Here is a 102,550-nt window from a genome sequence, read left to right as displayed (position 1 = left end):
AAATGTCAAGCCGCTCTTCAGTGGGTTTGTATACATTGACAATCTATCACCGAAAATGAACTCATTTCACCACACTCTTTCTTGTATTAGATGCTACACATTATTATACCTAGACAGTTCTTCCCTCCACCAGATTCGGTAGTTATGAACATGTTTAAATTTCACTAGTTTTAGAGCAGATAAGATAGAGCATAAAAGTTGGCTCACCTGAAACTGTGAATCAACAGATGAGCCAACTGGAGTCAGAGAAGGCAGTAGAGGGACAGCTGTGTGTACTCATGCCTAGGGTGTATAGGGACAAAAATAGCTGAAATACAGCATCAACCTAGGTTCAAATGTGAAAGGCTTCACAGATGAAACCATTCCAGTATCATCATCATTTAGAGTGTTTTCCTCTGTGTGTTGAATGAAAATTAGACTCTCAGAATATATATGTGTGTATACATATATAATACACATATACGCTGAAGAGCTGGCTCAGCTGATAAAAAGTACAGATTGATTTTACAGAAGACTTGAGTTCCATTCCAGCACCCACATCCGGTGGCCCACAACCACAAATAACTCCAGCTCTAGGAGATCTGACAACCTCTTCTGGCCTCCAGGGGCATCAGCACACTCACACACACACAAAATAAAATAAATGTAAAAGCACATGTATATATACACAAATATATAATTAAACATTTAAAATTTAAAAAATATATATGCACATGAATAAACACATAATTTAAAATAAAAAGATTTTGAAAAATATGTGTTATATACTGGGGGGATAAGGGGATAAAGGGATAACCAAAACTGTTGGTTTAGGTGGTGCCCTACTGTGCTCTGGTGTCTTCGTTGTTTTATTGTTTGTTAGTTTTATTTTTATTGTGTTTTGTTTTAAGCAGTAATGGCAGTGGTCTCTTATCCTCACTAGGTGGCTCTGTCAGCACCAAAGGTAAGGAGTCTCCCAAAAGCTTGACTGGCTCCCCAGTCCCTCCACTGGACCAAGGAGATGTAAAGACCTCCACACTCCTAGAGAGTAAGCTTAGGCTCCCGCAGAGGATTTCCGCCCGCAGCTGACTTCCGGCCCCGCCCTACGGGGCTGGTGCTTTGTGTTCACTATTCCTCGCGGTGGCTTTGCTAGGCTCAACTGCGTGGGGGGGGGGGGGGGGGCGCCTGCGGGTCCCGCCTTCCAGGCGGAATTTGTACCTTAAATGGTGCAGGATTGGAGTGTGGCTTCCTTTCCCTCGGAGTGCCCCAAGATGTGGCCCTCTTCCCTATCTGTAACCCCTCACAACCAGATGGATTATAGAAAACAATGGTGACACTCAAATATAAAAGGATGTGACTTCGGGCTTGGTTTTTGTTTGTTTGTTTTTGTTTTGGGGAGATTTAGGGGAGTTGTTTTGTTTTTTTTTTGTTGTTTTTTTTTTTTTTGTGAATCTGATACAAAGACTATCTTGTCCATAAACAAGTAAATATCAAGTAACTAATAATATACTTTAGCTGTAACTGGGTCTGTTGGGTTAATGATAACGAATTAGGAGCCTGGAAAAACAAATATCAAGCAACTAACCATATACTCTAGTTGTGACTGGATATGAGAGAGACAGCTTGGGTCAATAAGGACAAATTAGGAGCCTGGAAGAACTATGCAGACGTGAGAGTCACAATGCCCTGGAACTATAGGAGATGTCAGCTCAAGTCTAGCTTAGGGGGAGAGTGAAAATGTCAAATCCAAGGTCTCGCCAATGCAACCGCTATCACGATCCATTACTTAGCTAGAATATTTGCCTTAGTTCTTTGTTCCCCGACAAGCAGCCGCTTACCGCAGGTGCTGTCTACCTAACGTTTGTGACCCTGAGTGTCTTCTATTTGAAATAAGACGATCTATTATCATGCCCCACCGTGTGAGACTGTACAGGGCTATATGTTTATTTGTACACTGATAGGCCTTCTGAGGGTTTATGAAGACACTGTGGAATGTAAAGAAGTTTTGCTACAGTGTGATCCTGAGAAGGTAATGAGAGATGAGCCAGTAGGCCTGAAGTTTGAACTGGAGTCTCCACACAGTAACAATGTGAAAAGACTCCTGGAAGACCTGAAGTAATTAGAACTCACTCAACTTTGTTTAGTCTGCTGATCCAAGCTTTTCCACCACAAACCTTTGAGCAAGACCTTACTGATATGGCTCCATGGTTCTGTTTGTTTTTACCTTGGAAGATGTTGGTATACAGAAATAAATCACCTGGGCACTGTTCTGTGCCGAAGGTATTCTCATGCCCCAAAAGGCATTTCACATCTTCTTTTTGGGAATCATATGACTAGGTTTCCGTAAAGATGGCTCCAAGTTTTATAAACATGCAAGAGAAAGTACCACAAGCCATAAAATATTTAGAAAAGGAAATGAGGAGCCGGAGAGATGGCCCCAAGGTTAAGAGCACTGACTGCGTTTGCACATGATGGATAGCACACAAACATCTGTAACTCCAGTTTCAGGGGATCTGCAGCTCTAAAGAGGGCTTCCTCGGCCACTGTATGAGCACTGCATGCACATGGTGCACATACATACATACATACATACCCACACACACTCATACACCTAAATCTACAAACAAAGGAAATGAACAAAGTATCTTTGCTCCTCTTCCTCTGGGTCCTTCCTCTTATATATATTCAGACAGTAAATATCCAGCATTAATAAGAAATATATAATTATTTGTGGAAAGAATGTAAATAATCACTTGGTGGGGGGGAGGGAATGTGAGCCTGACCAGATGGAAATGCTGGGCTTGTCATTGAATCAACACAGAATTGTACTGAGGAAAATTTTAGAATAAACCCCACTATTTTCAAGGATATAAGAAAATAAATGCTCCAAGAATGGTGGCACATGCTTGTCATCCCAGCACTCAAGAGGCAGAAGCAGGTGGATATCTATGAGTTTAAGGCCAGCCTGGTCTAAATAGTGAGTTCGAAGTCCCCTAGGGCTACACAAAAATATCCTGTCTCAAGGAGAGAGAGTCAGAGACAGAGAGGAGAGAATATGAGAGAGAATGAGAGAATCGGAATAAAGCCAGTCACAAGCTATAAAGTCACACTCTAAGAAAGCAAAATCAGAAAGGTGAAAATATCTGGTCCAGCCCCATGAGGGTTGTGTTCATTGAAGGCTTTGATGGAACTGGATAATCCACTTCCGAGACAGCGATATCACATGACTGTTGGCAGGAGGCCTCAGTTTCTCACCACATGGTCATCCTCATTTGAGTGCTTAAGCATCCTCCCAACAGAGCAGCGGACTCAGCTGAAGAAGGTGATGGAAAGAAGAGCTGCAAACGGAAGCTGTAATATCTTTCATAACCTAGCCTCAGAAATCGCACATCACTACCCCCATAGCCTAGTGAGAAGGCATGAATATGGGTTGATGAGTCACTGGGAGCTGTCATGGAGGTTGGTTATGTTAAGATGGTAAATCGATTTGTAAACTTTTTAAAATCTTAAAGGTTGTATACTTGACACAATGTATTGTGATCATATTCACCCCTCACTACCCACGTTTATACCTGCCAAGCTTAGCCCCCCTCTTAACTTACCATCATCTTCCTCCTCTTCAATCCACTGACTCCAGTTAGTGCTACCTATGTACGCATGTGTATACAGTGTAGGGCTAACGACGTATGTCGATTCTGTTGCCAGGTATACTACACATAGCACAGTTGGTCAGCTGCATCTCACTGGGTATCTTAGTCTGGGCTTCTATTGCTGCACAAACCATTATGACCAAGAAGCAAGTTGGGGAGGAAAGGGCTTATTCAGCTTACACTTTCACATTGCTGTTCATCACCAGAGGAAGTCAGGACAGGAACTCACACAGGGTAGGAACCTGGAGGCAGGAGCTGACACAGAGGCCATGGAGGGATGTTACTTACTGGCTTGCTTCCCCTGGCTTGCTCAGCTTGCTTTCCTATAGAACCCAGGACTACCAGCCCAGGGATGGCATCACCCGCAATGAGCCCTCCCACCTTTGATCACTAATTGACAAAATGCCTTACAGCTGGATCTCATTGGAGGCATTTCCTCAAGGGAGGCTCCTTTCTCTGTTGATACACAAGACCAGCCAGTACATTGTGAGAATTATGCTCTCTGGATCAGAAGGACATCTCAGTAAATAAAGGCACTCGCCATTAAACCTGGCAGTCTGAATTCAATCCCAGGAACCCATGTAATAGAACAGATTCTTACAAGTTGTCCTATGGCCGCATGAATGCTTTGGCATATGTACGTGCATATACATACATCTATGCACATCTATGCGCACCTACGGGTACCACTCCCCCAAAAAACCAAAGACTTTGGCCATCTTGATAGGGGTCACTCTTGTAAGGATATAATCTTTGGAAGCTATGCCCATATAGTGACTACCAAAATAATATGGGTGGCTGGCCACCATGGCACGATGCTTTGAATTTCAGTACTCATGTGACAAAGGCGGGCAGATCTCTGTGAGTTTAAGGCCAGCCAGTGAGACCCTGCCTCCAAAAAAAGAAGAAGAGCTGGATGGGCTGGGAATGAGACATTTAAGCCAAGCTGGTTTCCAGATATGCCTGCTATGATCTCACTGTATTCAAGTCGGCACCTGGAGGGAAGATGGCTTAGTAGACAGACAGCTGCTGCAAGAGCTCTCGAAGAAGGGAATGCCCAAATCTGCCCTGACATCAGTTTCCTGTGCTAACCTCCTTCCAGGGCAATGAGTGGCAACCATGGCTTCTGGAGGTGATGCCTAGCATGTGTAAATGGGAGAATATCTCTGCTAAGCAGCAGAACCCAATGCCCTGCTAACTGAGGAGTAACAAGGGTGGATAGAACAGACCCACCCTTCGTGACAAAGTGAGTCAAAAGTAAATCTACTGGAAAGTATGAGATTTTGATGTGAGAAATCTGCATGAGGTGTGTGGTACGTGCAGTGGAGAGTCCCAAGACAAGCCAGCATGGTGACTTGTCACAGTGAAAGGGCACAGAGCATCTTAACAGTGAGGAAAGGCACACAGGGCCATCTACAAGCCATCTTGGGTAGGAGCCTCCAAGAGTCTTTGCTCAGTGGAATCAGGCACGATACAATTCAACCTCTGGCCAATGGGTCACATGATTATGAAATATCTATATGAAAGGTTTTCAGCATCTCGAGCCTCAGTCTCTCTGGGAGACGACCATAAAAGCACAATGCACATGCCATAAGCCAAGGCTGCAGACTCCCAGAGGGAAAGCAAGTGTTCAGCATTATACTAAGGGTCTACACAACAGTGAAACGCTTATTGGAGACTCAAGGAACCTCCTAAAATCAAAGTGCAGCCTATCTCACCACGCACAGCAGGAATGGCTTGACTCTGAACGGAAACAGCTCAGCAAAGGCTTAGGATAAATGATGCTTAGGACCGGTCTGAAATACTAGAGCTAGCTGGATGTGGTGTCAGCACTCGGGAGGAAGAAACAGGAAGGTCGGAAGTTCAAGATCTGCTACACAGTAAATTCATGACCACCCTCGCCTGAGATCCTGACAGCAAGAAAGGGGAAGGGAAGGGAGGAAGTAAGAAGGGATGAAAAGACAGAGGCTTCCAGCAGAGGGAGCCTCAACAGCAAAGTTGGAGATGCAGAGGCAGCCATGCAGAAGCTGACTGGAAATGGATATGGAGAGGAGGGGACAAATTGAAAGCCCAATTTGACAATGTTTTACTATTTACCACTTGTCATTTAGTCTTTTACTAGTTCTTGCTTATACTTAATAAACTCACTCATTCCAAGACTGAAAATATGGCCTTTGTAGATCCTTTTCCAAGTTGTGCATAACAATACACCAAAATAATTTCCCTCTGGCTATTTTGGCATCCATTTGTCTAGTCAAGTTGGTCCATAACATTAGTCATCATTAGTACCTCTCTCATCACGACACTTTTGTGAACTCCCGTCAAAGCACAAAAGGCATTGTGTAGAATCACCTGCTGCCTAGCTAAGCAGAGACAAATTAATTTATATTGGGTTAGGTTCTGTCTCCAGGCCCCAAGAGCAGACGTTCATGTGGCCTCAGCATTGTCCCTCAGTGAGTGCCAGAGACTAGGAGAGACATGGTCACCTAAAGGACGGTGGAGATTAGTGTCATTCCAGAAAACAGGTGCAGCCTCCTGGGTCCCCCATGAGCCCGAGATAGACTAGAGTCTGAAGCTGCAGAGTGTCAGAGAAAGCCAACCTCTGAGTCAAGGCGAACACCTTCATTCCTTTTTGTCACCACAGTGGTGGGGACAAGTGGGAGAAAGCCACAGGCTGAAAGTCATGGTCAGACTTGAGTACTTAGGCTTGAAAACCAGAAGCAACAACTGGCAATCTGAGGTGAGAACTATTCACCTTTCTGGGTAAGAAAAAAAAAAAAAAGTGAGGCAGGGATTGAAAATTTGAGTAAGCCCACAGGAAGGACAAAGCCTCTTCACAGGAAAAGTTCTCTGACAGCAGCCATCAAGTAAAGTTCAAGATTCGTTGACAAGATAAGACCCAGACACAACAGATTAAGCACAGGGTCTGCCATTTATTGATGTGTGACATTGGTGATGCCACTAACCTGCTCCAAGTCTTGGGAGTCTTCATCAGTAAAATAAGAGGTGTGGTCTGAGCATGCTCCAAGGTCCTGTCCAGCTCCTGTTTCTTCAGAGACCGGAACTACCAAGTTGCAGGGCATCAGCAGCAACTGTATGCTCAAACAAACAAACAAACAAACACATCAGCCCGAGAACAAAGAGCAGGGTGAAACCTGGTTCAAATCCTCTCTGCACTTCCTAGTGAGGTGGCCATGAGCACAATACAATACTTCTCTGGGCTTTTCTTTAAAATTGAAGAGTGGGGGCTGGAAAGATGGATCCAGGAGTAAGCTTTCTGTGCAAGAAAGAGAAATTGAATTCAATTCCTAGTGTCCCCCCTAACCCCCTGTATTAAGGCATATGCAGGGACTGAAGAGACGGCTCAGTGGTTAGGAGCACTTGCTCTTGCAGAGAACCTGGGTTTAGTTCCCCAGTACCCACATGATGTAACTCCAATGCCAGGGGATCTAATTTTGTCTTCTGACTTCCAAGGCCAGCACACATGTGGCAAACACACACATACGCAAGCAAAAACTCATACACAAAAAAATAAAATAAGCCATTTTGTTTGTTGTTTTGAGACATGGTCTCAACTGTGTAGCTCTGGCTGTCCTGGAACTCACTATGTAGACCAGGATGGCTTTGAACTCATAGAGATCTACCTGCCTTTCCCTCCCAAGTACTGAGATTAAAGGCATTACCACACTGAGTAATAGCTATAGAAAATAAAAATAAATAAATAAGCAACATTTTAAGAAGCCAGACGCCTATCATCCCAGCTCTGGGGCACTGCTGGCAGACAAATCTCTTTGGCCATCTGGTCAGGCAGTGTAGCCTAAAGGGAAAGTTCCAGAATCCTAGTGAGAGACCTTGTGTCAAAAACCAAGGTGGACTGTTCCTAAGGAATGATACCCACAGTTGACCTCTGGCCTCCACAAGCACACATTTGGAAACAGCAGCTCATGTGTGTTCGCATACACACACACACACACACACACACCACTAAATAAGTAAACGATAAAATTGGAGAATAATAGCACTTTCTTTGCAGATGTGTGAGGATAAATGAGACACTCTGTAGAACTCTCCCACAGAGACTCAACAACAGTAAGTGCTTAATGATTGCTAACTGCTCAGATTTTATGTTCAGTCTTTTCTCCAAAACAGTTCAAGCACCGGTTTGCCAGATCAGGCATCCTGCCAGCAGCCTCCCTAGGCCTAATTAGTACAGGACACCACGGCACAGCTAACAAACAGTGCCATCAGAGGGAGGCCCTGATGCCACTCATAGGCACTGTTCAGAGCAGCCAGACTCTCAGGCTCCAGACCAGCTCAGGGAACAACACTTAGAAAGACATACTGATGAGGGTCATAGAGAAAGGCCTCAGTGCTAAGAAAGCCAGAAGCCTGGCCTGGAGCCCCTGGCTCCGCTTGCCTGAGCAACGTTGAATTGAATTGAGCTAGGCACCTTGGCAAAAGGAAAGAAAGCAGGCCACAGATGGGGCAATCGGGGAGGTCCAATGAGGAGACCACATAGTGAGAAGTCAGACACATTTCTTTAGAAAGCCATCTGCTTGGATGGTAAGTAATTTTGATTCTTCAAATACAATTTAGTGTTTATGGTACATGTGCCACATTCTGTTTGTAAACCTCTACTGGCATTTATATTTTCTTCTCTGAATGAATCTAATGTTTCCGTGTGTGTGTGTGTGTGTGTGTGTGTGTGTGTTTCAAGCAATACTGAGAAACTATTAGATGCACATATATTAGGAGAAATCTCATATAGATAGACAGATATATCTATCTATCTATAGATAGATAGATAGATAGATAGATAGATAGACAGATAGATAGATAGAATATGTTGTCTCCTTACCTTCATTCAGTAATTTCAATCAGTGTTTTTCAGCGTCTTCTCTCTCACCCTATGTGAGATGTGTTGCTGGTCCTCAGTTGAAAATGCATTTTATAGCAAAGGGAAAAAAGAGAAAGGCATACTACTTTTGCTGAGTATGTTTTTCTACCTTTTTTCATTTTTTATTTATTTATTTTTTTTGCCGATTTTATAAAGCAGTAAGCAATAGTCTTCAAGATAATTTCTTAGTTACAGATCTGCATGATGGAAGTGTGTCACTCTAGACAGAATCATGGACATGCAAGAAGAAAGAGTACCAGGAAGGACTAAGTGTAAGCACTAAGTATGGTATCATCCAGCAGTTATGACATCTTGTAGAGTTTAAATGTGGGCATAGACACAGGACCATGTGACAACAGCACAGAAGAAGAAGGGACTGAAGAAGGCAGTTTTTAGCAAGACTGAAAAACTAAAGAATGTAATCTTGAGACTGGAGAGATGGCTCAGCAGCTAAGAGCACTGACTGCTCTTCCAGAGGTCCTGAGTTCAATTCCCAGCAGCCACATGGTGGCTCACAACCATCTATAATGGGATCTGATGCCCTCTTCTGGTGTGTCTGAAGAGAGTGAGAGTGTACTCATATACATAAAATAAATAAATAAATCTTTAAAAGCAATGCATTCTTGTATATTAGACAGAAATAGGTCAACGATGCTGTAGTGGGTTGAAGGAGAAACACCCCTACAGGCTCAAAGATTTGAACACTTGGTCCTCAGTTAGAAGTGCCGTTGGTAGGTTTGGGAGGAGGAAGTACATCACTGGAGGATGGGCTTTGAGAGTCATACTCTGATCCTGCTTCGTGATCTCTGCTTCATGTTTGTGGTAGAAGATGTGGGCACTCAGCTTCCTGCTCCAGCCATCAAGCCTGCCTGCCTGCCTGCCTGCCTGCCTGCCTGCCTGCCTGCCTGCCTGCCTGTCACGATAGGATCTTATCTTTCTGGAACCATAAGCCATAAAATCTCTTGTACCTGGTCCTTGCTACTTTGTGGCTTCTTCTTTTAACCACCCTTGATCCTCCCAGTTTCATCTCCTAACACTAGATAAGAGGGAAAGAGGAGGAGGAGGAGGAGGAGGAGGAGGAGGAGGAGGAGGAGGAGGAGGAGGAGGAGGAGGAGGAGGAGGAGGAGGAGGAGGAGGAGAGATCCCTGATTCTAATTCCTTTCCTTTTACTTCTTCTTTGACCACAGCTACTAACAAACCACAACCAACCCCCCATTAAATGAGCAACAACCCCCCCACCTCCCCATGCCTCTTAGGGCCCTATCATTTATATATCATACTCTAAAATGTTCCCAGAATTCCAAATGTCACACAATTGCAGAAATTATCTGCAGCTAGCAAAACCACACTTCTGCTAGAGCACAGGGCAAATCATAGTTAGCCTCTTCAGATATTTTGAAGCAGCCCCACCTCCCTACACCTGGGATTAAAATGAATGCATATTCTATTGCTACAATCTTTCTTATGTATGTAGATCTTGGTCATGGTATTTTATCATAGCAACTGAAGAGTAACTAATACAGTTACATAATATCTAATTACCAAGATAAAGGCTAAAGAAAAAGAATGCAGAAAAACTAGTAAGAAAAAAAAAGAGTAGGAAATGTTGATTCCCCCCCCCCCCAAAAAAAAAAAAAACCCAGAAGAAAAATAGAATAAAGTAGATGGATGAAAAGGAAAATAAATGAAAAGTGGAGTTTGCCCAACTAGGGTCTTGGGTTGCAGCTCAGTGGGAGAGCATATGCAAAGTTCTGAGTTCAATTTGTAGTACAATCCCAACACACAAGTTAGATAAATCAGCCCAACTATACCTTTTTTAAAATTTAAGTGTATTAAGTAATCCAATTAAAAGATCAATACTATATTAATGGATAAAGAAGTAAAATCCAACATCTAAGAAATATACACCAATAAAGAAAGCCTCTAGAAATTTCAAAACACTGAAATCATTCAGAGAATGTTCTTTGGCCAAACTGAGATTAAAGCTACAATTCATTAATTGAGAGATAATTTCCACTATCTGAAATATATATTTTTATATATTTATATAATTATTATATTATACTTATATTATAATTATCTATTGTATATTATACATTATATTATAATTATCATATCATATTATAATTATATTATATAAATATAATTATATTATATAATTGTATATAATATTTAGAATCTTAGTATTTTAATTTTTAAAATATTTAAATTACATTGCATAAAATTTACAATACTAAATATATCATTGTAAACATGGTTACTAATGTTAACTGTCAACTTTTCAAAAACTAGAATCACCTGGAACCTAGGCCTCCGGGCATCTTGATTTTGTTAACCAAAGTAGGAAGATCTTGCACGGTACTTGCATGGTACCTTTTTCTGGCTGGGAGGATGGAGCTTTTTGCTCCATCCCCCATGCCATGTGTTCTGCATAGCTCCCTTTTGTCCCCTTTATAATAAACCAGTAACCAACAGTAACGTGATTTACAGAGTCCTGTGACTCATTCTAGCAAATGGTCAAAACTGAAGTAGATTGTGGAGATCTCGGATTTATATCCAGTAGCTCAGAAGCATGAGTTATCCAAGACTTGTGTCCGGCACCTGAAGCGGGTGTCAGTCATGTTGGACTGCGCCCTTCTGCCCACCAATGATGCAGGCTCAGTAGCATCAAAACTGGACTGAACTCAATGGTTTCCTAAGGGAGGAAAAGTAGCTTTTGATTATAACAGCAGATGCATCTAAATGGGGTGGAACAAACCATAATTCCAGCACTGGGGAGGGAGGGAGACAGAGGCAAGGGGATCACCATTTTAGAGACTGAGCTTCAAGCCAACCAGGACTACAGAGCAAGATACTGTCCACTGTCCACTGTCCCAAACACACACAGAGAGAGGAAGGGGGGAGGGAGAGGGAGGGAGGGAGAAAGAGAGAGAGGGAGAGAGAGAGGGAGGCACACGTGCACACACGCATACCATGAATACAGATGCAAAATTATAAATAAAATATTAGCGAATAAAACCAAGCAAACATCTAGGCTGTATTCCAGGAATGCAGCAGAGATTTAATATTCTAAATTAAATCAAGCTGTGCTGGGGGCTCAGCTCAGCCACACAGTGCTTTCTGTGCACAACGAGCCCCAAGGTTCAATCTCCAACACTGAAGAGAAGGAATTACCCGAAATAATTCATCACATTAGAAGAAAAATAAAATCATAAGATCATCCTGACGGGTGCATTAAAAACAATGGGGAACATGGTTTTCTGGAAACAGCAGATGGCTCCTTTCCACTTCAGAGAGTTCTGCCCCTGCAGTGAGAATTAATTTTGAGGAGAAAACTGTTATCACACTTACCTGAGGGATAACCTGGTATGCTTGTAAGGGCCCCCAATTTCTAGAACCTTCTCGCTTTGCACTGTGACCATTGTGGCTGGATGTCTTTTTCTGACATCTCATTTTCAAGGTAAAATATAAAAAGTCCGGCAAGCTAGCATCAGTTATCACATCAGATACCCTAGTAAGTCCTGGGTTGAGGAGGGTGGGGAAGGGGCAGATGAGGTGGGGCAGGTATGGGGTGGGGTAGGATGGGGGTTGGGGGATGGAGTGAAGTCAAGGTGGGTGGGGTGGGGTGAGGTGGGGTGTGGTGTAACTCACTGAAGGTCTCAATGATGCTAACTGGCAGGATTGAGCTGTGCACAAAGTCTGTCTGGCTCTAGGATTCACAGCTCTTGACCATTCTGTCACTGTGCACACACAGGCAACCATAATGCCAAGCATTACACGTCAAATGGATTTGTCTTAGACACGCTGCAAAAGCCCAAAGAGAAGGGATTAATCCTTCTGAGGGAGGGGCCAGTTCTGGGATACTTAGCATTTGGGGCCTGGAGAGCTTGCTTGGCAGGTAAGAGCACTTGCTGCTCTTACAGAGGACCTAGGTTCGCATCCCTCATCCACATCATGGGGGTCACACCCATTCCAGCTACTGGGGCTATGATGCTCTCTTCCAGCCTCATGAGTGTGGTGCACATAAACACATACACATCCATAAGAAATCAATCTTTTAAAGAGAACTTAAAGGTGAAAAGTTTTTCTTTATTGTTTGTTCTTTTGGGTTTGTTTGAGATGGGCTCTTTCTATGTAACCCAGACTGTCCTGGAACTTACTCTGAAACCCATCATGAGTTTGCCCCAAACTCATGATCCTCCCAAGGGCTGGCATTTCAGGTACGCCCCTCCCCTGCTGCCACCACCCGCAACCACCACATCCAGCTAAAGGTGGCAATTTTAGCTGCCAGAAAATGAGAGTCTTTGGACAGATCAGATCACACTGTGGTGACACAGTTGAACACCACAAAGGTCAATTTCCCTTTTGTAAAGGCTCAGTAGGCTCAGCAACATCCAGGTCCCTCCCTAGATGTCATGCATGACTCAGCCATCCAGGTGGCTATCACAGTGCTAGGGGGAGGGAAAAATATGGAAAACTTGCCTTTCAAGGTGTGAGCCTGGAAAGCGCGCGCGCGCACACACACACACACACACACACACACACACACATCCCTTCTGCTCATGGCCCATCAGTTCTAAAAGAGTCTGGTAAGAATGTCCAGCCTCTCCTACTGTGGAAAGAGCCCCTCTAAACTGAAGAGGACATCATGTCTGCCCTAAGGCATAAAGGGATATCAGTGCACGGCACAGGGAAACAGTCACAGATTGGTACACAGCAGGATTCAGTTCTGTTTCATAGGCAACTGGAAGCTGAGGCTGGAGGTGGGATCACCATAATCTGTCCTATTTGTTGTTGTCATTTTTATTTGTCAGTTTGTTTTATCTCTGAACACTGAACGGAATCTCAGCTATCCCGGGTTGGCCCCGTGCTTGCTGTAGACAAAGATGACCCTGAGTATCTGATATTCCTACCTCCACTTCTGAGGGACTGAGAATATAGGCATGCCTGCTCTTTTATGCTGTGCTGGAGATGGAACCAAGGGCCTTGTGCATGCTATGCAAGCATGCGACCAAGTAAGAGACATCTCCAGTCCACGATGTGCCTTGTTTTAGAGGATTCTAGAAAGTAACAGAAAGGAAGGTGTTCTGAAGTGACAGACCAGAGCAGGTCACAGCAACAACCCGGGTAGAAAGGACTAGAAACTGGTAAATGAGACTGCTGTCTGAGGACACGAAGATGTGGGTGGTGTTAGACTCGGGGACTAGAAATAATCTGGGAAAAGCAAGAGGACACGACTTCAGGATTTACTGCCACCCTGCCAAGCAGACAGTGGTAACAGCGGCCTAAGTAGGTTAGGCAAGAAAAACAGCTCGTTTGGAAAGAAGCACCGCCACCCACCGCCGTGTGCCCTGTAGCTGGGACATGGCTACAGAAATGTCTAGGAAATCTTACTAGAAGTCAGCTTGAGTTCCAGTTAGGAAGGAAGAGACACGCAGGATGACACAACGCACCCAAAAGGATAAAGGTAAGTGCTGTGGAAGGACACAAGGATGCTGGCAGGAGGACACTCTCCTTGCACATTATCTCAGTCCTATCTGCCTTCTCAGAGCCACTTCCTGAGGCCTGAGGCCTGACTGCACCTGTGGTACCCGCCCAAAGATGGGTACTGCGTATGCTCCAGTACACATGCGCGTTGGAAGCATTTTAGCCCATGCGCACTACTCACGGTTTGATCTGCGTCAAGCTTAGATCTAGATGTTACCCAAATGAGTGAGAAAGGATACAAGGCTAAGTGGCTTTGGTGTTTGCAGACCTTCTCCCTGCTATGAGGGAGGAGGTGGATAGACCCCTCAAGACCAGGGGACAAGACTCAACTTTGAATTGATTGGTTGTCTTTGTCCTGGTTCTCTGCTGATTTCACCCTGGATTTCCTTCCAGATTGCCAGCTCCTCGAATAAAGCCCAGCTTAAAGATCCGATTTCTGGTATGTTTTGTGCATGCGATCTGCACGACAGGCTACTTCTCCCGGGAGGGCCCTTCAGATGCAGACAGCTCTTGGTTCCTGTCAACAATATCTAGAGTTACCCAGACAAATTTCTCGCTCTGATTACTGTTATAAGCTCACCACCTCTTTCTGTCTCGCCATACTTCCTCATAGTGCCGCACGAACCTTCCATGCACTGGGTCCTTTTAACATGCAGGCATGCACCTGTGGTCTGAATAAAATCGATGGTTTCCTATAGCTTCAGTGAGGCTGAGAAATAGAAAAATGTCAGTCACAACTCCGAGCCTCAGTGTTTGCAAGGGGGTAGGGATGGGGATTTAATGTTTGCCACATTTTTAAAAGGTGGTTGTGAAGAACAAATAAAAATAATATAATAACTGTGGCTGGAGATGAGAACAGGAGGCTGAGATAGGAGGGTTGGGAGTTGGGGCCTGCCTGAGCTACATAGTAACACCCTATAAGGCAAGGAAAGAGAGGAGGGAGGGATGGAAAGAAAGAGATTGGGCGAGGAAGATAGAAAGGAGAGACAGGGTGGACAAAGGGAGGGGAAGGAAGATAATGGAAAACATTTCAGCTAGACAACCTTATCCAAAGAGATTTAATCCAGTGCTTCTTAAGGATCCACCGCTGGGATTGCAGCAAATGAGCAACAATGTCTGTCCTCCCTGTCTATCCTCCCTGGGCTGGGGCTGCAAAGCCTAAGGGCAGAGACAAAGAACTGAGACTAGACATGAGACCAAGTGTGCCATGCGGGAGCCATGGGGTTCCAGGTTGCACAGGAAGTCCCAGCAGGCCACGGGAATAGGATGGTCAGGGAGCACTCCGAGGAGCACTCCACCGAGGAAGTGAATTTTGAAGGCAATTCATGAAGTGAGAAAGAAAGGAAGGAGTTGCATACTGACCCAGCCAGTCAGAAGGAAAGAGCAACACAATAGAGCAGAGAGCTTAGTGGGGCAACACAATGGAGCAGAGAGCTTAGTGGGACAAATCTCGTCTGCCCCCTCTCCCTCATCCAGCCTGTTCCCGAGGCAGAAAGCTGCAAAGAGCAGGGGGCTTTCCCTAAGTCAGCACTAAGAGGTATGAGTTCTAACCTCAGAATTTCCTGTCAAACCAGCATTTGCAGCTGACTGCAGTCTCGAAAAACCATCCGACATCATACGTACAGGGAAAGCTGCAAAGGACAGCCACCCACTCGGGCTTCTCCGACACAGCACCAGCCCCTCAGATGGCACAAAAGCCCTGGCTGGCTTCCTCGGGCAAGACTAACTCCAAGCCTTATCTGCGGGGACACTTTGTTGCCTCGCAGAATTGTTTGGAACAGAAACTGTTCACTGTGGCTCCGTCCTGAGCTCTGGTCCTTGGCCTTCTGCAGCACCCGGGCTTATCTCAGGCCACTGACTCGGCCATGGGGTTCATAGGAAAGGGACCACCATGGTTGTTGAAGAGGGCTTGTGCTGTGGCCACTGCACCTGGAGTGTCCAGGGAGAGCCATCAGCTGCGGTCTCACTCCTTCGAACACAGCCATCTGTCCCTGCCTCCCGAAGACAGACAGATCTCTCTCTCTCTCTGTCTCTGTCTCTGTCTCTCTCTCTCTCTGTCTCTGTCTGTCTGTCTGTCTGTCTGTCTCTCTCTCTCTCTCTCTCTCTCTCTCTCACACACACACACACACACATTAAATAAGTGTAATAAATAATGCTAGACATGGTAGCTCATACTCTTCTACTATAATCCTAGCGTTTGGAAGATGGAGACAGAAGGATGGAGAATTCAAATTCTGGAGAGATGGCTCAGATGTTAAGATTACTTGCTGCTCTTCCAGAGGACCAGGGTTTGATTCCCAACACCCATATGATGGCTCACAATTGTCTGTAACTCCAGCTCCGGGAGATCTTCCAACCTCTCTAGTTTCTTTGAGCTGCACGTGCATGTGCTATGCAGGGATACATGTAGGCAAAACAACCATACACATAAAAAATATATTTAAAGAAGAATTCAAGGTTCACCCTTAGCCCATATGGAGCTCATATAACCTGAGTGATATATATATATATATATATATATATATATATATATATATATATATATATATTATCATAAAAAGAAGGGAGAAGAGGAGGGGGAAGGGGAGGGAAGGAGGAAGAAAGAAAGAGGAGGAGAAGAGAGAGGAAGGGGAGGAGGGGAGGAAAGAGAGAGGAGGGGAAGGGGAAGATGAAGAGAAGGAGAAAGGGAGAAGAAAGAAGTAGTGGGGTGGGGGTGGCACAAACAAAGAAAGACCAACCAAACTACAATAAATAAAAAATGCAAAATGTGTAACAGCCTACTCCAGTCTGAAGTGGTCTTGGCAAGATGACCTTTGGTTTTAAAGCTCCCAGAAAAGGGCATTGCCACGGGCCTTAGGCATGGGGAATGGTGGCGCTTTCCACGAGTCTCCACACAGTCGTCTCACAGCCTCATGCCACTTCATCCCTGCTTAGTCCATTGCAGCTTCCTGGACTTGAATTCCAGAATATTGGATTATCCACAGTTCTTCCCAAATGCCACAACAAATGGTGCAAGTGAGTGATCAGCTGACACCCCCCCATGACCCTACTCTTGGTCTAGGGTGTCCCCTCTCATCTCCCAGCTGACAAAGGCACAGCGCTGAGCACATCTAAGAACCCAGGCAGTAACCACAATTTCTGTCCCGTACTTACAGCTGCTTTCAGATTAGCTGTCACTCTCAGGACAGCTCAAGGACTGGAATTTTCCTATAAACCAGAGAGGGCTCCCTGGGGGACCATCACAATAATGCACTTGGCAGCGAAAAGATGTTAAAAAAAAAAAAATCCAAAACCACTATGCTCTCTTTCCTGGAAGACACATATCCTCTCACTGTTCATGGTTCACGCGCCCAACTCCAGTAGGGCCCAGAAGCTGGATCTTGCCTAAAACATCTGCCATTTCTGTTGCATTCCCAAGACCTGGTTGATGAATGTGTGTCTCAAGTCTTCCAGAACTTTCCTCCAGAAACAGTACTGCCCACGGGACATAGCTATGTGGTTCCAAGCAAGAACTGACCTGGAACAGGTTTCTTGGAACATTCATGGTTCTCCTTCATGTCACCTTCCCTGACTTCAGAATACCCTCACGCCCTTCAGGACCCAGTGAAACCTCTTCTCAGCTCTTTCCGAATCCATTCTTGGCACTCCACACAAGACAATGTAAATACCTACACATAAGCACTACCTCTCTCCTTGGAGCATCCACCATGGCACCTTGGGCTCTTTTGTGTTGTCAACTCTATAGAAACTGAAACCACCTAGAAGGAAGGAATTTCAACCGAGATTGGCTTGTGAGTATATTGGTGGGACTTTTTCTTGATGGGTGATTGATGTGGGTGAGCCCAGGCCACTATGAGAAATGCCACCCCTGGACAGCGGTGCTAGGTAGTATAAAAAAGCAAGCTGAACAAGCCACAGGGAACAAACCAGTAAACAGTAGGAGATGCAAAGCAAAATGTCCCCTAGAAAGGCCACCTAATAGGGTAGGAAGCTTTAGATTGCCCCAGTAACTCCCTTTCGGCTCATTTGCAGGCTGACCCTCCTTGGCAATTGGCTTGCATCACAGTCTTGTTCCTGAGGCACCGGGACTTGGGGGACGGTGTGGGGGAGGGAAGGAGCTCAGAACAGATGCTAACAGTATCTATACTGCCTACCTCCAGCTCTGTAGCAGGCTGACTCACAGAGCCTGGCTCACCCACAAACCCAGCACATTAGACAAGGGACACCTAAGGGTCTTTGTGGTGGGACCCAGTCCATAATCAGTCTAAATCACTCAAGACTGGGCACCTTTAAGCTGCCTTAGATGGGTCACGTTAGCCTGGAGCGTCTTTAAGAAAGCAGTTACAAGCCTTTCGCTTCTCACCGCCTCCCTGGTCCGTGAGCACTCGCTTGGTTAACTGTCTAAGAGGAAATAGCACAGGATGAGGTCGGTGCGAGGATCTGACCTTTAGACTCAAACCCAAACAGGTTGATCCAGCCAGAGGAAGATGGTGACCACGGCCTTCTGAGCTGTGTGGGTATTGTGGTCAAGGTATGAACCATGTTTTTACTCTCAAATATCACACAGTCAGAAATGGCAACATATGGGTGCTATGAAATTAACACGTGGGTGTCTGGGTACCCGTCTTTGAGGCTGGTGGCAGGCTCTGTCTCTCCCACATTCTGCCCAGCAGGTCCTGATTCTTCAGGACCACGAGGTACCATTGGAAACTTACACAGTGTTAACGCTGACACTACCAGTCAGTACCACACCAGGCAGGGAGGGCCAACCCAGAGGGATGCTCTCTGCCCGTACCCAGTCTTCCTTGGACACTCCACGTTGTGGATCCCCTCTCACCTGCCAGGAAGGCCAGGTGAGGACGTCTCAGTACCTTCGGGTGTCTGATCGTCATTCTGAATCCTGGATAAATTCACGACCACACATGAATAGGAGAGAAACGGGAATTCCTCCCCCCACCCACCCACCCACCCACCCACACAAGTTCACAAGTCAGCTTGTCCCGCCCCAGTCTGCACTTGAACCCTGAGGGCCAAGGTTGTGGTTGCCCACTGAAGATCCTAGCATCAGCACTTGCAAAGCACCTGGAATCCACGCCAGCCAATCAGCTAGCGGCGCCGTGCACTTTAGCATGCCCTGCGCAGACTCAAACTACCACCAGGGGGCGGCATCTGGCTCCACCTGGCCCCTGTAAGAGAGCAAAATAGTCCAGAGGATTAAATGTTGAGCCCCCACCACTGAAGTCTGGGAAAGTGAAAGCGATTAGTGAACCGACTTTGGATCCCTAGTGAACCTGTCCCCAAGTCACTGAGTGACCTTTAGCCATTACTTAAACTTCCTAATTGTTTGTATCCTCTTCTAAACTGAGAAAAGTCAGGACATGGAAACGACACCTGACGCCAGGGTGGCTTACCTGCCCACTGGCCCTGGACCCCTGGATTTACTACCTGGGTGTAGGAGCTCCAGCAAAGATCACGGATAATAGCGGCGCCTTCTGGAACAGGCTTTGTTTTTGAAGCTCACCGAGAAAACGTACTCCTAAACGGAAATATGCCTGGCACGTGCTGAATTCCTAGTAATATTTGTCCTTTAGCTCTTGGAGCTCATCCTACACCTCACCCCCCACCCCCCACACCACCTCCCGGCTTACCTGGTACTGGGGACTGATCCTAGAGCCTCTTGCATGCTGAGTTCATGCTCAACAACGAAGCCACAAAGCCACACTCCAATCTCCTTTTGGGAATCTTTCCCCACCCACACACCCCTCTCCCATGATCATGCCTAATAATAGACAGACAGACAGACACACACACACACACACACACACACACACACACACGAAAACTGCCAGAGTTCTGCCATCATTTAACTTGAGGTTAAATCTCAGCTGCTTTTTACTATCTGTCTGTGAGATCTGGACTAGTTAACCTCTCTGTGCCTTAATTCCAAAACGACAAAATAGTCAGCTGAACATATTGATGTAAACCTGTATTTCAGCATTTGGGAGTTGGAGACAGAAAGGACAGGAGCTGAAAACCAATCTCAGCTACATAGGGAGTTTAAAAATCCAACCTGGGCTACATAAGACAAGCAAAAATAAATAAATAAATAAAATTAAATAGAGCTAATTAATGATAGCCTTAAAGAGTTATTAGGGGAAGATAAATAGGTGAAGATTCAATAAATATAAGTTGTTACTACTATTAATATTAGAACCATTAAATGTGGTATAAGGATGCCCACAGTTTATAATACTAGCTAGATCTCAGACACAATGAGAATTCCCTAGGTCTAAAGCTAGGATTGTTAGGCTTAGACCAACAGTATGCCCATGTTTTATTTGCCAGAGCTGAATACTTAAGCTGTGTGGGGCAGACATAACTGATGTGAGAAGAAGGTTGGTGGACATTTTTCCCAGGAAGTGGATATCCTTTGGTTTATCTGGACCCCACTCCAGTGGAAAAGCCAAGTTCCTGCCCAGCCCCCACCATCTTTGCACGTCGCCGTTACAGGGCTGGAATAACTGTCTAGAAAGCCAGCTCAGAAGCCTGGTTGACTCACAGGGAGATGACTTGGCAGACAGTCATGAGATGGAGCTTCCAGCTCAGCCACTGACCTGCTGTCCCACAGCTGGGGAAATACTGTTTCACCCAGGTTTTCAAAATGTCCTTGAATTTCGACTTGAACTCCATTGGATGGGTTAAGCAATGTCATTTCAAAATCACTTTAAATCTGATCCTGAGTGTGTGTGTGTGTGTGTGTGTGTGTGTGTGTGTGTGTGTGAGAGAGAGAGAGAGAGAGAGAGAGAGAGAGAGAGACAACCCCCATTCTTTTACTTTGCTCACACTCCCTCTTTTTACCCCAACTGGTATGTTTGCTATAATGAGGTCCTCTAAGCTCCGTAGTTTCTTTGATGGCTTTTAAAACAGAATGTCACTATATAGCCCAGGCTTCCAACTCATAATCCTCCTCCTATTGGGATCACAGGGGTTTTGTTTTGTTTTTAGAACTCTTAGATCATCTAGCTCTTGAATGTTAATACCATCGAAATTGGTTAAAAAGCAGGGCATAGTGACACCCACTTGTAATCCTAGCTACTCAGGAAATTGAAGAGAGTCAATAAGACCCAGGCAGTCTGGAAAACATATTGAGACCCCATCTTAAAAACAAAAACAACCAAGGACTGTACCCCCCCCCCAAAAAAAAGCCTGTAGGCATTTAGTGGGAACAAGCAGTTGTAGCAGGTGGTACCCATGGTCCTAGTAGTTAATAACATCCTCTTAGCTAGGGTTGGTGGCACAAACCTGTAATCTCAACGCTTGGAGGCATGAGTCACAAGAGTTCAAAGTCATCTTCTACTACATGGAGAGTTCAAGGCCAGCCTGGACTAATGAGATTCTGTCTCAAGAATAAATAATATGCCCTTGTATCCTCTTAAGAGTGACTGTGTTCTCATGATAAATCATATAGTCACCCTAGTCACATGACTTTGGTTTGTTGTTATTGTTGTTATTTCTTTGTGTGTTTGTTTTGCTTTTGTGGCAGGATCTTGCTTTATCCTCCTTAATTATACTATCCTTGCTATATTGTCATTCATTCTGATTTCATTTCAACTCACTTCATTCATTCTGATCCTCTGTCTCAACTTTCTAAGTGCAGGAATTGCAGGCACGCCCTGCCATGAACACTACCACCTCCCCCCCTCCCCACCGTTCCTATCCCTCTACCCCTCCTCATCCCACTCACCACCAGAGCTTCAAAGCCCTCCCCAAGTAACCCACTTTCCCTCGTAAGGCTCTGTCTCCTAAAGGTTCCACCATCAGACACGTGAGCCCATGGGGAATGATTCACATTCAAACCATGACCCGAAAGCAACAGAAGCCTTTGGTAGAAAGAAGCAGAAAGAAGCAAGAGAGAAACAAGCAGAAGCTTGGAACAAAGAAGAGATACCCTCCAAGAGTAATTAGACATGGAAGTGAGGTTACTGTGGGGCCACAAAGAGCAGATTCTATCCTGGGATAGCTTTTCTGAGTGGTAATAATCTACGGGCTAGGAAAATGCCACAGCAACAGTCCGGTTTTGTCTCAATAAGCTATCTGTGGGCCAGAGAGAGAGAGAGAGAAACAGAGACACACAGAGAGAGGCAGAGACAGACAGAGACAGGAAGACAAAAACAGAGACAGGGAGAGACAAAGAGAGAAAGACACAGAGAAAGACAGATAGAGGCAGAGACAGAGATAGACAGAGAGAAACAGAGAAAGACAAAGACACACAGAGACAAGCAGAAACAGAGAGAGACAGAGAGACAGACAAAAACAGAGAGACAAAGACAGAGACAGAGAGAGACAGAGACAGAGAGAGACAAAGACATACACACAGAGAGAGACAGAGAGACAGAGACAGAGAGAGACAGAAAAAACTGTCATCTCCCCTCCAGGAAACACAGTACTGATTCATAACCAATTTGAAGAACAACAGAGCTGAAGTACAATCCTATCTTCATTCTGAATAATGTCACCCTATCCTTATTCTGTTCTTGATCCCATATTCAATTTATTAATTTAATTTACTTTCTTTGTTCAGGTTTTTTTTTTTAACCAAGTTTATTTTGTCTTTATGTGTTTGTGTGTGCATATCTCATTTATGTGAGTGTACATGCCTCTGGCCTCTGCAGACACCTGCACGCTTGTGTGGTTATCCACACAGAGACACACACACATATAATTAAAAATCACCCACGTCTAAAACAAGAAGAAAGGAGCTGATGAAGTGCTGAATCAGCATTCCTGGGCTAACCTCCCGTGGTAGGGGGTTTCCAGCTGTCATTAAGCATTATTATTCATTCCAATCTTGTAAATTCTTCTCCAGAAAAGAAAGCTTATTTGACCCAAAACAGCTACCACAACATTTGTCCATTCTATCTTCTATCATAGGAAATCTTTGTTCAAAATTACACATCCGGGGACAGCCAGACGGCTTAGTGAGTTAAGGCACCTGCCACCAAGCCTGAAGACCTGAGTTGCATACCTTGAACCCACGTGGTAGGAGAGACTCAAGCCCTGCAAGTTGTCCTCTGACCTCTACACACATGCTGTAGCATGTGCATGTGTACACGCATACAGTAAATACACACATGTAAGTCTAAAGATAATTAGTACTGAGAAAAACGTACTGTTCCCTTTCAAAGCCCACAGATTCCCTTTTCTCTAATCAATAGAAGTGTATATTCTATCTGGGGTCATCAGAACCCTTCAGAGCTAGCTAGCATCCGGTTCTGGAGTAACTGGAATAAATATTTGATTTTAAATGTCTTTTCTCCAGTGGTTTTTTTTTTTTTTTTTTTTTTTTTTCCATATTCGATTGTACTCATTGTCTGGACTTTTTTTTTTTTTCTAAAGCCACAACAACTTCTTTTTAAAATTACTTCAGGATATAAATAAATCGCACATTCTATTGGAGTGACGAGTAGCAGACGGTTTGTGAACTGGGCAAAGTGGAGAAGGACAGGAGTAGCTGAGGCCTCTCAGCACCATTTAAGATAAGTAACTCTTATTTACTTGTGCTGCACAGCTTTAACTGTCAACTTGACACAACCAATAACCACTTGTGGAAGAGAGTCTTAAATGAGGAATTATCTAGATCCGCCTGGATTATGGGCATGTCTGTGGGGGAGCGTCTTGATTGTTAGTTGATACAAAAGGACAAGAGCACATGTGAGTGGTACCATTCCCTCAGCAGGGAGGGGCCCTGGACAGTGTAAGAAAGAAGCAAGCAAGCTGAAAGCAAGCAAGCAAGCAAGGGAGTAAGCAAGCAAGCAAGGATGTGTTCCTTCTCTCCTTGCTCTCGACTATGGATGCATTTGATGTGTGTGATTAGCTGCTTGGATCTTTGTCTTGAAATTCCCAACCTGATGGACCTCCTCTCTAAAGCTGCCTTTTGTCAGCAAACTTATCACAGTTACCAAAATGAATCTAGGTTTGCGTTTTGCTGTTTGGTTTTGTTTTGAAGCTACAGTGTTTGTATTTTGGTCCTTAAGAGCTGTTAGAGGGAGAAGAGTCTGGTGAAACTATTCAAGTTTGATAGACTCCCCCATCCCCCACCCCCCCACTCCTCCACCCCCATCATTTTGGTATCTTTCTAAGACAAGTGCTTGGAGCATGTTGGTCCTTCTAAACTGATTAGCTCTGCCTAGCAGGAAGAGAATGTCTTGTTGCTGCAAACCCTCCCTGCTTCTCCATCACGTCCAGGCAAAGTAGGCAAGTAGGAAAAGGTAGGAGCAAGCAGGAGAGTGAGTAGGGGGCAGGACTACAGAGCTTCCATGAAGAATGGTCTGAGCTTCTGAGCAGTCCCTGTAAGAAGGGCTGCTTTGTTCTAAGTAGTGCGGTCCCTGCAATGAGTCCAGGGCACAGATTTTCCAAGAAATGCTTGTTAGAAACTATCAAAGGCAGATATGGTCATGCTTTCTATTTCCGGTCCTTCTTCTGATGGAACACCACAGTTTGCTTCCCTAAAGCACAGTCAGGTGGATTTTATTCAGCCATATTGAATGCGAATCTGGTTTTGCAAATTTCTTGTGCCCTCTGCAAATGCTAGATGTGTTTGCAACTGAAACTTTCGAAAATAGACACGAGCTATCTGATGTGGCTACAGAGGCTGAAACTTAAGCTCGAGCGATTACTGGGGAAGGATCGGTCAAAGGCAGAGACTGGCCTATGGTGTAATGTGTCCCATAACTGCCCAGGATATTCTCTGATATGGTTATTTCAGACGTGAAAGGAAGGGGTAGGCCAGGCACACCTGCTCTTCTGACATTCTGGGATCACAAAATAGTTAAAGCCAGGCATAGTAGCATACACCTTTAATCCCAGCACCCAGGAGGCAGAGGCAGGTAGATGGATCTTTATGAGTTCCAGGTCAGACTGGTCTACATAGTGAGTTCCAGGCCAACTAAGTACTACATAGGGAGACTTTGTCTCCAAAACTAAAAACAAAACCAACTAAACAAACAAACAAACAAACAAACCACAACATAGTTAATTAAGCTGGAGACAGGGATATAGCAGCTAAGCCTAATGCTTGTTATGTAGTCTAGGATGGCTTCAGATTTATATGCATTCTTCCCAGACTCTCAGGTGCCCGGATTACAAGCTTGGACTGCCACACCTAGCTTTTGGTTACTATTGTTTTGACAAAGGGTCTTGCTCAGTAGCCCAGGCTGATCTCAAACTCACAGTTGTACTGCCTCTGACTCCTGAGTGCTGGGTTTACATGTGTGCCATTTTTGAGTTGTCTGATCCAAGATAAATTTCACAACTTCTCTATGTCTCAGTGTGCCCAATCTTTAAATTAATATGAAAGCAACTCACAAACTGTCCGGGGCTTCTGTTATCATCTTAACTGTATAGCCTAGGCTACCTTTCCAACTATAGCTCATATCACATGCAAACTTGTCTTCTGAACGTCACATGACCAATGCTGTCTACTCAGCATCATCATGATGTCATATGTCGTTTGGAACCTCAACCTTGTGATGCCCAAAATGGATGCAATAATCTCTATACACATCCAACCCCAGCCTCCTTCACTGTCCCTGTCAAAGACCCATTTGCTCGTGTCACAACCTAGAGGTGGACCTACTGTAAATATTTTTAATCCCAAACTGGAGCTTCTACTACACCTTTGATCATTCAGTTCCTGAATAAAAGACAGGCATGATCTTTATATTTATAAAAAGCCTTTATTAGCACTAAGGCTTGGCAGACATCTATCCTCCTATCAATAACCCTGAGTTATTACTATGTTTCATCTGGGCTGCTCTTAACTCTAATTGGCCAGCCCTCATGAACATGCTTTCCTAACTCATGGTGTCTTTCTTCTCTCTCCACCTTCTTCTCTCTCTTTCCTCTTGGTCTCCGCCAAGCCCAAGGCGGGAAACATCAAGCACTGCCTATCTCAATTCTGCCCAGCTATAGGCTGTACGCATCTTTATTCAGCAATCAGAAATAACTTGGGGGTAAGATCACATAGCATCACTTGGGTCTACACGTGGACTCTATTGTCTCTGGGACAACCAGGTCTTGGGGGCCCACACTCAGCATTACAATACATAGCAATAAACCAATCCTCAACAATTCCACCTTTTAGTCCTATAAAAGGATTCTTTTTCTCTCAGATAAAAATTGAATACAATTATAACAAATATGAAAATTATAAGATCTGGTATATATTTATAACATCTAGTCCATTATATTTGGCAATTTAGATAAAGTATTTTTCATCTATCCTATCTTGGTGAGTTAGAATTTTATAGCTAGGTTACTTTTTATCTTAACTTATATTACCATCCTAAAAACATCTTTTCAAACATAGAACATTTTCTTTAATGCTAAACAACTTAAGTTCAATTGAGGCTGTAACTATTTAATCTCCAGTTTCTATACACAGCCAATTCCTTGCTCACGCTCAACATAGAGGTTGACCAGATGCCTATTTCTCCTTTACTTCTAATCAATCATCAAACTGTTACTCCTTGAGAGTTATTTTGTTGTTTTAGTTTGTTTGTTTGAGATGGGGTCTAGCCTTGCCTATTTTTCCTGCCCCCATCTCTCAAGTATTAGGATCCATTGCTACCACCAGTGTGTGTTTCTTTATTACATTTATTTCCAGGAAGAATTTCTAATGGGTAGTAATTGTACCTTATATGAACCTCACTGGCTATGCAGAGGTTTTTTTTTTTTTTTTTTTTCTGTCTCTCTTTTTCTTCTGTATTCTGTTTCTTTTCTCCTTTTCTTTGAATAGTACCGAAAGAGTCCTGCACATGCTTGGCAAGCATTCTCTCACTGAGTCATCTCCTCAGTTCCTTCTGTTACCCACACTGTTACCAGCTCAATCTAACCAACCAACATCCCTTGTCTAGGCAACTATCATAGTACTTGAGTCTACCTATGTCTCTCTGTCTCTGTCTCTGTCTCTGTCTGTCTCTGTCTCTGTCTCTCTTTCTCTCTCTCTCTCTGCACTTCACTCTTGCCCTACACTCCTTTCTGATATCAAATTCATTCCTCCCATTGTGGCTAGAATTTTATAATAATAGACTGTAGTAACTGGCAAGATAGTTTAAGTGTTAAAATTTCTTCCATGCAGGCCTGAGGATCTAAGTTTGAAACTGCAGCACACACATAAAAACCAGGCTTGGCAACATGTCTGTAACCCCTGTGGCTCTCTCTCTCTCTGTGTGTGTGTGTGTGTGTGTGTGTGTGTGTGTGTGTGTGTGTGTGTGTGTGTAGACAGACAGATTTTTGGAGTTCATTGACCAGTCATCAACCAGACAACTGAACTGAATCAATGAGCTCCCAATTTCAGTGAAAAATCCTGTTTCAAAATAAAGAACTAGCCAGGTATAGTACCACATGCCTTCAACCCCAGAACTTGGGTAGCAGAGGCAAGAGAATCTCTGCGAATTTGAGACCAGTCTGGTCTGTATTGCAAGCTTCAGGATAACCAGAGCTACACACATAGAGAGAGCCTGTCGATAAATGAATAAATAAATTAATTAATAAATAAATAAAGTGGAGAGTGACAGAGGACAAACACTTGACATCAACCACTGGCCCCCACAGATCTGCATACCTCCCACGCATGCTCACATGAATACCCATGCAGTTAATTCTATTTAACTCTGTCTGTCTGTCTGTCTGTCTCTCTCTCTCTCTCTCTCTCTCTCTCTCTCTCTCACACACACACACACACACACACACACACACACACACACAAACACACCTCTATATTTGGACATTCGCTCTTCTTCCTAGAACTCTCTGTTTACCATAACACTTAGGGGAAAGCCCATTTGTCTCTAGTCTGCCAGAAGCCATGGGTAGGCGTGCAGCACACCCTGCAAGCCCACCCGTGTCCTTCTCTTCCTTCCTTCCTCTCTATGCCTTAGTCATCCCAGCCCATTCCTATTCCTGAAATAACCCAGGGCTCCTGGAGCTAGCCTCAAGGCTGTCTGCCCTGTGCGGCTGAAACACATCTTCCTACATTCAACCTAGCTGGTTTCTCATGCTCTGTGTTGCTTCCTGTGGGGAATCCTCTCCCAACTCCTTCTCACTGTCAGCTGAGGTCTTCCCATTTTGCTTCTTCTGGGGGTCTGCTTTCCATAATTGTATGGTTTTTTGTTTTTTTTTTTTTTTTTCACTTGCAAAAGGAAAAGACTTGTGCACCCAAATCCACGGCAGCTTTTCACACTAGGTCAGAGGGGAAATCAAGAGCAACGGCCATCACATTGACAGAATAAATAGACTGCATTACGTGTTCCTACTCGGGAGTACAATTCTGCTTTAGAAAGAGGATTCTGAGAGGAAACTGCTGCAATGTGCTTTGTTAGGATGGATCATCTCTGCTGTCCGTCTTCCCCATTGTCCAGAGCTTCTTATGAGGCTGGGCATTTGACTCCCTTGGCCTTTGGCTCTGTGCTTGGGATAGTTCAGTCTCTCAGTATAGAGAAGAAGGAGATCCTGGAAGATGAAGAGAGCACAGATTCAGGTCAAGTGGCCCCAGGAGCCTGGGTTGCTGCCTGTTTAGCACCAGCCTCTGAGAAGCACAGCTGTCTCTCCTCTTTGTTGCCTAACCCAACACATACTTATGATTAAGATTCCTTTACTTACCATGGCCTGAGTGTTCCTCTTCCTTCTGGGCCTCAGCTTTGGCTTCTCCCTCTTCAATTCCCCCCTTGAGGCCTTGTGGTCAATCGTCATCACACACGCTCTTAGAGCTAACCTTCTGAGCTAGCCTCTGCTTTAAGAGTTTTTAAAGGCCTTATATAATCTTCCTCACAGTTTCCCGAGTAGATTGAGTGACATTATTCAACTGAGAATCTGGCACATCCTTGGGGACTTCATACAGAACTCGAAGACAGTAAGGTTTAAATTCAAATCTGGGACACCCAGCTGCAAAGCCCAACCACAGAGCAACCATGCTGCTTGCTAGCCCTTGGGGTAAGCATCACCTAAGGGCTTGTGACATAAAGATGGGAGATTGGTGGACTCACTGAGCATGCTCTCTCCCCTCCCAGCCCCCTGGAGGTGAGCCTCCAGGTGGTGGAGTGACTCACTTGTGTAGCAGATTTGGAAAGTGTTTTGACTAACTTTACTCTCAGGCTCTAGCTTCCGGAAGCCGCTCTGCTGGTCTTCTACCTACCCTGAAACTCCCCATCCTGGGCTCACCATCAATCCGTCTTGGAAAGAAGCTGTCCTCTAGGCCTACCTGTCAGAGGCTCTAGAACCTTCGGAGAGCTCTGGGTACTTAAAAACAGAGGAGTACATTTAGTTCTAGGCTTCTCTGACCTGAGACACTCCAGGCTCAGTTCCTAGTAGTGTCCACCCAAACTAGGCCGACCCTTCTATCTCTGTGAGACCCCCATGTCATGGCATATTATTGGGCTGCAAGTATAGCCCAATAACACACACACACACACACACACACACACACACACACACACACACCTCGGAGGCATCTCTAAGACTACAGCCCATATTCTAAGTAAAGAGGGGCCCGGTAAGCTTCCAGGAGTAAGTTTCAACATCTGATCTGTGGAACCCAGTTTGTCTCGGTTGCTGCTTGCTGCCTTGAGCCAAGGACTCCCAGGTCTCACTGTGTGCATGCAGACATGTAAGAGGACAACAGCTCCCCTCCCCCACTCCACCCCAGTCCTCTGCTTTGCTGAGTGTGCTGAGTGAGCCCCCTCACCCCTTTCAACTAGTCCCAGGCTGTCTGGTTCTAGAGTCGCTCTAAGCTCAAATGGAGAGTGCCGCCTCATGTCTGCTTCTCCCTCGGGGTAGCCAGGCTGTTGCACACCAAGCTAGACTAGAGGGAGGGAAGCTTAGCCGGTGCGCATTGGTGCAGTGCAGGATCCCAATGAACACACCCTGGAACAGCTTCGGAGAATGGTTCATTTACTCGGGTGGGGGGAGGGGAGTGGGATCTTTGTCTCTGGGGAGGTGACCAGGGTCTCTGGGGCAAGGTTTCTGTGGCCATATTCCATTGACCAGGTCAGGGATGTTGGAAAATGCTTCATCTATGTACTCAGGGGCTATAGAGTGTATGTGTGTGGGGCGGGGGAGATCTTATAATGTCAAACAAGGAGTGAAGCCTGGTAACTGGCAGGGTGATAGTTCCTAGGGTTGATGGTTAGGCAGACAGCTTTATGGCACCAACACGAAGGGGGAGGTAGACAACTCCTGCTGTCCTCATGTTTGAGGTATCTGGGATTGAAGTTCTCTTGAGTCACCCTTCCTCTGTAACTCTGGGCCTTTACAGTCCCACAGGGGAACGGATGATGTCTCCCAAGGGGCTCTCCTGGAGGCTTCAGTACCCTAGTGTTCTTGTGACAGGACCTACACCTTCCACGTAATTCATGTAAGGAGGGAGTTTGGGGAATGCCAGGGCAGAGTACCACATAAACACATTCTACCAGAAACCCTGGCTTGTTTCAGCTGCTGCCACCTTGTGTCCAAGGCCTCCCTGCTGTCTGGTCTGTTGTGGACCAGGCCTTCCAGAACTCCCAGCCCCTCTGTTGCTCTCTCTAAGCACAGAACAGAAGCAGGTCAAGTGTGTTCAACTTTGACCTTCCAAAAGGAGGGACTTTCCAAGGCTCTGTCCCAGCGCCTTCAGCTCTGGTTTCCTGGGAATAGGAGAAGGTGTAGGAAGATGGCATTCAGAAGAAACCAAACGCATCACCCTCTGGTAGGACTTCGTTGAATGTCCCCAAGTTCCACCTTCTTTATTTAGACAGAGTTTAGAATTCTATCTCATTTGGTCTCGGAGGCCACCCACTGTCACTTGGGGTACTTCTAATGACTCATCCCAAAGTCACCCACAACTACAACCACTAGGACAACCCCAAGGCTTTCCAAATTCTGATAGGAGTCCCCAGGCTGCACATCCTGTTTTGGAATTCTGGGTGTTCTCTTTGTAGCTCTTCCTCACGTCATCTTTCTTACTAACTCCACAACCCTACCTCTGCCCCATTCCTACCCCAAACACCCCCCACCCCCGGCCAAAAGGCAACAAAGCATGGTGTCCACTAGGCTGGGCAGTCAGCAGTCCTGACCTGAAACACACACACACACATGCACACACACGCACACACACACTCACATGCACACACTCAGATTAATCTTCATCTGGCTGTGTACTTGTCTGCTCAGGATCATCACCCTCTCCAGTCTCTCTCTCTCTCTCTCTCTCTCTCTCTCTCTCTCTCTCTCTCTCTCTCTCTCTCTCTCGCAAATGCGTGCCTGCGTGTGTGTGTGTGTGTGTGTGTGTGTGTGTGTGTGTGTGTGCCCTCTAATTACTTCTCTACCTCCCTCTCCCTGTCTGCGCCACTTCCTGGTTTTATGTACCCCAGGCTGGCCTTAAACTCACTTATGTAGCCAAGAATAATCTTGAACTTCTAATCCTCCTGCCTTTGTCTCCCGAGTGCTGGAGTCACAGGCTTATGGCACCATGCCTGCTTTATGTAGTACTGGGACTGAACCCACAGCCTCATGCGAGCTATGGAAGAACTTTGCCAACTGAACCCCATCTCCAGCTCCCCAACCCCATCTCCTGCTCATTGCCACCTTCCATACCACCTCTCTCTCCCTTCTTGAGGCCCCCCCTCCTTGCTTCTGGGTCATGACATTATTCTGTTACTTATCCTTTATCTCATGACTACTTCTTGGGTTGTTTTTTTTTTTTTTTCTGTATCTCTAAGCTGTCCAGTGAGTGTGTATGTCTTGCAAAGGGTCCGTCTTTCCTTCTCTCTTCGCTCCCTATTCACGAGGCAGTTCACAAATGCCCATCTCCGGTTCTAAGAGATGACCTCTTTTGGACTCCACAAAGACACGCACACATACATAAAGATAAAATAAATCGTTTTAAATGCTCTTCTGGTGTTTTGCATCACTCAAGTTTCGGTACTCCTGTATGGCAGCCCTGGTATGGAATCGAAGGCACTCTCTGTTGACCCTGAGAAGGGCTTAAATACCTCCTTACTGGGACAAGAGTGTTTTGGAATGCTAAGTGAATTGCTAATCCCCTGGGGCTCTGTTGAGACTGCTGAGTAAATACGGACCTTTCTTTACTCAAGCTCCTGCCTCCAACTACATCAATTTACCCCAGGGTTTTGTGACACGTGGTGATTTGTAAACCAGAGATACCCTGAAGACCTACTATAAAGCACGTTCAAATCTCCAGCTCCCGGCTCAGAATTGAACACTCCACTGGCTTCCACTGCTGGACATAGACTCAGAGAATGCAGCTAAGGCACTGGGTGTCCAGGGAGAGTTTAGAGTTCCAGGGGAGTCTATGAACCTGGCATGGTTTCTGTGTACACTCACACAAACTAGCTCCTGGGTCTCCTATGACATCTGTGGTCTCATGCCGTGGTCAGGACACCCTGGTAGGTTCTCTGTCTATTTCCCAACAATGACTCACTGCTCCATGAGGAGAAGCAAGCTGGGAGGAAACAGCCTCTGTTGCTGCTTTCTTCTGTCTTTCCAGGAAGCACTTGGAACAGGGTATAAAGGCAGCACTTTCCAGCCAGCCTGACATCCTGCTTCCAGATGCAAGACTCTGGGCAGGCACAATGACATCCCTGAAGCAGCTGGGAGCAGGGAGCTTGAGGTTCCAATTTGAAAATCCAAGTCTATTGGATCCCAGCTTGGACCTCACTTTGCCCTCATTCCCCCCTTCTTGGCCCTCAACTGATCAGAATAATGTATTACACTTGGTAGTGATTTGTACAAGTGTCCCCCATGAGCTCTGGCATTAGAACACTTGGTGTGGTCCCCACTTGGTGGCGCTGTAGGGGGGAGGCTGTACCACAGTCTGCTCCATCACCTTCATTCAGCTCCCTGAGGTTAGCACTGCCTGATATTACTAACTGGAATTTTCCAGAAATAAAAAAAAATGCACTAGCGTCTTCCCTGACTTCAATTATGATTATAATTTTGTTCTATTTATTATTAGCCATTGTTATGATGCCTAATCTATGACTCGAACCTTACCGTTTGCAGTGTCCATACTGGGAAATAAACATAGTGCATGTGTGATTCAGAACTGGCAACAGTCTCGGGCATCCTTGGAGCATCCTGACACATATCTCTCTGGATAAGGGACGGTCACTGTACATAAAATGGGAATGGTAGCAGTCTCAGCTTGTCTCACGGGACATGCCACCTGACTACATACTGGGAACTGAACTCAGGACCTCTGCAAGTGTAGTGTGTACCCTTAACCACCGAGTCATCGCTCCAGGTTGGCTGATGGGGTTCTGTTGCTTTGTTTAGTTTTGTTTTAAGGTAGGTTCTCATGTTCCTGTCTGCTGGCTCTGTGTGGCTAAGCGTGACCTTGAACTTCCGATCCTCTTACCTCCACATCCCAAGGGCTAAGAATACAGGCAGGCACTGTCATACTCCCATTTCTGTGATTCTAGGGATGGAAATCAGGGCTTCTTCCAAGCTAACCAAGCATGGCTCCAACTAAGCTACATTTCCAGTCCTCAGATTGCTTATCTATCATATTCTAAACTTCTCTGAAACCTAGCGGTTGTACCATAACAATGAACACTGTTTTACATAGTTCTAGCAGCTCTAGAATTTGGAAGTAATTCAGCCTTGGGGCTCCACCCAGGGACTCTTGCAAGGTTACAGACATTGTTAGCTGCCTAGGGATGGGCTGCAGTGGTTCTCAACCTTCCTAATGCTGCAACCCTTTAATTCGGTTCCTCATGTTACGATGAACCGCAACCATAAAATCATCTCATTGCTACTTTATAACTGTAATTTTGCTACTGGTATAAATTGTAATGTAAATATCTGATATGCAGGATATCTGATACGTGACACCTAAGGAATCTCAACCCACAGGTTGAGAAACACTGAACTAGGGTCTGTTTCTGAGGCAGGTCACTGGTGTGGCCTCTGTGTTGGTGTTGGCTATAGGCAAGAACATCAACTCTTTGCCACACGGTCTCTTTCCAGAGGGCCACTTGAGTGTCCTCACAAGATGGCGGCCAGCTTCTCCTCTGCCAGGTGATCCAAGAGAATACAACAGAAGCCACGTGTCTTTTACAATCTACCCTCAGAAGTCCCCCTGTACCGCCATGTTTACCCAGGATGGTCCTGTCTACCTGAGGAGGGGACTACAGAAGGACAGGAACCCTCATTATTAGCTACTTTTCTTGTGAGTGAACAAATATCTGACAAGAAATGATTTAAGGACTATAAGAAATGAGCATGGTTGTGTGTGCCTGTGATCTCAGCACTTACAAGGGTTTAAACGTTCATGGTCTTCCTCTGGTTTATCGAACGTTTGAGAACAGCCAGGGATATGCCAGGGCCTGTCTCAAGAAGTAGAAGGAGGAATGGAGAGGGGGAGGGTGAAAGAAGGGGAGAGGGTAGGGAGATGGGGGGAGGAGGAGAGCGAGAGGGAAGGATAGGGGGATGGGGGAGGAGAATGGGAGAAGAGGAGGTAGGAAGACAGGGAGGGGTAGGAGGAGGACTTAAGAGAAGGGTTGACCCTGGCTTGTGGTTTGAAGGGTACAATCCATCATGATGGGGATGAAGTCATGGCAGGAATGTGAGCTATCTAGTTACATCGAGTCTGAAGTCAGAAACCAGAGAACAGACAGGAAGTGAGGCTTCCAGGCTCTAAGAACTCAAGATCAGGTACCCCCCAGTATCCTGCTTCCTCCAATAAGGTTCCACTTCCTGAAGGTTCTACAATCTTCCCAAACAGCATCACCAGCTAGGGACCCAGTGGTCAAACACAGGAGCCTGTGGGGGACACTTCACCTCCAAATCACATCAGAAGAGGAGCCATGTTGGAGTGCTATCCTGTGCGAGCCAGAGACTGGGTCCCACAGTTCAGATGGGAGATGGAGCAACGAAAGACTCCTAGGGAACACTAGGGGCGTTCTTAGCTCAATCTTCATGGTATCCTTTGCCTTTCCTTCCCCCCTCATGCCCCGCACCCTTCAGTCAGATGTGAGGACAGAGACTTGTATAAGCAGAAGGGCAAGATGGAAGAAAGCCAGGGAAGAATGAGACTGTTTACACAGGCGAGCGGAAGCTTTGTGAAGCTGGGGGAATGACCTAATGAGTTAAAGGCTCTCTGTACACGTGTGAAGACCTGAGTTAGGATTGCCAGCCAGCACCCACTCAAAGCTGAGCCAGGGAGCATGTCTACAGTCCCTAAGGCAAGTTGTGAGGTAAAGACGGGAGAATCCATGGAGCCTGAGAGGCCGGCTAGCCTGTGTGCACTGCAGTGAACCGGAGACCCTGTCTCAGACAAGGCACAAGGTAAGGACAGATGCCTGAAGTTGTCCTCTGGTCTCCACATGCCCAACATGGTATTCATGCCTGCATTCACACCCATGAATGCACACACACACACACACAGGCACACACACACACACACACACAGGCACACACACGCATACGCGCATACACACGATTTTTATTTTAAAACAACTATGTGAGGGACCGTGAAGGGCCTGGTGGACACTGAAAAGGGAAAATGTTTATAAATGTGAGTGGAAGAGGCAGAGGGACTATTCAAGAGGAGTCAAGCAAACACATTCAAGCCAGCTGGAGTAAGACAGTAAACGTTAGGGCATAGGGTTTGGCTGAAACATGTTCAGAGTTCCTGCAGGTTTGTTTGATGTGAGGATTTAGGCTGAGTAAATGGATTTGAGGAGTGTGAAAAAAAAAATTCTCCTCCAAGGGACATTTCAGGAGCTTGTCCCAGTAGGGTCAAGGCAATACCAGGAAGCGGACTTTAATAGTTTCCTTGTATCAGTGTAGGAAACTGAAGCCGATAAGAAGTTGGAATGGAGTCTCCCAGTTGGAGGAGCTTCCCCAAAAGGAAACTTTGGAGAGGGAGATAGCCTGTGTTTACACAGCATGCCTTCAATGTCTGCACTTTACACAAGCTGTATCCTAGGGCCAGGCTGAAGATAGAACTGCCTGACCTAGAAAAGCCTAAGTCTGGGCACAGTGCCCAACCCAGCACTGGGAGGGAACTTCTGCCCAGCCCTGCCCAGCCCAGGGGCTCAGAGTGGGGGTGGGGGACTCCCTGTGCACTGCAGACGCTACTCAGGATGTAGTCAGGGGTTAAGCAAAGTCGTGAGGATGGTTTGAAGAGCTAACTGCTCAACTCTCACTCTTGAGCTCAACAATAGTAGTAACATGGTTGCACAGCACACCAGAAGTCCTAAGTTCGATGCCCAGCAGAACTAAGAAAGTGAAGGGGAAGGAGACTCTTCTTGTTCATTCCCCCATTAACAACAGGAAATATTCAAGAGGTCCCTGATATATGATATCTGTCCACCCATCTAACAATAAAACTTAATGAAGATTAGTGTAGGTTGCCTAAATACTCCCAAAGGGATGTCCTGAATGTTCCCAAAGGGAGCATCTCTGGTTTGCACATCAGTGGTTTTGTTCAACATGATGCAGGTTGGTCTCACGATTTGAATTCACACCACTCCTCCAACCTGACCTTGGGTACTGTTGGGTCAGGGAGTCTGTTTTCTCATTCAGGAAAGGAGAATGCGTAACAGATGAGAGACCCTTCGACAGTGCCTACCACACAGCTAAAGACCAGGAAACCAGGAACCAGCAGAGCTGCCATGGCTGCAAATCCTGTAAACCCAACATTCGGGAGGCCAAGTGGAAAAATCATTCAGGGTTCGAGACCTGACTAGGCTACACAGTGAGTTCCAGACTAGCGTGGGCTGTATAAATAGTGATATCCTGTCTCCGAAACCACGCCAGGCTTCCTGACTGCTGATGCAGCTTGTCCAGTTGTCCCACACCCTTGCCTTCCCCACCATGATGGACCATACCCTTGAACTGAAAACTGACATAGCGTGTTTATGGAGCTCTAAGTGAAGAAAACGCCACGAGAAATGATCTCGTAATGGAGAGAACGCTACAGCTTTGAAAGAGATACACTTTTCAAGTCGTTCATTGCACGAGACCCATAGCAGACTCCCTGGGAGACAGGGGGTGGGGTGGGGTGGGGGGGGAGTCGGCTATCACTGGAGGTAAACACAAAGGGAATAAAATGTACGTGACATAAACTAGCACGAGGAGGTCTTAGCAGCTGCAATAACAAAAGAGTTAACATCTTGGGGATGGGAGCAGAACAAAACTATCTAAGGGGAATCTGGACCTTTTTTTTTTTTTCTATAAAATAAAAAGATTTTGAAAATGTGCTAACGGACAACAGAAAGAAGACAGGAAAAGAACAGAGACCTGATTGAGTGGGTCGGGAGGAACTGGAGACATGCTTCCTGGGTAAGAACACTTGATGTGCATGCGTGAAGGCCAGAAGTTGAATCCCCAGCACCCAGGGAAAAAGCAAGAGCTGATGCCATGTGCCTGTAATCCTAGTGTTGTAGGGACAAAGATAGAGTCATGGGGACTTACTTGCAAACACACCTGTTGTACATAACACACACACACACACACACACACACACAGATGCAAACACACAGAGACACACAGAGACACATATACACACACAGACATACACAGACACACACACACAGATGCAGACACACAGAGACACACAGAGACACATATACACACACAGACATACACAGACACACACAGACACACACAGAGAGACACACACATGGACACACACAGACACACACATACACAGATGCACACACTCAGAGACACATACCCACAGATGCACACACAGACACACACCGAGACACATATACACACACAGACATACACAGAGGGACACACATATGCACACACACACACACACTTACACTTTTGGGAATGAAGAAAAACAAAACCCCAAAAGACAAACAAACAAGGGCCAGCCACCATCACAGACTAATGCAGTCAGTCTGTTATCATTCCATGCCTTCACTCCATGTTGCTCCACAGTCCAGGAACCATCTCCCAGATGGCTCAGAGTTTCTAACTCTCACTCCCTGGGCAGTTGTGCCTGCTGCCACTGCGGCATGGAGTTCTGAGCACAGTAATGGCAGGTTGGCCTGTCTGCCTCCCACACAGTGAACTCCTCATACAGTCTCTCTCGTGGCAGCTCTCACATAGAGCAGGCACGCCTCACACTTGTGGATATTGCCACACTAAAGCTCGCACCTCCCCGACTGTGCCTGCAGCCCCAGACACTTGCCTCTTCTCTGGACCACACACACCTGAAGATGGGATCAGAGGGAGCCAGGGCAGAAGAGGTAACAGGAAGGCTGAGGGGAATCAAGGGAAGTGAGGTGAGCCTCCCTCGTCATTGGAGCAAAACTTGAACTCATCTGAGAAGTGAAGATTCTTCCAGGGAGAAAGGGACAAGAGCCAGCTAGGCAGGAAGTAGGAGGCTTTCTGTTGCCCTGGCTTCTGAGAACAAAGGGCCCTTACTTCTGCCCCAGTCTGGACCCAGCACTCAAAGTTCCCAAGGACTAAGGAGTGTCTCTCACAATCTCATACTAAGGGTAAAGTCCAGGGTCACCCTTGTGATTCAGAGGGTGGGGCTGGAGTTAGAAATTACACCTTTGTTTAAAAAAAAAAAAATCAGACTCCAGGGAAAGCTTCAGTTCTGCTTTATGTCCCAGGGAGTGGGCTGAGTTACTATGGTTACACACACACCTCCTGAGCAAAGTCCCCAACGCCATCCCCACCTCTTTCTTTGCCCTTCCTAAAAAACCAAGCTGGTATCTATGTCCTGTTGACTTCGGCTTTGTAAATACCCCCAAAGGGTTCTAATCTCTCATACATAGCCAGGCACTCTCAGCACACCCCACACCTCTCCCTCTAGCTGGGGTCTTCCTCTCTCAGGCACCGGCACCATATGATTTCACCTAGTGCAGAGGTGATTCTTGCTGTAACAGAAGAATCCTGATCTCATGATTGGGGATCTAAACTCCTTTCTATTGGAGCAGAATCATGTCTCTCCAATGTCAGCTACTTGGTTTTGAGAAAACATCTCTGCTTTGCACACGATGGCTCTTGGGCTATTTCATCTGCCTAGAATTCCCTGCTTCCATCCAGTCACCCATGGCTCCTGTGGTCTGGTTTCTGTACAATGGTCTGGGAAATGGCCAGCAGCTCCATGTAGCTATAGGCAACCTGAAATGTGGCTAAAAATAACTGAACTTTCAATTTTATTCAGTGTGATACACTTGAATGGAAAGACATGCACCATGTATTTACTAGGAAACATTTAAATACATTTGCTTGAAACAACTTGGTTTTGTGTCTCAACTTTGCCCCCTGCAAGTTTTATGATGTCTAAACATTGCAGGGTGCTGTTGTATTCCAACCCTCCAAGCCCATGGCAATATGCATGTACCCTTCATTGCCTGAGTAACCCATCATGTAAATTATGTTGCCATCCCAAATTGGCATAGCAAGCCTTGGGACCCTGGGTTTGACAAGTGAGTCTGAGCCAAAAGCTCCTCCCACCCCTCCCCATCCTTGATCCTTTCCTGGGACTCTATATTCCTGATGTCAGGTCCCAAAGAAATCCAGAACAAGACTCACTAAGTACCTGTGGCTCCTTCAAGCATCTCTCTCTCTCTCTCTCTCTCTCTCTCTCTCTCTCTCTCTGTCACACACACACACACACACACACACACACACACCAAAACCTCTTCAGCCCAGGCTTCCCTTCCTTTCCCCCAGCTTCTCATTCCTATACAAACCTGTCATTTTAGCCATGTACTCTCTTGATCCTCTACTCTTGCCACCTGGTTCCCTCTCTTTTCTCTTCCTCTCTCCATCTCCTCCCCCTCTCCTCTCACACCCAGTTCAATATGGACCCTTTCAGATGCAGCTGGCAGTTCTCTCCCTTATTTCTACAATAAAACCCTTTTCCTCACCCACACCTGGGGCGGCCGTACCCTCACTGTCACTCATGTGGTGTTCTCTAAGCCCAACTATTAGCCCTCAGAAGTGCAAGCAAAGGTTAGACCTTGGCTGACGCATAGCCTGATTGAATGTGTACTCACCTACTGAGGCTTTCTTATATGCCACAGCAGATGCTGAAAACACAGGAATGCTGACTGTGCCCCTGCCTACAAGAGGGTACATTTTAGGTTGGTAGGCAATGGAGGTCACAAGTATAAGACAGTGTGACAAGTGTGATGATGGAGAGAAGCAAGGACACATTGTTCATTTAGGGGTCAGATGGATGCCAAGGCAGGGAGGGCTGTAGCGGTTTTCCAATGCTAATGGCCATCATAGTGGAATGGTTAGGACAGACATGATGGTGCATCCTTATAATCCCAGGCAGTAGGGGACTCAGGCAAGAGGATTCCTAGCCAACTGGGGTTACCATGGTAAAAACCCTGCCTCAAGAACAAAACCAAGGGCTGGAGAGATAGCTCATTGGTTAGGAGAGCTTACTGCTCTTGCAGGAGTGTCTGGATTCATTATGCCAGCACCCATATCAGGAGGTTCACAACTACTTATGTGCTGGATAGTTTTATGTCAACATGACACAAGCTAAGAGCTCTCTGAATGGAGCAACAAGTAAATATTTAAAAAACAAACAATATATATGTTAAATAAATGCTATACTATACATAACATATATATTAAAGCAACACACATACATAAGTAAAAACAATAAGTAACTATTTTTATAAAAACAATACATATGTTAAATATGTTATAATACCATACATAACTATATATATATATCTATTATTTACTACATATAAAAAGCAACACACACATATACATAACACATACACACACAGTGGCTGGAACTGCTAAACAGGAAAAAAGATTAACCAAGAAAGCAATTTGTTGATAGAAACTTCTTCGTAAGGACATGTTATTACTTTCTGAGAGGACCACACTAGGCTCTGGCAGGAAAGCTTTTCAGGAACATCACATAGTTCCTGGTTATTAAGAGAGTTCCCTATTGATTGAGATTTCATCATTCTCCATAGGCCACGGAGGAGCAGATCTTTCTGAAAACAAGATCTAAGTTGAAGGTGCTTGGTTTTAGCCTTCTCTTGGGAACTGGCTGTGCTTCCCCTGGCAAATTAATCATGATATCCATCTGTCCCAGGAGGGGCTGAAAGGCATCCCCAACCCCAACTCCTCAACTGATTAAAACAAATGAGTCAGGAGTCCCAGTGAGCCACTTATTTCTTAGAAAGCCAGGACAGTATTTGTTATTCCTTATAGAATTCTAAGTACTTTGCCCTTAAATTCCCACCTCTTGACCTGTCCCTTTGCTGAGGATCAAACCCATGGTCTACCACATGCTAGGCAAGCACTCTGCCACCACTGAGCCGTACATCTCCAACCCTCTCCACCCTTTTCACTACACGTGTGGCTCAGCAGAGAAGAAGTCTTTCGGTGTCACACCCTGCCTCTGGCTGCGCCCCCAAAAAGAAGTGAAGCTATCTCTTCTTGAAGTGTGTTTAACTCTTGGGGTTTCTTCACTGAGCAGACACCCTGGGTGATCAGATAAACTGGGGGTTAGTTACAAAACAATTTATATTCTGCCTCTGCTTTTTCCATAAACTGTTTTTTTGGCTCCCTGCCCAGGGTGGCCTTGCGAACGGTGGGGATAACCAGAGCCTCTCCAGGCTCCCGTGGGAAGGGCACTAACAGCTCCGAGCTGAGGACCAGCTAGTGAATGGCTGAGATGGGGTAACTGGGCTGAGATCCACCCTGAGAGCCTGGGAACTTGGAAGCCGTTGAGGTCTGGTCTGGCCTCTGGGAAAGGGGCATCCTCCCAGCCAGCAGCACCTTTCAGTCCAGGCAAGAGAGGCTTCCAGTTGGCCATGCCTTACAGTCTCCACTCTAGTCATCTGCTGATGCTGTCCCTACACACGGACCACGGTCCTAATGTAGGACCTGAAGCATAGGTCCACACTAACCTGCTGCTACCAAGACCCCAAAGCTCCTTATTCAAGCAGGCCTAGCCCACTTCCCTGGGACTGAGTCTGCTGTAGTGGCTGGGGGTGGGGTGGGGGTGGGGGTGGGGACTCGGTGGGCTCAGTTCTAGGCTGAGAGCTGTCCAACGGTGGCTGTTGAGTTCGTGGATGTGAGACGGAGAAATGTCCTTACTACCCATGACCTTGACCTTGATGACAAAAACCAGTTCATCATTTGGACAGTTCCAACAGAACAAAGTATCTGCTTGGCTATCTTCTAAAACCGCCACAAAAGCTTTGTGAGGTTCCTCCCTTCGTCCCTCTCCCCCTCCCTTCCTTCATTTTGAGACAAAGTCTCACTAGCTAAGTAGACCATGCTGGCCTCAAACTTTTGGTGACCTCCCTTCTTTATAGATGTGCGCCATCATGGGCCCAAGCTCTTACTGTCCCCTCCAATATCTCCACCTATACCTCTGTTTTGCTTGAAAATTCCTTAGGCTTCTGGCGGAATCACTATGTTGAGGTTTTAGGGTACACCCTTAATATGCCTGTTTTTTTCTTCTCCTTGTCGTATCAGGCCCTTGCAACCAGAAACAGAACTTACTGGGGAACACATCTGTGAGTAAACTTGAGCATGGGAAAAAGAAAAGCAAATACACGTTTAAACCACAGGTAGGGAGTCTTAGGAAAGATCCAACATTCTTGTTCCTTTTATTATTATTACATTTATTTATTTTGTGTGTTCATATGAGGCGGTGCGTGTGTGCCGCAGTGCAAGTGTGGACGTCAAAGGACTTGTGGGAATTAGTTCTCTCCTTCTGTGTAGGTTCTGAAAATCAAACTCCGGTCATTGGGTTTGGTGGGAGGTGCCTCTACCCAACGAGCTGTCTCTGTGGCCCCCCCCAGAAGAACATTTCTACAATGACAACACTGCTGAGTTTCCTAGGGCTTTCAACCCATTGACTCACTTCTTCCTATAGTAGTCTAAAAGCCTGCCTCCCTTTACAGAACAGACACTGAGCACATACACGCCTATTATTTAATCTTCAACACTCTTTACATACAATGGCTGTTTTACAGATAAGAAGGGCAACTGAGTTCTTACTAAGTTCCCCCACTGTAGCCACTCCTTCTCTGAATTAGAAAGTGAACAGCCAGTGACCTAAGAGGCACACCTGTTTAGAAGGAGAGGTAGCAGAGCTCTCTCCCTTAAAGGAGCTCTCCCTACTCCACCTCAAGCAGTCACAAGCACAAAATTCCTGGTCACATCTTGAGCCACTTCCCCTGGCTTCTGAGGTCTCCTCTCCTCTCCTGCAGGATCCTGGCAGGGCAGCAGCACATAGCTAAAAACTACGCTGAAGCAGAAGGGACCTGACCCCAAAGCCTCTCCTGTGAACTTTCCAACACCATCACTCTGACTCAGCAACTGCTGCCTTGTCTTGAATCCTTCCTTCCTCACCGGTTTTTTCCTTAGCAGCTGACAGCAGAGTCAGAAGGATGAGCTGATGACATTACTTGCTCCAGGAGACTTGTCACTCACAGACACAAGCCATGTGGACCATTTCTCAGCACCCCTGATTGGGCCTTTACGGCTGTGAGACAAACACAGCTGACGTACTCCATCCAGGCATTTTTTTCAGTGAGGCAAAGGCCAGCTTAGCAGGCTGTGACATGTGACAATACCTGAAAACTGAGCCTGCCAGCCAGTCAGCCAGCCAGAAAAGAGCAGTTGCCGGAAGTGGCAGGTCCAAGCCTGCTAACCCAGTGTTCCACTGGAAAACCACTGCCATCAGACTGGGAGCAGATTTGAATTTCCCTGGGGAAGAAGAACTCGTAATTAAACAATTCTTGTTTCTGGTAAGAAGCAAGTACTGTCATCTTTCAAAGTGACAAGAGAGGCAGGCATAGTGACATACACTCATAATCTCCTTACTCCTGGTGGCTGAGGGTGGATGATTCGAGTATGAGGCTACCCTGGGCTCCATAGTGAGACCCTATTTTAAGAATGGGGAAAGTGGGGGACAGTGGGGAGATGGCTCAGTAAGTAAGAATGCTTGCTCTGCAAGAAGGAGTTTAAGGGGGCTGGAGAGACGGCTCAGCGGTTAAGAGCACTGACTGCTCTTCCAGAGGCCCTGAGTTCAATTCCCAGCAACCACATGGTGGCTCACAACCATCTGTCATGGGATCTGATGCCCTCTTCTGGTGTGTCTGAAGACAGTGACAGTGTACTCATATACATAAAATAAATACATCTTTTTGAAAAATCTTTTTAAAAAATGAATTTAAATGTATGTACAGTGCCTGTACAAAAAAAAAAGCTGGGCACCGCTGATGTGCCCATCGGAGGACAAAAACAGGTTGATATCAGCTCTCCCTGGCCACCCAGTCTAGCTGAAATGGGGAACTTCTGCTTCAGTGAGAGACCCTGCCCCAACATCCTGCTCTGTCCTCTGCATGCACATCAGGGAGGGGCGCGTGTGCATACACACATACACACACACACACACACAGAGAGAGAGAGAGAGAGAGAGAGAGAGAGAGAGAGAGAGAGAGAGAGGAAGGGAAGGGAAGGGAAGGGAAGGGAAGGGAAGGGAAGGGAAGGGAAGGGAAGGGAAGGGAAGGGAAGGGAAGGGAAGGGAAAGTTTTGGGCACTCCAGAAAGAGCCTCAGATATGCTGGCAGGGCTTTGCATAGCGCTGTGTAAACCAACAGCCTGTAACGGGTCTGATGCTTCAGAGCAAGGTGCGTATGTGGTCACCAATGCGTGTCCTTGAACCTCTGACTGAGGATGAGCTGAGGTTTCAGCTGGTCATCGGCAGCTCATGGACGTGTTTTTGGAGGCTGAGAAAAATACAACCAAGAATTAAAGTCATGTTTTCCGTTATTAACAACAACAAACAAAACCACCCATCGTTCATTTCCACATGTCTAGTTTCATCTGAATCTTTCCACATGAGAAGCTTATTCTGGGAAGAGTCACATCAAATTGCTTTACAGAAACAAAAACATTGCCTTTTTGGAGCTAACTCACACTAAGCATATAACATATGTCACATCCAGGTAAATATTGCCATAAGCTCTCTTCTCTCTCTCTCTCTCTCTCTCTCTCTCTCTCTCTCTCTCTTTCTCTTCCTCCACCAGCCACCTGGAACATTTTACAAACCAGAGCCTGAGCTCAAAGTAGGAAACATTTCACTAGAATCAGTCTAACAGCTGGAGAACTTCAAGATGGCAGCCAGCCTGGAAGGGGCTGGAAAAACAGACAGACCAACCCACAAACAAAACTACAGAACACTACAGTCCCTTAAAGCTAAATACAGTTCACTTTTAGTCTCAGGCTTGAGCTTTACACATCCAAGGATCCTGAGCCTTCGGCTTATTTGGAAGTACCAGAGAGAGCATTGTGATCAGTCCACGCAGGCCCTATGCACAGTGGCTCATGGCTGACATCCTAGTATCTGGGGACAGATTTCAAGGCCAGAGGCTCAGTGTTGATACAAGCATAAGGATCTGAGTGTGAATCACCAGCACCCATGTTAAGAAGTAGGTTGTGGTCTCATGGGCCCGTGACCCCTTTGTTGGCGGGGGGTGGGGGGGTGGGAGGGGGGGATAATTTGAGTTTTGCTGGCTGCTAGCCTAGCTCTAGGCTCAGTGAAAGACCCTGTCACAATGGACCAAAGAAATACGTTGGAATGCTATGAAACAAGAAACCAAAAGCCCTGCCTCTGGCCTTTATACACATAAGCACGGTTGTGCACCCCTGTATATGTGTGTGCATGCAACACACACACACACACACACACACACACACACGAAGTGGGGGATGGGCTTTAGAAATGGTTCAGCAGTAAGGTGCACTTGTTGCTCTTGCAGAGGACCCAGGTTCAGTTCCTAGCACCCACACGCTGGTTCACAACCACTTATACCTTCAGCTCCAGAGGATGTGAAGACTTCTGACCTCCTCAGGCACCAGGCATGCATGGGCAGCACATATGCCCATGCAGGCAAGACACGCGGATGCACAAAATCAATTTAAAATGTTTCAATCTATTAATGAAAACAACAACGACAAAGCTCAGGATCAGCTTGTGCCACAAGAGACTCTGTCTCACGCCCTCCTTCTCCCCTCCAATCAAAACAGTGTGTTTTCAGTCCTGGCGGATGGCCACAGTACGCAAAACTTTAAGGGGACCATTTAAGTTTTTCCTCCTGGCAGCCTCTTGCAGTGGCCAAAGAGCATGAGGCTAGGGCCTAGTGTTCCTGGTCGGGCTATTGTAAGTTGTGAATGAGATAAAGTAGGTCAGAGTGCTTGCAGGCATTTTAAACATTACACACTGCAAGGCCTGTATTATGGGGGGAGGGGATGTGCTCAGAATTTCCCTATTTCTTTCCTTTCCTGGAAAGGAAAAGGGATACATGAGAACATTCATGCCTACTCTATCTGCAAGAAAGGATTAGAATCCAACTATTTAACACTGCCGGTGAGACAGCAGTTTCGCAAGCTGCTGCATGTGTCATTGTCCCCATTAGAAAATTAACTCAAGATTTAACTACCAACTGATGTGACTGACTTTTAAATAAACATATCTAAATGGGTGTTGGCCCATCCTGACCAGTAAGTAGTCACCTTGGCAAGCAAAGCCTTTATTTAAATTATATTTGCCATCGCTCAAAAGAAAGCCTCCCCCCACCCCTAACTCCTCTTTGGAACTGTTGCTGAAGCCTCTGGCACATTCTTTTGAATATGTCTGAGGGTGACACATTTTTGTCCTTTGTGGATAATCCTGATTTTTGTAAGCAGGCCAAAGTTACTTGGCACAGAGACTGGTAAATAAGCTAATACCGTTTTTCAAAAATTAAACATAACCCATGACTACAAGACAGGAGGTTTTCAGCTCCTGAAGGACTGGGAATCAATTTCAAGGGAGAGAGCAGACAGGGAAGGGTTCCTTCCTTGGACTTGCCACTAAACGTTGACCTTCCAGAAAGAACAGTGCAACTGCTCAAGTGTCCCTATCATTGTAACCCAGCTGGGGGGTGGGGAGGAGGGGAGGGGAGGGCTGGGCAGGAGCAAACCACTCTTTTGCATATAGATTAACTGGTCTAATAGCAACCTTTCCTAGGAATGAACATTTGGATCTCTTGGACAGCATCTAGCAGGCTCAATTATAACAGGTAGGCTCTGCCTTACCTTAGAAGTTGTGCTATTTTATTTTTCCCTCTAGGAAAAACACGGTGACTGGAATATCGCCAGTGCTATGATAGTGTAAGCGGAGGCAGCTGCCTCTGCTGCAAATCATTTACACCATTATAGTTTAAACACAGTGGCACTGCCCTTCACCACAGGTTGCACACTGCAGCATTCTCATTCACTAGATGCTACATAGTGGCCCTTTCTTTCATTAATGTTACAGACTGTGGCACTTCCAGAACTTCAGCCTCAGCTGAGGGCACTATCATTTATGTAACAAAGCTCTTCCTTAATTCACCTTTGTGTTTTCTTCCTTAGTGGGATTCACCTTACATATGAATGGTTTGGCTATTTTCACATATGCAACTCAGCACTTGGTACAGTCACAATGGTCTGTCACCATCACCATCTGGTTTCCAAACACTTTTGCCGCCCTCAAAGGAAGCAATCCATTAAGCACTCCCCCTTCAGCACTGCTTCTGAAGCCCTGGCAACTACGACTATGCTTTCCGTTTCTGTGGGTTTACCCACTCTGGACATTTCACAGAAACCAAACCATACGATATGTGCCTCCCACGCTCAGGGTGATATTTTCAAAGTTGGTTCTTGGAACATGTATCAGTGTATGTGTGGCGTATGTTCACATCTGTAGGGGCACACGTGTGTACATGTGAGTACACATTATTCATCGAGACAGAATCTGTCACTTGAACCCAGAGCGTGCTGATTTACCTAATTTAGCTGGTCAGCGTGCTCTGGGAATCCTGTCTCTGTGTTCCACGCTGCTATGCCCACCCGGCATTTTCGTGGGCTCCGGGAGATGCAGACTACAGCGCTCATGTTTGAACATCAGGCACTTTAAACACCGAACCACGTCCTCAGCCCCTCCTATCGGCACTTTTATCCTTTCTGTGACTGCACAATCTGTTGCTTGGGTGAATCACATTTTGTTTAGCTATTCATTCGCCGGTGGGCATTTGGGTCGTTTTAAGTTTTATCCATTTATTTTGTTGTTGTTCTTAATGGCGCTGCCAGGACCATGGGTGTCCAAGTTTTTGCCTGAGCAGCGTGTGCTCGGTTTTCTGAGGGTATACACCTAGGAGTGGACCTGCCGGGTCATGTGGTAGTTCTATGTTTAGCTTTTGAAGAACCACTAAACTGACTCACTTTTATGCTTATGATTTACAAAGTGTCTTGATCACCAGTTACACACAGCAGCCAAACCCCAGTCCGGGCTTTAAACGTTTCTTTTCAGAAACCCTGATTAGAGCAGCCAGGCTCTGGCAGAGCCAAATTTGTTCCAAGGCGAGGTTCCACTCAGGACTTTGAACAGCCTCCCTGCTGTACTGCATGTCCCAACAAGAACTTGCCAGGCAGGAATCCCTTCCTGCCTCCTAGGCATCCTTGCTTTTCTATTATGTTATGCACACCTCAGGAAAACCAAGACGCTTCGCCTAACATATGCATTTCTCTCCTCTGCTTCTGTTAAAGAATTCAGATTAGAACATGGAGGTAACGCAGGCCCTTTGTTCCTATCTGTCCTGGGTAGAAGCTAGCCTTTTTCGTGGCCCCGGGACAGGACAGCCCTAACAGTAGTTAGTCAAGGGTATATAGAGATCATCCATCCATGACAGACTTTGGTCACAAATCAGGGTTGACCTTAGCAATCCACATTGATGTGAGCTCAGCCCACTTTGCAGACCGTCTACTCTGTGGGCTCAGGTCCACTCACGATCTCAGTGGGTGTCAGAGGAGACAATTCCACTCCAGGTATTGTTTACTGCAGTCAGGGTGAGTCCTGAGCTTCTCAGTCATTGGCCCAAACGGACAGTCACTGATTGACTGACTTACAGTGCTAGGTTTTAAAATTTAAACTTGTGCATGCATGTCACGGTGTTGACCTCTTACCCCAGCTCCCCAACACACAGGAAGTTCCCAAGTTGCACACAAGCCAGGACCCAGGAGCAAAACCAGACAGGCATCAACCGCCTTTCCCCTTTGAAACTGAAAAGAATGAAGAAGTTGGCTTCTGAGGTCCTTGCTACACAGTCACTCAGCTGTCACTTGTCACGTGTTCCCCGGGAGTCTTTTCAGGTGTTCTGGCCTGATCTGCTAGGGAAAAAAAAAAAAAAGTTTCTTGTCTGTCATATCCTCTGTAATCTGGCAGGAAACCTAAAATGTGCCTGCTGCAGTCCGAGGCTGCACGCTTATCTGCTTCCTTGGGAAGAATGTGCATCATAGTGTCCGGTTTAGGGGGATTTTCAACATGACCTCACCCTCTCCACCATTCACTGATCTCAGCAGGCATTACCCAAGTCACAAATGCATCAAGGATGGGAATCCACATTAGTGAGCCGCCGGCGACCTTCCTGGCACATGTCACGAGAACACCAACCCCAACTCCCCTCAAATCCGGGCAGATTATCAATAGTACCCTGAGCTGCTAGGGACAGGTGTTGATCAATAACGACATCTGACATTTACTTATCCTTCTAGATTCCGGATGGTCAGAATGGCAAAGGGGGTGGGAGGAGGTCTCTGCTAATTAAATGCAGGGGCTTGAAGTAAAGCTCTTGCCTGCCCGGAATACCACAAGTGGACAGGGAGGCTGAGACAAGACGACTGTCACAAATTTAAGGCAGCCTGAGCCGCAGGGATCTCGTCTCAAGAGTTTTTTTTTTTTTTTTTTTTAAAGGCAAGATGTAACGAAGGAAGGCTTGCACTGGTCGGTGCGGGGATGTCCCAGCCAGTGGTCTCAAAATAGGTCGCGTGGAGGTGACAGCAAGCGGCGGGCGAGTAATGATGGGAAAGGGCAGTGAGATGAGGATGCCCTAACGGTTTTAAGGGGTCGGATGGGCTTTGCTTACTCGGGGCTCCGGGAAGCGGCGGCACTAAAGGGAAACAGAAACTCTGGATCCGCCAGCGCGCGCTCCCAGCCCGGCCCACGTGACCCCGGGCTCCGCCGCTCTCCGCGCGCGCTCCGGGCCGCAGCCTGCACAGCGAGCGCGTGACTCGCGCCGCGCCCCCTCCCTCCGACCTCCGCGCTGCGTGCCTGCGTGCGCGTACCCCGCAGCCAGCGGGCGCGCGCACGCCCAGAGGGCCGCCGCCCCTCCCCGGGCCCGCCCTCCTTCCCTCCCACCCTCCCCCGGCCGGCGCGGCCCGCCCTGGCGAGTCAGTCGTCGGGTTCCCTCCCTCCCCGGGCGCGCTCGGGCCGCCGCTGCGCTCCCCGCCCTCCAGCCGCCTTGCGGGAGCCGCCCGCTGCCGGAGGAGGAGGTGGAGGAGCCGCAGGGGCCCGCCGAGGCGGCGGCGGCGGCAAGATGGCGGACTTCCTGCCGTCGCGCTCCGTGCTGTCCGTGTGCTTCCCGGGCTGCGTGCTGACGAACGGCGAGGCCGAGCAGCAGCGCAAGTCCAAGGAGATCGACAAATGCCTGTCGCGGGAGAAGACCTACGTGAAGCGCCTGGTGAAGATCCTGCTGCTGGGCGCGGGCGAGAGCGGCAAGTCCACCTTCCTGAAGCAGATGCGGATCATCCACGGCCAGGACTTCGACCAGCGCGCGCGCGAGGAGTTCCGCCCCACCATCTACAGCAACGTGATCAAAGGTGCGGGGCGCGGCGGGGCTCGGGGACCCCTGGGGAGCCGGGCCGGGCACCGCCCTCACCCGCCGGTCCCGAGTCTGAAGAGACCGTACCCGACCAGATCGGGTGGGCGCGCCTTGGGCACCGTCCGGTGCGCCCCGGTGCCCTGTTCCCGATCCCTTCGATCCGGGACGCCCCGCTGTGCTCCCGTGCTACCCCGGTGAGGGTCACGGTTGGCCCGGCACTCTGCGGCTGGCCTCGCCCCCTCCGAGAGGGAAGTGCGGCGAGCTGGGTGACTAGGGGCAGCGGGGCAACTTAGTGTCCTCCTTGCACCCCGGGCAAGACCACCCATCAGTAGCCCCAGGTCCTGTTACACCCCCTATCCTTCTTCCCTTATCTGCCCGTCCCCGGTGGGTGACCCTAGTAACCGGGTCTTTTACCCTTCCAGCTCTGGGCTTCCTAGGCCACCTCTTGACTTAAGCAAGTTCTGGAACGGTTGTAATGAGGAAACTTTTTTTTTTTTTTTTTTTTACCCTGAGTCTCTTGTCAAGGGCATAGAGTGACAGCCTCCAGAGCCTTTTGGGGCAAGAATATGAAACTCCCCGTTTACTGGCATCAGGAAAGTCTATTTTAAAAAAAAATAGCGCGAGTGGTTTTATCGGCTCGTTGCTACAGGATGTTTGTAATCACAGTTCAACATGTTGCACACTTTTTTTTTTTTTTTTGCTTAATAACTCGGGACAGTAGAAAAACAGCATCATCTCTAATGCTTAAATGAATCTATGTTTAAATATAAAGACCCTTTGGCTTAAAAGTCATAAGAGACCGTCCAAGAGAAGTTAGAGACAGGGAGTATGTGTTGTGTTGGATGGTGGGCTTTACAAATCCTGTTGAACAGTATTTTAAATGCTGTTCCTAAGCGAAAACCACCCAGAGGCTTTATTATTATTCCTTAGTGTTCAAATAAGTTTGGAGGTGGCTTTTATTTTTGTCGTTTAAAAGAATCACCTTTATTTTTATTTTATTTATTTATTTATTTATTTTAGTGTCAAGTATTTTCTACATAAGAGAAGCTGGCAGAATTGTCACAGCAGCCGATTTCTGAGTGGTTAAGGAGTCACCCTATTACATTTAGGGCTTGGAAGCAAACTTTAAGGTTGTAGGTCTTTTCAAGGAGTTGTGTGGCTTTTTTTTTTTTTTTTTTTTTTAAAGCAGGTTTTGTTGTTGTTGTTCAAGAAATACCTAAGCAAACTCCCTCATGGGTCCCCTCCTCCTCTCTGCAGTGTTTCAACTAGGGAAAAATGAGAAGATGCTTTGCCGGGCAGTGAGGGGAGAGGGCGAGGCCAGGAGCTCACAGTCCATGGCTTGCCCTTACCTTACCGTTGCAGTTAAGCTGAAAAGGATGGTTATGTTTATTCTGCCTTAATGTTCAGCACAAAACTAATTAAAGTCTCCTCGGAGGCTGTAAACTGTACCTTGCCAGACCTTAATTGAAGGTACCTTTGTATCCTGATACAGTTGAACTTAAAGAATTATGTTAATGAATAGGCCCACGTAGTCACTGGTGAGGTAAATCACCTGTTTTTCATACACGCTGGGCTTAAGAATTACTTTGAGCATTATTGTGTGATTAAGTTTAAGTCTAACTAGGCATCTTATTTTCTTCCGTTGGCATGGTCAGAAAAATGAAAGCATAACAATTTTTTTCGAGTATCCAAAGAAATGACTTCCCGATGACAGAAGTAACAGTTTAGCGACGGGGGCGTGGAGTTTGAACTAACTTGTGTAAATTGAAGCCTCTGTCTTGGATCATCGTGCAGTTGGGTTTCCTTTTAGGTGACTAAAGCCAGTGTGTGACTGCACTGATTTGAAGCTTGGTCTTGGGAAGCGTTGAAGTGCGTCCTAGAAGACAGAGTTGGTAGGGAGCTGAAGGACGGCGACTGCACACAGTAAACCGTCCTCAGCGCGTGCCAGGCTGTCTTTAGCCTGGCTTCAGGTTAGGCAGCATTATTTATTTTTTCCCGTCTCTGGTTTTGACTGCCATCTACTCCAGAAATGATTTTTATGAATCGCATCATATTAAAACCCTCCCCAAAGTGACTTTGTTATTAGTATTTACTTTTTCAAGGCTTCTGGTCTTGAGAGTGAACACTTGTTTCTTAAACCTCTGAGAAGATAAAGGTTTTGTTTTGATTCTTTCTGGTCTCCATTTTGGAAGTGGGGGCTCCTGTAATAGCTAAAAATTAAGGAACCAATACTGGGTAACCCTGGGGCCAAAGCTTCTCATGGTATCATCATGACTCTTCCTCACACGTTTTTTTTGTTTTTTTGTTTTTTGTTTTTTTAAACAAAGGTATGAGGGTACTGGTAGATGCCCGAGAGAAGCTTCATATTCCCTGGGGAGACAACAAAAACCAGCTCCACGGAGACAAGTTGATGGCATTTGATACCCGTGCCCCCATGGCTGCCCAGGGGATGGTGGAGACTCGAGTATTTCTGCAGTATCTTCCTGCTATCAGAGCCTTATGGGAGGACAGTGGCATACAGAACGCCTATGATCGGCGCCGGGAATTCCAACTGGTAAGACATTCACTTCTCCAAAATGTGGTTTTATTTATATATTTTTATTTATATTCACTTTTGTTTCTGTGTGCATGTGAGCACATGCGTGCAGCACATGTGCAGACATCAGAGGACAGCTTGTGGGAGTCTGTTCTCCTCTAGCTTGTGGGTTCTGGGCATTAAACTCAGGTCCTCAGGCTTGGGGGCAAGTGTTTTACCTGCTGAGCCACCCTAACCCTGAAGGGTGCTTTTATTTAATGACATTTAGCAGTGTCTGGTTTAGCACAGTGTAAAGTATCAGTAGCCTCCGATACTTGGTTTGCTGTGTGTGCCTTTTACTAAGCAAGGTTAAAAAATAAGGTCAACTCTACAGATGTGATGAAGCTGTTTTACTGGTTAGAAAGTAAGGTTGTCATGACTTTTCCCTGGTCATTCTAATTTTGTTCTCTTTAAAAAATTATTTTTCTTACAACTCTAGCAGCCATGTTCCTATAGTGATGGCCTTTTGTGGAATGGAAGTCCACAAAAGTCTCTTTAGAATGGAAGTCCGGTGCGTGAGAGTGTTTTTTCATACATGCCAGTTAGCCTTTGAGCCACTTAGTGACACAAATGAGATTGCTATAGAGAGATTAGAACTTTTTTTTTTCTTGCTATGTAGATCAGGCTAGCCTTAAACTTACAGTAACCCTTCTTTCTCTGCCTCCTAAGTGCAGAGATTATAGATATGAGTCCCCTGTGGCTGGCTGAGAGACTGAACTCTTTATAAGAAACAAAATACTATTTCCTGCTCTTGTTCCACATGGGAAATAATTTCCATTTGTTTCCCTCCTTTATCTTAAAAAATATTATAAGATACTCTGTAGCTGTTACACAACATTGAAGAAAGGGTAGGAAATCGGGATGTAACCTAGGGTAAAGGTATAAACATGACCTGGTCAGTGGTGGCTCATGCCTGTAACCTTAGCTCCTTGAAAACCAGAAGCAGAAAGATCACAGGTTCCGGGCCAGCCTGGGTGACACAGCAAGGCCCTGACTTAAAAAACAAAGATATGAAAACAAGAATTGAGATGGAATTTTTAATCAAATGTTTGATAATTTAATTGTGAGCACTTTGATTGTATTTGGTTCTATTTGCCGAAGACCAAAAGGGTCCATCTATCAGTAGTAGCGGCGGGCGCGGCTGTGTGCAGTTTAGAGATAGTTCAGATCCGAAGCGCTTTCCTATAATATAATTGAAGCAGAGTGACAGTTAAAAGTAAAACTGCTTAGGAAATTGTTTGGTGATGTCACGAACATTCAAGTGATACTCATGGGTGTGGCTAGACCGAGGTCTACAGCCACCGGCCTTCCTTGGTGCAGTCTGCCTCCAGGATTAGTCTAGGCTGTTCTAGAAAAGTTACAAGAAAGGTTTATGATATCTTCTTTGCTAAACCCATGTCTCATGCTCCTTGTGTATCATACATTATGTGCTGGCTGGTACACCTCATCACGTGTAGATATCATGTCAAATTCTCATACTGAGTGTCTGGCAGCTCTGCATATCAAAAAGCATGAGTTTAACTTGGTCAGTGACATGGAGTCACCAGATTTCTGGCTAGCTTTGACCTTTGGTCCCTGTCGTCATTGTATTCTCTGTGGATTTGCTCGCTCCTTACCTATCCCCTTCCCTTGCTTTCCCCTCCTCCCTCCTGTTTAAGGGCAGCTTCTTAGCCTTCTTAGTTTCTTTTCTCAGTAGACACACTCTCCACTGTTTTCTTAGATGTTTATCTTCCAAGGCCAGGGAGAAAACAGCTGGCTCCACAGTAAGCAGTCACTACACCCTGGATGGAGGAAGGAACAGCAGTGGACCTGACAGTTCCCTTTGAGAAAGAAACTTCTCTGTCTGTCCCAAGCCTACTTAATTGAAGTTGGGATGCCATGGACAGATTTGGAGTCTGTGCTTTCATATCTTAGTCTCATATTAAGGTCTGTGTCCTTGTTGAAAAAGGTTTGTGTATATGTTTTTGTTTTTTTAAAGATCTTAGGTTTTAAGAATTCTTTTTTATTTTATATACATGAGTATACTGTGGCTATCTTCAGACACACCAGAAGAGGGCATCAGATCCCATTACAGATGGTTGTGAGCCACCATGTGGTTGCTGGGAATTGAACTCAGGACCTCTGGAAGAGCAGTCAGTGCTCTTAACCGCTGAGCCATCTCTTCAGCCCCCTAGGGTTTTTTGTTGTTGTTGTTTTGTTTTTTTCTTTAATGTGTGTTTTTTGCCTGCATGTAGATTTAGTGCCCATGGAGGCCATAAGAAGATACTAGATTTCCTAGAAATAAATTTATGAATGTTTGTGAACTTCCACACTCAAGCTGTGACATGTACTCCTCTCCTCAGTGATTAAATAAATGTTTTTTAAAGTTTTCTATCAACCTGTGGTTGATTATATTAGACTTCATGGTGATCGAAATGCGAAAAACAGCATTTTTAGAGAGCCTGTCACATCTTACATTTTGCTTAAGCTGAGTGAGCCTCTTGGTGTTCAGACAGAGACGATGGAAGTGACTCTGCATTTGTTAGCTGTAATTTTGCTAATAGGATTTTTCTCAGAATTCTCAATGTCACACATTTCCCGTCTGCTTAGTTTCTGTTGTGGGAAACTAACTAGCTTATGTGGAAGAGAAAGCCCTCAGCATCACCTTGTCGTCCAGATGTCATGTGGCTCTCTGGCTGTAACTGGCACACGCAGGTGATCTGGAAGGAGTGGTCCTTTAGCTCTGTGTACTTGACCTTGGCATCAGTCATGGAAGCCCACCACTATGCTTGTGAGACATGTCCCTTGCAGAGCTTCTCAGATGAGAGTGAGAGGGGGCGTTTGGTAATGTGGATCACTGTCTAGGTGAGGCTGGCTGGGTGGAGGACTGGCTGGGAATGATACAGCTGCCAACACAGACTAACCAGTGCCTGGGAGTCACCGCCTACCAGTCTCGCAGTTCAGTTTACAGTTAGAGTTGAGCAGTATAAGCAACACTGGCCACAGAGGACAGGACAGGGTGTGTTACAGTGGGGGGAACAGGGGACAGCTTCCTAGTTTCTGTAAACAGTTTAACTTTGTCAGCATTAGTACAGTTTCCTGTAATGGCCGGTCTGCCTGTGCAGCTCTTGAAACCAAAACCATTCTCCTTGTTAATCATTCATTGTCCCTTCAGTGGGACTTGAGTTTTCTTGCTCAGATGGTTTAGTTTGTGCTTGGTGATAGCTTCAGTTCTCTAAGCTGTTATGGTTATTGGTGAAGACAGATTCTTCTGAAATCTGTGTAGCAGAGTGACTGTTTTTGCTTCGTGAGTGGTCTGTAAAAAGGAGCTGAGTCTTAGCTAAGTAAAATTAGGCTCTTCTGTTCTGGGTTGTAAAATGTTCTTACCTGTACTGCAGCACATACTGGGACTAGAATACCATCTAAGTCTTTTGGATTTGCTTTAAAAGATGATTAAAGGCCAGGCATTGAAGAATTCTCCTGTTTAATCACTGCACTCATAAGGCTGAGGCAGGAGGATCTTGGATTGGAAAGTAGCCTGGGCTGCATGGGGACTTCAAGGGTTGGTTGTATTGGAGACCCTGAACAGAGCCGGGGAGAGAGCCAGTAACCCTAGGGGCTATACTTTGAAGGGTAGTGCAGTGCCTTTTATATCACCTTTGAGGGCAGACTTTCTGGTAAGGAATTGGTGCTGCTGCTAACAGGTTTATTAAATAAGAAAGTGATTGAGCAGGGATGTAGTCTCATGAGGATTGGGCTTCAGTTTCAGAATTCTACTTCGTGTGTGGACCTATCCCAGGGCAAAAGTTTTATGAACTCACTTTAAAGAAAACAGAAGCCTAAGCACTTCCTGGATGGACTGTTCCTATTCTCCTTTGCCTTAGACCTAAGCTTAAACAAGTTGGGGTGTCTATTAGTTTCCTAGAGAGCTAATTGACAGTGCTGATAACTGTAATTCCTGTTTAATACCCTAATGTTTGGGACAAGTGCGAGTTGCTTTCCAAATCACTGTTGTGTGTATTATCATCCCCTAATTCCTCAGCAACAAACAGTGACAGGATACTTGCTGTTGTTCTCAACTCACAGATGGAAAACAGTGAGGCCTGGGCACAGGTTCCTTGACGCTTTGGTTCAGAACTAGTAAATGATCATAGACTGGAAAGTTGAAGCCCTGTCTGCCTCCTTGCCCTGCCACAGAACCATTTTGCAAGCACTCAAGCATGATGTCCCTGGAACAGTTGTCTTTCCCTCTCCTTTTCAGCCTTTTGGGACTCCCTCTTCCTGAGTAACCAGCAGCTCCATTGAGGTCTAGCACGTGGTTTTGAGTATGGGGAAGGTTTTGTTACTGTTTGACCTTGCAATGATGTTCCCGTATCCCTTTTTACATTCTGAGTGTTCCCAGCGTTCCTGTTTATCCCCTCTTACCTTGCTAACTAACAGGCGGGAGGGCTCTTAGGTGGAATCGACAGTGAGCTTGCCGACCCAGTGTCCTGTGCACGCGGTTTACCTGGGCACACTCAGCTTGAGCTTTCCTTCTGGAAAGCTCACTGGAATGGGGATCCTCATCCAAGGTGCTGGGTTTCTCTGGAAGCGTCACTGCAGAGCGGTGCCTGTCTTGTGTTTGCTTCCCAGATTTGCTTTTGCTTTGGAGAGAGGAATATCAGGACAGGCTGTTTTCACAGAATTCCTTGATAAGCTTCTCGTGTAAGCACATCACCTGCCCATACTGTGTGTGTATGAGCACCCAGATTGCTGCTTGTCACAACTTTATGTTTCAGTCAGAAATGACCCAATTTTAAAAATCCTGTTTCTGCATACTTGAAGTCTCTTTTATTTCCTTGCTTGGACATACTTCATTCTTAGCTCTAGCCTCGTGATACCGTCTGTATTTAAACCTATCTTTGTTAACAAGATGCTTCATTTCATAAGCCACAGGAGCAGAGCAGTTTTCGAGTGGGCTGATGGGGACTGAAGACATAGTTTGAGAACTGGACTTTTGTGGACTTGGCTAAAGTTGATGACATACTGTAGTGAGGGTAGTTGGTGACATACTGTAGTGAGGGTAGTTAGTCTTTCACGTTTAATTGCTCTTCTTTTGGAAAAACACATCTTAAGTTTTTGTTTGTTTGGGACACAGCGAGCCGGTATTGAACTTGGGATCCTCTTGCTCAGACTTGTAAGTGCAGAGAGTACAGGCGTATTGCACCAAGCCCAAGTCACGGTTTTAAAATCAGGGTGGTGGCTGAACTTTCTTATCCTTACTGTGTCTGTAATTGACAGGTCCCATGGGTAAAATTTCTGTTGATTTATTTCACCCGTGTACTTGCTTATGCTTTTCTTCCTCATGCTGGGTAAAAAGCTAACTACTTTCAGAGTATGAACATTTTTACATAGGTGTTAATGCTGCTTGAGGTGGGTTCTGGCTGACGGCTTAAAAGTAAAGCGAAGAGTCTTGCCTTCCCTGGCTGCCAGTCTGTGAGCTAAGGCAAGTCCCTCAGCCGCTCTGATTCGGTTTCAGTGACTATAAAATACAGACGATTATGGGATCTGCTATCTAATGTGAGGATGACACGGGGTGAGCCTCGAAAGACCTTAGCATGATGCCTGGCATTTTAGCAGTATTATGATTAGCTATTAACATTCCTTATATCCCATGTGCTCGGAAGTAGTTATTGAAAGAAGCACAGTAAGCTGTGACTGGTTTTTACTCTCTGAACTTGACTGCTAATGTAACAGTCCTGGATTCTGAGTCAGTGGAGTGTGTGTCGGATCTTGGGTGTCTCCAGGAGGATCACATGCCTAGAAGGACGGAGGCAGTTGTTGGTACACTGGTTCTGGTTGCCTTCTCATAGTGCCATGCTTGATTTTTTCAGATAGCAAGATTTGTGTGTGTGCCTGTGTGAGTTTATGTACAAAGTGTGTTCACCACATGCACTCAGGTGCCCACAGACATAAGAAGGCATTGGATCCCCTTTCAATATAACTCAGGTTCTAGGCAGTTGTGAACTTGCTGTTGAATGCATATTTGTGAATGGTTTTAAAAATAAATTCTTTAATCCTAAAGAATCAAATATAATTCAGGTTGAATATTCCTTGTCTGAAGTTCTGGGGATCAGACGCATTTTGGGTTTCAGATTTTCCACCTTTTCAGATATTTACTTATATATAGTAAGGGGTGAAACCCAAGCCTACAGGTGAACTTCACCTTTATGAAGTGTGTATACTTCATACACACTTTGTGCATAGCCTGAAGGCAACTGTATAGCTTTTCAAGTGTGCCTGGGTTTTGTCTGAGACGTGTCACATGATGCCAGGCATGGAATTTTCCAATTTCAGCACCATGTCAGTGCTTCAGAAGTTTGTATTTTAGACATTTTAGATTTCAGATACTCTACTGGCGTTAAAAATAAAAATGACTTAGATAACAAGGCATTATTATTTAATAGCTGCTGGAGCTGACCCACTGTGGAGTTTCTGGCTGGAGTTATGTAGTTTGGAGTTTGGAGTTATGTAGTTAGTGTTTTTGAGACGCTCTAGCCGTGTGGGGAGAAGGGCTCAGATCCCTGTGCCCTGCTGGAAGTGTGCGGAGGTACTCTTCCACTGGTACAGGTGTTCTGCTTGCCACTCCACAGAGTGTTCACTCTCGTGGACACTTGCCCATTGTGAATGTCCCCTCTATGGTCCTTCCACATGCACACAAGCCTACCCTTTCCTGCTCTGCCGTTTCCCTCCCTGTGACTCAGCAGAGGTCCTGTGAGTTTCCCAGGTTACAGAGGGCAAATTAGCCTCATTTCCAAAGTTAAAAAAAAAATTCCTTACATTCTTATTTTTTCAATACTCAGTGTTAAAAATGGTTTTATGTTGATTTTTGTAGGATAAACTTAGCATTTTATACAAAGATAACTTTAAAATACCCCACTAGTTTAATTGAGAATTTCTTCTTGCTTTGATAAAGAAAAACAGATTTCACATTTGTTCTCCCTAAAAAACAAAAGGAAACAGCCATTGATTGTAGCATTTAAAAACAGTATTAATAAACAAGACTCCTATCCTGTCTTGACATTACCAAAAGTTTTTGGGTTCTTTGAACCAGAGCAATTGTGTTTAGTTTGTAATTATGTTTAGTTAGAACAATTTCTTCTTCTTTTTGTTTTTTTAAGAAGAAAAAGAGCTGAAGTGAATATTGGGAGTAGGGAGCTTTTATTTTTAATCCTGGGATACTGTTTTCTAGTCTTTGAGTAACTTTTTAGAACATCTGTGTGTATGAGTGTCTTGTCTGCCTGTGTTTGTAACCAACGACATGCAGTGCACATGGAGGCCAACATAGCATGTCAGATCCCTTGGGATAGGAGTTCTGGATGATTAGTCAGCGTGTGGGTGCTGGGGATTGAACCTAGGAGAGCAGCCAGTGCTTTTACCAACACTGAGACGTCTTTCCACCCCAACTAACTAAAACTTTACTTCTGTGAATTTCTTCCATCTCTACCTCCCTTGCTCTTTGTTCTCAGGTAGGGCCTAGTGTAGCTTAGGCTGACCTTGGACTGTGCAGCCGAAGATGTTCTTGAGCTAACCCTGACTCTACATCAGTGATGGGAATATAGACACGGACCACCACGCGTGGTAGTTATTTATCGTTCATTCATTCCTATGAGGGGAGGGGTTTGCCTGAAGATATGTCTGTGTAGCACGTGCTTGCCTGGTGCCCTCAGAGGCCAGAAAAGGGAATTGGATCTCCTGAGTTACACATGGTTGTGAGCCATCTGGGTTGCTTGGACTCAACCCCGGGATCTTCAGAATCCTAACATGGCTCCTGGTTGCTGAGTCCTCTCTCCAGCTCTCCTTTGTTTGTTTGTTGTTTATTTTTGCAGTGCTAGGGATTCAGGCACAGTGGACAGAGTGCTCTGCCCTGAACTATACCCCAGTGCTCTCAGGTTTGTTTGTTTGTTTGGCTTTTTGAGAGAGGGTCTGACTATAGCTTAGCCTGGCCTAGAATTTGTAAACCTCTTACCTCATCTACTGTGCTTAGTTCCCAAATGCTTTTCATTGTTTTGAGACAGACTGTCATTAAATTTACTTTGAGACGGGGTCTTATTCTATAATGCAGTCTGGTCTGGAGCTCACTATGTAGCCCAGGTTGGCCTCAGATTTACAGCTATCCTCCTACCTCAGTCTTCCCAGTGTTGGGTTACAGGTGTGCAAGTCACCCATCACAAGTGACACTAAATTTGAATGGCCTGTGATGAAACACCAGGACCAAAAGCAAGTTGGTAAGGAAAGGGTTTATTTGGCTTACACTTCCACAACACTAAAGTCAGGACAAGAACTCAAACAGGACAGGAGCTGATGCAGAGACCATGGAGGCTGCTGCTTACTGGCTTACTCCTCATGGCTTGCTCAGCCTGCTTTCTTACAGCACTCAGAACTGTCAGCCCAGGGATGGTACCACTCACAATGAGCGGGGCTCTCCTTCATTAATCACTAATTAAGGGAATACTCTACAGGCTTGCCTACAGCCTGATCTTTGAGGAATGTTCTCAGTTGAGGTTCCTTCCTCTCAGATGACTTTAGCTTGTGTTACGTTGACATAAAACCATCCAGCTCACCACTCAGTTTAAAAGTTGATATTACAGGCCAGGCAGTGGTGTCACGTGCCTTTCTTTAATCCTAGCACTCAGAAGGCAAAGGCGGCCAGATCTCTGAGTTCAGGACCAGCCTGGTCTGCAGAGCTAGTAGTTCTAGGACAATCAGTTTATGAAGAAACTGTCTCAAAAAACAAAAATAGCCGGGCGGTGGTGGCGCATGCCTTTAATCCCAGCACTTGGGAGGCAGGAGGCAGGCGGATTTCTGAGTTTGAGGCCAGCCTGGTCTACAGAGTGAGTTCCAGGACAGCCAGGGCTACACAGAGAAACCCTGTCTCGAAAAACCAAAAAATAAATAAATAAATAAATAAATAATAATAAAAAATAAAAAAACAAAAAGATGTTACAATTTAGAGACCCAAGGTTCCCCACCCCTGCTGTACAGTATTTGCACTTTTGACTTTAACATATATTTTAATCTGACTTAAGTTTTCTTTTATAGCAATTAAATTTTTATAGAATTACCCTGTTTGTTTAATTTTTTTTTGCATGGTGGCCATGTTTTATTGAATAGATAAACATTGAGTTACATATCTGATGCTTTTGTGTGTGTGTGTGTGTGTGTGTGCGCGCGCGCGCGCGTGCACATGCACGCATTACGGTATGGACTTATTACTTTAAAATTGTCTAGTTTCGCCGGGCGGTAGTGGCGCACGCCTTTAATCCCAGCACTTGGGAGGCAGAGGCAGGCGGATTTCTGAGTTTGAGGCCAGCCTGGTCTACCGAGTGAGTTCCAGGACAGCCAAGGCTATACAGAGAAACCCTGTCTCGAAAAACCAAAAAAAAAAAAAAAATTGTCTAGTTTCTTATCATCTGTTTTTTTTTTCAGCTTTCTAATGTGGAAATAAAAAGCAAATGTTAAAAGATGCTGGGGTTAGGAAAGCCCTGGTAACAGAAAAGCAGGGTGCAGGCTCGCAGGCACGCTCATGACAGTTCTCTGGGCACACCTGGCAGGCACGCTGGCCGTCACATGCCGTTGCACACCCATTGAGGAGGAGGCAGGTATCTGTTTGAATATTTGTTTGCTAGAGGCCCAAATACAAATAATCTCTGTATTAGTCACAAATGTTAATTGTAGGACCTTGGGCAAGACAGGGAAGCTGCTGTGTGGAGAGCCTGCCCTGAGCCTGCCCTGGGCTCAGCAGTTGGGCTGAGAGAGCTGCCAGAGGAGCAGTGCCTCCGAGTGGGAGACACGGAAGACAGTTTGACCCTAGGTCTAGAGCCCAGGGAGAGTTTGGGTGTAGGGGAGAAGTTAGTGAACTTTTTGTTTGCAGTGTAAGGGTGTAAGACAGGGGGCTGCTCGTAGGAGAGTCTTAAGGAATCTTGGCATCTTTTAAGAATGTTCAGAGGCAGAAATCGCTGTGAAAAGAAGTGCTCTGGAGTGTACTAGCATAGCACTTGGAAGATTGAGGCAGGAGGATTGCGTGTTTGAAGTCACCTAGTTGCATAGTAATATGTCTGAAGATAGATAGATAGATAGATATATCTGAGATGGAGATATAAATTATTAGTTTAAGAGAAGAAACGCTGCAAGAACTTGGGAAAGTGCCCTGAGACAAAACAGTGCTGTGTTGGCAGGAGCTGGCAGCCGGGTCCTGTGTGCTGGCTGGCAGGTGACACGGGGAGGGAGGGGCCAGACTGGAAGTGCCTGAGGAGGGAAGAGAGGTGAGGAAGTGGAGAAGATTCACTTGAAGTCAGGCTGACTATTCTCATTTCCCTTTGCAGCACTTGAACCACCTGGCTTAGCGAGTTGTGGTTTTTCAGACCTTTTAAAAGTTTAAACAGACTGTATTAACCAATGTCTTTTGAGTAGCACTCAAGGAGGTAACATGAGTTAGTGGCCTAGGTAAGGACTGGGGTAAGCTTAGTTGGGAGAGTGCTTACCTAGTATGCCCAAAGCCTAGGGGTTGATTCGCAGCGTCACATAAACGGTGCGTGGGAGTACCACACCTATAATCCTAGCACTTAGCAGCGGGAGGCTGGAAGTCAGTTCTTTTCCTCAGTGATGTAATAAGTTCAAGGCCAGCTTGGGACACATGAGGGAACTGTCTCAAAATAATTATTATGTAAATAAATACACTCATTTTGTACAGCTGTTCCTTCGTATCCTCTGGGGTCTGACACCCAACCCCTGGGATAACAGAATCTCAATGTGCAGTCTCTGGTATAACATGGTCTAGTATTTGCATCTAACCTAAGTACAACCTGCCATGTGCTTTAAATTACCTCTGGCATACTCACACTGCCTCTTAAAATATAAGGCTGTCGAAGTAGCTATTGTACCTCGTTGTTTTGGAAGTAATGACAAGAGAAGAAGAGTCTGTGTGTTCAGTGCATATGGATTTCCTGCTTTGCTGTGTAGCCTAGGCTGGCCTCTGATTTGCAGCCCTCTGTGTACCGCCATGCCTGCCTTCAGATAGAAACTCTTCCTGCTATTCTCAGACTGAGGTTGTGGAACCTGTGGATACAGACTGTACTTGAGTGTTTTACATATGATCACTTTGCATTTAGTGATTTGAGGGCAGGGATATGATCAGTATATACCTGGTACCCTTCCCCTTCAGGTCTTCATGAAACATGTATTGAATTTTTGCCCTATGTAATTAATATGTTCGGGTCCAGACGAGACCGTGGCAGTGAGTGCGTTGCTGGTTTGCCTTCCTGGGAGTCGTCAGTGCTTGTGGAGAGGAGTGTAACAGGTCTTCAGTTGATGATGCTGTTACTCGCTGCCTCTTCTCTGTCTTAGAGGACCTCAGAGAAAACAGGTAGTTCACAGTCCAAACTCAAGGCAGTAGGGCTCCATAGCCAGGTCTGTTACTCAGTCCCCGATTTTCTGCCTCTCATGCCAACAGAATGAGTTAGATCACAACTTGGAGACAGGGACTGATGTGTCCACATACATTCCCAGCTAATTTGCACATCAGGCAGTATTTGAAATAGTTTCAGGTCACCTTGCTTTGCTCTCTGATAGGATTTAAGGATGAGACAAATAGGCTGGGTGGAACTTCACTGTTGGCAAGAGAGTTAGGAATATGGAGTCCATGCTAAACTGGGACTAAAGCCACCTGGATTTTCCTGTCACCTGTTTCCCATTTATTAGCTAATGTTAATTATTGTGCAGTGTTTGAGTTTGAGGACTTGTAGTATATCATCATAAAGCCAAGCGTCCATCTGCTGTGCACCCATAGGACCTGTGGGGTGACAGCGCTCTCTGTAGAAACCGCAGGGGATTGAACCAAGGGAGGGTATGTCAGAATGCTGCCTATTTTCTCTTATCTTCCCTGTCTTCCTGCCTGCCTGAAGTAGAGGTTATTAACTTTTGAAAAATGAAAAGAAAAAGAGAAAATAAAAACCAGTGTGCTACTGAAGACGTGTAGTGGCAAAGCTCAATACGGTGATACTCTGTGTGTGTGTGTGGTGTGTGTGTGTGGTGTGTGTGTGGTGTGTGTGTGGTGTGTGTGTGTGTGTGTGGTGTGTGTGTGTGTGTGTGTGTGGTGTGTGTGTGGTGTGTGTGTGTGGGTGGTATGTGTGTGTGTAGGTGGTATGTGTGTGTGTGTGGTGTGTGTGGTGTGTGTGGTGTGTGTGTGTGTGGGTGGTGTGTGTGTGTGTGCATGTGTGTGGTGTGTGGTGTGTGTGTGTGTGGTGTGTGTGTGTGTGTGTGGTGTGTGTGTGTGTGGTGTGTGTGTGGTGTGTGTATGTGTGTGGTGTGTGTGTGTGGTGTGTGTGTGTGTGGTGTGTGTGTGTGTGTGGTGTGTGTGTGTGTGTAAGAGCATGTGAGCGTGCGTACGGACACGTGTGGAGGTCACAGGACAGTTGTGAGGTTGATTCTGTCCTACTGTGTGGGCTCAGGGGTTGTCAGGCTTTGTACAGCACTGCTTTTACCCACTGTCCTGCTGTGCTTCTCTGCCGCTGTGAGAAAACACTGGCAAAACTAGCGTGGGGGAAGGAAAGGGTTTGCTCTAGCATGCAGATTATAGCTAAGGCAGGACCCTGAGTGCAACATGGGCCATGGAGGACCGACCACTCCTTACTGGCCTGCTCCCTGTGCTGTGCTCTCTGCTCTTACACCACCCAGCCCCACCATCCAGGGGTGGCGCTGCTCTGCAGAGGGCTGGACCCTCCTACATCCATATTAATTGTTCCATACACTCTCCTGCATCTGATGGAGGCAGTTTTTGAGATTCTCTATGATTGGCCCTTTTCAAGACCATATTTAACATTAAAGCATTTTTCAAAGCTCAGAATCCTAACCTTTATTGTGTTTAATGTCTTATGTGAAAACTGAAGAGTAGGGAAATTAGCCTTTAGGAGGGAATGGCTTAAGTTTTATTCTAAGATTTCTTAATCATTTTTTATTTGTGTGTACCTGAATGTACACTGGTGCATCATGTGTCTACATGTGGCCAGAACAGGGTATGAGAACCCTGGGAATACAGTCACAGGGGGCTGCTTGATGTGGGTGCTGGGACCTGAACCTTGGTCCATGGGAAGTGAAGCTGGGTCTTCTGGAAGAAAATTTCAATTCTAAGCCATACGTTCCCAAGGGGGGTGTGCACAGTGATGCTCTGCACGCCATTGGGATGTTGGTGTTGACATTTTGGTTATCTTCTCTGGCTTGAATACACGGTGGGTATTGAGATAAGCTCTTTTGTACTCTTAGTCCAGCTTCAGTCCTGCTCCTTTATGGTTGCAGCATTAGCATTTCCTGGCGAGGATTTTTCTCAGTGCCAGCAGATCCTTTAGAAATGGGTGTGCATGTTTTACTTAAGCCAGAGAGTCTTAGAAGCAAAAGCAGTGCTTCTAAACCATACTGTATGGGTAAGTCTGAGCGTATTGCTGTCCTATTGGTCACAGCTAGCCCACTTCTGCAGTGTGAAAGTTATTTCCATGTGAAGTTTTTCTTTCATGAAAGGTGGGATTGAGCACCTTTGTAAGATGCACATGCATTTCAGAATGCTTGGGAGAGGTCTGGCTGAATCAGCATAAAGCATCTTAATAAAATAAGGTGCTTTTTGTGACTTTTGTAGTAGGAGAATTACTGTGTAGTAGATAAGTTACATCATTAAGATTACTAGCCACGGGCTGGAGAGATGGCTCAGTAGTTAAGAGCACTGACTGCTCTTCCAGAGGTCCAGAGTTCAATTAATTCCCAGCAACCACATGGTGGTTTACAACCATCTGTAATGAGATCTGATGCCCTCTTCTGGTGTGTCTGAAGAGAGCTGCAGTGTACTCATATACATAAAGTAAATAAATCCTTTAAAAAAAAAAAAGATTACTAGCCACAAGTTACCCTGGTGATAAATGGAAAACACATGCTATTAAGAAGCATTTACCAGCTGAGTTGTGGCAAGTCAGAGGCAGCCTGCACGCGAAGCTGCAGGTGTGGAGCTTCTTTGTACAGGCGTCTCTCTCGTCTGTTTACACGGTGAGTCTGTTGCTGTTACAGTTTCCGTGGTAGAAGAACTGCACTGAGCTGTGGTCTAAGGAGGTCAAAGATAGTATTCTTTAGAAAAATTTTACTTGGATTATTATAAACTATCTTAGGTTGGTTTAGAAAAAATATATATTGAAAAATTAACTTTTAAGAAATGAGGGTTAATATAACTAATTTTGATTCTTAGAATTGTTAACTGTGACATAGAAAATATTAGTAAGAAATTTGAAATTTTATTAACTTGGAGTGTAGTTGGTTTTAGAATATTGACAGAATAATGGAAAAATCAGTTTCTTTTCTATCAGTAAATATTGTTTATGTTCCTTGTAAACCAAACCAAACAAACAAACAAAAAAACCCAACAAACAAACAAAAACCAGCAATGTGTTTTACATCTGCATTTTTTACAAAGATGACAATCAATATCACTCTTCTTAAAAATGGTACCGTATGTATCATATCGAATACTTTTTTTCCCCCGAGAAATGTGAGATAATAAAAGATTTTAAAACAAAAAACCAAACGCAATCTCTAAGAATCAATAAAAGTCCCTTGGCAAGATGGAACACACTAGGATCAAAGTGTCTGCCAGTGCACCTGGCTCTTCCATTTGAGTCAGGATCTTGCTCTGTAGCCTGGACTATACCCCATACTGTGGCCCAGACTGGCCTTCAACCTAGAACCTTCCTGCTTCACCTCCCCAGCCTTCCACAAAGCCTATTTCACTAGACCCCACAAAGGGAAAATTGGTTGATTGATTACACACCTATGCTACTAGACCTTGCAAAGTGAATATTGATGAATGAATGGAAGAGTTTTTTTTAATTTTAATATTTTTAATGATTTTATTTTTATTTATATTTTTAAAAATATTTAATGTATATGATTACACTGTTGTTGTCTTCAGACACACCAGAAGAGGGCATCGGATCCCATTACAGATGGTCGTGAGCCACCATGTGGTTGCTGGGAATTGAACTCAGGACCTCAGGAAGAGCAGTTAGTGCTCTTAACCACTGAGCCATCTCTCCAGCCCAGTGATTTATTTTTAAGCAGAAGACTTTTAGGTAATGGTGGTAGCAACTAAAAGACCTTCAGTAAATCAAAATGTGATCTTTTAAAAATCTTTTTTTTTTTCAAAGCAAACTTATTTTTCTGTTTAGAGACATACTTACTGCCTTGTATTTAAGCTTTTCACATTTTATGAGATGCAATGATTGTTCATATTCAAAAACATTTTATTTCCCTCAGGCAGGTCTGGAGGATCAAATTTAGGGGTTTAGGCTTGCTAGTTAAACACTGTACCACTGAGCTAATTCCTAGAGTTCAAACAAGCTTTGAATGGCAGATTTCATTTTGTCTTCTGTCATCAGAGTCTATAAAGATAGTCCAGTACCATGAAGTTAAAACACATATGATACATAGTACATATTCCCTGCAATTCTTGTCAGCAGAATTTGACATTTGTCAAATGTCCTGGTGTTAGCATTTAGAGTGTCTAAGAAGCCTTTCAAATTCGATATGATCTGTGGCTGCTCCTAATCTCTGCAGATGGAGACTTGGCGTAGGCCCCACCCTGCCTGGCTGTTGGTTAGAAGACAAGAAACTTAAATCTACTTAGGGAAAAAGGCAATTCTGAAGATCTACCATCATCTAGTTCCTTCAAGTCCTGTTTGAGGGCCAGCGAGATGACTGGAACCTGTGCTTGGAAGGAGAGAACCAACTCCTGCAAGTTGTTCTCTGACTTCCACATGTGCCCCAGCTTGTGCATGTGTGCACACATACACTCACACACATGAATAAATGTAATTGCTAAATTCTACTTGGATATCCTCTTTTGCAGCCCTTATTACTTTTCTTGCATGCCTTTTTAATTGGTGGTAGCATTTAACATTTGTCCTCACACAGAAGATCTTTGAATGTTATCTTTATATCATCTTGATACTGTAACTTCCCATAGTGCTTTTCATGATGGTCAGACATACTGAAAAGAATAAATGGACATTATATCTTGGAAGAACTGAGCTGTATACATTTAGCTTTATCTCTTGTTTTTTTCTCTTGTCTGTGCTTACATCTTTTTTTTGTTTGTTTGTTTGGTTTGGTTTGGTTTGGTTTTTCGAAACAGGGTTTCTCTGTGTAGCCCTGGCTGTCCTGGAACTCACTGTAGACCAGGCCGGCCTCGAACTCTGAACCTGCCTCTGCCTCCCAAGTGCTGGGATTAAAGGTGTGCGCCACCACTGCCCGGCTTTTTTTTGTTTTGGTTTGGTTTGGTTTTTGCTATGCTTCCATCTTTATAAGCAGATACAGCGCAGTAGTTGTTACTCTTATGACCATCCTTCCATCTGTTACACTTTCAGTGTCTGACTTCGGAGAAATACAAGATGGAAACAGGATGTTGGAAAGGGGAAGTTACAATACAAAGCATCCAGCAGATGGTCCTGGGGCTGTTAAGATGTCCAAGATAATAATCCTGTCCTGGGATACAGAAAGCAAAAGTTTTGAGTCTAGGCGTTCTGTACAGGTCGATAGATCAAAGTAAGGTACGGACCCTCAGGCAAACAACAGAAGGATATTCCCGAGGCCAGGGACAGCTGGTGAAAACTACAGTCAGTAGAAAAAAGAAAAGACTAGTGGATCTTCAATTCACATTTCTTCAAGAACTGATTCTTACTGGGGGAAAAAACCCAAGAATTTCAATTCTTGCTACTAAAATAGTTTTCTTTCAATTTCTACCCCCTAAATTAGTCTTGGATAAGCCATATAATTATTGACCTTCAAACTTTTCAAAATCTGTAAAGTGGACAGCAGACTCTTCTGCTGAAAATCTCTTCGTCTCTCCTTATGTGGCCCTCAGACAAAAGTGAAAGGAGTTGTGTCCAGCACTAGTGCCAGGCACAGGAGGGAGAAAGATGCACGGCACTTGCAGGAAGCACAGGGCAGGGCCTTTGGTTGGAACTCAAGCTTTTCTCAACTGTGTGCATAGTCCGGGCTGTCCTAAAACTCAAGGCATCTTTCCTGGCTCAGCCTCAAGTGCTGGGGTTTACAAGCATGTGCCACCATGCTGGGATTCAGGGCTCATTTTTAAGAGAATATATAGTAATATGTTCTCATTTACTCTAAGGATAGGATAGGATATATAGGAGATGGTATACTCATTTGGGACTAGCTAAATATTTAAATTGGAAATGCTGGCTGGCTGGTTTTTGTCAACAAGGTCTTTATATGTCTATATAGTTGTAGCTTGTCAGCTGGCTTTAAACTCACAATCCTGCTTCAGACTGTTCTGGGATTACAGGGATGGCTCACCGCAGCTGGCTGGTGGGTTTTAACCAAGCAACATAAGTAGATCGGATTCTTGATACTTTATTGTTCCCAGAGTTTTCTCTAAAATCCATATAGTACCAATTCCTAGTCAGATGAACTTCTCAGTATTAAACCTGTGTCTAACCCTATCCACTAGTCATTCATTCATTCATTCATTTTAGACCAGGCTGTCCCTACACTCTTTATTTTTGTGAGTGTGCATAAGAGTGTGACTTAATTGAATTATGAAGACTATGCAGTGTGGCTTAAAACCTACTCTTATAATAAAATAAAAATAAATTTCTAGCCTAGTTTCTTAGTAGCTTGGCATTTTTAATCAGGCTTTTATTTTTTATTTTATTATTTAATTTTTATGCATATATGCGTGTTTCCTGCATGTATGCCTGCAAATCACTTATACCTGGTGTCCTCGTAGTTTAAAAGAACTTGAGATCTCTTAGAACTAGAATTCTAGATGGTTGTGAGCTATCACATGGATGCTGGGAATTGAACCTGGGTCTTCTGGAAGATAGTCAGGGCCCTTACCACCGAGCAATCAATCTCTAACTCTAACCAGGCCTTAAAAGATTTATTTTTACATTTTTTAAATTTAGTTAAGTTTAAATAAATTAATGCATGTGTGCGTTTGTGTACGTGCTTGTGGGGGCCAGTGTCATTGAGTCCTCGAGCTAGAGTTGCAGGCATTTGTCAGCTGCCCCATACAGGTGCTGGGAAGTAAACGTAGGGCCTCTGAAGAGCAGCAGGTGCTCTTAACCCTCCGCCATCTTGCTTACCCTTGTCAGGCTTTTAAAAAGGTAACTCTTATAGTCACAAAAGATGAAGTTCATTTTAAAATGCATGTCAGTGTGATGTGACCCCAAGGATAGCTACCTCACAGTGATTTTTCTTGCAGTTTGCTAAGAGTCTGGCATGGCAGATTTGTAGTAGGTCAGGGAATCTGTCCTTTTAATAGGCACAAGCAGTTCTGACCCATACCAGTAAGAAGAACCATTTATCTAAGTTGGGTGTGGCAGCATGCGCTGGATCGTCCCTGATACTTTGGAGGCTGAGGGAGGAAGATCATGACTCACCTCAAAACAAAAGTACTTGATGTGGTGCCACACACTGAAGTTCTAGTACTTCTGAGGCAGAAGCCACTGGGTCTCTGAGTTTGAACCCAGATTTACATAGTGAATTAGGCCAGTCAGAGTTATACAACAAGTCTCAAAATAAAATTTCTAGAACACATTTCCTAAGTGACTTGATAATGCAGTTGAGACTTCTCATGACAAGACATAAAATGAAGAGCATTATGGAAAGTATTCATATTATAAGAGAGAATACAAGTTCCTACAAACTTTTGTAGCAGTGCAATTCAAAATGTAATAAAATTATGTATGGCTTTTTGTAAGAGAGGTTTTACTGGTCAGAAGAATTGGGTGTTTTACCTCTTCAGGTTCAGTGCTTACTCTTACCTTCAAACAGGTCATAAATGTTCACCCATTAATGTTGGTATGTAATAACATTTATACATCTGATCCTTGAAAGTGGTAGAATACTTGCCTAGCATGTGTGAGGCCCTGGACCATCTTCAGAGCAGCAAAATGTAGCTAGCCACTGGTACAGGAGCAGGTGATCTTATTGGGCATAGTTACTCTGCAGCAGACTTCTGGGTCCTTCCCCTGTGCTGCTCCGCATGCTAATCGCTTCTCCTGAAAGGCGGGTGCGGGGCAGCTTTCATTTGCAGTTAAATGGGTTTGGGATCTGAATGATGCTTCAGGAATTGTAGTTGGATTTTGGAACTGGATGTGCATTGGAAATTAGTGTGGATGGGTTTTCACTTCCTTTTGACCACAGGAGAGTATATAAAAACAGTTTGACGTTACTAGAGACTCAATCATAATGCCAGTTCTTGAGATGAGTTTTCCAGAGTATAAGCTTCTCCAAAAAGGGCTGTTTTGCCTTATAATTTTAGGTTGAACTTTTTCAAGAATAGAATCTACTCTTACCAAAGCTAATTTCAAAACCCAGTGTTCAGTGGCAGTGGTTAAGGATAGTTCTTGTGCAGAAGTACAAAGTCTATTTCATCCCAGTGCTCAGAAAGTTTAGTAAATGGTCATCACTCTTGAGCTGTTGAACTTTGCTTTGGTTGTGAGTATAGCCTATAATGGCTGAGCCATCTCTCCTGCCCAGGACACTGAGCTTGTACGATGCATGTCAGAATACTTATTTTCACCTTCCCTGTCTACCTCTGTCATTTCTTTTGAGACTGGATCTCATCTTGTTCATTTTGATCTCACACTTGCTGTGAAGCAGAGGATGGGCTCAGACTCCCCCATTTTCCTGCCTCTGTCCAAGTGCTGAGATTACAGGCATGTGTCAGTGCACTTGGTTGCTGGGGTAGGACCCAGGGTTTTATGCATGCTAGGCAGATTATTCCACCAACTAACTGAGCTACGATTCCCAGATGAATAGTGACTCTTATTTCTGACCAGGTTCCTGGTTATTGTGATGTTTGCAAGAGTGAATTCAGTTCCTTGCTGGCACTGGTAGACTTAGTGTGTTGCCCACAAAGTACCTGTTGGTGAGGAATTGAGTGCCAGTTGTGTGCATTTGCCCCACCGCTTCCTTCTCGCTCCACTCTACTCTCCCCGTCAGTCCAGTGGCAGCGGTGCTGAGTTAGAGTTGTCTCTGTTACTTTGAACAGATTCTCTTGGGTAAATAGATATGCATCCAGACTGTCTGTGTAGGCTGGTTCTTCAGGAACTCCAAACGACAGACAACTGACTGAGCACTATTGGTAGTAAGTTTAGCAAGAACAAGGAAAGTCCTAGAAATCTCCAGTCTGTTTGTTATTGTAACTAGCTTTGTTTTGAAACAGGGTCCTGATGTATAGCCCTGGCTAGCCCGGAACTTGATATATAGACCAGGTTGACCTCGAACTTAGAGAGATCCACCTGGTATTTGAGTTGTTCCTGCTGTCCTCAGCTCTGAGCATGTGCTCTCACTGAAAAGCTAACAGTCTGTCATCTCTGCACAGACTTGTTTGGCCGCTGCAGTCAAACAGGACTTAACTCTCCAGCAGGAAACAACACTCCTTGCTTGGATAACAGTGAACCACATGGAAATTTTGGAAGTAGGTAGGAGATGGTTAGTCTGCAAGTGCTGACTGACCCGCATGTGTTCTTTGAGTTAGCTACAGTGTCGTTACATAGGAAACACAGTGCTTTCCCATCTAACTTAACAATAACACAAATACTGGTGTTTTGGTGCATATTAAAAGCATAGCATTCAAAACCCTACTTCTGTTTCTTTTTGTGACGAATATGAACTTACCTGTGTGAGAGAGACAAAGGGCAGGGGTCAACTAGCAATACTGGTGCCACGTGAAGCATTCTCAGCTTGAAGCTCAGTGCCCTGTGCAGTGGTACAAAGCTGGGAAGTGTTGCTCATGGACTCTGCCTCCGCTGCTCCCTCCAGAGCAGGGCGTGGACACAGCCAGGGATGCTCGGCGAGTGAGTGAGTGTGGCTTCCTGTGCTCCACTAGAGTGATATTTTTAGACCCTGAAATTTGACTTTATACCATTTCACGTGTTTAAAATGCCCTTTTCATGTTTTCCCAATCACTTAGAAATGAGCCATGAACAAGCTGTGGGCTGGGTTTGGCCTGTGGGCTGCTATCGTTTGTGGGTAGTAGGCATCTGATCTACAGTCTAGATAAATAAAAAGAATCCAGTGCTTCTCTGTCTAAAGTAGTTGACTACTGTGGTTGAAGTTGTACAGATTCTTTTGGTATTACTCCAGTGACAGTCTTTTTAAAGGCATTGCTACATATTGCCAAGTTGCATTCTAGCATAAGATTTATCTGTGTGTGCCTGCGTCATGTATGTGGCAGTTCCCACAGAGGCTGGAATTACAGGCAGTTGTGAGCCACCTACCTGACTTGGATTCTGGGATCCGAACTTGAAAACCTCTACTTCTTAACCTGTCTACTAAGTAAAGTTGTCTTTTCCCTATTGACATAAAGCTGCCAGTATTTTTTAGTTATGTTTTTTTTTTTTTTCTCAAAAAATAGGTAGTATCTTCTTGTATATTCTTGGACTCTCCAGCTAAAATTCAGTATTCAGAAAAGAACTGACACTAAGTCTTGCTCTTTGCCTTTTTCAGGTGTGTAGAAGAGTGCTTGGATTTAACGTCTCTCATTGGGCAGTAGGGGTCCCATAAGCGCACTCTGTCTGTTTGCTTTGTAGAAATTACTTCTGAGCTTACGTTTCACCTTGTAGATTCCTGGAACCAGTGTGTCTTTTCAAGCAAAGAAAGTGTTTTAACAAATGATTCTTGGGAATGAGGGACAAGATAGCTGTTTCCAGCTTAGGTACAAGTTGATAAAACTGATATGAAGTAAAGTTTGTAGCCTCCCAGGATTTGAACATTAGAAAGTTACTAAAGCCCACTGACTTTGCCAACAGGCTGTGTGGGGCTAGACCCACCCAGATCTGCAGGCCACAGTGTTTAGATGGAGCCTAAATGTCCAGAGGTGACATAAAATACCATGACATTTAACTCTTAACTAGGAAATGGATTTTTATTTGAAATTTGATTTAAAATTCATTTCAGTAGTAGAGAATGGACTGGGAAAAACTAAGCCCATTTCAAGTCTTCTGTAGTATTTTTGTGTATTCCACGAAATCCTGTATTGTATTTGCAGAGACTAAAGTGCATCACTTGAATAATGAGATAGCAGAAGCAAAATTCAGATTAATAACATGACCTATATTGAAAAGAAACTCCAACTTTAAGTCAGTGTACCTTATGCAAAAAAAGGGGGTGATTATTGAACCGCTGAATTCTTTGCCTTACTTCACAGTTGGGGAAATTGGGACCTAGGGAAGTTTGGAGGCTTGATCAAACCACTCACTTGGGCTAGGGAAAGAACCTTTGCTTCACATCTGCATTGAGAGGCCAAAAGAGAGGGGCACGTCTGCACTAGTTAGGAATAGTTAGGGTAGCCTTCTCTCAGCAGCGCATTCTCCCTTCTCACACAGTCTTGGAGGGAGAGGCTGCTGGATCCAGACAGTGGACACATCAGCAGGGACCATCAGGAGCCCTCGGCCCCCAGTACAGAGCCACTGCCATGTGTCCATGGGTAAACTGCAGATTATACACGTTGTTGTTGTTGTTGTTGTTGTTGTTGTTTGAGATAATAAAAAGAGGGGTTTTTTTCCTGTGGTTTTTCTTCCCTCAATAAAATTTAAAAGCTGCTAATAAAAATTTCTAGAACATAAGAGGTATTGACAGGACTATCTTGAATTCAAGGCCATCATAGGCTACACACAAGACCCTGTCAGAAAGGGGTGGGAACAGCAGGCATGAAGGGGAGAGCAAGAATGAAGCCAAATTGCCCCTCTGCAGTCCCAGCATACCCTTTTTGATTGGAGACTTCGTTTTAACCAAAGTATGTTTGCCACAGGAATAACTAAACGTATTATGTCCTACAGTAGATGTGGCTGAACTGGGAGAGAGAGCAAGATGTGAAATCGTAGAAGTTCATTCATACGTTTAGGTGTAAAGCAATGTAAAACATTTTTACTTCAAAGTCTTGAATGCATACAGTACAGATTTGCTCTCTGTTGTGTTGATAGCACGATAGAAGCCGAGGGTTGATAGTAGGTCCACGTGGCCTTTTCTTCCTCTCATTTTGAGACAGGATCTCACTATGTCGCCCTAGCTGACTTGTTTTTATCAGTCTGTCTCTGTGTTACATGCCTTTTTCTGTAGTCATTACCACTTGGTTTTCGTGGGATTTTTTAATTTCTAATAAATAAAGCACAGACTAATTGGACTCACAAGATTTTAGATGAATCCCTCTAGTCAGTCTGCTGAAACCCAGCACTGAAACAGACAGGAAGGTAGTGGAAGGTGTGTATGTGGGCTTGTTTGTTTGTTTGTTTGTTTGTTTGATTTTAAGATTTATTTTTATGGGGCTAGACAGATGTCTTCTGGTTTAAGAGCCCTTATTGTTGCTGCAGAAAACACAGGTTCAGGCACCAGTTTGCATGTGGTCAGTCTCTAGCACTTACATGGTAGCTCAACAGCCATGTGTAACTCTAGGTCCAGGGCTTCTGTGGGTGTTGCACACATGTGGTACACTAACATACGTGTAGGCAAATATTTGTACACATACAATTAAAATACGATAAAATAATCTTTAAGATTTACTTGTAATTATGCTTGCAGGTATGAGCATACAAGTACCAGTACCCACAGAAGCTACAAAAGGGAGGGCGTCCAGTCCCCTGGACGGGCCTTAGAATTCTAGTGACCACTGGCTGTGGCTGTTGACTGCTGAGAGTAGGTGCTGGGAACCAAGCGAGTTTTCTGGAAGAGTAGCATGCGTTCTGAACCATTTGAAGTGTTTGTAGTTCCAAAAGAAGACACATACAGGAATCCCCCCTCTCTCCCTGCCATCTCCTGCTCTCCGATTCCTTGGGGTCTCACTGGATAGCCCAAGCTTGCTTGGAGTTCACCTCATATAGCAGGCTAGCCCCAAACTCATGGACTGTCCCCCCAGCTTTAGACTCTCTAGTGCTAGGGTTATAAGCTTTAGCTACCAAGCATAACTCTCATTTTCAGGAAAAAAAAAGATAATGCAATGCTACAGTTACCTTTGCCATGTGTTAAGGAGTTAATTTACTATATAGCTGAGCTAATAGTGTCACAGATCTTTCAATCTTTGAATCAGAGTTGGGTTTTTTTTTTGTTGTTTGTTTGTTTTGTTTTGTTTTGTTTTTTTGGTCTGTATTGTTTTGGTTTTTCGAGACAGGGTTTCTCTGTGTAGCCCTGGCTGTCCTGGAACTCACTCTGTAGACCAGGCTGGCCTCGAACTCAGAAATCCGCCTGCCTCTGCCTCCCAAGTGCTGGGATTAAAGGCGTGCGCCACCACCGCCACCCAGTGAATCAGAGTTTTTTTAAGTGATAGCAAGGCAAGGCCAAGCACATCAGACAGTGACCACCACTTCTGTGCATAAAAACATTGGAATAAGTTAGCCATGTAGGATAAACAACTAAAGACCCCGACATAAACTTGAGTTGGGCTTTGCTGTTATGTGAGTATTGTTCCATATTTGCAAAAGTTAAAGAATGCCTTGTAGGTCAACGCTATAGGCTTTGACTTTATAATCTACTACTTCAGTTTAGCGTTTAATAGCACAAGTATTTCATATGTGCCTGATATCAGATAATTATGTTTGATAACTTAAGGTAATATATATATATATATCCAGATTTATTATATGTCTTTCTTAACTGTATGTGGAAAAATAATGTTCCAGATTTTATTGTTATACGTATCACTGAATAAATAACATTTTATGTATTCATTCTTTTGGGGGTGTTGTTTGAGGCAGGGTCTTGTATATCCTGGGCTGGCATCAAACTGACTCTAAGCCGCCAGTGTGGACCATCACTCCCAGCCTCTCTGTCCTTTGTGTGCGTCCTGTTGTTTATGCCTAGTAATTCCTTGGAACAGACAAGGCCATTAAATGTTTTAGGGACATAATGCTCCTAGCTTTCTAAGAGGCGTGTATAGATCGGTAACGCCACTAGGATGTGTACAAAGTTTTCTGTAAATCCTCTCAAACAGTAGGGTGGTGTAATTATTTACGTGTAAGGGAGGGTGCTGGTTCAGATAATACTCATGTGAGGGTATTTTAACTTTCCTTTATTTTTACCCCCATGAGATGATAATACAAATGCTTCTTATGTAACAACTTTTACTTAGATGCGCAACTTCTTTTCCTTTTTTTTCCCTTTTTTTGTTTTTGTTGTTGTAGTTAGTTAGTTAGTTAGTTAGTTGAGGCTCACATAACCCAGGCTGACTTTGAACTGCAGTCTGAGAATCACCTTGAACTGGTCCTCAGGCTGCCTCTGGTTTCCAGGTAGCAGACTACAGGCTGTGCCATCCGTTGCTTGCTTTTATCCTTGTCTGCATTCTCTGTTGAAGAATGAACTCGGTGTTTTCACCTGTGTCAGGAGGAGGACCCAAGAGAGCTTAGCAGGAATCTTTTAAAAAATGTTTAACTCTACCCAAAGCATCACTGTAGATATAGTTGGAGAGGTACAGAAAGTTGTGTATTCAAAGCTATTTATCGTCAACGTGCTATTAAAACGGTCAGCAGTGGCCCACGGCTGTAATGTTAGCACTCAGCAGCCTGAGAGTGCTGCCGTGAGTTCAAATTCAGTCCTGGCTATTCCTCCTGGCTATTCCTGCCTCAAAAGAGAGAAAGAAAGGAGAAAGGGAGGAAGAGAAAAGAAAGTGAAACCCTGTGCAGGGGGTTGGGGGAGGAACTAAAATTATTTGTTTAAAAAAGATAGATCAAGAGTCAGATCAACAGTTAAGCATGCCTGCTGTGCAGTCGCTAGGACCAGAGTTTGTATCCTGGCACCCATATAACAAACCAGGTGTCCCAGCTCCGAGTGGGCAGACACAGGAAGGTCAACTGGACTTGCTGCTCTAGCCTACAAAGTGCAAGCCTTGGGTTCAGGGAGAAACTCTACCTCAAAAAGGACTACAGACAGACGGACGGACAGATGGAGTTGGGGGGGGGGGAAGTGAGGGATGGGGACACTAGCATCCTCTCTCTTCTGACTTCTGTTCACATTCACAGGTATAAGCACCTGTACATACATGTGCACATATACTCATACAGACACATTTTTCCAATTTATTTTATGAATATTAGGAGGTTGTGGAGGGGGTATATCTAGTTCCTACAGGCCAGGAGCCAGTAGCATAGTCCCTGTTCTTTACTCTGAAATATCAATTTTATAGCATCTTCAGTTTACCTTTACCAGATCCTTGAAAACAAGTCACTGTGTGTTCCCATTAGACAGAGAAACAGTAAGTAAGGAATGAGACAGTTGCAAATGACCTGTCCTGTGTTTATGCTCAGTTCCCCGTTGGTTTATGTTCAGTTCAGCTGTAGAAATCTCCTTAAAATTAATTCAAGCATGTTAAATGCTTTACCTCTCATTATGCTTGGTGGCTTCACTGTGCGTTTTCGGGGATGGAGGGGATACTAAACCTAAAACAACACAGGTTGCTCAAGGGAATGGATGCTACCCAGTTTGAAAGGGGAAGCTTGGGCTGAAGAAATGGCTCCACACTAGCTGCTCTTCCAGAGGACCCAGGTTCGATTCCCAGCACCCCATCAGGCAGCTCACAGCCATCTGTACCTCAGATAAAGAGCAGCAGATCAGTGTGTGAGCTTCAGAACATATTGGTTGTGTTCATCAACCTGTTTTTGTGGCCAGAAGTGTATCTGGACATGACATATCCCCAAAGACTGAAGACTGCCCTGGACTGAGCAGTTAACTGGGTTCTTGTGTTCAGCCATCACTTTGAGTGTCTTTCTGATGAATATGGACTGAAACAGAAACTGGACCCTTGCTGGAGAATCTGAAGGATGAGGAGGCTCATTGCGAGCTGCTCCAGCTGCCCTTTCAGGGCATCTGCTTTTGCCTAAAGGAATGAGTGGCATTCGGACACTTCGGTCATCCCACTACTTCACGGAAAATAGCCTGGATTTAGGTTCCTGCTAGTGTAAAGCCTAAGCATTCAGCCGAGTGCTAGAATATAGGAAACCCAAATCTGTCTGCCACAGTGAGTGCGCGGCTTCCACAGACTCAATACAACTGACAGGGTTGTTGGCAAATACGGTTTTAGATGCTGTATAATAAAACGTGCCAGCATTGGAAAGCTTTGTATAACTTAAGTGATCTGCTCTGTTCCAAATGACCAGTGTCAGGTGTCACTGAGCTATGGCCAGGTAAAGAGCCACTCAGAGGACAGAGCAGACAGGGCCCTAGGATGGCAGGATCTGAGAAGCTCATTGGTATGGTTACTAGTCCCATGGGGACGCAGCCTTCAGGGAGTAGACCTACCAAATTTAACGTCACAACAAAGATCTTTGCAGTGACCTGAAAACTTTTGCAGTGACATTTTTGTAGTGCTAGATAGTGCTAGACATTGTTTTCCTTTCTTTCAGTCAAGCTGACCTGTAGTCAGGGGGCAAGCACAAGAGCAACAAAGGTCTTGTGGTCATCCCGTAAGCCATACCAAATGCCCTACCTATGTTGTGCTTCCTGTCGGCTGTTCGTGTGTTTGTTTAGCGCAGTGCTGAGGGCCGACCCAGGGCCTGTGCTGCATGCTGGGCAGCACCCCTCAGCCACACCGTCAGCCCCGTCCGTTAGTAGTGCTTTAAAGTTAGCGTTTGTCAAGGCCTTTGTTTTGTGTTTGCCTTCATTTTTTGGTTGGGACAAAAGTCTCCCTATGTAGCCTGGCCTGGCCTCACACTTGGTAGTCCCCCTGTTTCAGCTTCTCTGAATGTAACTAACCAAAGTATATTTGAACCAAGTGTACAGCCCCACATTACAACATAAACTGTGTGACATTCAAGCCTTCCTAACTTTGTTTTCTTCTTGTTTTCAGGGTGAGTCTGTAAAGTATTTCTTGGATAACTTGGATAAACTTGGAGTACCGGTAAGTTTCAAAACAGTAGTTCTGGTCATTGATACTCGGAGGTAGTAATGGGGATAGCATTGCTTCTGTTTGGGGCAGCTTGTTAGGAAAGTTAGACAATACCAGGAGCCAGCCTTTCCTTTTCTTCTAGTGCCAGTGGCCTGAGTCATTTTCATACAAACATTGACAGATTTCTAATTTGTCAAGATGAAAGAGATTTGTGTTTGAAAATGAGATTTCACACTATTCTTCTTCAGTGTTGTTGGGCTTTCTGTAGCAGAAATAGAGCAGGACTCTTTTGTGCTGGAGTTCAGTGATTGAGGCTGTATTCTCAAACCTGTAGAGGAGACTGAGGTAAGAGAGCGCCACCTTGGAAGGAGACTCTGTTATCTTCCCAGTGTTTGCTTCAGTGACTCAACTTGACAGGCTTGTGACTTTCCGGTACTCATGACAGGCAGAGAGCGAGCGCTATCGCCTGCTCACTAGATCGTGAATGCCCTAGAGCCAGGTGGAATGGAGGGTTTCACAGAAGCTTAGAGCTTCTGCCCCAGAGGTGTGTTAGTCATGAAGCCTAGTGCAGCAGCCTCTGCTTCCTCTTAGATTTCTATTGTGGTAGATGAGCTGTGGTTCTGGGGCCTCGGGGCTGGCATGCTGATGCTGATGAAGGCAGGCACAGGACTGACCTGCTGTACGAACAGCGTAGATCCGTGGACACTCTCCTTAGTCACTGGAGCAGCTTCATTTTCACCCTCTCCCTATATTTTCTAATTAAATTTGCCTGCTGGGTGTAATGGCACATCTGTAATTGTAGCAGTCAGAAAGCTGAGGCAGAAGGATCAACGTTTAAGGCCAGCCTAGTTCAAAAAATGAAGCTGGTTTTTAATTGTATATGCTGCCTTTCAAGGAGTATTTTTTACCTACTTCCTGCAAATATAAGTGTCTCCCAGAACTTGAGTCCTTTATAACATAGTTCGTCGCATAATACACACAGTCAGAGAAAAGCATTAGGGAACAGTGCGCATGCAGGGCGCATGTGCACAGACTTGTGCTGATAGACGTCCACGCGCGCAGCTTAGAACAGACCACACTAGACCAAACAGTTCCAAGTGGGGTTTATTCAGGAGATAGGGCAAAGGTTGGGGGGGGGGGGAAGAAGAGAGGAGAGAACGAGGTCAGGGGGTTCTGCCTATTTTATATGAGCTGTGACTGGAACCTCTTGCAGGTAAGGGTGGGAGGTAGCCAGGTGGATTCTGGGAATGTATGGCGATTGCCTTGGCAACAGTGTTGGGGTCCGCCTAGATGTGATGTCACTGGGTTCGGAGCCTGATACCAACACGTGCACTGCTGGTGGAGTGGCCGGGTGATGCTGCATGTCTTCCACAGTTCCTTCTTGCTTTGTTTGAGACAGGGTTTCCTCCCTGAACTTGGAGCTCACACATTTGTCTAGACTGCAGATCAACAAGCCCCCCTACCTCCTCTCCCCAGCTCTAGGATTATAGGTGGTGCTCTATCGGCACCGACCATTTTATGTATGCATACACTTCTCTGAGCTCACCTCCTCAGCCCTGAACATTTATTTATTTTTATTTTATTTATATGAGTGCTTGTCTGCATGTATTATGTATGTGCACTACTGTGCTTACTCGGTGCCCCAGGAATACAGAAAAGGATGATAGATTTCCTGGAATCAGAGTTCTGTCTACCACGTGGATGCTGGGAACTAAATCCATATCTTCTGCAAGAGCAGCCACTCCAGACCCCAGACCAGATCTGATTTTTGTTGCTGTTTATTTGTTTATTCCAGGTCTCATTCCATAAGCCTGGAACCTGCTTTGTAGACCAGGCTGGCCTCGAACTCACTGAGATCTGCTTGTGTCTGCCTCTCGCTGGAATTAAAGTCATGCACCACAATGCCCTGATAATGATATATTTTTTAAGAGTGCTTTCTTACAGTCTCTTTCAGAGAGCTTGTCTGATGCTTTTCTGTTTTCCAGGCAGGTTTTCTAAGCACACCATTCACGTACATCCTCTTCGTCGTTGCTGGGGTTTTGATGTTGTTTGTTGCATGGTTTTTCGAGGCAAAGTTTGTTGTAGCTCCGGCTCCCTCGATTTGAACTTACTATGTAGTAAAAGATGACCTGGTGCTGGCATGGCGGCTTGGCTAACAGCTGCCATCTCTCCTTGTCTGTATCAGCTGTTGTTCCTTGTTGCATCTAGCATGCTGATGGTTACTTTGTTTTTCTTTTATCCATTCTTTTGTGAGGACCAGGACTTCCTACCTTGATTGCATGAGTTAAGTCCCTGGTGCCTTGTGACAGTGCCTGGCACAAAGTAGGCAATCAACAAATAGCTTGTAGATAAATAGTATAGGCCAGTCCCAGCCGTGTATAGTGGGTGCTTAAACTGTTAGGGTGAGCATAGTTCTGAAGCCACATCTAGAGGGGGAAGGAGATTACATAATCAGCGTGGAGAGGAGAGTAAGCCTGCCTGCGCTGCCTTTTTATCACCCATTCTGTGAGCTTAGGACAAATCATAGACCCACACTCGATTCTCTCCAACTAAAGCTATAGAAACCCTACTCTGTACTGAGCCCTTAGAAAGGCATAAAATGCAGACAGCTTGTAAAGTCATGCTTTTTGATCCTGCCTTGAGTTTTAAAATATTTTGACCATGAAGATAAGTATCCAGACTGTTCCTGTTGCCAAAAAGCCATATGACTTGTGGAAAAGTACTAGCCCGAGAAGGAAGGACTGGCCAGTCAGGATGTAAGGAAGTGTGCTGCTGGGTGCAGTTGCTCACTGCTGCAACTACCAGTTGTCTCTGTTCAAGATCTTACTGTTTCCCTGGTCATAAGGTCTGGAAAGCTAGGCCTGGTGGCAGGATCTGGGGTCTTAGCTCTTACAAATCTAAGGTAGGAGAATCGTCAACAGTTCCAGGTCAGCCAGGACAACATAGTAAAACTTTGCCTTGAACACACACTTGTGTGGGAGAGTAACTGTGTAATCCTAGCACCCAAAAGGCAGAGACAGGAGGATCATGACGATTTCAACACCAGCCTAGTCGCTCTAGCGTGATTACATAAAGAGGTCCGAAGAGCTAACAGTCTTGACAAGTGTGCTAGGTGTGAGTGCCCTCCAGGTGTGAATAGCCTGTTCCTCCTCAGACGTGGTACTCCCAGTGTGCTCAGTGAGTGAGAGCTTCTTGAACTATTGCCTGCAAACAGACTAGCCCAAGGTCTGAAATGCATATGGTTAATCATTTGTGCTAAAGTGTTTCACACATGGGTGACAGCGTGGAGCTTATTCCAAGTCGTGAGGGACGTGTGTACAATAAAGACGAAGGCATAATGAATTACAGACTAGGACAGAACCAGGCATGGGAGATGAGCCTCTCTGGTTACATCCTCCGATCCTTCTGTGTTTAGAGGGCGAGGACCACCCTGGAGAAGCTGGGGCAGTGAGATTACTCCGGCATAACCTACAAGTGGGGACTGGTTGGTAATGCAGCTGTGTGAGGTCAGCTGGGAGTTCCCACTTGCATGTGAGTAGTGTGTCTGTCGTGGAGCTACGCCCTGTGACTCCAGTGCCTGGGAGGCTGAGATGCTGGGAGCTCAAGCCAGAGGCCAGCCTTGGGTTGGTTGGTGTTTTTTAACCATTTAGTTTATACATCCATTTACTGGACCAGTTGCTACTTGTGAACTTTAAGTAAGTGTAAATCCTTTTCTCTTTCTTCCAGGATTACATTCCATCACAGCAAGATATTCTGCTTGCCAGAAGACCCACCAAAGGCATCCATGAGTATGACTTTGAAATTAAAAATGTTCCTTTCAAAATGGTTGACGTTGGTGGTCAGAGATCAGAACGGAAACGTTGGTTTGAATGCTTTGACAGTGTGACATCGATACTTTTCCTTGTCTCTTCAAGTGAGTTTGACCAGGTGCTTATGGAAGATCGCCTGACCAATCGCCTTACAGAATCTCTGAACATTTTTGAAACAATTGTCAATAATCGGGTTTTCAGCAACGTCTCTATAATTCTCTTCTTAAACAAGACAGACTTGCTTGAGGAGAAAGTGCAAGTTGTAAGCATCAAAGACTATTTCCTAGAATTTGAAGGGGACCCACACTGCTTAAGAGACGTCCAAAAGTTTCTGGTGGAATGCTTCCGAGGGAAACGCCGGGACCAGCAGCAGAGGCCGTTGTACCACCACTTCACCACTGCCATCAACACGGAGAACATCCGCCTTGTGTTCCGAGACGTGAAGGACACGATCCTTCATGACAACCTCAAACAGCTTATGCTCCAGTGATGACAAGACTCGCTATTTTAATACCTTGTTGTGATTTTGATTGTTTTCTGTTTGTCTTGTTACATAGCAGTTTACAACAGCAGTTAGAAAAATCTCAATTCTGCGTCTAACTTCTTGGAAATCTTAGTCCATCTGTGGCCTTTAGTTTGTGGCTGACAGCTGCTGAATTAACACATTGCCAATATCTGCTGGAATTTGGGCTTGGATCGGTTTCACTGTGGCTTGCATTCAATTAAAACTTCCTGGCCAACCTCACACTAGGTGTATTTCAGGCTTTGAATTCTTCTGTTTGCAAACTGGATTCTCCTAATTCCCCTGCAGTGCCAAGAATAGGCTGTATCTTTAAGTACTTGTAGGGATGAGGTTATGAAAATTCAGGTCTAAAAAGAGTGCCATACCCAGCAGTGACATGCTTAGCTCGAGTGAGCCCTGGTCTGAACGGGCTGTTAGAGAAGGCTTAAGGAACAGGGCTCTCGGCCTACAGAGGCTGAGCCTTCCTGCCCGCACAGCAGTAGTTTGTTTTTCTCAATTCCTTTCATTTCTGAAGGTAATGTCTTAGTGTTTAAGTTTACAATATGGATTTCAGCCTGATGCTGATATGGTCACAAATGGTACATGTGCTATGTTGATCTGTGGTGACCAGTGACATGCTTTGCCATACATATTGTCACTAACTTAATGTGCCGTGTTAGAGACATGCTAGCCATAACAACAACTAGAAAGGGCAAATACCTTGGTAACGGAAATCAACATAGTGGCTCCAGAGTGCCAAGTGTGACTTTTGGGTCCTGTCGCATTGGATTTTGTGTCTTGCTGGAGGAAATCGCTGTCGGGTCTTCTTCCTTTTGTCCCACTGTCTCAACCTCAGCAACTCAGAATTGTGGCGCTCTAGGTTCTCTTGTCACCGAGAGCTTGGCGGACAGTGTTTTCCTGTAAACTGTTGAAGAAGGCATCCTTTCAGTACCCTGTTCATAGTGTCTCTGTGTGATATAGTTTGTACACGTTGTGTGGGTCATTGTGTGTGAGACAGGAGCAGCTTCATTGAGGTACATTTGAATGTCTAAAGAATGCATCTAAGGATAAGTCATTTTTTCGGTCCATACTTAGGGAGGTTTGCCTTACACACACACACACACACACACACACACACACACACACACACACACCCCACTGCTAAGTTAAACTGTGCCCATGAAGTAGCTTGTGATTAAATATTGTGACTGGTGTATTAAACCATTTGTCATTTTCCAACTGGCCTATGAGTTTGAAGAACCTGAGCTTGTCCCTGCTTTCCCTGGAGACTACACCAGCGGAGTGATGCCTGTTGTTTTACTGTGTGACTGGTCTCAGGCAAGAAATTGGGCCCCGAAACATTGGCCGACTTTGAGTCTTGAAAGCTTTTTTTTTTTCCTTGCTGGAGACTTCGAGAGCTGGCCCCCTAGTGTGTACTTGAGAGACCTGACTTGTCTTAGATTTGAACTTTCACTCTCCTTCTGGTTATAAAGTCCAGTGCTTTTTTGCCTTGGTAATATCATGAACTTCAGACATGTATGCCAGTATCACGCACAGTGCAGGTGTTGTTAGCATAATTCATGGATATTTGAATGGTTCTACATCTGGTCCTTTTTTGCCAAAAAAGAATATATCATTTAAATCATGGGGTTAGCAGAACTCCCATGCTGACGAGCATTTGGGGGTTAGCGGAACTCCCGTACTGACGAGCCTTTGAGCATGTGCACAGTAACACGTGTTCTGTGTTAATCTAGCAGACATTAGTGTGCGTTGGCCACAGCTAACTGCAGTGAAGGCAGAAGTCAGGCCCTCCAGAAAGCAGTTGTGTCTGGTTACAGTTAAGCTCTGTGGTAGGCACAAGAAATCCTGCCTGACAGAGCAGGGTCTCTGACTCCCTCTGTCGTGACCGTTACCAAGAAAGGACAAGAGCTCCCGACTAGAGACAATATCCTGTGGGCACCTGCAGCTCCCTTCTGAAGCCTGCAGCATCTCAGAACCCAGTGCAGTCTGGATACATTCTGAAGTGGTAGGTTCCTTACAGGTAATCTATACAGGATTGTTTAGATTGTTTAGAGTTTAAAGAACTGTGAGGCTCGGCCAAAAAGCCATGGTCCACATTTGGAGTCTGACACCTACACCCTGAAAGTCAGGTCCTTTTGTGAAGGGAAACACTGTTGTGTGAAGGGGGAGACCAAATTTAGCTGACAGAGTTGAAAAGGTGCTCAACCCTCAGTGTGCTGACTTCCCCCATCCCGGAACAATGCCTTGGAGTTGATGCTCTGGGGAGCGTTGGACTGTGCATGTCTCGGGGTGCGTGGAGCGACTGTGCCTAACCCAGAATTCTTCAGCTCCCCAGCCTTCCTGCTTACTGACAAAGAACTACACAAGTGTCTTAGTTGACTTCAAAATCTTTTTCTATTTTACAGAGTTGCCTTATAAATAAAAGAACAACACAAATCTAGACCTTAATTTTCTTTTTAATGGGGAAAGGGCTTTGTTCCATGTTTTCTTAAGATCTTAATTCAAGGTGTGCAGCTGCCACCCAGATATCTGTAGTGGCCTAAGATGTTTCTCGCTGCCAAATGCTGTCTGTATTCAGTGGAAGCCTCTGTATTAGTTTTTCTATCTGGAAAGGGTACTTGATAGCCAGAGGGAAGTTTCAGTCACCCAAGATGGGGTGCCCTGGAGAGGAGTAGATTGGTTTTTTTTTGTTTGTTTTCCTATCGCAGTGCATTGTGGGTACTTCACACCGAGAGGGTCCTCTGGTGAAGTCCTCAAGTTAGGACTCAACAGGGAAATGCTTGTTAAGTTAGTGGCAGCTGTTGCTCTAAAGTAAGAGACAGTAAGACCATATTAGTGCCAGAAGGGACAAGAATTGTTAGATGCATCAAAAAGCATGTGCCCTCTAAGTAACTCTTACCTTCCAATGTGTAAGCCCAAATACTTGGGCTTCTGTTTTGATGGCATGTATTTCTCAGTGTTGGTATTCACATCCGGTTATGCCTTGTTTATATGAAGAATAAAATGGCCAAGTTATGCGGTTATATCCTGAGACTCAAGCTATTTGGAAAACCCTCAAATTGGTGCTTTCATTATTTAATGATACATTTAGGCAAAACCCCAAACAAACCATCTGAAACCTGACTCCGAGTTGCAATTTGTAGTGATGTTGTTATTTTTCTCATTTGAGAAGACCAAGTGCCAGTGTTAATTTGAATTTCCTGTATGAACCCATGCATCCTACCTGTAAAACCCAGTCAAACATTTGTAAGAAATAACCTAATAAACCTAGAGAAAGCCACTTTGTTACCCTTTCATTGCTTTTAATTTAATTTGAAAGATGGAGAATAAAGTTTTCAGGTCCTTTTTATTTGGAAAATCAGACTTTGGCCGTATGTCTCTTTCCTGTGATTTTCAGCACGTTCAATTCCATGAGTCAAAGGATCTTTGGTTTGTGCTACTTGAATGAAAGTATTTTCTGCTTTCTCTTTCTCTTTCTCTTTCTTTTCCTCCTTCTTCTTCTTCTTCTTCTTCTTCTTCTTCTTCTTCTTCTTCTTCTTCTTCTTCTTCTTCTTCTTCCTCCTCCTCCTCCTCCTCCTCCTCCTCTTCCTCTTCCTCCTCCTCCTCCTCCTCCTCTTCCTCCTCCTCCTCCTCCTCCTTCTTCTTTTTTTTTTTTAAAGCTGGGATGTAGTTGGCTTTTCAACCTAGAAAGCATGAGGGCACATGATGCCCGTTTTCTTATGGTACGAGTTTAGGGCTTAGTCAGTTTACAATAAGATTGAGTTTGTGTCAAAACCTGATGGTAGCTTCTCAGATACCATCAGCTAGATGCTTGTAGCTGTGCCTTGCAGGCAGGTATCAGACTCATCAAAGCAGTGTTCATCTGCTAGCATTCTAACATCCTCCCAGATGTAGCTCAGCATTTGAATTTTACCTGCTTGTCCCTCTATATAGCATTCAGGTCTAACCGTCCAGTTTTGAGTGCCACAGATGGCGCATAGCATAGTTTTATGTTTGTTGGCTTGTATATTTTTGCTTCTGAGGCAGGGTCTCCCTGTGTAGCCCAGGCTGGTCTTGAGTTTGAGATCCTCCTGGTTCAACCTCCCAACTGCAGAGATGACCACTTTTTTTTTTTTTTTTTTTTTTTTTTTTATGAAGCACTAGTCATGTGGTAGTGTTTAGTGGGATGTAATGTGACATTTGTGACCTTTGCTGGGTTCATAGTGATGAAGTCACTAGATGGTTTGAAGCCTACCCGGATCTCTGAGGATTCAGGTCTGTGAGGATCACTGATGGTAATAAACCACCTTCTCAGTGTGTAATTCTGATTCTAGTCACAGATACAACACTGCCAAAGTGAGTGGCGGTTTTGACATTAACCGTGCCTCTTCGATGGCACCAGGAATGACAGGGAGGAAGGAGGCAGTGTGTCCTTGTTGGGTGCATATGGTAATGAAGCAGACTGTATACTGTGTGCCTTCTCTTTACCTCTTTACTTGAAAGCAGAATCGCAAAATATCCCGAATGGCTTTTCTCAGCTTTGTGCCAGTTCGCAGAGCACAAGAAGCCTTATTAGAGACACACAGTGCAGCCGTAATCATGGTCATACTACTGCCCTGTATAAAAGTATTTGTCGCTTAGGTTTTTGGTTTGTTTTTTTTTTTTTTTTTCCCATACATCTTTTTAAAACTTTCCAGGAACTAAGCACATTATCTGATACTGTTGTAAATTTTTTTTTTTTTTTTTTTTTTTTTTTTTTTTTTTGGTCAGTGCTTTGGTTCGAGGGTAGCAGCAGTAAATTATTTCTACAGGAGGCCTAAGAGTAGAAGGTATGGTTTTATTTCCCCAAATTGCTATTCACTAAGGCTTTTTACTTTTGTACATATTTTGCAAAAAGTTTGTCTCTTTACGATTAATATTTGCTTTGTAAAAATTACTGACATTTAATAAACATTTATAAATGACTTGGTAGCATGATGTCATTGAGTGTAATCCAGGGGTTGCGTTTTTACATTTGAAAACAGAAGCTTGCATGCCCTTCTGAAGGTGTGGAGATCTATGCATCTCCAACTGTCTCCCTCCGTGGGGACGGTTCCTGACCAAAGATGGTGCCTTCCCAGAGTCCTGGGGTCTCTAAGGTGTGAAGCAGGGAGAGGAAAGCACTCGTGCTCTCTACTTCTTTTGGAGTTGCTGGGTCTCTGAAGGCTTCTGGGCCCTGGGCTCATCCACTTTCTGCACGATTACGCTTAAGCTTGTTGAAATCAAACTAATATTTAAAACACTAATGAACACATGGTCACTCATCGTCACACACACCCCCAATAAATCTTATTTTAGAATATGGAGGTGGGGAGAGTTGGAGGGGGGGCGGGCAAGGTAGTAAGAATTCCCAGCATTTCACCCTGTAACTGCTTCCCCCATTCATATCAGGTGGTGTTCAGAACCACAGAAGTATGCTTTTTTTGTGCTACATCTTTCCATAAATCTAGTTACAAAAATAGCAACCCAGAGACCATAGTAAGCAATGGGAAGTAACCATTCTCTGGCTGGGAGGAAGACTCAACAAAGTCCCTGCTTCACAAGCAGGACTTTCGTTTGACTTACAGAAACTCGTACAGCCAGGTGTGATGGTGCGCACCTGTAACATCAGGACTACAGATAGACCCCTGATGCTCACTGACCGGCAACCTGGCTGCATCTGTAAGCTTCAGGGTTGGTGAGAAACCCTGTCGCAAAAAGACAGTGATGAAGAGACCTTGTTGACCTGGCCTACACACACACACATATGAACACATAGATCATGGGCTTGCATGCACCCATGTACACACCCATACTCTCAAGTACATACATAGTCCTTCTACAACACACACCACACAAGAAGTACTCACGAAACCACGTCAAGTCCACCTAATGCAGACCACTTACCCTTCTGCAGGTTTTCTATTGCTGTGACCTATATTCAGTCCCTATTGCAGTGACCCCCCCCACACCTTAAAACTATCTTCATTGCTACTGAAATCACAAATATCTGTGTTCTAGGCAACCCCTGTGACAGGGTTGTTCAGCTCCTAGAGGGATGGTGACCCACAGATTGAGAACACTGCCTCACCTTTTATGAGGAGCTAAGCGTGAAGTTATTAGGGTTTTTTTTTGGGGGTGGGGGTTATGTTTGTTTTCTGATATTTTTAACTTTTCTTGAGAGATGGTTTCATTCCATAGTCCAAGCTGGTCTCGAGCTTTTGATCCCCCTGCCTCAGCCTCCTAAGTGTTGGCATTACAGCTCTGGCTTGCCACCCTCAGCTGTAGGGGGTTGGTCTGGTGCTGCTGTGTATTCAAATGCTAAATACTAGTTCCCAAGATCTGATCCCCCTCCCCCAGGAGATCTTCATGTACACCAAGTGGTTATGTAACCTTGTTCCCCAAGTTAATTGGTCAATAAAAGCTAAAGGCTGTGATTGGGCAGTAGATAGAGGAGGTAGGCGGGTTTTCAGTTACCTGACCTGGGGGGTCACAGCTATAGAGATGGGAGAAAAGAAGAAAAGAAGATGGAAGGAGGAGGAAGCCACCATGAGAGGAGATGGACCATGAGCACATGGCCATGAGAAACAGCAAGTAACAAGGGCCATGTGGCTGGGATATAGGTTAGAATAGCCCCCAAATCTGCCCAATCTAAGTTTACAGCTTGTAAATAAAATACCAGGATTGTGCGTTTTTTTATATGGGTTAGAATATTTCATTCACTTTACACCTAACTGTTTATGCCTTTTATTGACATCAGTCCTCCCTCCTGAATGGCAGGTGTTCTATCCACGGAGCATCTCCCGGTCCCTGAATCTTTTCCTGACTGGCATTTACTGAAGCTCTGCTGATGTCTTTCTTCCCCCTAAGTGACATGGGTCTCCCTCACAACTAGAACAGCCCAGGTTAGGGGCGCTGCTTGACTCCCTAGCCAGCTGGCTCCAGTCTCTGGCAAGTAACAGTTCTTTCCCAGGGCTTCACTTTTCACATAGAATTTAACTCTGGATTCTGAAAAAAGAAAAAAAAAATCACACAAAAATTGGACTTTAGGTAAATGTCAAAAATGTGTGGAAGACTTGGAAGACAAATTCTTAAAGTCTTTGCGAGGTTTAAGAGGTTTGGAAATTGAAACTAAGGTTAACGTCGGAATTCCCCTCAAAACAAAAAGCTTAAAGAAAGAAAGAAAAAGAAGGAAAGAAGGAAGGAAGGAAGGAAGGAAGGAAGGAAGGAAGGAAGGAGGGAGGGAGGGAAGGAAGGAAGGAGAAAGGAAGAAAGAAAGAAAGAAAGAAAGAAAGAAAGAAAGAAAGAAAGAAAGAAAGAAAGAGAGAGAGAGAGAGAGAGAGAAGTGGGGGGAGAGAGAGAGATGAGGAAGAAGGGAGGCAGGAGGAAGGAAGGGAAGAAGAAAGAGGAAAGGCTTTGGTGGGAAGGCACGCCAGTGGGTAAAGTGCTTGTAGCACACGCATGAGGATCTGAGCTAGGATCCCAGCACCCAGAAGGTACAGTGGTGCACATCTGTCAACTAGCATGGGAGGAGAAGACAAGCAGGTCCAGGAGCTCCCTGCCAGCCTGCCTAGCCAGAACAGCAAGCTCTAGGTTCACTGAGTGATCCTGTCCCCAAAATAAAGTGAAGATGTAACAATGGCCTACACACACACAAATACATACACACACACAGATGCACACATACATGTACAGATATATACACACACAGATGCACACATACACACAGATACATGCACAGATACAGACACACACATACACAGAGGAACACCCCTTCCCACATGCATGAGCCCCCCCCACACACACACATACATGAGCTCACACACACATGCATGAGCTACACACACAAACACACACACATATGTATGGGCTCCCATACACATGCATGCAAGGGCACACCCCTCCTTACAACACACCCCTCCTCACATGTATGAACTCCTCCTATACAGACACGCACACAAGAGCTTACACACACTCATGCAGGAGTTCACAAACATATATATGCATGGGCATATCCCTTCCCACATGCATGAGCTCCCCCCAAACACACGTGTTTGGCAACCTACACGCGCGCGCGCGCACACACACACACACACACACACACACACACACACCACATGCATGGCAACCTAAACACACACACATCAAAACCTAAAAATTTTTCTTCTTCTGTTGAAGTGAAGAAAATCACTTCTGGGAAAAGAAACAGCCAAGCCCCCACACTCCTGTCACTTTGCCACCATCAAGGTTAACTGACGTGCTGGTGTAAAATGGTGTAAGCTACCTGTTCTATTTCCCACAGTGTGGGTTGTTGGAAAAGAAGGGAGGCCTTTTAGTCTCAAGGAGATATAAGAAAACCAAGCTTTACAGGTTAAACCAGAGGCTCTCTGGGTGACTTGGGAAATTAGACAGGTCCTCCAAAACTGGAGGCAGTGCCCTAAAATACATGCTGTGGTCTTTCCTCAGAAACGAGTGGGGCCCTCAAACCCAGAGCTCCAGAGAAAATGGGCATTGTGAACCGGATTTTACAGGAGCAGTTTTTTCTTTAAATATGTAAAGAAAAAAAAAGAGGCTCAAACAAGTTTTCAATCTAAACTACCTGTTCAGCTGTCACCTCACCGTTGTGTGTCTCTCACAAGAATGTTGAGAGAAATTATATTTAGAATCCACACTCACCTTAAGGGTCCAGAGGGCTAATCTTTCTTTTTTCCCCATAAAAAAACACAGAAGCAATAAAGTCTTTCTCAAAACTGGCAATATGGGGCTGGGTACGGTGGCACAGGCCTTTAACCCTAGCACTCAGAAGGCAGAAGCAGGTGGGTTTCTGTGTTTGAAGTCAGCCTGGTGAGTTCCAGGCTAGTCAAGGCTAGCCTTTTTCTTCCCCAAAAAGAAGAGAAGGGAAGGGGGGCGGGGAAGCAATGGGCTGAGTGTGGTTGCTAGGTTGATTGCCTAGCATGCATGAAGCCCAGAAGTCCATCCACAGCAGGGCCTGGGCCCAGAGTGGTTGTCCATGCCTATAATCCCAGAACTTGGGGGAATGGAGACATGAGGACCAGTGTGGGGAGCCGACAGAAGGCAGCTATCATCCTTGCAGCCATCTTGAGCCATATACCCTGACAAGAGACTTGTTCACAATAGCCTACAACAGCTGAGCACACTCGGATAACATCTTGTTTTAGATACCCAGGATCTTCCCTTGGGTGTGTGAGACTTAAAGGTTTGATTTAGAGACAAGACTTAAAGGCCTGACTTAGAAGTGAGACGTATAAAAGGTGAGAGGCAGACAGAAGAAAGTACTTGAGATTTGGACAGAACTCAAGACTTGAGACTTGGAAGGAGAACTTGGAACAGGGAAAGAGACTAGCAACTTAGAACTAGGATTAGGATTTGAGACTTGTTACAGCTGGAACTGGGATTAGGGACCTGAGACTTGGTACTAGGAACTAGGGACTTGGAACTTAGGATTTGGAGAGAAGAACACACTCTGTCTGGTCTCCATTCCTCACGTCTGTCCTCACTCTCTCTCTTGCTGAACCGCGACCCGAGGACTGGTTGGGGCAGCTTGGGGCAGTGCAGGCTCTAACAGTTTAGCCCCTAAGGCTTTTGGCAGTGCGGGTTCCAACACTGATAGAGCGGTCCCTGACATTTTGGCCCTCAAACGTGGGGTAGTGTGTCTGCAACAGACCAGTAGTTGAAGGTCATCCTCAATGACATACTGAGTTGAGGGTCAGCCTGTGCTACCCAAGACCTTGTCTAAAACAAAACAAAATGCTCAGTAATTCAGAGCAAAAAGCCCAACTCAGTGATGAAAGACACGTGGTGGGATTTGCTGGCTAGAACTATGGTGGTGGTGGTGGGGTCGTTGATTTTTCTTTTTTTGTGATTTTTTTACTTATGGCTTTTAACAGACTTGTTTTTCTGTCCTCGTCATGTGAAGAAGAGAAGTCAAGTGTAAAAAATTAAACCGAAGGCCAAATATTGCTGACTAGGAGACAGTCTGGCTATGTTAGGTCACTTTCCGATTGTTCTTCATGAAACTGCCTGTGCTAAGGTCCCTGGATTTAACTAGTGGGCCTCTTTGAACAGCAGAGTAAGTTAATCAAAAGTGGGTCATCCTGGGACTGGAGAAACGACACAGTGCCTCATTGGCTGCTTTTCCAGAGGATGTAGGTTTAGTTCCTAGCACCCACATAGCAGCTCACAACTGTCTGTGACTCCAGATCCAGGGCCACTGACAGCCTGCAAGTGGTGCACAGACAAGCATGCAGGCCAGACACCCACACACATAAACTAAGGATAAAAAATTAGCACATTTGCAGGGAGGGTGTGGGAGACAAGAGCTCACTATGTAGCCCAGGCTAGCCTAGAATTCAAAATCATCCTGCCTCAGCCTCTCAGGTTTTTGAGTGACAGGGAGGCCACTAGATTAAGCTTCACACTATTCTTTACTCATGGACCAGGATAAATAAAGTAAATGTGTCATCTGCTGGGCAGTGGTGGCGCACGCCTTTAATCCCAGCACTTGGGAGGCAGAGGCAGGTGGATTTCTGAGTTCGAGGTCAGCCTGGTCTACAGAGTGAGTTCCAGGACAGCCAGGGCTACACAGAGAAACCCTGTCTCAAAAAAACCAAAAAAAAAAAAAAAAAAAAAGAGTCCTTGCTGCACCATCATTAGGGTTGGAATTCCAGTCCCAGCACCCACATTACAAACTGGGAGTGTCATACCCATGCCTGGAACCTTACACCCTATTTCTGGGACTCCAGCCTAGCCTAGGAGACATAAGCCACAGGTAGAGAGAGACCCTGCCTAAAAAGGAAAAATTGGGTGGAGGCCATACAAGAGGCCACCTGAAGCCTGCCTCTGTCCTCGGTGTTTGCAGAGAGCAAGCACCCATACAAATACAGACACACACTCACACAGACACACCAATAAAACGCATCTTAGAAGAAAAAGAAAAGAACATGTAAGAGAGACTAGCATATTAAACCCACACATACCACCCAGCTCCAAGAGTAACCACAGCGGAAGCTGGGCACCTCCAGGTGCATCTATAATCCCAGCACCTGGAGGCAGAAGTAGGAGGATTGCCACAAGTTCAAGGCTAGCCTGGGCTGCATAGTGGATTCTATACCTGGCAGAGCTATCTGCACAGCAAGACCCTATCTCAGAAAACCAACCAAAAACAAAACAACAACACTTCACTGGCTGATGGTCATCAATCGAGTTAACCTCATATCTGAAGATTTTCTTCTAGTAGAGGTGACCTTGAAGCAAATCCTAGACTTTGTATCACGTGATCATCACTGCCGGTTTCCCTTATATATCTCTAGAAGACAGAATACTTCTCTCAGTTTGAAAATTGTTTTGTGCCGGGCGGTGGTGGCGCACGCCTTTAATCCTAGCACTTGGGAGGCAGAGGCAGGTGGATTTCTGAGTTCGAGGCCAGCCTGGTCTACAGAGTGAGTTCCAGGACAGCCAGGGATACACAGAGAAACCCTGTCTCAAAAAAAACAAAAAAAAAAAAAAAAAAAAAAAAAAGAAAAAAAAAAAAAGAAAATTGTTTTGTAAGACATTTTTTGGTATCTGGTGTTTTAAAATTTCTAATCATTTTGTGAACAGTTGTAAATGTAGAATCCATCCAGATCCTCCATTTTAGACAACAAGGCCAGGAATTTGAAGGGAAATGTCTGTCACATGTCAGACTGTAGTTTAGTATTTGCTGGTTCACAAATATCCCCAGAACCTAGCGACTGAAGACGATATCTACTTTTTCTTTTCTTTTCTTTTTTTTTTTTTTTTTTTTGGGGGGGGGGGGTTTGTTGTGTTTGTTTTTTGTTTTTGGTTTTTTTGTTTTTTTTGGTTTTTTTTTTTTTTTTTTTTTTTGAGACAGGGTTTCTCTGTATAGCCCTGGCTGTCCTGGAACTCACTCTGTAGACCAGCCTGGCCTCGAACTCAGAAATCCACCTGCCTCTGCCTCCCAAGTGCTGGGATTAAAGGCGTGCACCACCACTGCCCAGCAGATGACACATTTACTTTATTTATCCTGGTCCATGAGTAAATTGAGTGGTTCTTTAATTTGGGCAAGCAGGGCTGTCCCATGATCTCTAGTCAGTTGAGAGCTTGGCTGGGAGCCAGATGACCAAAGTTGGTGTCATGAGAACTGCTGGTTGAGTCCTTGGTTCTCATCTTTGGCAGACTAAGTTATTTGGATGCTGTCTGTCTGTCTGTCTATATGTATGTATGCACTGTGTGTACATATGTATGTGTATGTCTACATGTATACATTGTGTGTATGTATGTATGTGTGTGTGTATGTATGTTTATGTGTGTATGTGTGTCGCATGTGTGTGAAAAGAGATCAGAGACTGAACTCAGACCATCAGGTTTGTCAGTAGGTGCTTCTGTCTGCTGAGCTTTCTCACCAGCTCTGAGGTTCTTTTAAAAAAAAAAAGACATATTTTAATCTTAGTCATGTATGTCTGTGTATGTCCGTCTGAATGCAAGTCACTTGTGTGGCAGTGCCTGTGGAAGCCAGAGGCTTTGTATTGCCTGGAGCTGGAGTCTCAGATACTTGTGAGCTGCCTGATGCAGGTTCTGAGAATCAAACTGCCCAACTGCTGAGCCACCTCCCCAGCTGAGATGTATTTATTTGTCTTTTGTGTGTATGAGTGTTTTGCGTACATGTACTGATACACACTATGTATGTGTCTGATCTCCTTCTGAGGTCACAAGAGGGTATCAGATCCTTAGGAACTGGAATAACATATGGTCTTAAGATGCTATGTAGGTGTTGGGAATGGAACCTGGTCTTTGTCCTGTGGCCTCAGTGAGTGGTCTTAGCCCTGAGCCATCCCTCCAGCTCATCTGAGATTCTCAGTGGGAACAACTTTCAGTCCATGATGGTTTTATCATTTTGTATTCTGCCAGTCCGAAGCTAACATTAGGGTTCAACACTATTTTCACAACCCTACAGTGCCTGACCCAACATTAGGGTTCAACACTATTTTCACAACCTGATAGTGCCTGATAAGTATGAGCCTTAAAAGGCCAAACAGCAGCTCCCTGGCTCAGAGGCTTTGAGCCAAGAAAACAATTTCCCAGTGACATTCTCTGGCAGTGTAGGGCTTATCTCCAAAGATGTCCTCACAGTTGTTTACAAAACCCAGCTCAAGATCATCAGTGAACTGGGTGTCATGAAGGACACTTGGCCTCCAAAGCACAGGCTTTGTTTTCTGAAAGTTGATCTTTGCTTTATCGTCCTCAAGCAACCAATATACTTTTGGTAAGGATTCTGTAGAAGCTTTCAGCCAGGGGGTTCATGCTTTAAATTCTAGCACTTGGGAAGCAGAAGCAGGCAGAACTCTGCAAGTTGGAGGCCAGCCTGGTCGATATAGCCAGCAAAAACAAACAAACAAACAAACAAAAAACTGAATTTGAGCTTTCACATGGATGAAGTGACTTATGTCCATAATCTCAGCAGTCAGGGGGCTAAGGCAGGAAGGATTCCCACAAGTTCAAGGCTAGCCTTAGCCACATAGCGGGCTTGAGGCCAGCCTGAATTATATAATACCAAGATCCTACAGAGAGAGAGAGAGAGAGAGAGAGAGAGAGAGAGAGAGAGAGAGAGAGAGAGAGAGAGGACGCAAATGAGATGGCTCAGTGGGTAAAGTGGCATACTATATGAGCAGCCTGAGGGCTTGAGTTCAGTTTCTGAAGTGCACAGTAGGAGAGAACCAACTTCTGAAAATTGTCCTTTGATCTCCACATGCAAGTGTGGACACATAGATGCATGTGTGCACATATACAAATAAAATAAGCAAATAAAATGGATACAAATTAAAAAAACCAAAGCAAAAAGATGTTGAGCCTTTAGCCAGGTGGTGGTGGCCCAATGCCTATAATCCCACCACTTGGGAGGAAGAGGCAGGCAGATCTCTGTAAGTTTGGGGCTAGCCTGGTCTGCATAGCGAATTGGTCAGCCAGGGCTAACAGTAAGAACCCGAGTTCAAAACAAACAAACAAACAAACAAACAAACAACACACACACACACACTTGATGTTTCTATTGAATTCTAATGATGTCCAGAGTCCATCCCAGCATGGGTGGTATCACATCTGGGCAGGTGGTCCTGGGTTCTATAAGAAATCAACCTGAGCAAGCCTTGGGGAGCAAGCCAGTAAGCAGCATTCTTCCATGCCCTCTGCTTCCATTCCTGCCTCCAGGCTCCTGTCTTGAGTTCCTGCCCCGACTTCTCACAGAAATAGACAATGACCTGAGAGTTGTAAGATGACATAAACCCTTTCCTCCCCAAGTTGCTTTTGGTCATGATGGAAACCCTAACCAAGACCATTAACCTGTGTTGTGGCCATTTTAACCCCAGAGGTAAACCCAAGAGAAACAAGAACATCCACACAAAATTTTGTGCATGCAAATTTGTAACAGTATAAGCTATGATGGTCAAAAAGTACTGGAACCCTCAATGTTCAGTAGCTGATGATGGATGGGTGAATAAAAATATCGTGTAAACTAGACCATGGACTGCATTCAGGATGAAAGGAGGTGGGGTATTTAGAGATGTTGAAGAGCAACTGAAGTGGAGAAAGACTATGCAAAGTGAAAGAGGCCCTTAACAATCAGACCATCGGGTCCTATTAGTAGGAAATGTCCAGAATATGCAAATATGCAGCTATGCAGGCGGCAATGGAAACAGGATGAGTGGCGGTGGAGAGGGCTTTGAGGAACACAGAGTCACACTGTCACGGTTGTGCAATTTTGTAACTGTACTAAAAACTACGGAGTGAGTTTAGAGTATGCAAATCATATCTCATATCTCAGTAAGGCTAGTTAAAAAAAAAAAAAAAAGAATTTGTAGAGCCAGCTAACCTCCACGGCAGAGTGTTTGCTCAGCAGGTACAAGGTCCTGGGTCCAGTTTGTTCTCTAGTACTGGGCTAGGATGGGGAGGAGGAGGGAAGGAAAGAGGGGTGGAAAGGGGAAGAGAAGGAAAAGAAAGAAGGGAGGAAGGAAATGAGGAGGAAGAAGAGGAGATGGAAAGGGAGAAGAGAGAGGATGGAGAAGAGGAAAAGAGGAGGAGAAGAGAAAGGAAGGAGGGGATATGGTGGGGGGCCGGGCGGGGGGGGGGAGAAGAGGTCTTATTCCTTCTTCCCAGTCAACTGGGGTTTCGGCTTTCAAAGGGCAGAGATGCTAATCCTGCCTCAACCAACCCCTGAATCCTCAGAATCTAGCAGCTTGCTGCATACGTGTTAGGAGTTCAAAACCTGTAGAGTGTAACAGAATTTACTGTGTTTGCTGTCTCATGTATGTGATGGATGACTTTAATGATAAAGTGACCGGTGTGCCAGGCGTGGTGGCATACGCCTTTAATCCCAATTAAAGGTAGAAGTTGGCAGATCTCTGTGACTTCAAGGCCAGCCAGCCAGGGCTACATAGTGACACCCTGTCTCAAACAAACAAACAAACAAAACAACCAAGAAGATCTACTTATAGAATGGAATTTAAGATACACATACCCAGGTTAGAGCACAAGAGCCCATATCATTAAACTAACAGTATTTCTGAGATGCATTTCCAGAAAGCACTTGTTTTCTTTCACCTAGGGATCCAGGGACATTTGGGCGGAGGAGAAGGCACTGGGGCCAAGGCTTTTTTTGTTTGTTTGTTTTTGTTTTTTTGTTTTTTGAGACAGGGTTTCTCTGTGTAGCCCTGGCTGTCCTGGAACTCACTCTGTAGACCAGGCTGGCCTCAAACTCAGAAATCCACCTGCCTCTGCCTCCCAAGTGCTGGGATTAAAGGCGTGAGCCACCACTGCCCGTGGGGCCAAGGCTTTAAGGATGTTTTTTAAAAATACCTGGTCATGCCAGGTGTGGCAGGTGTTGGGATCACGTTGCCCCAAGTTCAAAGCCAGGCTGGGCTACAGAGCAAAATCCTTTCTCTAAACCCACAGCAGCATCAAACAACCACAACAAAGGCTCTTGGACTGTGAGGAACAGCACCAGCTGCATGCTGGCTACATGGGCCAGCACCTCGAGGAGGAAGCTGAGAGTTTGCCACGTATGGAGCTTTGCCTGAGCTGGCACCTTGATTGGAGCAAGCTTCTGTGAGGCACCAAGAATGTAGAGGAAGGCTCTGGCCTCACCAGAGAAGTTCCTTAGGTAGCAGGCAAAAGGAAAATATGGCTGGCTGAGAGGAGAGAGAAAAGAGAGACACAGAGAGGGAAGGAAGCTCTATAGAGAGGGGTACCATGAGGTACCATGGCCTGAGATACCATGGCCTGAGGTACCATGGAGTTTATGGGGGGGGGGGGGTTAGGGAACGGCAAGAACTCTAACTGGTTTTTGGAAAGTTAGGAAGGTGGAGGTTTTTTTTTTTTGTTTTGTTTTGTTTTTTCCTGCTATGACAAACGCAACTTAAGGGAGGAAGGGCCTGCTTTGGCTCACAGTTTAAGAAGGGATAGATACAGTCTGTTGTAGTGGGGAAGACATGGTGGCAGGAATATAAAATGGCCGGTTACACAGAAGGGAAAGGATCTGGGTTACCAAACCTCATGGCCCCTCCCCAGTGACTCACTTCTCTCAGTGAGGCTCCGCCCACACCCCTTACTGGTCTTCAGCCTTCCAAAAGAGTGCTACCAGGTGATTTTATAGGCCTGCAAAATCAGTACCACGTGTGTAGGTGATGCTGCTAGCTCAGGAGGTAGCCTGCCCCCATTTACCACCGCCACAATGATCTCTGATCTACGAGGTATTTAAACATGAGAATTTATGGTGGACATCCCACATCCCAATCAGAATAGAAGGTTACGATGGTGTGACAATGTGGGGAGCTGGGGAAGTTCACCTTGGAATACAAAATGCATTTAGTCTGATCTCTGAGAGCACCCCAACTATTAGCAGTCCCAATACCGTTCAAAAGTCAAATGTCTCTTCTGAGTCTCAGGCAGTTCCTTCACCGTGAGCCAGCTCATGTATGATGACACGGAGTAAACATTCCATTCCACATGGGAGAAACAAGATATCAGA

The 102,550-nt window shown here is 45.2% G+C and overlaps 1 protein-coding gene and 1 long non-coding RNA gene across 3 annotated transcripts; one reads left to right on the top strand and one right to left on the bottom strand.

The window, feature by feature from the left end:
* Window positions 1–42,111: 42,111 nt before the first annotated feature.
* LOC143442628 (uncharacterized) lies at window positions 42,112–50,701 on the bottom strand. The gene is made up of 4 exons (XR_013110964.1): window positions 50,567–50,701; window positions 49,026–49,226; window positions 45,853–45,973; window positions 42,112–44,767 (listed from the first exon to the last, which is right to left on the bottom strand). It is a non-coding gene; the product is annotated as an uncharacterized LOC143442628 (long non-coding RNA).
* Window positions 50,202–88,878, top strand: Gna13 (G protein subunit alpha 13). Of its 2 annotated transcripts, XM_034506490.2 has the most exons (4): window positions 50,202–50,717; window positions 53,047–53,273; window positions 81,145–81,195; window positions 84,910–88,878. In XM_034506490.2, exons 1-4 carry the CDS (start codon window positions 50,435–50,437, stop codon window positions 85,480–85,482), a joined length of 1,134 nt encoding a protein of 377 aa, XP_034362381.1. In that variant the 5' UTR covers window positions 50,202–50,434; the 3' UTR covers window positions 85,483–88,878. The 2 variants fall into 2 exon arrangements, with proteins under 2 accessions (XP_034362381.1, XP_034362382.1); XM_034506491.2 differs by lacking the exons at window positions 81,145–81,195; window positions 84,910–88,878 and adding an exon at window positions 68,901–69,171 and having other exon boundaries at window positions 50,276–50,717.
* Window positions 88,879–102,550: the final 13,672 nt, after the last annotated feature.

Source organism: Arvicanthis niloticus, chromosome 6 (genome assembly GCF_011762505.2).
Source record: "Arvicanthis niloticus isolate mArvNil1 chromosome 6, mArvNil1.pat.X, whole genome shotgun sequence".
NCBI lineage: Eukaryota > Metazoa > Chordata > Mammalia > Rodentia > Muridae > Arvicanthis > Arvicanthis niloticus.
Note: the sequence above shows the minus strand (reverse complement) of the source record. Positions and strands in the feature narration are given on the sequence as shown.

What these genes read in the sequence shown, in the direction of transcription:
- Gna13 (XM_034506490.2), top strand. Translation starts at nt 50,435, where the DNA reads ATGGCGGACTTCCTGCCGTCGCGCTCCGTGCTGTCCGTGTGCTTCCCG. An exon ending in CTACAGCAACGTGATCAAAG is followed by an intron (nt 50,718 to 53,046) that starts GTGCGGGGCGCG and finishes TTTTAAACAAAG; the next exon opens with GTATGAGGGTACTGGTAGAT. An exon ending in TGGATAAACTTGGAGTACCG is followed by an intron (nt 81,196 to 84,909) that starts GTAAGTTTCAAA and finishes TCTTTCTTCCAG; the next exon opens with GATTACATTCCATCACAGCA.